At 45.8% G+C, this 144,179-nt stretch overlaps 1 protein-coding gene across 1 annotated transcript; it reads right to left on the reverse strand.

Moving 5' to 3' along the window:
- Positions 1–553: 553 nt before the first annotated feature.
- BRS3 (bombesin receptor subtype 3) lies at positions 554–65,815 on the reverse strand. Its single transcript, XM_063935675.1, has 3 exons — positions 65,205–65,815; positions 36,389–36,740; positions 554–3,359 (listed from the first exon to the last, which is right to left on the reverse strand). The coding sequence occupies exons 1-3, from the start codon at positions 65,630–65,632 to the stop codon at positions 2,952–2,954; spliced, it is 1,188 nt and encodes a 395-aa protein (XP_063791745.1). The 5' UTR covers positions 65,633–65,815; the 3' UTR covers positions 554–2,951.
- Positions 65,816–144,179: the final 78,364 nt, after the last annotated feature.

Below are 144,179 nucleotides of genomic sequence, written 5' to 3' on the forward strand. Positions count from 1 at the left end.
GTCTGTGCAGGTGTGTGTTCGCTTTTTGTAGCAGAGCTGCACACACATTTTGTGCAGTCTCTATGCAGCCTGGGACTTACTCAGCCGCTGTGACTTGCTCAACCGCTGTCAGCTCCAGCTGATCGGGGCTGGAGCTCACGTCAGACGCCCTCCCTTAAAACACTTGATCCCGCCTGCATTGTTCCGGACACTCCTTTAAAACAGTCAGTTGCCACCCACAAATGGCCTCTTCCTGTCAATCACCTTGCGAACGCCCGTGCGTTCAGATTTTTCACCCCATCCCGTCGCTAGGCGCGAAAACCTGGCTCTGTTGTGTGCCGCGCCGCACATTGCTGCTCACATGCATGCGCAGTTCAGATCTGATCGCATGCTGTGCAATAATGCACAGCAGCGATCAGATCTAAATTACCCCCTTATTTCACTGGCTTAGCTGAATGATTATTGTTCATCACATATCCAGCTTTACCCTCTGATATTGTTCTTCCTTCATATAATTTATTTGGTAGACTTAAAAATACAAAAAAAATGTAAAATACTACACAACAACGTTAAATGTTTTTATGATTTTGGTTTATTTTTTTATGAACCCTAAGTATTAATTGCTGCAAATCAACTTATAATTTTACCACAGTTCTAGACTTTCATTACACCCAGTTAAACAACATAATCTATTACCTAGAGATGACAGCTATAGATATGTATACAAATGATAGTTATATACATAGGTTACAAAACTTTTTGTCTAAATTGTATCCACAAAAATCAGTTTTGATAATAATTTCCCTTTAGGCATTTTGAAAACTACTGAATTATTTATAATGTTTCTGGCAATGAAAGGACAAAACGTTTCTGGCACAGAATAATGCATAGTGTGTGACTGTTGCAATATTACCGAACATGAGATCTATTATCTAGAATACTTGGGGTATTAGAGAACCAGAGCTAAAATATAAAAGTGTTGAGCAATGCCCCTCACAGTCACTGTAGGAAGCTGCACTTAGTGATCATATGTATGGGCTTCATGAGTGGTGTCACTAGAGGGGTGCTGGCGGTGCAGACTGCTCTGGGAGTCACCATCTGAGGGGGTGACACCAAAAAATGCTGGCTCCTTCTCAGTAACTGGCAACCAGTCACTGCACTGTGACATTATCATGTGGCTCCTGGTCACTGAGAAGCAGCCGGCAGTGCGGGTAGAGTCTGTGGGGGCAGCTCAGCATCTCTGCAGTCCAGCAATGCCCTCCTGCCCATTAGGTCACTTCCGCTTTAGTCTGTTTGGCACACTGGGTGACAACGACGCCAGTGGCGCCACTGGGCATCACTTAGAGTTGGGCACGTTAGCATTCCGAGCACAGGAGTAATAATTTATAGATTAAACAAGCTTACTTACATGTGTATGTTGAGGTGCACAGATCTTAAGGTGAGTCCGACTCAAAAAGGAAATATTTACTGCATGTGTACAAGTGAGTGTATGCTTATGCCAAACAACAGCAAAGAGATGTGGCATAATTGTTTAAGTGGTAATTGCAAAGAACGCATTACCGTATTTATACACAATCATTTATTTGTTAATAGTTATTTATATAGGTCCAGCATAATGTAATCAAATCATATACACAAGAGAGCCTTGACTGTTATTAATAAATATGGAAGGCACATTTCCCTGTAAATGTCTTTAAACATCTTTACATCCATTGTGTACACTTTTGAAACGTGAATGGGAATTTTATTTCCTACAACAAATATACATATTTTAGCAGTCATACATAGGATTAGAACCCATGACATGTTACACTGAAGGCAGACACTTCACTGGTAGAGCTATTTGCTCCTGTACAGGAAGCATGCGAATTCTAACTATATGAAGTTACTTGTAATTGTCAGAGAAGTCACTTCATATAGTTAGAATTCTCATACTTCCTATACAGGAGCAAATAGCTTCATCAGTAAGGTGTCTGCTTCCAGTGTAATAGGTAGTGGGTTCTAATCCTGGGTATGACACTTGTAAAATGTGTATGTACTGTATAATACAGAGGGTGTGACTTGTAAGGTGCAGGGAGAAAGAGATAGCAGCGGCTATCAAATAACTTAATTGAATGGTGTTGCTGAACACACAGAACGGGAGGAGAGGTGCCCCCCTACAGAGCAGGAGCCCGGTGGCAGGTGACTCCGTTGCCTCCCACAGTTACGCCTGTCATGCTGATGTTCATCATGATTTATTATCAGATGTTACTGGACAAGAACTCTAGTACCTTCTGATAGAAGTATCTAGGGATGTGTCAACTTCTAATTATTCTGCATCTCCCTGGGATGAGCTACACTTAAATGAACACACCCAATGTATATTCAACTTACCATTGCCCACCACATTGCACTTCCCCAGATATACTGGGATGCAAGATAAAACATACACAAGTTTAGATAGGGACACATTTTGATGCTAATGTGAAATAATGATGATGAGCACAGTACGGAAATGCATATATTCACACCACAAAAATTGACATATAGTAAACTCTACTTAAGGATCTGTGTGTATGTATATTCCCAGAGCAGAAATGGTTTTCTGTTTTCCCTTTTTTGGTTTTTACAATGTTCCGGACAAGGGGTTTACGGATAAGAGATCACATAAATAATGTATGTGGTTATATTGAAATAACTCCATCCATGGGACAATGTTTATGTTTCTCACCCTAACTGGCCTCCAAGTAACTGGATACAGGTGATGTCCTCCTCACACTTTAGATTTCCAAGTTCTTCCTCGTTGGTCCACAGCTCGCCATATCATCTTCTACCACCAACCATGTTTTTTTTTTAACTGCTCCAGAGTGGGGAAATCATGGTAGCTGAGTTGTCTGTGGGTCTGCAACTTGGTGAGAAGATGGTCAGGAGGCAAAACAAGGTCCACGTGGTTCTTCTTTAACACCATTACAGTATAACTTTATAAAATGTGTTTAAACACTGTCACTTTCTCTCTTCATATCATAGGCTCCTATAAGGCCAATGCTAATTTCAGACATCTGGGTGTTTCCCTTTATAGCAGTAATTGCAGTTGCAGTGCAGCTGTGAGTTGGGCTTGGTTGGGAAGGTGGAGGATGTGTCTTGCAGCAGTATACCTGTTTTTTAAAGTGCTGCCTAAAACTTCTGCTGAGCCAGCACAGAGCAAATGGGTTGACGCAGGAATTGGCAAAAGCCAATATGCGGGCAAAAATGGTGGCAGAAAGATGGAGCACAGAGGAGTTCACAGCCGAGTGGTAAGTGAAGGAACGATAGAGGTACAGGATATGATTAGGAAGCCAGCAGAAGGCAAATAGAGCAACCAGCACCAGGACTGTTTTGGCTACTCTTTTGCGGGACTCAATCTAGAAAAGATAAAAATAAAAGTGATTTAATGTTTGAGATTATATTATATTATATTGATAAAGCTTATGCACCGCTGAACAGCTTCTTCACAAAGGGACCCCTTCAATCTGACTTAATGGCATAACAGAAGTGAGAACAGTGCAAGTGAGAACATAGATGAGGCTTTCAGATTTCCTTTTCCCAACCTAGGGGTAAATTTGCTAAGATGGGAGTTCTATTTAAGATGGGATGTCGAGTATAGCAACCAATCAGATTTTAGATATTATCTTCTAGAAGGTGCTAGATAAATGAGAAGTAGAATCTGATTGGTTGCTATGGGCAACATCCCATCTTAAATAGAACTCCCATCTTAGTAAACTTACCCCCTAGTTTTTCAAAGGCAAAAATGTCATATTTGCCAGTCACAATTTGTGCCTCAGACACTGTTGTATATAAATAACATCTAAAAGTACAGACAAAAAAAAAATGGAAAAGTTAATTTTTTCTAGTATCAAGGGAAATTTCACCGTAAACAGGACCAAATGTTCCAGGTAAAAATACTAATTAAGTGGAAACACTGCTCCCAATCAGGGTCAAAAGTCTCTGATTACTACAGTCTATGCATAAGAATAGACACACTAGTCTGATTCAGATGTGAACAGAGCCAAGGGTGTAACTACCATAGGTGCAGGGAGTGTAGCTGCTATGGGGCCCAGAGCTGAGAGGGGCCCACCTTCCCTGTCACAGTTACATTAGTTATAAACAATTTTCATCATTGGGTGAGTGACAGTCTGATGCCGTGTGTAGGCATGGAGGTGGCGGCGCCGGCCTACGTTTCTCCAAACAGAGGTGTTTCGCCAGCATTTAGGGGCAGGAAAGAGGCCCGGGATCTCTTTGGTTGCATCCTGGCCTCTGCGATGGCGGCTTGCGTGGCACGAAGGGTGCCTCGAGCCATCCTATGGTGAGTCCAGTGATTCGATGCTACATCCTAGGACGCAAGTCAGATCACTACTGCAGCAGGAGGTGCCTGGTTGTAATAGGCACCTCCTGCTTCATCACAGGCCCAGTGGGCCTGATTCATGTTTATAAGTAAAGTAGAAAAAAGCAAGCAACTTTATGTTTGGAACAAACCATGTTGCCATTCAAGGAGAGCAAAATACATTTATATTTTTTCTGTGCAGGGTAAATACTTGCTGCTTTTGCATTTAGCCGAAAATGATTAGACAGCTTTATTTTTACACTGCAATTTAGATTTCAGTTTAAACACACCCAAACCAAATCTAATTCTCTCTGCACATGTTACACCTGCCCCATTGCAATGCAACATGGTATTGCCAAGTTGCTTGCTTTTTTTGCTTTACTCACAAACCTGAATCAAGCCCATTGCTCACTTAGCTTTTGTTTTTTTAATGGTAACACAAAAGTTAGAGTGTTACACGTGCTTCACATAATGTATACACAGATATGGCATCTTTTATCTGAAATGATTGAGGTTTGCGTTTTCTGGATGAGCTGTCTTTCCAAAATTTGGAGCACTGTTCCTAAAATATACTAAATAGAACTGGCATACCTCCCAAAATTTACAAATGTAAGTTCTGGAACAAGTTAGGTCATGTACCTGATGCACAAAAATTCTCTGCTTCCAACAAGAACTTATATCTCTCCATAGTATAATAATATTATTACGTTATTTAGCAATGATCCTTGCAGTGGCTACAGTGGAGGTGCTTAGAGAGCATGTCTGTGAGATTGACATTATAATTGACCACCACCATTTACAACAACTATAACACTAGTAATAATATGTTTTCTAAAAAAAAATACTGTTTATTATTAATAGTACTTTGTTTTATATTGATATCTATTGGAAGTGGTAGCCTCTAAGTTTGTTCTACTGTAAAAAAAGAAAAAAGGAAAGTCCTGGCCTTGTTGAAGATGGGAGGGTGGACTGGGAATGGCTTAATTTTGATGCAGTTCTAATCAGAAATTTTGCCTGGAATGGTTATACAGTAAATAATGACAAAAAAAGAAAAGAAAAAAACACATTTTGAAATCAATAAGGGCTGAGAGGGGGAGATTGCATGTCATACATTCTAACCTGATTTAAATGGAAACATTAATACATGTTTGTCAATAACACAAGATAATTTATATTAATCTGACTACTTGCAGGTGGTTCTGCCGCTCCTTGGTCAAGTACAGAGGCGGATTGGCCATAGGGTTTGCAGGAAAGATTCCCGGTGGGCCGACGCACCCACGGGGCCTGTTTTGTTTGAGGACATGTGGTCCTTTTTATAGACATAATGAATAAGATGCAAAATTATTTGCATATATGAAAATTACTTTGCCACTTAGCCTGTGATTGCAGATGGTCTAGTGTATACTCTGTCTGCCTGCTTGGCTGACATAAGATTGAGTGAATAGTGATTGGGATACGGTTGGTGTAATAAGCAAGAAAATATATCTTTCCAAAGAATTATACAGTTTCCTAATTTTTGAAGGTGTATCATATAATGTGCTCATAAAATTTAATTTTATTTCTTTTTAACTTCCCCCTTGATGCTGGACATGCCCACTATCTGGAAAGTCTTGGGGGAAGGTTGCTGCTGCCATGGCCCTTGGCTAGACCTTACACCTCTGGTGCTGCCCATGTGGGGCCACTAGTACAAATTTTTCCAGGGCTGCTTTTTGTTCCCAATCCGCCCCTGGTCAAGTAACAGTATATCTGTACAGTTTGGTGACTAAATTTGACAAGATTGATCCGTTAGTGCAGTAAGAAAGAGAAGGAACACACAGGCCTGTAGGGGGCATCTTCCAACCACATTTGCCAACATTTCCACTGAGGAACCACTTCAAATCGATAGGACATTATCAGGCATATGTGGTTGTTTGAGGCTACCTTTTCATTTTACATTGCACTTCAACAGACAGAACTCATAGTGATAAGATTTATACAGTGCAAAGTGGTTTACTGTTCTTTCTGTTTAGGAAGTATTTAATCTTACATTCCAAACATATTAATAAACTATAAGTACATAAGCGCATTTGATTAAACTCTTTGTGTGTAAATCTGATGATCAATTAATTACATTTATACAAACATTTGCACATTTTATAACACCTACGAGTTCTACTTTGGGCCTGATTTTGAGTCGTATGCAACACGCACGCAATACCAATCTTCACATAAGACCTGATCCAGCTTCAGTTGCAGTTTTGCTATTTTACTGTAGCAAAACTGCTAAAGGAAAAAAATGACCTAGGCGCTGAAGTTCTATTGCAATAGAAGATAATGGATTAATGCACTACAAATATGATATGTTTTTAATTGCCGTGATTCCCATTCGCTGTTGTAAAAATAAACCTCTGCAGATTTATAACACTATAGGGCAGAATTAAATAATTCAACTGCGCTCGGGATACACATTCTATTAAAAACCAATCTATGGATAATGAGCAACCACTGTATCAAATAAAGACTTCTCTAAATTGTTATGTATATATAATAATATTTATATTAGAACCAATGATGACATTAAAAATTACACTGTGCACCATATTACCGAAAACTATAACATAGAATGTTAAATACATACAATGTTACAATATTAAAAACAACAAAGGAAGAAAAGCAGCAACAATTAATATTGAGATGTGTATCTCAAAGATTATATTATCCTTATGACTGCACTCGGAAGTATCCTCCGTTGCCAGGGAACCCCACGGGATGCGGAAGTGATGTCACAGATCAACATCCTGTCCTGCTGCATGAATCTTGCCAACCATACGTAAAGCAGCCACGCCAATCAACCTCACTGTATGCGTCCGGAAAACATATCCAGTCACATGGGACAGCTGACTCAATCAAAAAAGTGATTAGATAATGACACAATGTAAACTTGTAGATGCTGGTGCAATGCCGGACAGAATGAATACTCATGAACTGTTGAATAATGGTTAACACCAGTGTAAAGGAAAGTCTATTGCAGAGTACTGGTGATACTGAAGATTGATGATAGATGATGGTTTGGAATTGGTGTTAAGACACGATGGTGACTTGAGATCGATGGTAAGACACCGATGGTAACTTAGGTTTGGTGGTAGAACACCGATGATGACTTGGTTACGGTGATAGAACACCGATGGTGGCTTGAGATCGATGATAGGACACCGAGGGTGACTTGGTTACGGTGATAGAACACCAATGGTAGCTTGAGATCGATGACAGGACTCCTATAGTAACTTGGATACGGTGATAGAACACTGATGGTAGCTTGAGATCGATGATAGGACACCGATGGTGACTTGGATGCGGTGGTAGAACACCGATGATGGCTGGCAAGATGAAACCCCGCTGGTAGCTGGAAGCCGGTACTGGATTACTGCCAGTTGCTGAAACCAATGCTGGTAAACTTGTAGAGTCAGGCTGCACCGCCAGATGGTAGCTGGTGTGAGTCTCTAGTGGAGCTGATCTCAGGAGCTGGAATACCTGGAACGATAGCTGTAGAACCACAACAGAGGAGACTTGTAACACAAGGTTTGACAACCAAAGCACTGACATCTTACCAGCCCAGAAACAGGATACTTATACCTGCTGGGAAGCGGGGATTGGCTGGCTGAATAAGCAGAGTCCAGAGCGCAACGGATAGGATGAGGCAACCACATGTGACTGGAAAAACATGGCTGCGCCCATGTTAGCCTTTGGAGGGAAAGTATGTTTGTATTTTCACGTGCGGGCCCAGCAATGGCGGCGGAGGCCGCAGAGAACAACGGATGCCATCTTGGAGCACGCCACATGAGAAACCACAGTGATGGCGGCGGAGGCTGCAGAGAGCCGGAGACGCCAGGGTGAATATCACACATAAGAGGTAACGGTAATGGCGGCAGAGGCCGCGGAGGGCTGGAAGCGCCATTCTTAAATAGTACACTTAGGAAGCAGTGATAAGGGCAGCGGAGGCCGCAGAGGGCAGGAGGCGCCATGCTTAGTGTTACCACTTGTGAAGCTGTTGTGACAGCGCTGCAGATTGACAGGGAGATAATATGAAGTAGAGAGATCAGCATTCCATATGCTGGCAATGCAGATGGGATCCCACCTTGGAACGCTGAGCCAGTCTCAGGAGACACCTAAAGGGTAAATAATGGTGACCAGTTACCCGGATCGTGACAGCACTCCCCCTTTACTAGTGGCCCCAGGACACTTCTTAGGCTTGAGAGGAAATTTGGTGTGGAAATCCCGGACCAACTTAGGAGCATGGACATCCAATGCATTAGTCCAGGAGCGTTCCTCAGGGCCATAGCCCTTCCAGTCAATCAGGTACTGGAGATGACCATACCGGAAACATGAATCCAGAATCTTGGCGACCTCATACTCGACACCACGTTGAGTTTGAACTTTGGGTGCAGTGGGGAGCGCAGAATGAAAACGGTTCAGGATTACTGGTTTAAGAAGAGAAATATGAAATGTCCTGGGAATCTTCAGGAATGGAGGTAACTTGAGTTTATAGGCAACTGGATTGATGACTTGCTCAATCTGGAAAGGACCGATATAGCGAGGAGCAAACTTCATACTCTGAACTTTCAATCTTAAATTCCTAGTGGACAGCCAGACACAATCACCAGGCTTGAGAGCGGGAATTGCTCTACGTTTCTTATCCGCAAACTTCTTGTACCTTGAGGACGCTTTCAGGAGAGCTGCCGAACATTCTTCCAATTCTTGGAAAACTGGTGAAGCGTGATATCAGCTGAAGGCACAGAAGTTGCAGGAAGCGGTTGAAATTCTGGAACCTTTGTATGGAATCCATAATTGGTGAAGAATGGCGTAGAAGAAGATGAAGAATGGTACTGATTGTTATGACAGAATTCGGCCCATTGAAGAAGATGAACCCAGTTGTCTTGAGAAGAGGAAACATAAATTCGGAGGAAGGCCTCCAAGTCCTGATTCACCCTTTCAGTTTGACCGTTAGTTTGGGGGTGATAAGCAGTGGAGAATTTTAACTTGACTTGTAGTGCCAGACATAGACTTCGCCAGAATTTGGCTACAAATTGGACACCTCGGTCGGAAATTATCTCTTCAGGGAGACCATGTAGTCTGAAGATCTCCTGGATAAAGACTTGAGACAACTTGGAAGCTGACGGAAGACCGGTGAGAGGAATGAATTGAGCCATCTTGGTGACCCGGTCAACTACCACCCAGATGGTATTGTACTTGTCACATTCAGGAAGATCGGTAATAAAGTCCATTGATAAATGGGTCCAAGGACGGTATGGTACGGACAGAGGAATCAGCTGCCCAGCGGGTGACTGACAAGGTACCTTGTGCTGGGCACACTTAGGACAGGATGCAATAAATTCTGTAAGGTCCTTTTTTAGGGTCGGCCACCAGTATGATCTGGAAATGAATTCTGAGGTCTTCTGAATACCTGTGTGTTCGGCGAAGCGTGAGGAATGTGCCCATTGCAAGAGCTTCCTTCTGAGAGCCGATTTTACGAGGCTTTTTCCTGACGGGGGCATAGAGTCCATCCTCACTGCGGAGAATGCCACTGGATCAATAATAAGATGCTTGTCAGTAGATTCAGACTAATTTTCTTGCTCCCAGGAGCGGGAAAGAGCATCAGCCTTGCGATTCTGTGACCTTGGACAAAACTGAAGCTTAAAGTCAAACCTGGAAAAGAATAGTGCCCAGTGAGCTTGATGAGGATTGAGGCATTGAGCACTTTTTAAATACAGGAGTTTCTTGTGGTCCGTCAGGATGATGATAGTATGGGAAGCTCCCTCCAGCAAATATCTCCACTCTTCCAGAGCGAGTTTGATAGCCAAAAGTTCTTGATCGCCAATGGCGTAATTGCGCTTAGCAGGAGATAACTTTCGTGAGAAGAAGCCACAAGGGTGTAAGTGACCGTCATCAGCTCTTTGAGACAGGACTGCGCGTACTCCAAAGGAAGAGGCATCCACCTCTAGGGTTAAGGGTGAACTGGTATCTGGTTGTTTCAGAATTGGCGCGGAGACAAACTGTTGCTTCAGAAGATGAAAAGCTTGCGTAGCTTCTTCTGACCACTTAGAAGGATTATCACCCTTTTTGGTAAGAGCAGTGACGGGCGCCACAATAGTAGAAAAGTTCCGAATAAATTTCCTGTAGTAATTAGCGAATCCTAGGAATCTCTGAATACCCTTGAGAGTTGTGGGTATCGGCCAATCACGGATTGCTTGGAGTTTCTCAGGATCCATCTCTAGTCCAGAACTGGACACAATGTAACCTAGAAACGGAATGGATTTGACCTTGAAGACACACTTCTCCAACTTACAGTAAAGCTGGTTGGCACGGAGACGGGACAGAACTTCCTTGAACCAGTAGCAATGTTCCTCTAAATCATTGGCGAAGATGAGAATATCATCAAGGTAGACCACAACGTGTCAGTAGAGGATATCTCGAAAGATTTCATTAACGAAGTGTTGAAATACAGCTGGAGCATTACTGAGTCCGAAAGGCATGATGAGGTACTCGTAATGTCCATCACAGGTGTTAAATGCGGTCTTCCACTCGTCGCCTTTCCGTATGCGGATGAGGTTGTGTGCACCCCTCAGGTCCAGCTTAGAGAAGATAGTGGCTCCACTGACACGGTCAAACAACTCAGTAATAAGAGGCAGAGGATACCAGTTTTTCACAGTAATGTCATTTAACCCACGGTAGTCAATACAGGGTCGCAGGCCACCATCTTTCTTCTTTACGAAGAAGAAGCCTGCCCCAGCTGGAGAACAGGAAGGCTGGATAAACCCTTTGGCAAGGTTTTCCTTGATATATTCTTCCATAGAGTGGGTTTCAGGTAATGACAACGGATACGTGCGTCCCCGAGGTGGAGTCTTCCCTGGAATGAGATCAATAGGACAATCCCACTCCCTATGAGGGGGAAGAATATCTGCAGAGGACTTGCTAAAGACATCTGTGAAGTCACGGTATGGAGAAGGCGGAACATTAGAAGACTTGGAAGAAGATGCACACACTGGAAGTACTTTCTGAAGACAGGTCTTGGAGCAGGAAGGACTCCACGCCAGGATGTGCGTAGTTCCCCAGTCAATTTGAGGGTTGTGGAGATGGAAGGCCTAAAACCACAGGATGTGTGGTCTTTGGAATCATCAGGAAAGAAATCAGTTCAGAGTGAAGAGCTCCTACCTTCAGACGGATAGGCAGGGTCTTGGAAACAATGGCTGCATCGGAAATCCTGCTGCCACCCACGGCAGTCAAGGATATGGAAGACGAAAGTCTCTCGGTGGGTAGAGACCACCGCTTAACATATTCTTCAGTCATGAAGTTCCCAGCTGCTCCAGAGTCTAACAGAGAAGTGACGTTCCTGAAGCGCTGAGCAACTTGAAGCAAAACTGGAAGATTACAATCACATGAAGGTGGAGAGGAATTCATTACTCCTAGCCGGCCCTCTCCTTGGCGGACTAGGACTTGGAGTTTCCTGGACGCTTTGGGCAAGCATTGATGACATGAGTAGAAGCAGCACAGTACAAACACAGACGTTCAGAAAGGCGTCTTCTACGCTCTGCAGGTGACAGACGAGAATTACCTATCTGCATGGGTTCATCCTCTGGCAGAGATGACTGATGAGGAGAAGGAGCAGTAGAGTTCTTGGGAAGTGAGGATCTTCGTCGCTCAATCCCCCTTTCACGGAACCGAAGTTCAACTTTGTTGCAGAGGGATATGAGTTCGTCTAATTTTGGAGGTAAGTCTCTAGTAGCGAGCTCATCCTTGTGCCATTCAGTTAACCCATGCCAAAAGGCTCCATAAAGAGCGTCATCATTCCAGGAAAGTTCGGACGCTAGGATCTGGAACTTTATCAGATATTGACGTCGTGTCCCCTGACGTAGCCGGAGGATTTCAGAGGAGGCTGATGTCACACGTCCTGGTTCGTCAAAGATACGCCTGAAGGTTGCCATGAAACTTGCATATGACGAAAGCAAGGCATCAGATTTTTCCCATAGAGGAGATGCCCAATCTAGAGCTGAGCCAATGAGGAGGGAGATGATGTAGGCAACCTTGGTGTGGTCAGTTGGAAAATTACCAGGCTGTAACTCAAAATGTATCTCACACTGATTTAGGAAACCCCGACAGGCTTTTGGGGAACCATCAAATTTGGCAGGTGTCGGTAAATGAAGACGAGGAGCAGAAACGGGAATGGTGGGTGGGGATACCACCAAAGGTACTGCAGTCGGCACACTGGACGCCCCTGAACCACGCAGGGTTGTTTGTATCCCATCCAGCCGAGAGGAGAGATCCTGGAGACAGCGAATCACTTGGCCCTGTGCAGCCTCCTGATGTTCAAGGAGAGCTGCAAGTTCTTGTATTGGTCCGGTCGCTTGGACCTGATCTCCGGCCGGATCCATAAGGTCAGTGCTTACTGTCACAACTGAGGGCTGAGGCTGACTAGAGGAAGCCTCAGTTGTAGGGGCTGAGGTGTGAAGGAACTTAGCAGGCTGTATTGGGTTCTTAGACATGCAGTTTACCACTGGAACAAATGCCCGAAGGCGTGACCAAGACAACTTCGTAAAAAGTTAAGAGGATTTATTAAACACAGTTCAATAGACAGCGATGCTCAGCAGTGTTATACCCCTTTTCCACTTACGAGCACGGGTCGCAGCCGGGAGCCTGACACGGGAGCTGCCCCCTGCTGCGACCCGTGCTCGGCCCCTTTCCCATCAGCAGTCACAACCCGGCATATGCCGGGTTGGTGACGCTTCTAGTGACGCGGCAGGGGCGGCGCAGGGAGATCACATGATCTCCCAGCGCCGCCCTTCCATACAGTGTAAATGGGAGCCGTGTCGCATCGACACGGCTCCCGTTTACACTACAACCCTACCCGGATCAGTCCCGTGTCCTACCCAGGTAAATAGCCGGGTAGGATTCACGGGTCACTTGATCCGGGTTTACCCTTTTCCACTTGCAAAAAACACGGGTAAATGCGCGCCCCCGTGCATTTACCCGTGTTTTTTGAGCTAGTGGAAAAGGGGTATTAGATAATGACACAATGTAAACTTGTAGATGCTGGTGCAATGCCGGACAGGATGAATACTCATGAACTGTTGAATAATGGTTAACACCAGTGTAAAGGAAAGTCTATTGCAGAGTACTGGTGATACTGAAGATTGATGATAGATGATGGTTTGGAATTGGTGGTAAGACACGATGGTGACTTGAGATCGATGGTAAGACACCGATGGTGACTTAGGTTTGGTGGTAGAACACCGATGGTGACTTGGTTACGGTGGTAGAACACCGATGGTGACTTGGTTACGGTGGTAGAACACCGATGGTGGCTTGGGATCGATGATAGGACACCGATGGTAACTTGGATACGGGGATAGAACACCGATGGTAGCTTGAGATCGATGATAGGACTCCGATAGTAACTTGGATATGGTGATAGAACACCGATGGTAGCTTGAGATCGATGATAGGACTCCGATAGTAACTTGGATACGGTGATAGAACACCGATGGTGGCTTGAGATTGATGATAGGACACCGATGGTGACTTGGATGCGGTGATAGAACACCGATGATGACTGGCAAGATGAAACCCCGCTGGAAGCCGGTACTGGATTACTGGCAGTTGCTGAAACCAACGCTGGTAAACTTGCAGAGTCAGGCTGCACCGCCAGATGGTAGCTGGTGCGAGTCTCTAGTGGAGCTGAACTCAGGAGTTGGAATACCTGGAACGATAGCTGTAGAACCACAACAGAGGAGACCTGTAACAGGGTTTGACAACCAAAGCACTGACATCTTACCAGCCCAGAAACAGGATACTTATACCTGCTGGGAAGCAGGGATTGGCTGGCTGATTAAGCAGAGTCCAGAGTGCAGCGGATAGGATGAGGCAACCACATGTGACTGGAAAAACATGGTTGCGCCCATGGTATGCTTTGGAGGGAAAGTATGTTTGTATTTCTACGTGCGGGCCCAGCATTGGCGGTGGAGGCCACAGAGAACAACGGATGCCATCTTGGAGCACGCCACATGAGAAACCACAACGATGGTGGTGGAGGCCGCGGAGAGCCGGAGACGCCAGGGTGAATATCACACATATGAGGTAACAGTAATGGCGGCAGAGGCCGCGGAGGGCTGGAAGCGCCATTCTTAAACAGTGCACTTAGGAAGTAGTGATAATTGCGGCAGAGGCCGCGGAGGGTAGGAGGCACCATGCTTAGTGTTACCACTTGTGAAGCTGTTGTGACAGCGCTGTAGAATGACAGGGAGATAATATGAAGTTTAGAGATCAGCGTTCCATATGCTGGCAATGCAGATGGGATCCCACCTTGGAACGCTGAGCCAGTCTCAGTAGACACCTAAAGGGTAAATAATGGTGACCAGTTACCCAGATCATAGAAACATAGAAACATAGAATTTGTCGGCAGATAAGAACCACTTGGCCCATCTAGTCTGCCCCTTTTTTTTTTTTAATATTATTTTTATCTCTAACCTTATTTGATCCTTATTTCTTTGTAAGGATATCCTTATGTCTATCCCATGCATGTTTAAATTGCTCTACTGTCTTAGCCTCTACCACCTCTGATGGGAGGCTATTCCACTTGTCCACTACCCTTTCTGTGAAATAATTTTTCCGCAAATTTCCCCTGAACCTCCCCCCCTCCAGTCTCAGTGCATGTCCTCGTGTCCTATTGCTTCTCTTCATTTGGAGAATGTTTCCCTCCTGGACTTTGTTAAAACCCTTGATATATTTGAAAGTTTCTATCATGTCCCCCCTTTCCCTTCTCTGCTCCAAACTATACATATTGAGATTTCTTAGTCTTTCTGGGTATGTTTTGTGATGTAGGCCATGCACTATTTTAGTTGCCCTCCTTTGTACAGTTTCTAATGTATTAATATCCTTTTGAAGATATGGCCTCCAGAACTGAATACAGTATTCTAGATGAGGCCGTACCAATGACCTATACAGTGGCATTATTACTTCTTTCTTTCTGCTGCTGATTCCTCTCCCAATGCAGCCAAGCATCTGACTAGCCTTCCTCATTGTTACATTGCTTACCTGCCTTTAAGTCATCTGAAATAGTGACTCCTAGATCCCTTTCCTCCTCAGTAGTTTCCAGTATAGTGCCATTAATACTGTATTTAGCTTTAGGATTTTTGAGACCCAAGTGCATGATTTTGCATTTTTTGGCATTAACCTGTAATTGCCAGACTCTTGACCATTCCTCTAGTCTACCTAGATCCTCAATCATTTGTTTTACCCCACCTGGTGTGTCTACCCTGTTGCATACCTTTGTGTCATCTGCAAAAAGGCATACTTTCCCTTTAATACCATTTGCAATGTCACCAATAAAGATATTAAAAAGCACTGGTCCAAGTACAGATCCCTGGGGTACTCCACTGGTAACATTTCCCTCCTGTGAATGCACTCCATTTACCACAACTCTCTGTTTTCTATCCTTCAACCAAGATCTTATCCATTCAATAATCCTAATATCCAATCCCAAACTTTCAAGTTTATTTAGCAGTCTGCGATGTGGAACTGTGTCAAAAGCCTTACTAAAGTCTAGATAAGCTATATCCATGGCTCCACCTTTATCCAAGACTTTAGTCACACAATCAAAAAAGTCAATAAGATTTGCTTGACATGATCGTGACACTATATGGGGAAGGGGGTGCTCTCTGTCTATGGGGGGAGGGGGGGGCTGTCTGTCTGTGGAGAGAAGGGGGGTGTTGTCTGTGGAGGGGAGGGGGTGCTGTTTGTCTGTGGAGGGAAGGGGGGTGCTGTCTGTCTGTGAAGGGAAGGGGGGTGCTGTTTGTTTGCTAGGGCTGCTGCCGGGAGCATGACTGTGGCGCCTCCGTTCAGCCGGCTGCCTGGCCTCACTGTCCGCGCCACCTCCCGGCTAGAGGTGAGGCAGGGTGCTCTCTTTCTGTGAAGGGGAGGTGCTCTCGGTCTATGGAGGGGCCGGGGTGCTCTCTGTCTATGGGGGGAGGGGGGTGCTCTCTGTCTATGGAGGTGAGGGGGGTGCTGTATGTCTGTGGAGGGAAGGGGGGTGCTGTTTGTCTGTGGAGGGAAAGGGGTGCTGTTTGTCTGTGGAGGGAAGGAGGGTGCTGTCTGTCAGTGGAGGGGAGGGGTTGCTCTCTGTCTGTGGAGGGGATGGGGGGTGCTGCCTGTCTGTGGTGGGGAGTGCTGTCTGTCTGTGGTGGGGAGGGGTTGCTGTCTGTCTGTGTAGGAGAGGGGGGTGCTGTCTGTGGAAAGAAGGGGGGGTGCTGTCTTTGTGGAGGGGAGGGGGGTGCTGTCTGTCTGTGGAGGGGGTGCTCTCTGTCTGTGGAGGGGAGGGGGTGCTGTCTGTCTGTGGAGGGGAGGGGGGTGCTGTCTGTGGAGGAAAGGGGGTGCTGTCTGTGGAGGGGGGTGTTGGTTGCTGGGCACTTTGCAGTCCCAGAGTGTATGTGTGGGGAGGATAGGCACAACAACAGTCTGCAGTCCTGGTGTGTGTCCCCATTTTGGTAAGACACATACTGTGGGTGGTAATTTTATATATATATATATATATATATATATAATATTGCACACATGCAGAACCCCCCTCCCAAATCTTGCATTTGCCCCTGGGTTCTAGACCTTGTGGCGCCATGGGTGATGGTTTCCTTTGGCACCACATTCAAAATATAGACAGTGCGTGCCAAAAGTGTGCACCAAAAATATATAGGTGGCTTCATGGGGAAGGGGCATGGCCACATACTAGTATCAATTCACATTACATCGCACAGTAGTGTCCGTCAGTCAACACATTGCACCACACAGTAGTGCCCCTTATACATGCCATGTAGAGCTCCTTATGCACATTGCGCCAGGTAGAGTCCCTTATGCACATTATGCCAGGAAAAAATATTTGGATAATAAAATAAGTAATGTATATAACCCTTTTATTTGGAGTAAATAATATACAGCACAAGACACCACCACTGGACTTATGGCAGCACAAGACACCACCACTGGACTGATGCAGCACAAGACAGCACCACTGTACTGTACTTATACAGCAGTACCCCTGGACTTACACGGCAGTACCCCTGGAGTTGTACGGCAGTGTCAGACAGGATGGCACTTTTACAAACTATTCCCCAAACAGCACATGATGCAAAGAAGAAAAAGAGGTGCAAGATGGAATTGTCCTTGGGCCCTCCCACCCAGGACATGCACACTTTAACAAACCAATCATTTCAGCAAAAGGGTCTGCCACACGACTGTGGCTAAAATTACTGGTTTGTTTGGGCCCCCACCAAAAAAGAAGCAATCAATCTCTCCTTGCACAAACTGGCTCTACAGAGGCAAGATGTCGACCTCATCCTCATCCTCTGATTCCTCACCCCTTTCAGTGTGTACATCCTCCTCCTCACAGAGTATTACTTCGTCCCCACTGGAATCTACCATCACAGGTCCCTGTGTACTTTCTGGAGGCAATTGCTGGGAAAGGTCTTCCTGGAGGAATTTATAATTCATTTTGATGAACATCATCTTCTCCACATTTTGTGGAAGTAACCTCCTACGCCAATCGCTGACAAGGTTACTGGAGTACACACTGGAGGGGGGCAACTTAGGTAAAATAAAGCCAGTTTGTGCAAGGGCATCCAAATTGCCTCTTTTTCCTGCCAGTATACATGCAGACTGTCTGACATGCCTACTTGGATGCTGTCACTCATATAATCGTCCACCATTCTTTCAATGGTGACAGAATCATGGCCCTCATTCCGAGTTATTCGCTCGCAAGCTGCTTTTAGCAGCATTGCACACGCTAAGCCGCCGCCTACTGGGAGTGAATCTTAGCTTAGCAAAATTGCGAAAAGATTTATCTGTGCAGTTTCTGATTAGCTCGAGACTTACTCTTCCAGTGCGATCAGTTTAGTGCTTGTCATTCCTGGTTTGACGTCACAAACACACCCAGCGTTCGCCCAGACACTCCCCCGTTTCTTCAGCCACTCCCGCGTTTTTCCCAGAAACGGTAGCGTTTTTTCACACACTCCCATAAAACGGCCAGTTTCCGCCCAGAAACACCCACTTCCTGTCAATCACACTACGATCACCAGAACGAAGAAAAAACCTCGTAATGCCGTGAGTAAACTTCTTAGCAAATTTACTTGGCGCAGTCGCAGTGCAAACATTGTGCAATTAGCGGAAAATCGCTGCGATGCAAAGAAAATTACCGAGCGCACAACTAGGAATGAGGGCCCATATGCAGTGACAGTAGACATGTCAGTAATTTGTTGGCATGTCCTTCAGTCCAGACCAGATGACAGCACTCGCTCCTGACTGCCCTGCATCACTGCCAGCCGGTGGGCTAGGAAATCTTATCCTTTTCCTTGCAGCCCCAGATGTGGGAGAAAATGAAGGAAGAGCTGTTGATGGGTCACGTTCCACTTGAGTTGACAATTTTCTCACCAGCAGGCCTTTGAATCTCTGCAGACTTGTGTCTGCCAGAAAGAGAGATACAATGTAGGCTTTAAACCTAGGATCGAGCATGGTGGCCAAAATGTATTGCTCTGATTTCAACTGATTGACCACCCTTGAATCCTGGCATCCACAAGTCCCACATACTTAGCGGACTCGCTCCATCTTAGCTCCTCCTTCAATTTCTCCAGCTGCTTCTGCACAAGCCTGATGAGGGGAATGACCTGACTCAAGCTGGCAGTGTCTGAACTGACTTCACGTGTGGCAAGTTCGAAGGGTTGGAGAACCTTGCACAAGATGGAAATCATTCTCCACTGCGCTTGAGTCAGGAGCATTTTCCCTCCTTTGCCTATATCGTAGGAGGATGTATAGGCTTGAATGGCCTTTTGCTGCTCCTCCATCCTCTGAAGCATATAGAGTGTTGAATACCACCTCGTTACCACCTCTTCAGGTAATTGCAGGGCAGGTTTAGGAGTGTTTGCTGGCGCTCCAGTCTTTGGCATGCGATGGCTGAATGTCGAAAGTGGCCCGCAATTTTTTTGGCTACCAACAGAATCTCCTGCACGCCCCTGTCAGTTTTCCAAAAATTCTGCACCACCAAATTAATTGTATGTGCAAAACATGGGACGTGCTGGAATTTACCCAGATGTAATGCACGCACAATATTGGTGGCGTTGTCCGATATCACAAATCCCCAGGAGAGTCTAAGTGAGGTAAACCATTGTGCGATGATGTTCCTCAGTTTCCGTAAGAGGTTGTCAGTGGTGTACCTCTTACGGAAAGCAGTGATACATAGCGTAGCCTGCCTAGGAACGAGTTGGCGTTTGCGAGATGCTGCTACTGGTGCCGCTGCTGTTGTTGCTGCAGGAGGCAATACATCTACCCAGTGGGCTGTCACAGTCATATAGTTCTTAGTCTGCCCTGTCCCTCTTGTCTACATGTCCGTGGTTAGGTGAACAGTGGCTACAACTGCAATTTTTAGGATACTGTCTCTGTACATTCTCGGTATCGCCTGCCTAGTGAAGTGAAATCTACATGGGATTTGGTACCGGGGACACACTACCTCCATCAATTCTCTAAGTCCCACTGAACGAATTGCGGATACTGGATGCACGTCTTACACCAACATAGCTGTCAAGGCGTCAGTTATCTGCTTTGCAACAGGATGACTGCTGTCATATTTTATCTTCCTTGCAAAGGACTGTTGGACAGTCAATTGCTTACTTCAAGGATCCTCCGGAGGAATACCGGTTAGGAGAAGACTCCTCAGTCTTGCCAGTGACATGGCCTGCAGGACTACTGACGTTTCTGACTGAGGAGGAAGTTGACATTGAGGGAATTGGTGGTGTGTCTTGCAGGAGCTTGGGTACAAGAGGAAGAAGGAATTTAGGTGTCAGTGGACTGCTTACGCTCTTACCCAAAGTTTAAGAACTTGACACTGACTTCTGATGAATGCACTGCAGGTGACCTATAAGGGAGGATGTTCCTAGGTGGTTAACATCATTACCCCTACTTATTACAGATTGACAGAGGCAACACACGGCTTGACACCTGTGTATCCGGATTTGTGGAGAAATAATTCCACACCAAAGAGGTGGCTTTTTTGGTCGTTTGCCCAGGCATCACAATGGGCTTCTTCATCCCACGGACAACAGGTGTCTCCCCCGGTGCCTGACTTAAACAAACCACCTCTCCATCAGAATCCTCCTTGTCAATTTCCTCCTCAGTGTCAGCAACACCCATATCCTCATCCTGGTGTACTTCAACAGTGACATCTTCAATTTCAATATCAGGAACTGGACTGTGGGTGCTCCTTCCAGCACTTGCAGGGGGCGTGCATATGGTGGAAGGAGACACCTCTTCCCATCCAGTGTTGGGAAGGTCAGGCATCGCAACCGCCGACACACTTGGACTCTCCTTGGGGATTTGTGATACCATCTCAGAACGCACAGTTCTTTTCTGTGATTTTTCCAGCTTAACTCTTTGAATTTTTCTAGCAGGAGGATGATGGCTTCCATCGTCATGTGAAGCTGAACCACTAGCCATGAACATAGGCCAGGGCCTCAGCCGTTCCTTGCCACTCAGTGTCGTAAATGGCATATTGGCAAGTTTACGTTTCTCCTCAGACCATTTAATATTATTTTTTGGGGTCTTTTTTCTGAACTTTGGCTTCTTGGATTTTACATGCCCTCTACTATTACATTGGGCATCGGCCTTGGCAGACGACGTTGATGGCATTTCATCATCTATGTCATGACTAGTGGCAGAAGCTTCAGCACTAGGAGGAAGTGGTTCTTGATCTTCCCCTATTTTATCCTCCACATTTTTGTTCTCCATTATGTTTCTGGAGTTATATAACACAATGGGGGTAATTCTGAGTTGATCGCAGCAGGATCTTTGTTAGCAGTTGGGCAAAACCATGTGCACTGCAGGGGAGACAGATATAACATGTGCAGAGAGAGTTAGATTTAGGTGTGGTGTGTTCAATCTGCAATCTAAATTGCAGTGTAAAATAAAGCAGCCAGTATTTATCCTGCACAGACACAAAATAACCCACCCAAATCTAACTCTTAAATATTTCATTTGGATTTACATTTGCTTATATCCTCCCGCTGTACCAGCGGGAGGATATAAGCAAATGGAAATCCAAATGCATGTGGTATTTTAATCCTCTAGATATGTCTGGATTGTGAAATATTTAATTTATAGTAGGCTGTTCATATTAAAAGAAATAGGTGCTCAAAAACTCCTATTATAGAGAAATAAATATATTATGATACATTAGTTTCAAATGGTGTTAAAAATGTCCATATATTTGCAGGTGTAACTATTGCATCTAGCAGGGTTAGAAAGTAGCTAATTTCCGAGAATACTGGTTTTTAGCTTTGGTGTCTAATTGAGATTAATTATTATTAAGATTATTAGCCAAAGGAGAGTTTTATACATGTGATTATATGTAATTTTAAATAAAATACTTTTTATTTTGGACAGAGCCTTCAATCCCTTTTCTTTTTTGAATATACGGCAGTATCACTGGAATTATATGGCAGTATCAGTGGACATATATGGCAGTATCACTGGAATTATACGGCAGTACCACTGGACTTATATGGCAGTACCACTGGACTGGATTTATACGGCAGTATCACTGGACGTATACGCCGGTACCACTGGAATTATACGGCAGTATCACTGGAATTATACGCCAGTACCACTGGACTTATACGGCAGTACCGCTGGACTGTATTTATATGGCAGTACCATTGGACTTATACGCCAGTACCACTGGAATGATATGGCAGTATCACTCTAATTATACGGCAGTACCATTGGACTTATACAGCAGTACCACTGGATTTATACGGCAGTACCACTGGACATATACGGCATTATCACTGGAATTATATGGCATTATCACTGGACATATATGGCAGTATCAATGGATTTATATGGCAGTACCACTGGACATATACAGCAGTATCACTGGATTTATACGGCAGTAACGCTGGACATATATGGCAGTATCACTGGACATATACGACAGTACCACTGGACTTATACAGCAGCACAGGGACACCACCACTGGACTGATGCAGGACAACACAGCACCACTGCAATGGACTGGACTTATACAGCAGCACTGGACATATGGCAGCAGAGGACACCACCACTGTGACTGGACTGATGCAGCACAGGGACACCAACACTGGACTGATGCAGGACAACACAGCACCACTGCAATGGACTGGACTTATACAGCAGCACTGGACATATGGCAGCAAAGGACACCACCACTGTGACTGGAGTGATGCAGCATAAAATACTACACTGGACTAAGCAGCACAAGACAGCACTGGAATCGCTACCCTACATTCCATCCCGCACAGACACTGAGGACGGAGACACGTCCTCTTGTTACACTCTCCGGGACTGGAGTGAAAATGGTGGCGAAGCGCGGCTCCCTATATGGAATCCAAAACCCGCGAGAATCCAACAGCGGGATGATGACGTTTTGCCTCGTTCTGGTTTCCGAGTCAGGCGGGAAAACCCGAGCCGGGCTCGGATCCGGGCTCGGATAGGGAAGTTTGGGGGGGTTCTGTTCTCAGGGAACCGAACCTGCTCATATCTAGTTGATACCATAGGATTGACAGTCGAAAGGTCGACAGGGTCAAAAGGTCAACAGGGTCAAAAGGTCATGTTTTTACAACTTTTGATGCATTTACTATCCATGTCACAAACTATTACCTAGTGGCTAGTGAAGTGAGCCACCGAGCCTGAAGCGTGGTGAGTGAAGCAAGCCCGTGAGGGGGTGCATTTCATCAAATTTGGGTGAAATATGTTTAATAACACACAAGAACACACACACAAAACAATCAACTTTTTTGTGTCGACCTTTTGACTCTGTTGACCTTTTGACCCTGTTGACCTTTTGACTGTCAACCCTATGGTGTCGACCTAATGACTGTCGACCTTTATAATGTCTATCTTCTGTATCATGCCCTCAAAATGAACCATTAAGGTTGTTCAGTATACACTGCCATATTTATGCTACTGTCCTTGCACACTGTGGTTAAGGTAAAGAAATATACAACTATTACTGTTACTGGTATTATAAGTTCAGAAGTGGAACTACCTATTGGGGGTCATTCCGAGTTGTTCGCTCGTTAATTTTTTCTCGCAACGGAGCGATTAGTCGCTAATGCGCATGCGCAATGTCCGCAGTGCGACTGCGCCAAGTAAATTTGCTATGCAGTTAGGTATTTTACTCACGGCATTACAAGGTTTTTTCTTCGTTCTGCTGATCGGAGTGTGATTGACAGGAAGTGGGTGTTTCTGGGCGGAAATTGGCCGTTTTATGGGTGTGTGTGAAAAAACGCTGCCGTTTCTGGGAAAAAGGCGGGAGTGGCTGGAGAAACGGAGGAGTGTCTGGGCGAACGCTGGGTGTGTTTGTGACGTCAAACCAGGAACGACAAGCACTGAACTGATCGCAGATGCCGAGTAAGTCTGAAGCTACTCAGAAACTGCTAAGAAGTGTCTATTCGCAATTCTGCTAATCTTTCGTTCGCAATTTTGATAAGCTAAGATTCACTCCCAGTAGGCGGCGGCTTAGCGTGTGCAAAGCTGCTAAAAGCAGCTTGCGAGCGAACAACTCGGAATGACCCCCATAGTGCAGTTAGTGTGTTGCACAGGGTCCCTGGGGAGTAAGTGGCCTTCTAGGCCCCCCAACCATAGGCGTGCGCAGACACTGACAGGTGGGTGCCGCTCCGGACTCCCCCCCCCCCCCCTTCCCCCTCCACGGCATTATAGTGTTCTCTCACCTCCCCTGTCCTGGATATAGACTGCTCAACTGGGCCGCCCAGGTGAGCAGTTTATGACCCGCCCAGGTGAGCAGTCTATATCCAGGACAGGGGAGGTAAGAGAACACTATAATGCCGTGGAGGGGGGTGTCCGGAGCGGCACCCGCCTGTCAGTGTCTGCGCACACCTATGCCCCCAACCATGATCGGGTCACTGATGATCCGCAGCGCCGTCAGCCATCAGACTGCTGCAAGTGCAATCAGCCCAGATCAGCACCTGTGTGATTAGCTGGGAAGGCTCTTGTTGGTAATTGCTGATCAAGCAAGCAGCAGTGCAGTGTAGTCAGCTGAGTCCCGGAGACCTGGACCAGCCACAGATTCTAAGAACCCACCAGTACCTGTGTAGGGAGCTCAGCCAGTTCCTGTTTGTGACTGCTGATCCTATAGTGATGGCAGCACACCTGTCCGCTGCTTCTACTGCAAACATGGTCAGCTGAGTCCCGGGAAGCCTCTCCCCACCATCCCCTACCTTTCACCCTTTGCCTTTGCACATCACCCTCTCACCATCACCCTCTGCCTCTCTCCATCACCCTCATTTTGTCACCCTCTGCCTCTCGATGTCACTCTCTGTCCATCACCCCCTGGTTTAAACGAGGCACAGATTATTATTATTTGATTAAAGGGGGCACAGATTATTATCACCTGATTAAAGGGAGCCAGATTGGTGATCACATGATGCACTAACTTGTGGCATATTATAAACTCAGCATGGGGTCTAGAAGGAAGTAGGCCCAAAACATATTTTTGCACCTGGGCCCACCACTCTCAAGTTCTGCCACTGCACTAGTTCCATCCCTATTGTCCACACTGGGAAGGGAGGGGCAGTTTGGTAAGTGTGCTATCCATCACACCATTCTATCATCACTGACATTGGCCCTCATTCAGATCTCGAAAGAAACTGCGGCGCATGCCATAAAAAACACAGATGTTTAGTACTTTGCGCATGCACTGGACCTGTACTGTGCATGCAGGGCCAGTTCTAGACCTTGTGGCGCCCAGGGCGAAAGTCTACTTTGGCGCCTGGCACCCCCCGGCACGTAAAGGAGGGTGAGTGCACGCCATAGGCGCACGTCTAAAAATAGGGGCGTGGCTTCATGGGCAAGGAGCGTGGTGACAATTATGCCCCCTGTAGCTGTGCCCTGAGTAGTAGTGCCCCCTGTAGCTGTGCCCTCAGTAGTTGTGCCCCCAGTACTGTGCCCCCAGTACCGTGCCCCCTGTAGCTGTGCCCTCAGTAGATGTGCCCCCAGTACTGTGCCCTCAGTAGTGTCCCCTCAGTAGTTGTGCCCCCAGTACTGTGCCCCCAGTAGTGTCCCCTCAGTAGTTGTGCCCCTAATACTGTGCCCCCTGTAGCTGTGTCGCTTACCCCCCAAAAAAATACTCACCATACCTGCTCCTGCTTCCCGACCGCTGCTGCCCTCCGTCTCTGGCCGTCGGCGCTGCTTCTTGAATCTATGGGAGAGACGTCATGATGTCCCTCCCATAGCACCGCATAGACATTAGAGGTCAATTATGACCTCTAGCGTCTATGGGCGCTCCCACAATGCTATGCGGTGCACGATTATGTCATCGCTCACCGCACGGCACCAGTAGCGGATCTTGCCATGGCGGCGGTGCCCCGGGCAAAAATCTTGCTTGCCCGTGGCAAGATCCAGTACTGTGTACATGTGCAGTACGGGTCTGTGATGGAGGATGCAGATAAGACTACCACGCTGATCTGAAGTAGACAGCCCCTGGAGTAAGCAAACTTAAGAATGTCACTGCCTGCAGCGACCTCACAGCTGTCACCCACTGTCTCCCTAGTCACACGCTATCTCCCTGTCACCCCTGCTTAACCAGTCACCTACTATATCCCTGTCACACCTGCCTCCGAAATAACCTAATATCTCCCTGTAACCCACTATCTCCCTGTACCATTTTGGGGTACTATTGTGCGGCCACACCCATTCTTGCAGTGTGCGCAGTCCCTTTATATAGTGGTGCAAAAATCTATATTCATTTACCAAAAAAATAAGATCGTCCGGCCCTGGGTATTGCTAATTTGATTGAGTATCTTCCATTTTATACTTATATAGTCCCTAACCTACATTCATACTAGGTGATTTCAGTTTTCTTTTTGACAATACTTTACTGCCATAAAACTTTTGCTTCATTTCTGCTTTGATCTCTCATATTGGACTTGTTGGCCTTGTTTACCTGGCATTTGATCTATCTTGAGCTTCTCCAACTTTGCCTTCATCCTCTCCAACTAAACACTATCCTTTCTTTCTAACCGTTTCCCTGCTCTTTTCACATGTTGTCTCAAGGCTGTCTAAATGGGGTACACACGGAGAGAGATCCATGCTTAAAATCTAAGCAATCTCTTGTGTGTATGACCCCCAGCGATAGCGCTGCGCGGCCTCGCACATTGCTATCGCGGGTGCTAGATTGAGCCTGCATGCAGACGCAATCTAGCAGGTCGCTCACTTCAGCGCTGTGTGAAGTGAGCGGCCCCCCATCCCCTCCCCCCTCGGTCAGCACACATCGCGCTGTGCTGTGCTGAGCGGAGGGGATAGATATGTGCTGAGCGGTCTGTGATAGATCGCTCAGCACACATCTCTTTAGTGTGTACCCCCCTTAACACTCAAGCTTATCATCTTCCTTTCAACCCAGAGTCACTATCTCCCATCAATTCTCTATTAGCAATAGTACTATTCCTTCAGTCTTGCAATCCCCTGCTTCCCAGTCTTTCATCTAGCTCTTTAGCCTCCACATACTTTACAACATTCTTATCTATTCTATAATTAATTCACACCTCAACTACTGTAACCTCCTCCTACCTGGCATTCCACTCATCTACTGTACTTGTAATTTCTTCAAACCATCCTAAAAGTTGTGGTATGCACTGGCATATTTATAATGGGTGCATTGTGTGCGGTCCATATGGGCCTTCACCGCACACCCTGCACCCATTTTTTTCAATACTTACCCTCTGGAGTCCCGCGTCGGCAGAAATCACCAGGAAAATTGTGCGGCACCATTTTCCCAGTGTTTCACGCATGCACAGTAAGGAAATCACTGGGGAAATGGTTGCTGCGCCATTTCCCCAGAAACCTGCGTATGCGCATTAGACTCCGGGACAGCGCTTGGGTCGCCTAGTGACCCTAGCGCCCAGAGCTACGGTGTTGCTGGCTAGGATGAGGGGGCCTGCATACCGGAGCCTGCACACGGGCCTCCTCCTCTCTAGATGCACCCCTGGTTTTATGACTTATCTTTCTCTGTCACTGCTCCACTTCCACCTCACCAATCAACAAATTACTCACTGGCTCTGCATATACTCTAGAATCCACTTCAAATTATTCACTTATTCATCCTCACCTACAAAGCTCTAAGCGGCAACCTGACTCCAAACTGCATCTTTAGACCTTTCTGATAACTAGCTCTCAGTCCCCGAGCCTGCAAGACTTCTGTGCCACCTCCCACCTATGGAAATCCTTACTGTGCCTGATTGGACTCTCTCCAGGCTTCAAAATTGCCAACCTAATCTCCACTCTGAGTTGCTCCCTTTATTTGATGTCTACTAATATATTTGTCTACATTGTATGTCCCTGTTAATGTATGGTATATTTTGCCACTGAGGGCAGAGCCATCACTAGGTGTGTGCCAGCGGTGCCTGGCACACAGCGCATCTGCAGTGTGAGCGCAGACCCGCCTGTGGTGTATATAGTTCCCATTGCTGTATATGTGTTCTGGTGGAAGGGTACAACGGTTCTTTGGTTTCCTGTAGTTTACACTCACTGTGTCCTGGTTACATAAAAAACTCTTATTGAAATATAAGTCACAGATTTAACACTGTCGATGAAGATTAAACTCTTCTTCTGCATTGCTCCAGGGATCAGTGGAGCACCAGTGGGCTGACACAGCACAATTGTGGGGTGCAAAAAGTAGCAACTTATTCAGACTGCCAGCACCACCAAACTTGAATAAAAGGAGCACGTGAGTTATATCTTCATTTTCTAAGGAAGGGAGGACAAAGTATAAAGGAAAAATTTCAGGATATACTGGCACAATAGCTGCATTTGATGGCACTATAGAGGACTGGGCTACATATATTGAGAGAGTAGAATTGTATTGTTCTGCTACTTCTGAGAAACCAATTGCTGTGCTGTGAACCTTCTTTGCCAGAAATGGTCTACCGGAGCAAGTGTGCAGTGACAATGGGCCACAGTTTGTGTCCATGGAATTCAAAAAGTTCATGCAAAACAATGGAATTAAACATTTTACATCAGCTCCACACCATCCAGTCACTAACGGTTTGGCTGAGAGATTTGTTCAAACATTAAAAAAAGCTATCAAGGGGGGGCGTGGCTTGACTGGAGAAGAGAGCAGACGTGCATCTGCTGGCCTCCTCTCTCCAGTGCTTTATATCCCCTTATTTAGTAAGCCTTTCCTCTGTGTACCCTCTCCGGGGGCTCCCCTTCCCTCCCTACAAGCCTCCTAAGCCCTGCAGTTACAGCCGCAGAGCCGGGGAGCAGTTTTCACTGCTCTCTCAGGTTGCGGCCTATACACTGCCGGAAGCCGGGGACTCGCGTACTCCCGGCGCCCGCGATTCGAGCTCAACGGCGGAGACACGGCGCCGGGAAGCGGCGCGGACCCCACACAGGAGCGCCGGACCATCTAGAAGCCTCCCCCTGACCCCCAGGGTGGATACCCCCTGAGGCAGCGGGTCGGGGAGACGCCAGGCAGCGGGAGAGAGCGGCGGTTCTGAGGCCCAGGGAGAAGCGGCGGCCATCTTTGATTACACTGGAGTAGCAGAAACCGAGGTATCAGTGTGTCTGTGTACCTGCTGGGGTCTCTGGATTAGGGCTAAACCAGGATTGGTGGCCCTCTAGCACTGTTCTCCTCCTGCTCTTGCCCTGGGGCCCCTGTAGAGGGATCTGTGCACACACCTGTGTGGGGAGAAATAGCCTTATACTTGGCACTAATATTTTCTACTGCAATTACCCCATCTAGTGGCCTCTGGGTGTAATAGCATACATTTCTCATACAGTGTGCTGGATATAAAATACATATTTCACTGCAGAAATCATAGGACCGCAGATATCCCGGCACCCTCCGAGACGATCGGCCGTGATGCCCTCATGGTTGAATAACCAAGATATCATGAAGTGATCACTCTGAGATAACTCTGCCTACACCCGAAGGCTCCTATGACATGATATGACAACTTGATTTTTGCGTGGATCCCTCCTCGATTGATACCTCAGAAGCCCTGTGCCTCCCGTTCCTCTACTTTTATCATTCAGCGCAGCCATGCCTCCCAAGAAATATAGGGCCGCTAAAACTGTCTCCCAGGAGGCGTTCTTTAAACCTTCTCCTCAGGCCGCTAAAGCAAAGGAAGCACGGGGTGGTGCCTTTAAACCTGCTGTCCCGGTGCCCTCGCCATCTAGAGATATGCCCGCCCCTGCCACAGCACACCCCAGCCCCATCAATGATGGTGACTCGCTTACGGTGGGTGCTATGAAACATCTCCTAACACAATTTAAGGATGAAGTCGCGGCAGAATTCAGAGCTACTATGAAGGAATGTCAGAGATCTATTGACGAGATAGGTGGCCGCACCGATCACCTAGAAACGAAAATGGGTGAGGTGGTGTCATCACACAACGACCTGATATATTCTCATGATCTGCTCCAAAATGAGGTTACGGCGCTCAGGGACAAACTCTCGGATATTGAGGACAGAGCGAGACGTAACAACATTAAGCTACGTGGTGTGCCGGAAGCTGTCGCTAATAGCGCCTTAAAAGACTTTGCAGTTGACCTCTTCAGCAAACTCCTTCCTTCGTTCCGCTCAGTGGACTTTCTACTTGACCGTATCCATAGGCTTCCTAAAGCCAGGAACGCTCCTGACGGTGTCCCCCGCGATGTCCTCATGAGGCTACACTATTTCCACGTGAAGGAGGCAATCTTGAAAGCTGCTAGACCCTCGGATACTGCATCGGAGGCTTTGGGCTCACTTCAGATATTCGGAGACCTGTCCCCTGCTACTTTGGCGAAACGGCGCTCTCTTTACCCCATCACATCAGTGCTACGTAAAGAGAACATTCTGTACAGATGGGGATATCCCACCAAGTTACTTATTTCTCGAGAAGGTTCTATTGTTGTCATAACGAATGTCGAGGAGGGTAAAAAGATCCTAGCATCATGGAACTCTGCAAGTTCTTCTACACACACCTCTCCCGAGCGGGGCCTTCAGCGGGACTGGGCCTCTTCGGTTGCAGAACTATGAGTATTGTTTGATTTACTACACTTGCATAGATTCCATGTCTTCTGATCAGTTTGTAATGTCATATTTCCTACGCTGCACCAGTTCCTTGGCAATTGTTCGATGAGGGTGTTTATGTGATAGCTGTGTGTTATTAGCATGTTTTTCAGTGACGCCTTCTCTCTGCCGCTTTACTGTTTGCTGCCTGTCTCTGCTGCCCCGACTGCCTCCCGCATTTCTCTGTCGGCTGGGAACTCTACCCGAGTTTCCTTAGGTCCCGGAGGCTGTTGGGGGACCAGAGATGGAGGGCCGAGGAACTACACTTTGTATAATCTTGGTTCGGGTGCGGGCAGATTGACTACTACCCCCCACAGTTTAACTCTGAGTCGCCATGGTTAGGCGTCCACATGTGCCCCCGAGAGGGGTTATTGTTCTGTTTCTTCTTTCTGTTAACCTTCATTTTTATTGTCCTTTCTTTCCCTTTCCCTCTCTATTTGTCCGGAAACGTTACATACACTTTTCACTTGTCAGTTGGTTGTCGATAGTTATGCAATCCCCGACAGTTTTACAATATGGTTAACATTGTTTCTATAAATGCAAAGGCTCTTAATTCCCCACACAAGAGGAGATTAGCACTTAATTATTTCCATAAACTTAAAGCTCAAATCATAGCCGTCCAAGAGACTCACTTTATTAAATCAGCCCCCCCCCAAGGTTTACTAATGGGAGATTTCCCCATTGCTATCTAGCCAACGGGCCAGCAAAGAAGGCGGGGGTGGCAATCTTGATATCTCAGCACTGCGCTTTTTCCCTCACTTCGCAATACTGCGACCCTGAGGGGAGAATTCTAATTTTGGTTGGCACTCTTGAAAATAAAGAGGTGACATTAGTTTCTTGCTATGCTCCCAACAACAAGCAACTAGCTTTTTGCAGGAAACTTTGCGCTAAGGTGCAACAATTGGCTAAAGGCGCTTTACTCCTAATGGGGGACTTTAACTTGACTCTAGACCCCTTAGTTGATAACTCTAGCAAGCGGCCCTCGCTCTCCAGTCAGCTCCATAGGAATGCAAAGGGCTTTAGCCAGCTACTGGCGGAATATGATCTCCTAGACCTCTGGCGCGTTAAACATCCAATGGACAGAGATTACACATTTTTCTCCCCAGTGCACGAATCCTATTCTAGAATAGATTTAGCATTAGCAGACAAGTGGACTCTACAGTCCATCCGTAAAATCTCCATTCTTCCCATGTCCTGGTCGGATCACTCCCCAGTATACATCGAATGGGACATAAATAGTAGAAGGGTTACCCCGGCACCCTGGCGCTTAGGTAAACTCAGTCTTCTTCAGCCTGAGACAACGCAGGCGATCCAAACCACCTTGGATCATTATCTCTCTGAGAACTCTCCCGAGGAGACATCTATCTTCACATTCTGGTGCGCCCTCAAAGCAGTAACACGAGGGACGGCGATTCAAACTGCGGCTAAGCTTAAAAGGGCATATCGTAAGAAATTTGAACAAGCTGAGCTCACAGTCGCTTCCCTGGAGAGCTCCCACAAGGCGCATCCGCACGATAAAGCCCTCCTCAAGTCATTGAAAGAAGCAAGGGAGGCGGTTAATTGTTTTCTATCTAGCGGAGGTCCAACGCAACCTACATAGACTGAACCAAAAATTTTATGTTTATGGCAACAGAGCTGGTAGATTACTGGCGAGGAAGCTGAGGGGGAAGAGGGCGAAAGAAAAAATCCATATTGTCCATTCAGATAGGGGTAAGAGAGTCTACGATCCCGACGAAATTGCAAATGTCTTTGCATCCTATTACTCTAAATTATACAACTTAAGGGGGGATTCTTCTACTTTCCAACCTACAGGCATAGATGTTCAGAATTTTCTGAGTAACTTTCCTCTCCCCTCGCTGTCGTTGGAGTCATGTAGCTCACTCAGTGCGCCTTGGACTTTAGCCGAAGTCGAAAAGGCTATTGACTCCCTTCCAGCGGATAAGGCCCCGGGACCCGATGGTTACCCTTCTGGTTTTTATAAATCCTTTAAGGAGAACTTGGCCCCGGTCCTCTTGACAGTGTTTAATGAAGCCTCAGAGTCTGGCCACTTCCCCAAAGAGATGCTGGAAGCTCAAATCATCACCATTCCCAAACCGGGAAAAAGCCCTACCTCAGTCCAAAATTTTAGACCAATTGCTTTATTAAACACGGATCTAAAAATCTATGCCAAATTAATTGCTAACCGTATCAGTCCCCTTCTCCCATACCTAATCAACCCTGATCAAGTGGGCTTCGTTTTAAACAGACAAGCCCCGGATAATACGCGTAGGGTGATTAATGTTATTGAGCACTCTGCCTGTAGAGGAGAACCCCTCCTGGTTTTGTCTCTGGACGCCGAAAAGGCGTTCGATAGATTGAACTGGGACTTTATGAGATTAACGCTGGACAAATTTGGCTTCTCGGGAAGGATCTTAGACTCTATCCTGGCTCTCTACTCCACACCCAGTGCGCGGGTCTTTGTTAACGGATGCCTTTCTTCACCCTTCAATATTTCTAATGGCACGCGGCAGGGTTGTCCGTTATCTCCTCTTATTTTTGCATTGGCGATAGAACCCTTGGCTACCTGCATTAGATCCCGGGACTCGATTAGAGGCCCGGTTATAGGGGGCATTTCCCACAAAATTAGCTTGTTTGCGGATGATATTCTGCTATGTCTTTCTGACCCCGAGGCTTCCTTGCCAGTTCTTCATGACGTCCTACAAAGTTATTCGGATGTTTCCTTTTATAAATTAAATACAAATAAGACTGAAGCCCTCCCACTCAATATAACTCCGACCGTGGTCTCTAGGTTAAAGGATTCGTACAAATATGCCTGGAAGTCCTACTCTTTGAGATATCTAGGAATTAATTTAACCAGAGAAGATAATTTGATTGAATGTAATTACGCCCCGTTATTAAAAGTGTTTACGGAGCTGACTGGGGAGTGGATGCTTCAGGAGGTGTCTTGGTTAGGTAGGATTGCTGCTGCCAAAATGGTCCTATTGCCGAAATTAATGTACCTGTTTCGCGCCATACCTAGGCCCCTTCCCAGACTCTTTTATAATAAATTTAACCAGGTCCTGATCAGATATGTGTGGGGAGGCTCTAGACCAAAAATTGCAAAAAAAACTCTCATTTTGCCCAAATTATCTGGAGGGGTAGCTTTTCAAGATATAGAAAAATACCATGCTGCATGCCTGATGAGTCAGTCTAGTGACTGGTTCGACACCTCGAATCCGAAACCTTGGGTTATCCTGGAAGCTTCACGCTTAGACACTGTTTCTCTTCCTGACCTGTTTTGGTTACCACTGTCTGCTGCTCGGAGTAGGGCCGGATCCTGCAAGTCTATTAAAACGACCCTAGATTCATGGCATAAACTAGTGCTCTCTTCGGAAGAGATTCATTTACCTGCCCCCTGCCTGTCGTTATCTGCTCTTATGTCATCGATTCCTAATGTCTCCCTAGAGGAGTGGATCCGTAGGGGGCTCTCCACTGTGGGCGATTTATTTGTAGGCGACGTCTTGATGTCCTTTTCTCAACTGCAAGAGAGATTTGGGATTCGCACTCAAGATTTTTTCAAATACCTGCAGGTGAGAAGTTGGTTACACTCATTTACTCCCTCACATCTCCACAAACCTTCTCTTCCGGCTTATATTATAAGCCGATTGGAATCGTCCTCACATAAATATGGGATTACGTGGTGGTACCAATTTCAATTGACTAATGGCCCACAGGCAAAATTAAAAGCTCAGACTTTATGGGAAAGAGATTTGAATAGGTCCTTAGTTGATGAAGATTGGGACAGTATATCAAGATCTTGTTTTAAAGTCTCCAAATGTGTTAACCACTCTGAAATGTTCTACAAGCTTATACAGAGGGCCTACTTTACCCCTGCAAAACAACACAGGATCTGGCCTTCACAATCTAAATTATGTTGGAGAAAATGCGGCTCTACGGGGGATATCTATCACATCTTCTGGGCATGCCCTCATATACAACCACTTTGGAGAGAAGTTTTACACATGGCTAGCATAGTGTTAGGGCTCAACATCCCCATGGACCCAGCTCTGGCGCTATTCCATTTATACGTTGACCGCCTCTCCGTAGGTGATCGCTACGTCTTGGGACATATCTTGATAGCCACTAAAGCCGCTATAGCACAATTGTGGAAGTCTGAGAATATTCCTACCCTAGCGTTTATTCAAAATAAAATCCACAAACATTTCATTTTCGAAACAGCAGAGGCTAAATACTCTTCCTCGGCTAACTCTATCCACCTGAAATGGGTAGGATGGTCCGACTATAGGAGTAGAGAGGGTAGACTTCAGTTTATAGCTCTCCAATTGATGTGTCTGTGCTTCACCCATCCTAGATTGACCTCTACAAGAAGGTTGTACTAGCAGGTATTTTCTAAGTTTAATATATTTTAGTCCTTGTTTTTTTCTCAATGCTTTCTCCTCCTCATGTATTTGAAAGCCTAATGTAGCCAATTGTATATTCATCCGACTGTGAACTGTTTATAATCATATATAATATATGGTAACCATTCTGGACTTCCCCTGTGTTTCCCCTACATCTCTTTTTTCTGTTCCCCATTTTTGTGTGTAAACCCTTTAATAAAAATTTAATGTTTGCAAAAAAAAAAAGCTATCAAGTCCATGCACCATGAACATCTACCTTTGCAACACAAGATTGACAACTTCCTGTTTATATATCGTAGGACTGAGCACTCCACTACCGGTCAGCCATCTGCAGTGCTCTTTATGCAACAGAACTTGCGGTCTCAGTGGGACTTGATAAAACCGGATGTGAGGCAGAAGGTACATAACAAACATAATGTTTATCAGTGGCTTTGCCTGGCATAATTTGGGCTCTACCTGGCATAATATGTCTCAGGGGCTCTATCTGACATAAATGTGGGCTCTACCTGGTATAATGTGTCTCAGGGACTCTACCTGGCATAATGTGGGCTCTACCTGGCATAATGTGTATCACGGGATCTACCTGGCATAATGTGTCTCAGGGGCTCTACCTGGCAGAATGTGGGTTCTACCTCGCATAATGTGTCTCATGGGCTCTTCCTGGAATAATGTGGGCTTTGCCTGGCATAAAGTGTTCCCAGGGGCTCTACCTGGCATAATGTGTATCAGGGACTCTACCTGACATAATGTGGGCTCTACCTGGCATAATATTTATCAGGTACTCTACCTGGCATAATGTGTATCAGGGGCTTTACATGGCATGATGTATATCATGGGCTCTACTGTAATGTAATGTGTATAAGGGCCTCTACTGTGGCATAATATGTATAAGGGGCTCTACCATGGTGTAACATGTATAAGGGGTACTACTATGTGGTGTAACGTGCATAAGGGGCCATGCCCTTTACACATAAAGCCACTCTCCTATATTTTTAAGTGCGCCATGAGTGCACACTGTCCTTGTCCTAAATGTGATGGAAGAGGATTATTTTTCTGGCACACGGCACAAAAATGTCTAGTTACGTCACTGACTGAGGGAATTTGTTTTGCTGTACAAATCAATGATACAAGTAGATGATACGAAGATGTGCAGGTGTTGGTAAAAGCAGGTGAATCCTTTTGGAAATGATCTTTTAGTGAAGTGACTAGGGAACCTCTTACTGCAGGATATCCAGGATGCATAAAGTAGCAGTAATTATTTTTTATTAAACCATACTTGCTAGTACTAATATGTTATGTGTGGTCACAATTGTTTTGCCAAACCTGTTAAACAAGCCACGGTTTAAGTCTTGATGATAGAAATAAATCATACAGACCATGCAAATTTTAAGAGTCTGTCTTCAGCTTTACGCATAAATTGCAAATCGGAAGATTGGTCTAATGATGGCCTTTGTGAGACTGAAATTATAATTAAACATAAATTACAATTACTAGGCTTTGGGGGGGAAATAATTTAAATTTTACCATAATATTTTTTTAAATTAATTCAATGTAACAAACCTGCTTCCGGGCGTGAGTGGGTTCTTCAGCTGGCATGTTGAATGTGCTTTTGTACAGTGTTTTCGCAATAAGAAAATAATATGCTGAAATAATTGACAAGGGTATGATGTAAAACACTAGAAAACACATGAGAGAATGAGCCTCCTGTAGTATTTTTTCAGAAACTGGATAAGGGGCGCAGGCTTTGAAAGACGTATTCTTATCAGGGCTGCTGAATTCATACAAATCGGAAAACACTGCTTCTGGAGCTGCGAGCAACATGGAAATTATCCACACACAGATTGCTTTTCCGCACGTCTTCAGAACTGCATCTGAGGTCTGCAGTTCCAAGGGCTTCACTATGGCTCTGTATCTGCACAAATATAAAAAAAACAGGATATGATAGATGCTCATTTCTCAGTTTTTCTGGCACAGTGATTATTGTGACATATTATGTACTTTAAAAATTATCAACTATATAGGCTGTATTATCACCCAGTTTGCTTTTCATGAAAACATCTTTTAATACATATCAATAAAGTATAGATAAATTGTATTTATGTTTCATGTTTATTGCTAAAAGACTAAAACACATACACAAATGCATATACACAGAAATATATATATATATATATATATATACAGTGGTCGAAGTGGGGCGGTATACGGCAGTATGGTATACCGCCACTTCTTCCACTGACCCGGAAATGAGCACATGAAAGTGCAGCAGGAGGCGAGGGAAGTGGCCATCCTGCTGCACATGGTGCTCCCCGCCCCTGTGCGGCGGCCGGCGGCTGTGTAGAGCACTGCAGTAGCTCACAGCCGCTTACCGCTGCCAGCCGCCCGCGCACGCCGCTCACCAGCCGCTAACCAGCCGCCCGCCACCAGCCGCCAGCCACTAGCCGCCCGACGCCACCAGCAGCCCACCGATCACCGCTGCCAGCAACAAATGAGGTAATGTTCCCCTGCTGTCACCTCTCTCCCTGCTGTCACTGTCGTCACTCTCCCTGTCGTCACTGTCGTCACTCTCCCTGTCGTCACTGTCATCACTCTCCCTGTCGTCACTGTCCCTGTGGTCACTGTCGTCACTCTCCCTGTCGTCACTGTCTCTCCCTGTCACTGTCTCTCCCTGTCGTCACTGTCTCTCTCCCTGTCGTCACTCACTCTCCCTGTCGTCACTGTCTCTCTCCCTGTCGTCACTCTCTCTCCCTGTCATCCCTGTCGTCACTCTCTCTCCCTGTTGTCACTCTCTCTCCCTGTCGTCCCTGTCATCGCTCTCTCTCCCTGTCTTCACTCTCCCTGTCGTCACTCTCTCTCCCTGTCGTCACTCTCTCTCCCTGTCGTCCCTGTCGTCACTCTCTCTCCCTGTCGTCACTGTCTCTCTCCCTGTCGTCACTGTCTCTCTCCCTGTCGTCACTCTGGCTGTGCCTGCTGTCACAATTTCAGCTCATTCAGTGTGCTACAATGTGAATTTTGGCTCATTCAGTGTGCTATAATGTGAATTTCGGCTCGTACAGTGTGCTATAATGTGAATTTCAGCTCATTCAGTGTGCTACAATGTGAATTTCGGCTCATTCAGTGTGCTACAATGTGAATTTCGGCTCATTCAGTGTGCTACAAGGTGAATTTCGGCTCATTCAGTGTACTACAAGGTGAATTTCAGCTCATTCAGTGTGCTACAAGGTGAATTTCGGCTCAGTGTGCTACAATGTGAGTTTCGGCTCATTCAGTGTGCTACAATGTGAATTTCGGCTCATTCAGTGTGCTACAAGGTGAATTTTGGCTCATTCAGTGTGCTTCAATGTGAATTTCGGCTTGTACTGTGTGCTATAATGTGAATTTCAGCTCGTACCGTGTGCTATAAAGTGAAAGGGGCACCAGTACTAGATAGTATAAGGGGTTCTACTACATGGGACATGCCCCCTTTTTGGGTGACCACGCTCCCTTTTCTGGAGCGCGCACTTTGACCACTGTATGTATGTATATGTATATATATATATATATATATATTAGTGATGAGCGGGTTCGGTTCCTCGGAAACCGAACCCACCCGAACCTCACCCATTTTACACGGGTCCGAGGCATACTCGGATTCTCCCGTATGGCTCGGTTAACACGAGCGCGCCCGAACGTCATCATCCCGCTGTCGGATTCTCGCGAGATTCAGATTCTATATAAGCAGCCGCGCGTCGTCGCCATTTTCACTCATACGTTGGAAATGTTAGGGAGAGGACGTGGCTGGCGTCCTCTCCGTTTATTGTTGAACTTGATTGTGCTTTATTGCTTAATTGTAGGGAGGACTGGGGAGCAGCTGTATAATATAGGAGGAGTATAGTGCAGAGTTTTGCTGATCAGTGACCACCAGTTTTATCCGTTCTCTGCCTGAAAAAAACGCTCCTTATCTGTGCTCAGTGTGCTGCATATATCTGTGCTCACACTGCTTAATTGTGGGAACTGGGGAGCAGCTGTATTATATAGCAGGAGTACAGTGCAGAGTTTTGCTGACAGTGACCACCAGTATACGTTGTCTGCCTGAAAAACACTCCATATCTGTGCTCAGTGTTCTGCTTTATTGTGGGGACTGGGGACCACCAGTATAATATTATATAGGAGGAGTACAGTGCAGAGTTTTGCTGACCAGTGACCACCAGTATACGTTGTCTGCCTGAAAAACACTCCATATCTGTGCTGCATTGTAGACAGTATATAGTAGGAGTACAGTGCATAATTTTGCTGACCACCAGTATATAATATATAGGAGTACGGTACAGAAGGCCACTGCTGTACCTACCTCTGTGTCGTCAAGTATACTATCCATCCATACCTGTGGTGCATTTCAGTTTTGCACAGTTTGCTGGCCACCAGTATATAATATATAGCAGTACGGTACAGTAGGCCACTGCTGTACCTACCTCTGTGTCGTCAAGTATACTATCAATCCATACCTGTGGTGCATTTCAGTTTTGCACAGTTTGCTGACCACCAGTATATAATATATAGCAGTACGGTACAATAGGCCACTGCTGTACCTACCTCTGTGTCGTCAAGTATACTATCCATCCATACCTGTGGTGCATTTCAGTTTTGCACAGTTTGCTGACCACCAGTATATAATATATATAGCAGTACGGTGCAGTAGGCCACTGCTGTACCTACCTCTGTGTCGTCAAGTATACTATCCATCCATACCTGTGGTGCATTTCATTTTTGCACAGTTTGCTGACCACCAGTATATAATATATAGCATTACAGTACAGTAGGCCACTGCTGTACCTACCTCTGTGTCGTCAAGTATACTATCCATCCATACCTGTGGTGCATTTCATTTTTGCACAGTTTGCTGACCACCAGTATATAATATATAGCAGTACGGTACAGTAGGCCACTGCTGTACCTACCTCTGTGTCGTCAAGTATACTATCCATCCATACCTGTGGTGCATTTCAGTTGTGCGCAGTATATATAGTAGTAGGCCATTGCTATTGATACTGGCATATAATTCCACACATTAAAAAATGGAGAACAAAAATGTGGAGGTTAAAATAGGGAAAGATCAAGATCCACATCCACCTCGTGCTGAAGCTGCTGCCACTAGTCATGGCCGAGACGATGAAATGCCATCAACGTCGTCTGCCAAGACCGATGCCCAATGTCATAGTAGAGAGCATGTAAAATGCAAAAAACAAAAGTTCAGTAAAATGACCCAAAAATCTAAATTGAAAGCGTCTGAGGAGAAGCGTAAACTTGCCAATATGCCATTTATGACACGGAGTGGTAAGGAACGGCTGAGGCCCTGGCCTATGTTCATGGCTAGTGGTTCAGATTCACATGAGGATGGAAGCACTCATCCTCTCGCTAGAAAAATGAAAAGACTTAAGCTGGCAAAAGCACAGCAAAGAAATGTGCGTTCTTCTAAATCACAAATCCCCAAGGAGAGTCCAATTGTGTCGGTTGCGATGCCTGACCTTCCCAACACTGGACGGGAAGAGTTTGCGCCTTCCACCATTTGCACGCCCCCTGCAAATGCTGGAAGGAGCACCCGCAGTCCAGTTCCTGATAGTCAAATTGAAGATGTCACTGTTGAAGTACACCAGGATGAGGATATGGGTGTTGCTGGCGCTGGGGAGGAAATTGACAAGGAGGATTCTGATGGTGACGTAGTTTGTTTAAGTCAGGCACCCGGGGAGACACCTGTTGTCCGTGGGACGAATATGGCCATTGACATGCCTGGTCAAAATACAAAAAAAATCAGCTCTTCGGTCTGGAATTATTTCAACACAAATGCGGACAACAGGTGTCAAGCCGTGTGTTGCCTTTGTCAAGCTGTAATAAGTAGGGGTAAGAACGTTAACCACCTAGGAACATCCTCCCTTATACGTCACCTGGACCGCATTCATCAGAAGTCAGTGACAAGTTCAAAAACTTTGGGTGACAGCGGAAGGAGTCCACTGACAACTAAATCCCTTCCTCTTGTAACCAAGCTCCTGCAAACCACACCACCAACTCCCTCAGTGTCAATTTCCTCCTTACACAGGAAAGCCAATAGTCCTGCAGGCCATGTCACTGGCAAGTCTGACGAGTCCTCTCCTGCCTGGGATTCCTCCGATGCATCCTTGAGTGTAACGCCTACTGCTGCTGGCACTGCTGTTGTTGTTGCTGCTGGGAGTCGATCGTCATCCCAGAGGGGAAGTCGGAAGGCCACTTGTACTACTTCCAGTAAGCAATTGACTGTCCAACAGTCCTTTGCGAGGAAGATAAAATATCACAGCAGTCATCCTGCTGCAAAGCGGATAACTCAGGCCTTGGCAGCCTGGGCGGTGAGAAACGTGGTACCTGTATCCACCGTTAATTCAGAGGCAACTAGAGACTTGATTGAGGTACTGTGTCCCCGGTACCAAATACCATCTAGGTTCCATTTCTCTAGGCAGGCGATACCGAAAATGTACACCGACCTCAGAAAAAGAGTCACCAGTGTCCTAAAAATGCAGTTGTACCCAATGTCCACTTAACCACGGACATGTGGACAAGTGGAGCAGGGCAGACTCAGGACTATATGACTGTGACTGGGTAGATGTATTGCCTCCCGCAGCAAGAACAGCAGCGGCGGCACCAGTAGCAGCATCTCGCAAACGCCAACTCGTTCCTAGGCAGGCTACGCTTTGTATCACCGCTTTCCAGAAGAGGCACACAGCTGACAACCTCTTACGGAAACTGAGGAACATCATCGCAGAATGGCTTACCCCAATTGGACTCTCCTGGGGATTTGTGACATCAGACAATGCCACCAATATTGTGCGTGCATTACATCTGGGCAAATTCCAGCACGTCCCATGTTTTGCACATACATTGAATTTGGTGGTGCAGATTTAAAAAACGTCAGGGGCGTGCAAGAGATGCTGTCGGTGGCCCGAAGAATTGCGGGCCACTTTCGGCATTCAGCCACCGCGTACAGAAGACTGGAGCACCACCAAACATTCCTGAACCTGCCCTGCCATCATCTGAAGCAAGAGGTGGTAACGAGGTGGAATTCAACCCTCTATATGCTTCAGAGGATGGAGGAGCAGCAAAAGGCCATTCAAGCCTATACATCTACCCACGATATAGGCAAAGGAGGGGGAATGCACCTGACTCAAGCGCAGTGGAGAATGATTTCAACGTTGTGCAAGGTTCTGCAACCCTTTGAACTTGCCACACGTGAAGTCAGTTCAGACACTGCCAGCCTGAGTCAGGTCATTCCCCTCATCAGGCTTTTGCAGAAGAAGCTGGAGACATTGAAGGAGGAGCTAAAACAGAGCGATTCCGCTAGGCATGTGGGACTTGTGGATGGAGCCCTTCATTCGCTTAACCAGGATTCACGGGTGGTCAATCTGTTGAAATCAGAGCACTACATTTTGGCCACCGTGCTCGATCCTAGATTTAAAACCTACGTTGTATCTTTTTTTCCGGCAGACACAAGTCTGCAAAGGTTCAAAGACCTGCTGGTGAGAAAATTGTCAAGTCAAGCGAAACGTGACCCGTCAACATCTCCTCCTTCACATTCTCCCGCAACTTGGGGTGCGAGGAAAAGGCTAAGAATTCCGAGCCACCCGCTGGCGGTGATGCAGGGCAGTCTGGAGCGAGTGCTGACATCTGGTCCGGACTGAAGGACCTGCCAATGATTACTGACATGTCGTCTACTGTCACTGCATATGATTCTGTCACCATTGAAAGAATGGTGGAGGATTATATGAGTGACCGCATCCAAGTAGGCACGTCAGACAGTCCGTATGTATACTGGCAGGAAAAAGAGGCAATTTGGAGGCCCTTGCACAAACTGGCTTTATTCTACCTAAGTTGCCCTCCCTCCAGTGTGTACTCCGAAAGAGTGTTTAGTGCAGCTGCTCACCTTGTCAGCAATCGGCATACGAGGTTACTTCCAGAAAATGTGGAGAAGATGATGTTCATCAAAATGAATTATAATCAATTCCTCCGTGGAGACATTCACCAGCAGCAATTGCCTCCAGAAAGTACACAGGGACCTGAGATGGTGGATTCCAGTGGGGACGAATTAATAATCTGTGAGAAGGGGGATGTACACAGTGAAAGGGGTGAGGAATCGGAGGATGATGATGAGGTGGACATCTTGCCTCTGTAGAGCCAGTTTGTGCAAGGAGAGATTGATTGCTTCTTTTTTTGGTGGGGGCCCAAACCAACCAATCATTTCAATCCACAGTCGTGTGGCAGACCCTGTCGCTGAAATGATGGGTTTGTTAAAGTGTGCATGTCCTGTTTATACAACATAAGGGTGGGTGGGAGGGCCCAAGGACAATTCCATCTTGCACCTCTTTTTTCTTTCATTTTTCTTTGCATCATGTGCTGTTTGGGGACAATTTTTTTGAAGTGCCATCCTGCCTGACACTGCAGTGCCACTCCTAGATGGGCCAGGTGTTTGTGTCGGCCACTTGGGTCGCTTAGCTTAGTCACACAGCTACCTCATTGCGCCTCTTTTTTTCTTTGCATCATGTGCTGTTTGGGGACAATTTTTTTAATCTGCCATCCTGTCTGACACTGCAGTGCCACTCCTAGATGGGCCAGGTGTTTGTGTCGGCCACTTGGGTCGCTTAGCTTAGTCACACAGCTACCTCATTGCGCCTCTTTTTTTCTTTGCATCATGTGCTGTTTGGGGACAATTTTTTTAATCTGCCATCCTGTCTGACACTGCAGTGCCACTCCTAGATGGGCCAGGTGTTTGTGTCGGCCACTTGGGTCGCTTAGCTTAGTCACACAGCTACCTCATTGCGCCTCTTTTTTTTCTTTGCATCATGTGCTGTTTGGTGACTATTTTTTTGAAGTGCCATCCTGTCTGACACTGCAGTGCCACTCCTAGATGGGCCAGGTGTTTGTGTCGGCCACTTGTGTCACTTAGCTTAGTCACACAGCGACCTTGGTGCGCCTCTTTTTTTCTTTGCATCATGTGCTGTTTGGGGACTATTTTTTTGAAGTGCCATCCTGTCTGACACTGCAGTGCCATTCCTAGATGGTCCAGGTGTTTGTGTCGGCCACTTGGGTCGCTTAGCTTAGTCACACAGCTACCTCACTGCACCTCTTTTTTCTTTGCATCATGTGCTGTTTGGGGACAATTTTTGTGAAGTGCTATCCTGCCTGACACTGCAGTGCCACTCCTAGATGGGCCAGGTGTTTGTGTCGGCCACTTGTGTCGCTTAGCTTAGCCATCCAGCGACCTCGGTGCAAATTTTAGGACTAAAAATAATATTGTAAGGTGTGAGGTGTTCAGAATAGACTGAAAATGAGTGGAAATTATGGTTATTGAGGTTAATAATACTATGGGATCAAAATGACCCCCAAATTGTATGATTTAAGCTGTTTTTGAGGGTTTTTTATTTTTTAAAAACCGAATCCAAAACACACCCGAATCCGACAAAAAATTTTCAGGGAGGTTTTGCCAAAACCGTGTTTTGGATTCGGACGCGGAACAGACTCCTAAACCAAAACACAAATCCCGAAAAATGTCCGGTGCACATCACTAATATATATCCACTGTGACACCAGCACTCCAGGCATCCCCTGCAGGGTGTAACTTGCTCCGGTGCCCTCCCCGGGACCACGTCCCTTGTATTGTACAGGAGAAAGAGACGGCAATCAGAGACTTGTGATTCAAATACCGATGTATTCACTGCAGTCTGACTGCACTGAATACATTGTTTATTTGAATAACATGTCTCCGAGTGCCGCCTCTTCTTTCTCCTGTATATATATATATATATATATATATATATATATATTAGTGATGAGCGGGTTCGGATCCTCGGGATCCGACCCGCCCGAACTTCACCTTTTTTTTACACGGGTCCGAGCGACTCGGATCCTCCCGCCTTGCTTGGTTAACCCGAGCGCGCCCGAACGTCATCATCCCGCTGTCGGATTCTCGCGAGATTCGGATTCTATATAAGGAGCCGCGCATCGCCGCCATTTTCACACGTGCATTGAGATTGATAGGGAGAGGACGTGGCTGGCGTCCTCTCCGTTATATTAGAAAAGAACAGAGTAAACTGAGTGACTTAGTTATGTGGGGAGGATTGGGGACGGGGAGCAGCTGTTAGGGAGTACAGTGCAGTGTTTACCACCAGTGAGTTAGTTTAATCCTTTGTTTCTCTGCCTTAAAAAAAACGCTCCACCATATCTGTGCTCAGTGTGCTGCACTGCTGCATGATATATCTGTGCTGAGTGCACTGCTCACACTGCCTAATTGTGGGGACTGGGGAGCAGTTATAGCAGGAGTACAGTGCACAGTTTTGCTGACAGTGACCACCAGTCCAGTATACGTTTGTCTGCCTGAAAAACACTCCTGTGGTGGTTTTTTTCCCCCTTCATACTAGTTTAGCAGTCTGCTGACAGTGTCCACCAGGTCCGTTATATACAGTATATTATATATATAAGCAGTACGGTAGGCCACGGCTGCACCTACCTCTGTGTCGTCAGTGCACTCGTCGTCCATAAGTAATATAATACTATACTTACTATCCATCCATCTACATTGTATTGTATACCTACCTGTGGTGTTTTTTTCTTTCTTCATACTAGTTTAGCAGTCTGCTGACAGTGTCCACCAGGTCCGTTATATACAGTATATTATATATATAAGCAGTACGGTAGGCCACGGCTGTACCTACCTCTGTGTCGTCAGTGCACTCGTCGTCCATAAGTAATATAATACTATACTTACTATCCATCCATCTACATTATTGTATACCTACCTGTGGTGGTTTTTTTTTCCTTCATACTAGTTTAGCAGTCTGCTGACAGTGTCCACCAGGTCCGTTATATACAGTATATTATATATATAAGCAGTACGGTAGGCCACGGCTGTACCTACCTCTGTGTCGTCAGTGCACTCGTCGTCCATAAGTAATATAATACTATACTTACTATCCATCCATCTACATTGTATTGTATACCTACCTGTGGTGGTTTTTTTTTTCTTCATACTAGTTTAGCAGTCTGCTGACAGTGTCCACCAGGTCCGTTATATACAGTATATTATATATATATAAGCAGTACGGTAGGCCACGGCAGTGCACTCGTCGTCCATAAGTAATATAATACTATACTTACTATCCATCCATCTACATTGTATTGTATACCTACCTGTGGTGGGTTTTTTTTTCTTCATACTAGTTTAGCAGTCTGCTGACAGTGTCCACCAGGTCCGTTATATACAGTATATTATATATATAAGCAGTACGGTAGGCCACGGCTGTACCTACCTCTGTGTCGTCAGTGCACTCGTCATCCATAAGTAATATAATACTATACTTACTATCCATCCATCTACATTATTGTATACCTACCTGTGGTGGTTTTTTTTTTCTTCATACTAGTTTAGCAGTCTGCTGACAGTGTCCACCAGGTCCGATATATATACAGTATATTATATATATAAGCAGTACGGTAGGCCACGGCTGTACCTACCTCTGTGTCGTCAGTGCACTCGTCGTCCATAAGTAATATAATACTATACTTACTATCCATCCATCTACATTGTATTGTATACCTACCTGTGGTGTTTTTTTCTTTCTTCATACTAGTTTAGCAGTCTGCTGACAGTGTCCACCAGGTCCGTTATATACAGTATATTATATATATAAGCAGTACGGTAGGCCACGGCTGTACCTACCTCTGTGTCGTCAGTGCACTCGTCGTCCATAAGTAATATAATACTATACTTACTATCCATCCATCTACATTATTGTATACCTACCTGTGGTGTTTTTTTTTTCTTCATACTAGTTTATCAGTCTGCTGACAGTGTCCACCAGGTCCGTCATATACAGTATATTATATATATAAGCAGTACGGTAGGCCACGGCTGTACCTACCTCTGTGTCGTCAGTGCACTCGTCCTCCATAAGTAATATAATACTATACTATCCATCCATCTACATTGTATACCTGTGGTGGCTTTTAGTTGTGCGCATAAAAATATGGAGAACAAAAATGTGGAGGTTAAAAAAATATGGAAAGATCAAGATCCACTTCCACCTCGTGCTGAAGCTGCTGCCACTAGTCATGGCCGAGACGATGAAATGCCATCAACGTCGTCTGCCAAGGCCGATGCCCAATGTCATAGTACAGAGCATGTAAAATTCAAAACAAAATAGATCAGTAAAAAAATGACCCAAAAATCAAAATTAAAAGCGTCTGAGGAGAAGCGTAAACTTCCCAATATGGCATTTACGACATGGAGTGGCAAGGAACGGCTGAGGCCCTGGCCTATGTTCATGGCTAGTGGTTCAGCTTCACATGAGGATGGAAGCACTCATCCTCTCGCTAGAAAAAAGAAAAGACTTGCGGCAAAAGCACAGCAAAGAACTATGCGTTCTTCGAAATCCTAAAGGAGAGTCCAATTGTGTCGGTTGCGATGCCTGACCTTCCCAACACTGGACGGGAAGAGCTTGCGCCTTCCACCATTTGCACGCCCCCTGCAAGTGCTGGAAGGAGCACCCGCAGTCCAGTTCCTGATAGTCAAATTGAAGATGTCACTGTTGAAGTACACCAGGATGAGGATATGGGTGTTGCTGGCGCTGGGGAGGAAATTGACAAGGAGGATTCTGATGGTGAGGTGGTTTGTTTAAGTCAGGCACCCGGGGAGACACCTGTTGTCCGTGGGAGGAATATGGCCATTGACATGCCTGGTCAAAATACAAAAAAAATCAGCTCTTCAGTGTGGAATTATTTCAACAGAAACGCGGACAACTGGTGTCAAGCCGTGTGTTGCCTTTGTCAAGCTGTAATAAGTAGGGGTAAGGACGTTAACCACCTCGGAACATCCTCCCTTATACGTCACCTGCAGCGCATTCATAATAAGTCAGTGACAAGTTCAAAAACTTTGGGCGACAGCGGAAGCAGTCCACTGACCAGTAAATCCCTTCCTCTTGTAACCAAGCTCGCGCAAACCACACCACCAACTCCCTCAGTGTCAATTTCCTCCTTACCCAGGAAAGCCAATAGTCCTGCAGGCCATGTCACTGGCAAGTCTGACGAGTCCTCTCCTGCCTGGGATTCCTCCGATGCATCCTTGAGTGTAACGCCTACTGCTGCTGGCGCTGCTGTTGTTGCTGCTGGGAGTCGATCGTCATCCCAGAGGGGAAGTCGGAAGACCACTTGTACTACTTCCAGTAAGCAATTGACTGTCCAACAGTCCTTTGCGAGGAAGATGAAATATCACAGCAGTCATCCTGTAGCAAAGCGGATAACTGAGGCCTTGACAACTATGTTGGTATTAGACGTGCGTCCAGTATCTGCCGTTAGTTCACAGGGAACTAGACAATTGCTTGAGGTAGTGTGCCCCCGTTACCAAATACCATCTAGGTTACACTTCTCTAGGCAGGCGATACCGAGAATGTACACGTACGTAAAAAAAGACTCACCGGTGTCCTAAAAAATGCAGTTGTACCCAATGTCCACTTAACCACGGACATGTGGACAAGTGGAGCAGGGCAGACTCAGGACTACATGACTGTGACAGCCCACTGGGTAGATGTATTGCCTCCCGCTGCAAGAACAGCAGCGGCGGCACCAGTAGCAGCATCTCGCAAACGCCAACTCGTTCCTAGGCAGGCTACGCTTTGTATCACCGCTTTCCAGAATACGCACACAGCTGAAAACCTCTTACGGCAACTGAGGAAGATCATCGCAGAATGGCTTACCCCAATTGGACTCTCCTGGGGATTTGTGGCATCGGACAACGCCAGCAATATTGTGCGTGCATTACATCTGGGCAAATTCCAGCACGTCCCATGTTTTGCACATACCTTGAATTTGGTGGTGCAGAATTATTTTAAAAAACGACAGGGGCGTGCAAGAGATGCTGTCGGTGGCCAGAAGAATTGCGGGCCACTTTCGGCGTACAGGCACCGCGTACAGTAGACTGGAGCACCACCAAAAACACCTGAACCTGCCCTGCCATCATCTGAAGCAAGAGGTGGTAACGAGGTGGAATTCAACCCTCTATATGCTTCAGAGGATGGAGGAGCAGCAAAAGGCCATTCAAGCCTATACATCTGGCCACGATATAGGCAAAGGAGGTGGAATGCACCTGTCTCAAGCGCAGTGGAGAATGATTTCAACGTTGTGCAAGGTTCTGCAACCTTTTGAACTTGCCACATGTGAAGTCAGTTCAGACACTGCCAGCCTGAGTCAGGTCATTCCCCTCATCAGGCTTTTGCAGAAGAAGCTGGAGGCATTGAAGGAGGAGCTAAAACAGAGCGATTCCGCTGGGCATGTGGGACTTGTGGATGGAGCCCTTCATTCGCTTAACCAGGATTCACGGGTGGTCAATCTGTTGAAATCAGAGCACTACATTTTGGCCACCGTGCTCGATCCTAGATTTAAAACCTACGTTGGATCTCTCTTTCCGGCAGACACAAGTCTGCAGAGGTTCAAAGAACTGCTGGTGAGAAAATTGTCAAGTCAAGCGGAACGCGACCCGTCAACATCTCCTCCTTCACATTCTCCCGCAACTGGGGGTGCGAGGAAAAGGCTACGAATTCCGAGCCCACCCGCTGGCGGTGATGCAGGGCAGTCTGGAGCGACTGCTGATGCTGATATCTGGTCCGGACTGAAGGACCTGCCAACGATTACTGACATGTCGTCTACTGTCACTGCATATGATTCTCTCACCATTGAAAGAATGGTGGAGGATTATATGAGTGACCGCATCCAAGTAGGCACGTCAGACAGTCCGTACGTATACTGGCAGGAAAAAGAGGCAATTTGGAGGCCCTTGCACAAACTGGCTTTATTCTACCTAAGTTGCCCTCCCTCCAGTGTGTACTCCGAAAGAGTGTTTAGTGCCGCCGCTCACCTTGTCAGCAATCGGCGTACGAGGTTACTTCCAGAAAATGTGGAGAAGATGATGTTCATTAAAAGGAATTATAATCAATTCCTCCATGGAGACATTCACCAGCAGCAATTGCCTCCAGAAAGTACACGGGGACCTGAGATGGTGGATTCCAGTGGGGACGAATTAATAATCTGTAAGGAGGGGGATGTACACAGTGAAAGGGGTGATGAATCGGACGATGATGATGAGGTGGACATCTTGCCTCTGTAGAGCCAGTTTGTGCAAGGAGAGATTGATTGCTTCTTTTTTGGTGGGGGCCCAAACCAACCAGTCATTTCAGTCACAGTCATGTGGCAGACCCTGTCGCTGAAATGATGGGTTCGTTAAAGTGTGCATGTCCTGTTTTTACAACATAAGGGTGGGTGGGAGGGCCCAAGGACAATACCATCTTGCACCTCTTTTTTCTTTCATTTTTCTTTGCGTCATGTGCTGTTTGGGGACTATTTTTTGGAAGGGCCATCCTGCGTGACGCTGCAGTGCCACTCCTAGATGGGCCAGGTGTTTGTGTCGGCCACTTGGGTCGCTTAGCTTAGTCACACAACGACTTTGGTGCAGCTCTTTTTTTCTTTGCATCATGTGCTGTCTGGGGACTATTTTTTTAAGTGCCATCCTGTCTGACACTAAAGTGCCACTCCTAGATGGGCCAGGTGTTTGTGTCGGCCACTAGGGTCGCTTAGCTTAGTCGTCACACAGCTACCTCATTGCGCCTCTTTTTTCTTTGCGTCATGTGCTGTTTGGGGAGTATTTTTTGGAAGGGCCATCCTGCGTGACACTGCAGTGCCACTCCTAGATGGGCCAGGTGTTTGTGTCGGCCACTAGGGTCGCTTAGCTTAGTCGTCACACAGCTACCTCATTGCGCCTCTTTTTTTCTTTGCGTCATGTGCTGTTTGGGGAGTATTTTTTGGAAGGGCCATCCTGCGTGACACTGCAGTGCCACTCCTAGATGGGCCAGGTGTTTGTGTCGGCCACTAGGGTCGCTTAGCTTAGTCGTCACACAGCTACCTCATTGCGCCTCTTTTTTTCTTTGCGTCATGTGCTGTTTGGGGACTATTTTTTGGAAGGGCCATCCTGCGTGACACTGCAGTGCCACTCCTAGATGGGCCAGGTGTTTGTGTCGGCCACTTGGGTCGCTTAGCTTAGTCACACAACGACTTTGGTGCAGCTCTTTTTTTCTTTGCATCTTGTGCTGTTTGGGGACTATTTTTTTAAGTGCCATCCTGTCTGACACTGCAGTGCCACTCCTAGATGGGCCAGGTGTTTGTGTCGGCCACTAGGGTCGCTTAGCTTAGTCGTCACACAGCTACCTCATTGCGCCTCTTTTTTTCTTTGCATCATGTGCTGTTTGGGGACTATTTTTTTGAAGTGCCATCCTGCCTGACACTGCAGTGCCACTCCTAGATGGGCCAGGTGTTTGTGTCGGCCACTTGTGTCGCTTAGCTTAGCCATCCAGCGACCTCGGTGCAAATTTTAGGACTAAAAATAATATTGTGAGGTGTGAGGTGTTCAGAATAGACTGAAAATGAGTGGAAATTATGGTTATTGAGGTTAATAATACTATGGGATCAAAATGACCCCCAAATTCTATGATTTAAGCTGTTTTTTAGGGTTTTTTGAAAAAAACACCCGAATCCAAAACACACCCGAATCCGACAAAAAAAATTCGGTGAGGTTTTGCCAAAACGCGTTCGAACCCAAAACACGGCCGCGGAACCGAACCCAAAACCAAAACACAAAACCCGAAAAATTTCAAGTGCACATCTCTAGTATTTATACCCATGTCAATTATTCTATTAGACAAGAAATTGATAGCTAAGTCCGGTTATCCGGAAGTGACGTCACTTCCGCCCGGAATCCACGAATTTATGACCCTTTATTAAACTAAAATATTTATTCTTATATAAGTGTGGTAGCGTCCATGTTTACATACAACTGAAGATACAGTGCAGGCTAAGGCAGCCGTTCTGCTTCTGCCATAATTTCCACTCATTTTCAGTCTATTCTGAATACCTCACACCTCACAATATTATTTTTAGTACTAAAATTTGCACCGAGGTAGCTGTGTGAGTAAGCTAAGCGACCCTAGTGGCCGACACAAACACCTGGCCCATCTAGGAGTGGCACTGCAGTGTCACGCAGGATGGCCCTTCCAAAAAACACTCCCCAAACAGCACATGACGCAAAGAAAAAAAGAGGCGCAATGAGGTAGCTGTGTGAGTAAGCTAAGCGACCCTAGTGGCCGACACAAACACCTGGCCCATCTAGGAGTGGCACTGCAGTGTCACGCAGGATGGCCCTTCCAAAAAACACTCCCCAAACAGCACATGATGCAAAGAAAAAAAGAGGCGCAATGAGGTAGCTGTGTGAGTAAGCTAAGCGACCCTAGTGGCCGACACAAACACCTGGCCCATCTAGGAGTGGCACTGCAGTGTCACGCAGGATGGCCCTTCCAAAAAACACTCCCCAAACAGCACATGACGCAAAGAAAAAAAGAGGCGCAATGAGGTAGCTGTGTGAGTAAGATAAGCGACCCTAGTGGCCGACACAAACACCGGGCCCATCTAGGAGTGGCACTGCAGTGTCACGCAGGATAACCCTTCCAAAAAACACTCCCCAAACAGCACATGACGCAAAGAAAAAAAGAGGCGCAATGAGGTAGCTGTGTGAGTAAGATAAGCGACCCTTAGTGGCCGACACAAACACCTGGCCCATCTAGGAGTGGCACTGCAGTGTCACGCAGGATGGCCCTTCCAAAAAACACTCCCCAAACAGCACATGACGTAAAGAAAAAAAGAGGCGCAATGAGGTAGCTGTGTGAGTAAGCTAAGCGACCCTAGTGGCCGACACAAACACCTGGCCCATCTAGGAGTGGCACTGCAGTGTCACGCAGGATGGCCCTTCCAAAAAACACTCCCCAAACAGCACATGACGCAAAGAAAAAAAGAGGCGCAATGAGGTAGCTGTGTGAGTAAGCTAAGCGACCCTAGTGGCCGACACAAACACCTGGCCCATCTAGGAGTGGCACTGCAGTGTCACGCAGGATGGCCCTTCCAAAAAACACTCCCCAAACAGCACATGACGCAAAGAAAAAAAGAGGCGCAATGAGGTAGCTGTGTGAGTAAGATAAGCGACCCTAGTGGCCGACACAAACACCTGGCCCATCTAGGAGTGGCACTGCAGTGTCACGCAGGATGGCCCTTCCAAAAAACACTCCCCAAACAGCACATGACGCAAAGAAAAATGAAAGAAAAAAGAGGTGCAAGATGGAATTGTCCTTGGGCCCTCCCACCCACCCTTATGTTGTATAAACAGGACATGCACACTTTAACCAACCCATCATTTCAGTGACATGGTCTGCCACACGACTGTGACTGAAATGACGGGTTGGTTTGGACCCCCACCAAAAAAGAAGCAATTAATCTCTCCTTGCACAAACTGGCTCTACAGAGGCAAGATGTCCACCTCATCATCATCCTCCGATATATCACCGTGTACATCCCCCTCCTCACAGATTATCAATTCGTCCCCACTGGAATCCACCATCTCAGCTCCCTGTGTACTTTGTGGAGGCAATTGCTGCTGGTCAATGTCTCCACGGAGGAATTGATTATAATTCATTTTAATGAACATCATCTTCTCCACATTTTCTGGAAGTAACCTCGTACGCCGATTGCTGACAAGGTGAGCGGCGGCACTAAACACTCTTTCGGAGTACACACTTGTGGGAGGGCAATTTAGGTAGAATAAAGCCAGTTTGTGCAAGGGCCTCCAAATTGCCTCTTTTTCCTGCCAGTATAAGTACGGACTGTCTGACGTGCCTACTTGGATGCGGGCACTCATATAATCCTTCACCATTCTTTCAATGGGGAGAGAATCATATGCAGTGACAGTAGACGACATGTCCGTAATCGTTGTCAGGTCCTTCAGTCCGGACCAGATGTCAGCACTCGCTCCAGACTGCCCTGCATCACCGCCAGCGGGTGGCTCGGAATTCTTAGCCTTTTCCTCGCACCCCAAGTTGCGGGAGAATGTGAAGGAGGAGATGTTGACGGGTCACGTTTCGCTTGACTTGACAATTTTCTCACCAGCAGGTCTTTGAACCTTTGCAGACTTGTGTCTGCCGGAAAAAAAGATAGACGACAGTAGACGACATGTCCGTAATCGTTGTCAGGTCCTTCAGTCCGGACCAGATGTCAGCATCAGCAGTCGCTCCAGACTGCCCTGCATCACCGCCAGCGGGTGGGCTCGGAATTCTGAGCCTTTTCCTCGCACCCCCAGTTGCGGGAGAATGTGAAGGAGGAGATGTTGACGGGTCGCGTTCCGCTTGACTTGACAATTTTCTCACCAGCAGGTCTTTGAACCCCAGCAGACTTGTGTCTGCCGGAAAGAGAGATCCAAGGTAGGTTTTAAATCTAGGATCGAGCACGGTGGCCAAAATGTAGTGATCTGATTTCAACAGATTGACCACCCGTGAATCCTTGTTAAGCGAATTAAGGGCTCCATCCACAAGTCCCACATGCCTAGCGGAATCGCTCCGTGTTAGCTCCTCCTTCAATGTCTCCAGCTTCTTCTGCAAAAGCCTGATGAGGGGAATGACCTGACTCAGGCTGGCAGTGTCTGAACTGACTTCACGTGTGGCAAGTTCAAAGGGCAGCAGAACCTTGCACAACGTTGAAATCATTCTCCACTGCGCTTGAGACAGGTGCATTCCACCTCCTATATTGTGCTGAATTGTATAGGCTTGAATGGCCTTTTGCTGCTCCTGCAACCTCTGAAGCATATATAGGGTTGAATTCCACCTCGTTACCACTTCTTGCTTCAGATGATGGCAGGGCAGGTTCAGGCGTTTTTGGTGTTGCTCCAGTCTTCTGTACGTGGTGCCTGTACGCCGAAAGTGGCCCGCAATTCTTCTGGCCACCGACAGCATCTCTTGCACGCCCCTGTCGTTTTTTAAAAAATTCTGCACCACCAAATTCAAGGTATGTGCAAAACATGGGACGTGCTGGAATTTGCCCATATTTAATGCACACACAATATTGCTGGCGTTGTCCGATGCCACAAATCCACAGGAGAGTCCAATTGGGGTAAGCCATTCCGCGATGATCTTCCTCAGTTGCCGTAAGAGGTTTTCAGCTGTGTGCGTATTCTGGAAACCAGTGATACAAAGCGTAGCCTGCCTAGGAAAGAGTTGGCATTTGCGAGATGCTGCTACTGGTGCCGCCGCTGCTGTTCTTGCGGCGGGAGTCCATACATCTACCCAGTGGGCTGTCACAGTCATATAGTCCTGACCCTGCCCTGCTCCACTTGTCCACATGTCCGTGGTTAAGTGGACATTGGGTACAACTGCATTTTTTAGGACACTGGTGAGTCTTTTTCTGACGTCCGTGTACATTCTCGGTATCGCCTGCCTAGAGAAGTGGAACCTAGATGGTATTTGGTAACGGGGGCACACTACCTCAAGAAATTGTCTAGTTCCCTGTGAACTAACGGCGGATACCGGACGCACGTCTAACACCAACATAGTTGTCAAGGCCTCAGTTATCCGCTTTGCAACAGGATGACTGCTGTGATATTTCATCTTCCTCGCAAAGGACTGTTGGACAGTCAATTGCTTGGTGGAAGTAGTAAAAGTGGGCTTACGACTTCCCCTCTGGGATGACCATCGACTCCCAGCAGCAACAACAGCAGCGCCAGCAGCAGTAGGCGTTACAAGCAAGGATGCATCGGAGGAATCCCAGGCAGGAGAGGACTCGTCAGAATTGCCAGTGACATGGCCTGCAGGACTATTGGCATTCCTGGGGAAGGAGGAAATTGACACTGAGGGAGTTGGTGGGGTGGTTTGCGTGAGCTTGGTTACAAGAGGAAGGGATTTACTGGTCAGTGGACTGCTTCCGCTGTCGCCCAAAGTTTTTGAACTTGTCACTGACTTATTATGAATGCGCTGCAGGTGACGTATAAGGGAGGATGTTCCGAGGTGGTTAACGTCCTTACCCCTACTTATTACAGCTTGACAAAGGCAACACACGGCTTGACAAATGTTGTCCGCATTTCTGTTGAAATACTTCCACACCGAAGAGCTGATTTTTTTGGTATTTTCACCAGGCATGTCAACGGCCATATTCCTCCCACGGACAACAGGTGTCTCCCCGGGTGCCTGACTTAAACAAACCACCTCACCATCAGAATCCTCCTTGTCAATTTCCTCCCCAGCGCCAGCAACACCCATATCCTCCTCATCCTGGTGTACTTCAACACTGACATCTTCAATCTGACTATCAGGAACTGGACTGCGGGTGCTCCTTCCAGCACTTGCAGGGGGCGTGCAAATGGTGGAAGGCGCATGCTCTTCACGTCCAGTGTTGGGAAGGTCAGGCATCGCAACCGACACAATTGGACTCTCCTTGTAGATTTGGGATTTCGAAGAACGCACAGTTCTTTGCGGTGCTTTTGCCAGCTTGAGTCTTTTCATTTTTCTAGCGAGAGGCTGAGTGCTTCCATCCTCATGTGAAGCTGAACCACTAGCCATGAACATAGGCCAGGGCCTCAGCCGTTCCTTGCCACTCCGTGTGGTAAATGGCATATTGGCAAGTTTACGCTTCTCCTCCGACAATTTTATTTTAGATTTTTGAGTCCTTTTTTTACTGATATTTGGTGTTTTGGATTTTACATGCTCTGTACTATGACATTGGGCATCGGCCTTGGCAGACGACGTTGCTGGCATTTCATCGTCTCGGCCATGACTAGTGGCAGCAGCTTCAGCACGAGGTGGAAGTCGATCTTGATCTTTCCCTAATTTTGGAACCTCAACATTTTTGTTCTCCATATTTTAATAGGCACAACTAAAAGGCACCTCAGGTAAACAATGGAGATGGATGGATACTAGTATACTTATGGATGGACGAGCGACTGCCGACACAGAGGTAGCTACAGACATGGACTACCGTACTGTGTCTGCTGCTAATATAGACTGGATGATAATGAGATAAAATTAAAATATATATATATATATATATATATATATATATCACACTAGTACTGCAGCCGGACAGGTATATATTATGTAATGACGGACCTGCTGGACACTGTCTGTCAGACTCAGCACTGCAGACTCCTAAAGTAAGCTACTAGTATCAAGAAGATAGAAAAAAATAATAAACCACGGGTAGGTGGTAAACAATTATGGATGGACGAGCGACTGCCGACACAGAGGTAGCTACAGCCGTGGACTACCGTACTGTGTCTGCTGCTAATATAGACTGGATGATAATGAGATAAAATTAAAATATATATATATCACACTAGTACTGCAGCCGGACAGGTATATATTATGTAATGACGGACCTGCTGGACACTGTCTGTCAGCACTGCAGACTCCTAAAGTAAGCTACTAGTATCAAGAAGATAGAAAAAATAAATAAACCACGGGTAGGTGGTATACAATTATGGATGGACGAGCGACTGCCGACACAGAGGTAGCTACAGCCGTGGACTACCGTACTGTGTCTGCTGCTAATATAGACTGGATGATAATGAGATAAAATTAAAATATATATATATCACACTAGTACTGCAGCCGGACAGGTATATTATATTATGTAATGACGGACCTGCTGGACACTATCTGTCAGCACTGCAGACTCCTAAAGTAAGCTACTAGTATCAAGAAGATAGAAAAAATAAATAAACCACGGGTAGGTGGTATACAATTATGGATGGACGAGCGACTGCCGACACAGAGGTAGCTACAGCCGTGGACTACCGTACTGTGTCTGCTGCTAATATAGACTGGATGATAATGAGATAAAATTAAAAAATATATATATATATATATCACACTAGTACTGCAGCCGGACAGGTATATATTATGTAATGACGGACCTGCTGGACACTGTCTGTCAGACTCAGCACTGCAGACTCCTAAAGTAAGCTACTAGTATCAAGAAGATAGAAAAAAATAAATAAACCACGGGTAGGTGGTATACAATTATGGATGGACGAGCGACTGCCGACACAGAGGTAGCTACAGCCGTGGACTACCGTACTGTGTCTGCTGCTAATATAGACTGGATGATAATGAGATAAAATTAAAATATATATATATATCACACTAGTACTGCAGCCGGACAGGTATATATTATGTAATGACGGACCTGCTGGACACTGTCTGCAGAATGCGTTTATAAAAACACCACACGACGAGTGTTTAACTTTTTCAGGCAGACAATCACAATATACTGGTGGTCAGCAGACAATCACAATACTGGTGGTCAGTGGTCACTGGTCAGTCACACTGGCAGTGGCACTCTGGCAGCAAAAGTGTGCACTGTACTTAAAATATGTACTCCTGCTATAACTGCTCCCCAGTCTCCCCCACAATTAAGCTGTGTGAGCAGTGAGCACTCAGCAGTCAGATAATGATATACAGTATATGATGCAGCACACTGGGCTGAGCACAGATATGGTATGTGTGACCTTGTCACACTGTGTATCGTTTTTTTTCAGGCAGAGAACGGATTCATTAAACTGGTGGCACTGGTCACTGCCACTGGTCACACTATCAGCAGCAAGTAGTACTCCTCCTATATTATGCTCCCCAAAATTTGTGTCTCTCTCTCTCTAGTACTATTAGTCACTCTAAACGGAGAGGACGCCAGCCACGTCCTCTCCCTATCAATCTCAATGCACGTGTGAAAAATGGCGGCGACGCGCGGCTCCTTATATAGAATCCGAGTCTCGCAATAGAATCCGAGCCTCGCGAGAATCCGACAGCGGGATGATGACGTTCGGGCGCGCTCGGGTTAACCGAGCAAGGCGGGAGGATCCGAGCCTGCTCGGCCCCGTGTAAAAAAAGCTGAAGTTCGGCGGGTTCGGATTCAGAGAAACCGAACCCGCTCATCTCTAAATACGTGTCCATGCAGCTTACACCATTACACTCCTGAGGAAGTCCAAGCCGTGGGCATCGGATGAAACGCGCTGAGTGTTTATTCGTATGGACGACTATTGACAGATAAGCTGTCTTTTATCTTTATATTGTACGGGCAACTATTTTATTATTAGGATCAGTTTTGAATAAATGTATATTTTTTTATAAAAACATATTGCACTATCAGTCCTTTCTGCTTTTATCTTTTCTGTGTGAGGTAATAACCGGGGAGAAGCACCACCAGGATAACATTGATGAAAACTATTCCTATCATACGTTGAAGTCGTGATACTGTGCCATTCAAATAGGTGGTTGGAATTCCACCATTCACGGTACACCTTGAATTCACTGGGGTGATACCAAAGGTGGAGGTTATAATATATATGAAAAATTGCACTAGGAGACGCCTATTCTCATTTTTGTTTGCCATATATATATATATATATAGCCAGTTCTATGCTCCGGTGCCCTCCTCCAGGTATAAATACCAGATGGATACCAACTAGGACAAATGAGGCGGCACTCAGAGTCTTCAAACAAGTGAAAAATTGTAATGGTGCTTACAATTTTTCACTTGTTTGAAGACTCTGAGTGCCGCCTCATTTGTCCTAGTTGGTATATATATATATATATATATACACATACACATATATATATATATATATATATATATATACAGTGTGTGTGTGTGTGTGTGTGTATATATATATATATATATATATATATCAGGGATGTGCGGTGGCGTAAATTTCTCAGGAGGCACTGGTTAATAATACCACGATTTGATTTACACACAATATATGAGCCAAATGGTTCATGTGGGCATTATACACAGGTACAACAGTATAAACTCCTGAACATTTAGTGGGTTTTGATAAGAGATGGGCAGAAAAGATAAGCAGGTTAGGCACTGTCTCACCTGCCATAGACTTTTTACTTCAGAGATTTGGCTATAAAAATGATTAGAATAATGCAAAGAAGATATTTTTAACATATTCTTTGTATTTTTCACACACTTTATGCAGTCAAAACTCTGGCACAAACGTTAGTATGACAGGAAAGGCTCTGCCTCATCTGCCCCACCCCAACGCACATCACTGAATTATATATATATAAACATGTGTGTGTATATATACAGTATATATATATATATATATATATTTATACATATATATATATATATATATATATATATAACGTGCAAGGTTTTAAGCAGGTGTGGAAAAAATGCTGCAAATTAAAAATACTTAAAAAAAATACAAGTGTTAATACAGGTTGAGTATCCCTTATCCAAAATGCTTGGGGCCAGAAGAATTTTGGATATCGGATTTTTCCGTATTTTGGAATAATTGCATACAATAATGAGATATCATGGTGATGGGACCCAAGTCTAAGCACAGAATGCATTTATGTTACATATACACCTTATACACAAAGCCTGACGGTCATTTTAGCCATTATTTTTAATAACTTTGTGCATTAAACAAAGTGTGTGAACATTCACACAATTAATTTATGTTTCATATACACCATATACACACAGCCTGAAGGTCATTTAATACAATATTTTTAATAACTGTGCATTAAACAAAGTTTGTGTACAGTGAGCCATCAGAAAACAAAGGATTCACTATCTCACTCTCACTCAAAAAAGTCTGTATTTCGGAATACTCCGTATTTCGGAATATTTGGATATGTGACACTCAACCTGTAGTTTATTTTTAGCAATTAACAAAAAGCAAAATGAAAAAACAGAAGAGTATTAATTAAGCATTAATAATTTTTTTATTGCACTTTTAAATAAGTCTATTTGTATTCTGTATTTATGTATTGTGCTAAATTGTGTGTGCTTATTAGCTTTGAAAATTGTCGCTGAAGAGCCACCAGTCTTGTAGCTTTAGCGTAGTTTTTATGAAATTAGCCGTCTATTTACTGATGTTTTTTATCAGATTGTATTAATGAGTGCTGTCTAGCACTTCTAAGTGAGGCTGTTGCTGCTGAGAATTAGAGCGGCTGATGGTAATTCACAATTAATGGTACCATTATTGATATGTGACTGCTATATAAAGCTCGTGCTGACGTCTGGTAAGCCAACCTCCTGACGAAGTGATTACGAAATGCATTGAGGTGGGGCTTACCAGGCGCTTCTTGTTCCACATGAGCTGTCATCCCCGACTTCACCCGGTACAGGTGTCCTGACGGATCGGTCACTGAAGCTGGTGCGGTGCGTGGTCCCAGATCCAGGTGCAGCGGGCTGCAGCTTTTGCCTTGTGGTTTTACTTTTCATGTGATACACAGCCCACAGAGTGGGCCATCAGGGTACGAGTCCACTGCTATTCATTTGACCTATCCTGTGCATATATGTGGTTTATGAATTAAATTGATTTGCACTATGAGCGCATTCTCCTTCTTTTGCTATTTCCAGATACTTTGCTCTTGAGAGTCAGAGCTTTATGTGGAGAACTGCTGCATTGTGAATATACTCTGGTGATACAGCCCAGTGTTGTGCTTATACCTGTGGACTGAGACTAACTAATCACCAGCGCACCTGTACACATCTCTTTTCTGTGGATAAATATATATATATATATATATATATATATATACATACATACACACACAAATCCGCAGCACTCACCATCCCTAGATTTGGGGTGCAACACGGTGTGTGTCCACATTGTTTAAACAGAAATCACAGAGGCTATCACTCACTATATTAACTAACAATAATAAACAGTTGAGTTTAATGTATTTATCAATGCAGTAAAGCCTACAGCCAGTGGCGTAACTAGAAATTTTTCTCCCCCAAGCCAAGAAATTCTCCGTCGCCCCCCCCCCCCCCCACCCCCCATAATTGTCACTAGTATAGGGATGAACCGGCGCGCGCCGCAAAAAAGTGGCTTTGTTGAAATGGGCATATCTTCACATGAAGGGGCATGACATGCAGGAAAAGACTACCTTATACCCCAGTTTTGCAACCTGCACGCCCAGACGTTGGCCACCACAGGAAAGAAAAATAATCCTGATTCATGCCCCTTACATTATTTGTCATTTTTCCTCCTTATAGTAATGCCCAGTATACATTATGCCACATACTGCAATGGCCCTTAGACATTATGCCACACACAATAATGCACATGACACAATATGCACACACCATAATGCCCCCGACACATTATGCCACACACCGTAATTCCTGTGACACATTATGACAGGAATCGCAGTGCCCGTTATACATTATGCTACACACTGCAATGCCTCTGATACATTATAGCACATACAATGCCTGTGTCACATTATGACACACACCGCAATGACCCTGAGACATTATACCACATACCACAATGCCCGTGATATAGTATACCACACACCGTAATGCCTGACACATTATGACACACACCGCAATGTCCGTGATACATTATGCCACACACTGCAATGACCCTGAGACATTATACCACATGCCACAATGCCCGTGATATAGTATACCACACCGTAATGCCTGTGACACATACCGAAATGGCCGTTATACCCTATGCCACACACCGCAATGCCCGTTATACATTATGCCACACTGCAATGCCCCTGAAACATTATACCACATACCACAATGCCCGTGATATAGTATGCCACATACCGTAATGCCTGTGACACATTATGACACACACCTCAATGTCCGTGATAGTCCAAGGACGTGCAGTGAGCTAAATAGCTCAGGAGGCACTGGCTAACACCAGAGCCAGATTTACATGCACTATATGAGCCAAAGTGTACATCTGGGCATTATACACAGGTGCAGCAGTATAAACTCCTGGAAATTTGGTGAGTTTTGATCAGAGATGTGCAGAAAAGTTAGCCAGGTGAGGCACTGCCTCACCTGCCATAGACTTTTTACTCCAGAGTTTTGGCTATAAAAATTATTAGAATAATGCAAAGAAGATATTTCAAACATATTCTTTATATTTTTCATATACTTTATACAATCAAAACTCTGGTACAAACGCAAGTATGACAGGAAAGGCTCTGCCTCACCCTACCGCACGTCACTGCGTGATACATTATGCCACACACCGCAATGCCCATTACACATTAAGTTCTACAGTAAGGCTTCTAATTACTTTTAAATTACCTGCTCGTTGCCAGGGGTTTCATGCTCTTGGTTCCATGCACGGTGCCAGGGGTTTTCATGCTCAGGGTGTTATGCTCGTTGCCAGGGGTTTCATGCACTGGGTGTCATGCTCGTTGCCAGGGGTTTCATGCTCTTGGTTCCATGCACGGTGCCAGGGTATTTCATGCTCAGGGTGTCATGCTCGTTGCCAGGGGTTTCATGCACTGGGTGTCATGCTCGTTGCCAGGGGTTTCATGCACTGGGTGTCATGCTCGTTGCCAAGGGTTTCATGCACTGGGTGTCATGCTCGTTGCTAGGGGGTAATGCTTGTTGCTAGGGCTGTATTCCCAGTGCCACATATGCCCCCAGTGCCAGATATTTCCCCACAGTGCCAGGTACACACATGCACCCAATGCCAAATATGCCCCCCCCCCCCAAGTGCCAGGTACACATATACCCCCCCAGTGTCACATATGCCCCCTCAGTGCCACATATGCCCCCCAAGTGCCAAATATGCTCCCCCTCCCCCAGTGCCAGGTACAGCTCACCCCCACTCCCCCGCTGTTTTTTGAAGGAGGGACACGGAGGGCACAGCGCGCGCCTCTCCTGGGTCCCTCCTGTTAAATGAAGTGCCAGTTCGTGAGCCAATCAGAGCTCACGAACCGGCACTTCATTCAATAGACACGCCGGAGATGCAGGAGGGACACAGGAGAGGCGCGCGCTGTTCCCTCCATGTCCCTCCTTCACAGCAGCGGCTAGGGAAGGAGGGAGACAGCAGATTGACATGCGGACGGCTCGTCCGCATGTCAATCTGCGCTAAATCAGTGGCGGCGCCCCCCCCGCAGCCCTGCACCTCCAAGCCACCGCGAGGGCTGCGGGGTCAGTAGTTACGCCACTGCCTACAGCTCCCAGCAAGGGACCCCATTTTACTGTAGGTCCTACTCTATCATTCAATATAATTACCATAAAAATAGCTCTCACATCGGTGTCAAACTTTAGGTATGCTACCTGCTCTAAAGCTCACAACGACTTTGCTTTTAAAGGTGAGGCAGTTACCAACACACCTGTTGTAAAGCACCTGACATAAGCTATAATAAATAAGTTAAAACAGAGTGCATGAGAAAATGTAATCACAAATATATGAATACCAAAATTAATATAATAAACAAAAAGCACTAATCCAGGGCACTCACCATTCCTAGATTTGGGGTGCAACACGGCAGGTGACCACACTGTTTAAACAGAAATAACATACGCATACACACACATACATATGTATGTATGTGTATATATATATATATATATATATAATGCTTATTTCAGTTTACTGGTTAGTATTTTTGCCACTGTTTAAACAGAAATCACATACGCATACACACACATACATATGTATGTATGTATATATATATATATATATATATAAAAAATGCTTATTTCAGTTTACTGGTTAGTATTTTTGCCACTGTTTAAACAGAAATCACATACGCATACACACACACGTGTATATATATATATATATATATATATATATATATATATTTATTTATGATGCTTCTTTCAGTTTACTGGTTAGCATTTTTCCCAATTTAACAATATACATAAAATATGAAACTATAAATAAGGCAAATATATCATGAAAAAAATTCCATTGTGTTGAATATTTTTTTTTTAAATTATAAATGTATTTATTATATAGCTGTATTTACAGCCCGATGGCAACAGACATAAACATTCATAAACAAGATGATTAATTTACTGTATTTGTAATTGTACAAATCAATGTACAGTTAATTGTATAGCCCATTTACATTAGTTATGCATTATACATTAAGGATAATGACTGCATTGTAGTCAAATCCAAGCTTCAGATTGTCTATAGCATTAACCCTGCCTTTCATAGACTTTATTTGTGTGTTCTCGTCCTATATAATTACAGGTTTCAGTAATATTCAGTTAAAAAATATCTGCTCCAGGAATGTAAGCCTGTATAAATGGTGTCTTTTCGATATCATCTTTTATTCCAACTCCCGGAAAGTATACAGATGATAAGTCGACAGTTAAAAGGTTGACAGGCAATAGGTCGACACAAATTGGGCGACATGCATATGGTCAACATGGTCAAAAGGTGCATAGGTTCAAATAGGTGCATGTTTTTAGTCAGTAATACTATATATATATATATATATATATATAGTATTACTGACTGAAAACATGGTCATATATATACAGAACAAATTTTGCAATTATAAAACCTACTTTTCTAATCTATGTTTCTAGACTCTATCCTAATGTGTCCGAATTTACATTTCAACTATATTTCATACAAATAGTTAAAGATACGTTACACAATCAGTATCATGGTTTAGTAATAATACAAAGATAATGATAATAAAGAGAAGGTAAGACGTACCTGTCGGCACTAAGGACAGTCAAGGTAAATACTGACACTCCAACAGAAGTGAGCTGTATGAAAGATATAACCTTGCAACCCATTCTCCCAAAAAGCCACGTGTCCACCATATAGCGGGATGCATCTACCGGAACACATGTCAGGAGAAGAAGCAAGTCTCCGAAAGCTAGGCTGGTGATAAAAATATTGGGAACTGTCTGCATCGACTTAATCTTGAAAAATACTTTGATAAGTATTGTGTTCCCAAGGAGACCAACTGAAATGATAAGAGCATATGTGACAGAGATTATTGCCAGTATTTCTAAACCAAGGGACAAATCGTCATCTTCTCGGTAGAAAGTACCACTTCCATTCCAGTATATCAAACGAGCAGTGCCATTTGCGGCAGACGACAATGTCTGGTTAAGTGAAGGAAGATTTGCAGACATATTTTCTATCTTCTTTTTTTTCCTCCTGTGTTATGTGGAATTGATGAGCTGCATAACTGTAGACACTATTGCACACATTTAGTATCTCAGCTTTACTTGGTACATTCAAATATGTACATACTCCCTCTGAACCAAGGAACGTCGTCCAGCACCCATCAGTTTCAAAGAGTGGTTGTAAAAGTGCTCACAATCTGCTGTGAGAAGTGTGGGAGGCGCTGTAAATTAATACAGAATTTACACTCAGGAATCCTGGGAAAATGGGTTCTGTTCCTATTGCTGCCAGTTCAATCACTTCTTCTCATTGACTATGACAAAGATAAAAAAAAAACATTTTCTTTGATGCAGCATCACATTGTATTAAAATGGTAACTTCTAGCTTTAAATATGTAGCTAAAAGAGATAAGATAAAGCGTTTCGATAAAATATTAATTTGACTGTGATTCATTTAAGCATATTTTATTGTTTTATGAAGTATGAAGGTTAACGACAGGAGACAAAAGGATAATCTACTGTATTAGAGATGCTCCTTTTTTTTATAATAATAATATTAAGGTAATTTACCACACGACCAAGCAACAGCCATCTTGGTAAAAGACTTGATGCCTCCATGAAAGGACCATCGTAGAGACTGCGCAGTAGCAATCTTCAAGCTTCAACCCCCCCTCACTACAAGCTTCTCCATGTTACAGAAACATTCTTAAGGTGGGTACACAGTAGGTGACATGCTCTATGAGCGATGTCGCCTAGTGTTTCCCCCTCCCAGAAAGGGCGATCAGCGGCCAGCCGTACACACTGAGCGATATGACACTCATATCGCTCAGTGACGTTACGCAGCGGTCGGGCCGTGCAGGCAGCTCTTGGACGACAGTCCAGATTGAGCTGCCTGCATGGCCGACAACAAGTGTCGTTAATAACCCCTGCTGGTCCGCGCATCGTTTGTCGCCGGCGGCATACACACTTGTAGAGAAAATGAGAGATGTTGCTCAAGAAGGGTGAAAATGAGCGACGTCTACCATTTTCTCGGTAATTGTGTATGCACCATTAATTTATCTTTATTGTAGCAATCTGTAAATAATTAAGGGTTAGTGAAGCAGTTAAATACCAACATTTCAGGCAATTCTATTCTACATCTCTTGAAAAGGATATCAATCAGACTCTTCTCACTGACTATGCAAACTATTTCAGAAGTCTTTCATCACAAACTCATGACTGATGTTATTCTCAATGTTGTTGATGTCTTCTATACTTATGAAAAATTATTCACACAATCGGCGGCCGCGGGATGTAATGCCGGCCGAGCCCAGCGGCTGTGTGGGATGCCAGCCGAACACGATGTTTTCTTAAAGGTGCAATCATTTACAAGGCATGGTTTTGCCTTGTGATTGCCCCTTTAAAAAAATGTCCGGCCGGCATCCCGCATGGCCACCTGACTCGAGCAGCATTACAAAGTCTCTTTGCCTATTTTGGATTTCCACTCACGTCAGTTATGTCTTGACATTGGTTCTTAGATGTCTAGATGTTCACTGAATACAATACTGTACTTGTGAATTCCTCATGCAGTAGTACATCCTTGGTGGTTTTCACGATGCTGAAGTTAGCTTCTTATTCGGCCTGCTTCTTATTCACTTCTTATTCACTTCTTATTCGAGCTCCAGCTTCTTATTCAAAAAATTTAGTTTTGCAAGGGTCAACTAGTCTTTGGCCACAAATTTGACACCTGAAATCAACAGAGGGTGGTCACTTACATATCACCCACTTGTATTTTGTTTTGCCCAACGCTGTTTTGGCCATGAAATACACTGGCAAAGTGGGCACACACACCATACTTTACCATTTTGAATAAGTAGCTGTAGTTTTGCAAGGGTTAACTAGTCTTGGGCCACAAATTTGACCCCTGAAATCAACAGAGAGTGGTCACATGCATGTGACCCACATGTATATTGCCTGGCCCAACGCTGGTTTGGGCATGAAATACACTGGCAAAGTGGGCACAAACACCATATTTTACCATTTTGAATAAGTAGCTGTAGTTTTGCAAGGGTTAACTAGTCTTGGGCCACTAATTTGACACCTGAAATCAACAGAGGGTGGTCACTTACATATCACCCACTTGTATTTTGTTTGGCCCAACGCTGTTTTGGGCATGAAATACACTGGCAAAGTGGGCACACACCATATTTTGCCATTTTGAATACGTAGCTGTAGTTTTGCAAGGGTTAACTAGTCTTGGGCCACAAATTTGACACCTGAAATCAACACAGGGTGGTCACTTACATATCACCCACTTGTTTTTCTCTGACGTCCTAGTGGATGCTGGGAACTCCGTAAGGACCATGGGGAATAGACGGGCTCCGCAGGAGACTGGGCACTCTAAAAGAAAGATTAGGTACTATCTGGTGTGCACTGGCTCCTCCCTCTATGCCCCTCCTCCAGACCTCAGTTAGAATCTGTGCCCGGCCAGAGCTGGGTGCTCCTAGTGGGCTCTCCTGAGCTTGCTAGAAAGAAAGTATTTGTTAGGTTTTTTATTTTCAGTGAGATCTGCTGGCAACAGAATCACTGCTACGTGGGACTGAGGGGAGAGAAGCAAACCTACCTGCGTGCAGCTAGCTTGTGCTTCTTAGGCTACTGGACACCATTAGCTCCAGAGGGTTCGAACACATGACCAGACCTTGATCGTCCGCTCCCGGAGCCGCGCCGCCGTTCCCCTTGCAGAGCCAGAAGACAGAAGAAGGAGATGAAATTGGCGGCAGAAGACTCCGGTCTTCATTAAGGTAGCGCACAGCACTGCAGCTGTGCGCCATTGCTCCCACTGCACACCACACACTCCGGTCACTGTAGGGTGCAGGGCGCTGGGGGGGAGGGGGCGCCCTGGGCAGCAATAAGAATACCTTTTGGTACTAAATACACATAATACAGTCTGGGAAACTGTATATGTGTAAAAAAAACCGCCATTAAGCTATACAAAACGCGGGAGAAGCCTGCCGCTGAGGGGGCGGGGCCTTCTTCCTCAGCACACCAGCGCCATTTTCTCTTCACAGCTCCGCTGGAAGGACGCTCCCCAGGCTCTCCCCTGCAGTATCCTGTACGAGAAGGGTAAAAAAGAGAGGGGGGGCACATAAATTTAGGCGCAAATAGGATAATAAGCAGCTATTGGGAAAAATCACTCATTATAGTGTAAATCCCTGTGTTATATAGCGCTGTGGTGTGTGCTGGCATACTCTCTCTCTGTCTCCCCAAAGGACTTTGTGGGGTCCTGTCCTCAGTCTGAGCATTCCCTGTGTGTGTGTGGTGTGTCGGTACGGCTGTGTCGACATGTTTGATGAGGAGGGTTACGTGGAGGCGGAGCAGGGGCAGATAAGTGTGGTGTCACCCCCGACTGGGCCAACACCGGATTGGATGGATATGTGGAAGGTCTTAACAGACAGTGTCAACTCCTTACATAAAAGGTTCGATGAAGCAGCAGCCTTGGGACAGCCGGGATCTCAGCCCGCGCCTGCCCAAGCGTCTCAGAGGCCATCAGGGGCTCAAAAACGCCCGCTAGCTCAGATGGTAGACACAGATGTCGACACGGAGTCTGACTCCAGTGTGGATGAAAATGAGACAAATGTACAGTCTACAAAGGCCATCCGTTGCATGATTACTGCAATGAAAAATGTATTGCACATTTCTGATGTTAACCCGGTTACTACCAAGAAGGGTATTATGTTTGGGGAGAAAAAGCAGCCAGTGACTTTTCCCCCATCTGATGAATTAAATGATTTGTGTGAAGAAGCGTGGAGTTCCCCCGATAAGAAACTAGTGATTTCTAAGAGGTTACTGATGGCGTACCCTTTCCCGCCAACGGACAGGTTACATTGGGAAACATCCCCTAGGGTGGGCAAGGCGCTCACACGCTTATCAAAAAAGGTGGCACTGCCGTCTCAGGATACGGCCGCCCTAAAGGAACCTGCGGATAGAAAGCAGGAAGCTATCCTGAAGTTTGTGTATACACACTCGGGTACTATACTGAGACCTGCTATTGCTTCAGCATGGATGTGTAGTGCTGCAGCAGCATGGTCTGATACCCTGTCAGACAACATTGATTCCCTCGACAGGGATACTATTTTGCTAACCATCGAACATATAAAAGACATCGTCTTATATATGCGGGGTGCACAGAGGGACATTTGCCTGCTGGCATCTAGAATTAATGCAATGTCCATTTCTGCCAGGAGAGTATTATGGACTCGGCAGTGGACAGGTGATGCTGATTGGACACATGGAGGTTTTGCCTTATAAGGGTGAGGAATTGTTTGGGGACGGTCTCTCGGACCTCGTATCCACAGCAACAGCTGGGAAGTCCACTTTTTTACCTCAGGTTCCCTCACAGCCTAAGAAAGCACCGTATTATCATGTACAGTCCTTTCGGCCTCAGAAAGGCAAGCGGGTCAGAGGCGCATCCTTTCTGCCCAGAGGCAGGGGTAGAGGAAAGAAGCTGCACCAGGCAGCCAGTTCCCAGGAACAAAAATCCTCCCCCGCTTCCTCTAAGTCAACCGCATGATGCTGGGGCTCCACAGGCGGAGCCAGGTGCGGTGGGGGCGCGTCTCCGAAACTTCAGCAACCAGTGGGTTCGCTCACAGGTGGATCTCTGGGCTGTACAAATTGTATCTCAGGGATACAAGCTGGAGTTAGAGGCGACTCCCCCTCGCCGTTACCTCAAATCAGCCTTGCCAGCTGCTCCCAGGGAAAGGGAGGTAGTACTGGCGGCAATTCACAAGCTGTACCTCCAGCAGGTGATAATCAAGGTTCCCCTCCTTCAACAGGGACTGGGTTCGGTGAGACCCATTCTGAATTTAAAATCCTTGAACACTTATATAAGGAAGTTCAAGTTCAAAATGGAATCGCTCAGGGCGGTTATTGCAAGCCTGGAAGCGGGGGATTTTATGGTGTCGCTGGACATCAAGGATGCTTACTTGCATGTCCCCATTTACCCACCTCACCAGGAGTACCTCAGGTTTGTGGTACAGGATTGTCTTTACCAATTCCAGACGTTGCCGTTTGGTCTGTCCACGGCACCGAGAGTATTTACCAAGATAATGGCCGAAATGATGATACTCCTTCGGAAGAAGGGAGTTATAATTATCCCGTACTTGGACGATCTCCTTATAAAGGCGAGGTCCAGAGAGCAGTTGTTAGTCAGCGTAGCACTCTCTCGGGAAGTGTTGCAACAGCACGGCTGGATTCTGAATATCCCAAAGTCGCAGCTGATTCCTGCGACGCGTCTGCTTTTCCTGGGCATGATTCTGGACACAGAACAGAAGAAGGTGTTTCTCCCGGTGGAGAAGGCCCAGGAATTGTCATCTCTGGTCAGGGACCACCTGAAACCAAAACAGGTGTCGGTGCATCACTGCACGCGAGTCCTGGGAAAGATGGTGGCTTCTTACGAAGCAATTCCCTTCGGCAGGTTCCATGCAAGGATCTTTCAGTGGGATCTGTTGGACAAATGGTCCGGATCGCATCTTCAGATGCATCGGTTGATCACCCTGTCCCCAAGGGCCAGGGTGTCTCTGCTGTGGTGGCTGCAGAGTGCTCATCTTCTCGAGGGCCGCAGATTCGGCATACAGGACTGGGTCCTGGTGACCACGGATGCAAGCCTCCGAGGATGGGGGGCAGTCACTCAGGGAAGGAACTTCCAAGGACAGTGGTCAAGTCAGGAGACTTCACTACACATAAATATACTGGAACTAAGGGCCATTTACAACGCCCTGAGTCAAGCAGAGCTCCTGCTTCAAAACCAACCAGTGCTGATTCAATCAGACAACATCACGGCGGTCGCCCATGTAAACCGCCAGGGCGGCACAAGAAGCAGGATGGCGATGGCAGAAGCCACAAGGATTCTTCGATGGGCGGAGAATCACGTGCTAGCACTGTCAGCAGTGTTCATTCCGGGAGTGGACAACTGGGAAGCAGATTTCCTCAGCAGGCACGACCTCCACCCGGGAGAGTGGGGACTTCATCCAGAAGTCTTCACGCAGATTGTAAACCGTTGGGAGCGGCCACAGGTGGACATGATGGCGTCCCGCCTCAACAAAAAGCTAAAAAAATATTGCGCCAGGTCAAGGGACCCTCAGGCGATAGCTGTGGACGCACTAGTGACACCGTGGGTGTACCAGTCGGTTTATGTGTTCCCTCCTCTTCCTCTCATACCCAAGGTACTGAGGATAGTAAGAAAGAGAGGAGTAAGAACTATACTCATCGTTCCGGATTGGCCAAGAAGAACTTGGTACCCAGAACTACAAGAAATGATCTCAGAGGACCCATGGCCTCTGCCTCTCAGACAGGACCTGTTACAACAGGGGCCCTGTCTGTTCCAAGCAGAGGCGGATTGGCCATAGGGTTCACAGGGAAGATTCCCGGTGGGCCGACGCACCCGTGGGGCCTGTTTTGTTTGAGGACATGTGGTCCTTTTTATAGACATAATGAATGAGATGCTAAATAATTTGCATATATGAAAATTTCTTTGCCACTTAGCCTGTGATTGCAGATAATCTAGTGTATGCTCTGTCTGCCTGCTTGGCTGACATATAAGATTGAATGAATAGTAATTGGGATACAGTTGGTGTAATAAGCAAGAAAATATATATTTCTAAAGAATGATATAGTTTCCTAAATTCTGAAGGTGTATCATATAATGTGCTCATAATATTTAATTTTATTTCTTTTTAACTTCCCCCTTGATGCTGGACATGCCCACTATCTGGAAAGTTTTGGGGGGAGGGCGCTGCTGCCATGGCCCATGGCTAGACCTTACACCTTTGGTGTTGCCCATGTGGGGCCACTAGTACAAATTTTTCCAGGGCCGCTTTTTGTTCCCAATCCGCCCCTGGTTCCAAGACTTACCGCGGCTGCGTTTGACGGCATGGCGGTTGAACGCCGGATCCTAACGGAAAAGGGCATTCCGGATGAAGTGATTCCTACGCTGATAAAAGCTAGGAAGGATGTGACCGCAAATCATTATCACCGCATATGGCGGAAATATGTTGCTTGGTGTGAGGCCAGGAAGGCCCCAACAGAGGAATTCCAGCTGGGGCGATTTCTGCACTTCCTACAGTCAGGAGTGACTATGGGCCTAAAATTGGGGTCCATAAAGGTCCAGATTTCGGCCCTATCTATTTTCTTTCAAAAAGAACTGGCTTCACTGCCTGAAGTTCAGACGTTTGTTAAGGGAGTGCTGCATATTCAGCCCCCTTTTGTGCCTCCAGTGGCACCTTGGGATCTTAACGTTGTGTTGGATTTCCTGAAATCCCACTGGTTTGAGCCACTTAAGACCGTGGAGCTGAAATATCTCACGTGGAAAGTGGTTATGCTATTGGCCTTAGCTTCGGCTAGGCGTGTGTCAGAATTGGCGGCTTTGTCATGTAAAAGCCCTTATCTGATCTTCCATATGGACAGGGCAGAATTGAGGACTCGTCCCCAATTTCTCCCTAAGGTGGTATCAGCGTTTCATTTGAACCAACCTATTGTGGTGCCTGCGGCTACTCGGGACTTGGAGGACTGGATGTAGTCAGGGCTTTGAAAATCTATGTAGCCAGGACGGCTGGAGTCAGGAAAACTGACTCGCTGTTTATCCTGCATGCACCCAACAAGCTGGGTGCTCCTGCTTCAAAGCAAACTATTGCGCGCTGGATCTGTAACACGATTCAGCAAGCTCATTCTGCGGCAGGGTTACCGCATCCTAAATCGATAAAAGCCCATTCCACAAGGAAGGTGGGCTCTTCTTGGGCGGTTGCCCGAGGGGTCTCGGCTTTACAGCTTTGCCGAGCTGCTACTTGGTCGGGTTCAACTTCAAACACATTTGCTAAATTCTACAAGTTTGATACACTGGCTGAGGAGGACCTTGCCTTTGCTCATTTGGTGCTGCAGAGTCATCCGCACTCTCCCGCCCGTTTGGGAGCTTTGGTATAATCCCCATGGTCCTTACGGAGTTCCCAGCATCCACTAGGACGTCAGAGAAAATAAGAATTTACTCACCGGTAATTCTATTTCTCGTAGTCCGTAGTGGATGCTGGGCGCCCGTCCCAAGTGCGGACTCTCTGCAATACATGTATATAGTTATTGCTTAACTAAAGGGTTATTGTTATGAGCCATCTGTTACTGAGGCTCAGTTGTTGTTCATACTGTTAACTGGGTATGGTTATCACAAGTTGTACAGTGTGATTGGTGTGGCTGGTATGAGTCTTACCCTGGATTCCAAATCCTTTCCTTGTTGTGTCAGCTCTTCCGGGCACAGTTTCCTTAACTGAGGTCTGGAGGAGGGGCATAGAGGGAGGAGCCAGTGCACACCAGATAGTACCTAATCTTTCTTTTAGAGTGCCCAGTCTCCTGCGGAGCCTGTCTATTCCCCATGGTCCTTACGGAGTTCCCAGCATCCACTACGGACTACGAGAAATAGAATTACCGGTGAGTAAATTCTTATTTTTGCTTGGCCCAACACTGTTTTGGGCATGAAATACACTGGCAAAGTGGGCACACACACCATATTTTACCATTTTGAATAAGTAGCTGTAGTTTTGCAAGGGTTAATTAGTCTTGGGCCACAAATATGACCCCTGAAATCAACAGAAAGTGGTCACATGCATGTGACCCACTTGTATTTTGCCTGGCCCAACGCTGTTTTGGGCAAGAAATACACTGGCAAAGTGGGCACAAACACCATATTTTGCCATTTTGAATAAGTAGCTGTAGTTTTGCAAGGGTTAACTAGTCTTGGGCCACAAATTTGACACCTGAAATCAACAGAGAGTGGTCACTTACATATCACCCACTTGTATTTTGCCTGGCCCAACACTGTTTTGGGCATGAAATACACTGGCAAAGTGGGCACACACACAATATTTTGCCATTTTGAATAAATAGCTGTAGTTTTGCAAGGGTTAACTAGTCTTGGGCCACAAATTTGACACCTGAAATCAACAGAGGGTGGTCACTTACATATCACCCACTTGTATTTTGCTTGGCCCAACGCTGTTTTGGGCATGAAATACACTGGCAAAGTGGGCACAAACACCATTTTATAAATTGCCATTTTGAATAAGTAGCTGTAGTTTTGCAAGGGTTAACTAGTCTTGGGCCACAAATTTGACACCTGAAATCAGGAGCTTGCAATACAGTCTCTGCGCATAAAGCTTTTCTTAAATTCTGCAAAGCAGTCTCTGCGGGCCTAGGGGGTAATTCAGACTGCATCACTGCAGCAGCCGCGATTGCAGTCTGAATCACTTCATGGAGTGCGCCCTGCTCGTGTGCACTCCTGGAGCCCAGTGAGATTCTATCAGCATCTCAGGGCTTCAATCGCCTCTGCCTGATTGACAGGCAGAGGCGGTCACGTGGTGGGAAGGGGCATGCCACCGGCTTTAGAACCACGTTCCGGACAACAGAGGCCTGTCTGGACCGTTGGGGGGTGGCCCGAGGCAGCTGCGTGGTGTTACACACAGACTCTGCGACCCGGGATGTGGCGAGTAGCGGACTGCCAGCGTGCAGGAGCTTAGTTTGCAGGGAGTTACTCATCAGGTACAAAATCATCGCCACCGTGCAATGGTTTTGTACCTGTGCGAGGGGGGGGGGGGGCGGGCTAGGGCCAGTCATGCGGGGCGGACTAGCCCTGTGCTGGGCATCCACCCGCATGTCAGAGTAAATGATCATAGATGTGCTACATTTAGCACATCTGCGATTAGATCTTGTCTGGGGACTGTTTCCTCAGACATTCAGTTAATGATGCTGCCCTGTTGCAAATTCGCGCATGAACCTACGCAGTGGCGGAACAAGACCATGGTGGGCCCAGGTGCAACAAAATGCGTTGCCCCAGCCCCCCCGAGATCCAAAACATGTGTGTCAAAAAATAGGGCATGGTCTCATTGAAAAGGGGTGTATGCACACAATAGTACCACCAATTCAAATTATGCCACACAGTAGTGCAACCTTATTACATTACGCCGATTTACATTACATTATACTGAACAGTAGTACTCCTTATATACGTTACGCTACACAGTAGTGCTCCTGAAACACGTTACGCCACACAGTACTGCTTCTTATACGCATTACGCCACATAGTAGAGCTCCTTCTACACGTTACGCCACACAGTAGTGCTCCTTATACTAGAGATGAGCGGGTTCGGTTCCTCGGAATCCGAACCCGCCCGAACTTCAGGTTTTTTTACACGGGGCCGAGCGACTCGGATCTTCCCGCCTTGCTCGGTTAACCCGAGCGCGCCCGAACGTCATCATCCCGCTGTCGGATTCTCGCGAGGCTCGTATTCTATCGCGAGACTCGGATTCTATATAAGGAGCCGCGCGTCGCCGGCATTTTCACACGTGCATTGAGATTGATAGGGAGAGGACGTGGCTGGCGTCCTCTCCGTTTAGACTAGAGTACTAGAGAGAGACACAAATTTTGGGGAGCATATTATTAGGAGGAGTACTACTTGCTGCTGATAGTGTGACCAGTGACCACCAGTTTAATTAATCCGTTCTCTGCCTGAAAAAAAAACGATACACAGTGTGACACAGTCACATACCATATCTGTGCTCAGCCCAGTGTGCTGCATCATATGTAATACTGTATATCATTATCTGACTGTGCTGAGTGCTCACTGCTCACACAGCTTAATTGTGGGGGAGACTGGGGAGCAGTTATAGCAGGAGTACATATTTTAAGTACAGTGCACACTTTTGCTGCCAGAGTGCCACTGCCAGTGTGACTGACCAGTGACCACTGACCACCAGTATTGTGATTGTCTGCTGACCACCAGTATATTGTGATTGTCTGCCTGAAAAAGTTAAACACTCGTCGTGTGGTGTTTTTATAAACGCATTCTGCAGACAGTGTCCAGCAGGTCCGTCATTACATAATATATACCTGTCCGGCTGCAGTACTAGTGTGATATATATATATTTTAATTTTATCTCATTATCATCCAGTCTATATTAGCAGCAGACACAGTACGGTAGTCCACGGCTGTAGCTACCTCTGTGTCGGCAGTCGCTCGTCCATCCATAATTGTATACCACCTACCCGTGGTTTTTTTTTTCTATCTTCTTGATACTAGTAGCTTACTTTAGGAGTCTGCAGTGCTGAGTCTGACAGACAGTGTCCAGCAGGTCCGTCATTACATAATATATACCTGTCCGGCTGCAGTACTAGTGTGATATATATATATATTTTAATTTTATCTCATTATCATCCAGACTATATTAGCAGCAGACACAGTACGGTAGTCCACGGCTGTAGCTATCTCTGTGTCGGCAGTCGCTCGTCCATCCATAATTGTATACCACCTACCCGTGGTTTTTTTTTTTTCTATCTTCTTGATACTAGTAGCTTACTTTAGGAGTCTGCAGTGCTGACAGACAGTGTCCAGCAGGTCCGTCATTACATAATATATACCTGTCCGGCTGCAGTACTAGTGTGATATATATATATATATTTTAATTTTATCTCATTATCATCCAGTCTATATTAGCAGCAGACACAGTACGGTAGTCCACGGCTGTAGCTACCTCTGTGTCGGCAGTCGCTCGTCCATCCATAATTGTATACCACCTACCCGTGGTTTTTTTTTTCTATCTTCTTGATACTAGTAGCTTACTTTAGGAGTCTGCAGTGCTGAGTCTGACAGACAGTGTCCAGCAGGTCCGTCATTACATAATATATACCTGTCCGGCTGCAGTACTAGTGTGATATATATATATATATTTTAATTTTATCTCATTATCATCCAGTCTATATTAGCAGCAGACACAGTACGGTAGTCCACGGCTGTAGCTACCTCTGTGTCGGCAGTCGCTCGTCCATTCATAATTGTATACCACCTACCCGTGGTTTTTTTTTTCTATCTTCTTGATACTAGTAGCTTACTTTAGGAGTCTGCAGTGCTGACAGACAGTGTCCAGCAGGTCCGTCATTACATAATATATACCTGTCCGGCTGCAGTACTAGTGTGATATATATATATATATTTTAATTTTATCTCATTATCATCCAGTCTATATTAGCAGCAGACACAGTACGGTAGTCCACGGCTGTAGCTACCTCTGTGTCGGCAGTCGCTCGTCCATCCATAATTGTATACCACCTACCCGTGGTTTTTTTTTTCTATCTTCTTGATACTAGTAGCTTACTTTAGGAGTCTGCAGTGCTGAGTCTGACAGACAGTGTCCAGCAGGTCCGTCATTACATAATATATACCTGTCCGGCTGCAGTACTAGTGTGATATATATATATATATATTAATTTTATCTCATTATCATCCAGTCTATATTAGCAGCAGACACAGTACGGTAGTCCACGGCTGTAGCTACCTCTGTGTCGGCAGTCGCTCGTCATCCATAAGTATACTAGTATCCATCCATCTCCATTGTTTACCTGAGGTGCCTTTTAGTTGTGCCTATTAAAATATGGAGAACAAAAATGTTGAGGTTCCAAAAATAGGGAAAGATCAAGATCGACTTCCACCTCGTGCTGAAGCTGCTGCCACTAGTCATGGCCAAGACGATGAAATGCCAGCAACGTCGTCTGCCAAGGCCGATGCCCAATGTCATAGTACAGAGCATGTAAAATCCAAAACACCAAATATCAGTAAAAAAAGGACTCAAAAATCTAAAATAAAATTGTCGGAGGAGAAGCGTAAACTTGCCAATATGCCATTTACCACACGGAGTGGCAAGGAACGGCTGAGGCCCTGGCCTATGTTCATGGCTAGTGGTTCAGCTTCACATGAGGATGGAAGCACTCAGCCTCTCGCTAGAAAAAATGAAAAGACTCAAGCTGGCAAAAGCACAGCAAAGAACTGTGCGTTTTTCGAAATCCCAAATCCACAAGGAGAGTCCAATTGTGTCGGTTGCGATGCCTGACCTTCCCAACACTGGACGTGAAGAGCATGCGCCTTCCACCATTTGCACGCCCCCTGCAAGTGCTGGAAGGAGCACCCGCAGTCCAGTTCCTGATAGTCAGATTGAAGATGTCAGTGTTGAAGTACACCAGGATGAGGAGGATATGGGTGTTGCTGGCGCTGGGGAGGAAATTGACAAGGAGGATTCTGATGGTGAGGTGGTTTGTTTAAGTCAGGCACCCGGGGAGACACCTGTTGTCCGTGGGAGGAATATGGCCATTGACATGCCTGGTGAAAATACCAAAAAAATCAGCTCTTCGGTGTGGAAGTATTTCAACAGAAATGCGGACAACATTTGTCAAGCCGTGTGTTGCCTTTGTCAAGCTGTAATAAGTAGGGGTAAGGACGTTAACCACCTCGGAACATCCTCCCTTATACGTCACCTGCAGCGCATTCATAATAAGTCAGTGACAAGTTCAAAAACTTTGGGCGACAGTGGAAGCAGTCCACTGACCAGTAAATCCCTTCCTCTTGTAACCAAGCTCACGCAAACCACCCCACCAACTCCCTCAGTGTCAATTTCCTCCTTCCCCAGGAATGCCAATAGTCCTGCAGGCCATGTCAATGGCAATTCTGACGAGTCCTCTCCTGCCTGGGATTCCTCCGATGCATACTTGCGTGTAACGCCTACTGCTGCTGGCGCTGCTGTTGTTGCTGCTGGGAGTCGATGGTCATCCCAGAGGGGAAGTCGTAAGCCCACTTTTACTACTTCCACCAAGCAATTGACTGTCCAACAGTCCTTTGCGAGGAAGATGAAATATCACAGCAGTCATCCTGTTGCAAAGCGGATAACTGAGGCCTTGACAACTTTGTTGGTGTTAGACGTGCGTCCGGTATCCGCCGTTAGTTCACAGGGTACTAGACAATTTCTTGAGGTAGTGTGCCCCCGTTACCAAATACCATCTAGGTTCCACTTCTCTAGGCAGGCGATACCGAGAATGTACACGGACGTCAGAAAAAGACTCACCAGTGTCCTAAAAAATGCAGTTGTACCCAATGTCCACTTAACCACGGACATGTGGACAAGTGGAGCAGGGCAGGGTCAGGACTATATGACTGTGACAGCCCACTGGGTAGATGTATGGACTCCCGCCGCAAGAACAGCAGCGGCGGCACCAGTAGCAGCATCTCGCAAACGCCAACTCTTTCCTAGGCAGGCTACGCTTTGTATCACCGGTTTCCAGAATACGCACACAGCTGAAAACCTCTTACGGCAACTGAGGAAGATCATCGCGGAATGGCTTACCCCAATTGGACTCTCCTGTGGATTTGTGGCATCGGACAACGCCAGCAATATTGTGTGTGCATTAAATATGGGCAAATTCCAGCACGTCCCATGTTTTGCACATACCTTGAATTTGGTGGTGCAGAATTATTTAAAAAACGAGAGGGGCGTGCAAGAGATGCTGTCGGTGGCCAGAAGAATTGCGGGACACATTCGGCGTACAGGCACCGCGTACAGAAGACTGGAGCACCACCAAAAACGCCTGAACCTGCCCTGCCATCATCTGAAGCAAGAAGTGGTAACGAGGTGGAATTCAACCCTATATATGCTTCAGAGGTTGGAGGAGCAGCAAAAGGCCATTCAAGCCTATACAATTGAGCACGATATAGGTGGTGGAATGCACCTGTCTCAAGCGCAGTGGAGAATGATTTCAACGTTGTGCAAGGTTCTGCTGCCCTTTGAACTTGCCACACGTGAAGTCAGTTCAGACACTGCCAGCCTGAGTCAGGTCATTCCCCTCATCAGGCTTTTGCAGAAGAAGCTGGAGACATTGAAGGAGGAGCTAACACAGAGCGATTCCGCTAGGCATGTGGGACTTGTGGATGGAGCCCTTAATTCGCTTAACAAGGATTCACGGGTGGTCAATCTGTTGAAATCAGAGCACTACATTTTGGCCACCGTGCTCGATCCTAGATTTAAAACCTACCTTGGATCTCTCTTTCCGGCACACACAAGTCTGCTGGGGTTCAAAGACCTGCTGGTGAGAAAATTGTCAAGTCAAGCGGAACGCGACCTGTCAACATCTCCTCCTTCACATTCTCCCGCAACTGGGGGTGCGAGGAAAAGGCTCAGAATTCCGAGCCCACCCGCTGGCGGTGATGCAGGGCAGTCTGGAGCGACTGCTGATGCTGACATCTGGTCCGGACTGAAGGACCTGCTAACGATTACGGACATTTCGTCTACTGGCACTGCATATGATTCTCTCCCCATTGAAAGAATGGTGGAGGATTATATGAGTGACCGCATCCAAGTAGGCACGTCAGACAGTCCGTACTTATACTGGCAGGAAAAAGAGGCAATTTGGAGGCCCTTGCACAAACTGGCTTTATTCTACCTAAGTTGCCCTCCCACAAGTGTGTACTCCGAAAGAGTGTTTAGTGCCGCCGCTCACCTTGTCAGCAATCGGCGTACGAGGTTACTTCCAGAAAATGTGGAGAAGATGATGTTCATTAAAATGAATTATAATCAATTCCTCCGTGGAGACATTGACCAGCAGCAATTGCCTCCACAAAGTACACAGGGAGCTGAGATGGTGGATTCCAGTGGGGACGAATTGATAATCTGTGAGGAGGGGGATGTACACGGTGATATATCGGAGGATGATGATGAGGTGGACATCTTGCCTCTGTAGAGCCAGTTTGTGCAAGGAGAGATTAATTGCTTCTTTTTTGGTGGGGGTCCAAACCAACCCGTCATTTCAGTCACAGTCGTGTGGCAGACCCTGTCACTGAAATGATGGGTTGGTTAAAGTGTGCATGTCCTGTGTATACAACATAAGGGTGGGTGGGAGGGCCCAAGGACAATTCCATCTTGCACCTCTTTTTTCTTTCATTTTTCTTTGCGTCATGTGCTGTTTGGGGAGTATTTTTTTGAAGGGCCATCCTGCGTGACACTGCAGTGCCACTCCTAGATGGGCCAGGTGTTTGTGTCGGCCACTAGGGTCGCTTATCTTACTCACACAGCTACCCCATTGCGCCTCTTTTTTTCTTTGCGTCATGTGCTGTTTGGGGAGTGTTTTTTGGAAGGGCCATCCTGCGTGACACTGCAGTGCCACTCCTAGATGGGCCAGGTGTTTGTGTCGGCCACTAGGGTCGCTTATCTTACTCACACAGCTACCTCATTGCGCCTCTTTTTTTCTTTGCGTCATGTGCTGTTTGGGGAGTGTTTTTTGGAAGGGCCATCCTGCGTGACACTGCAGTGCCACTCCTAGATGGGCCAGGTGTTTGTGTCGGCCACTAGGGTCGCTTAGCTTACTCACACAGCACCTCATTGCGCCTCTTTTTTTCTTTGCGTCATGTGCTGTTTGGGGAGTGTTTTTTGGAAGGGCCATCCTGCGTGACACTGCAGTGACACTCCTAGATGGGCCAGGTGTTTGTGTCGGCCACTAGGGTCGCTTAGCTTAGTCATCCAGCGACCTCGGTGCAAATTTTAGGACTAAAAATAATATTGTGAGGTGTGAGGTGTTCAGAATAGACTGAAAATGAGTGGAAATTATGGTTTTTGAGGTTAATAATACTTTGGGATCAAAATGACCCCCAAATTCTATGATTTAAGCTGTTTTTTAGTGTTTTTTGAAAAAAACACCCGAATCCAAAACACACCCGAATCCGACAAAAAAAATTCGGTGAGGTTTTGCCAAAACGCGGTCGAACCCAAAACACGGCCGCTGCACCGAACCCAAAACCAAAACACAAAACCCGAAAAATTTCAAGTGCACATCTCTACCTTATACACATTACAACACACAGTAGTGCCTCTTATACATGTTACGCCACACAGTAGTATTCTTAATATACGTTATACCACACAGTAGTGCTCCTGATACACGTTACTCCACCCAGTACTGCTCCTTATACATGTTACGCAACACAGTAGAGCTCCTTATACATGTTACAACACACAGTAATGGTCCTCATACACTTTACGCCACACAATAGTGCTCCTTATACACGTTACGCCACACAGTGGTGCTTCTTATAGACGTTACACCACACAGTAATACCCCTTATACAGGTTACGCCACACAGTAGAGCTCCTTATACACATTACGCCACACAGTAGAGCTCCTTTTACACATAACGCCAATATAGTAGGCACTACGGTAAAGTTTTAGGGTTAGGCTGCTGGGGGGGGGGGTGAGGCACTGGGGTGGTGGCTGGGGTTAGGCTGTGGGGAGGGGAAAAGGTTAAGGTTAGCTACTAGGGAAAGGATTAGGGATAATGGGGAAACTACTCACCAGAACATTGCTTAGACATCGCCAATGCAATGTGATCCAGAAAAAGGCACTGCTGTCACCGGTATAAAGTATAAAACTGCTATATCACAAGGGACTGTTTGTTGACAGTTCTTCATGTCGACATAATGAATATCAATATGATAACTGTCGGCCAATTGTATCCAATTCCCACAAAAACTCAGGAGACTTCTCACTGTATGAAGATGGGACACTTCCTTTGTACAAGGATACACAAGGCCCATGGAGACAGATGCCCACAATATGCATCATGCAGCCAGCAGCAGCACATGCACCCTGGGTGACAATACATGACTTTGTGCCTGGCTGCCTTAGTGGGGTCACTCTATGCTGTGCTGTATGTTATATGTCAATGCACAGTCACCATTACTATTTGCAGAGAGACCAGCTTACTGTAACAACCTCGCCCACCACCTCCCAATCTCCGCCCCCTCAATGTAGGCTCCGCCTCTTCGAGGTCCACGATTCTGAGTTTGCAGGATGAAATGTACAATTAGAAAAATGTATAATAAAATAAAAATAAACACACAACTGCCTGACCGCTTTACAAGGAATGCTGCTGCACTACCTCAGATACTCTACAGTTTAGCCGCATGGTCACGTGATGCTCCGGTAGCAAAAAGAAACAGCTGGGCTGCCCGTGAATGAGAGGGGAAGATGGCCCCTTCTCCAGACTCCTCCACTGCATCCACCTCCCCCTCTGCCCAGACTGCAGCTCTGCACACCAGCTGAGCCTCATTCTGTTAAGGGGAACCGGCGGCTTGCAGCGCGCCGGCAGGTGGCATGTAATGAGTCAGTCTGACTCATTGTAGTGCCTCCGGCTGTGGGCCCCTTCATCGTGGAGGGGCCCTGGTGCATTGCACCGGTTGCACCGCTGCAAGTTCCACCCCTGAACCTACGATAATAGCCCACCAGACCAAAGAATATCCTGAGTTGCGACATACATTTTAGCTTAGGCCATGTGAAGATTGCTTCCACCTTGCTGGGTTGAGGTTTAACTTACCCTTGGCATACAATATACCCCAGATACTTTGCCTCCACAGTTATGATTGCACACTTCTCCAGGTTAGCTGTGAACCCTTGTGCCTGTAGAGACTGTAACACTGCATCCACCTTTGGAAGGTGCGACTTTATACTGGAACAAACCCACTGTGGTAGAGAAGGCTGTTGTTGCTTTGGCAGCTTCCATCAGAGGAATTTGCCAGTACCCCTTCAGTAAATCTAGCGTAGTTAGATACTGGCTTATTGCTAAGTTTTGTACTAGTTCATCAACCCGGGGCATAGGATAGGAATCAAACCGAGGAACTTTATTTAACTTTCTGAAGTCATTACAGAATCTCAAAGCTCCAAAAGGCTTGGGCTCTAAAAAAAATGGGATTATTCCATTCACTGTTTGACTACTCTATTACCCCCAAGCGCCGCATCACTTCCATTTCCTGTTTTACTGCTGCCTGTTGGGCCTCAGATATACAATATGGCCTTTGTTTTATCACACACCCCCCCCCCCCCTGGGGGGAGTAACATTGTCATGCTGCATGATTTGAGTTTTCCCCAGGAGGGCAGAGAACACAACCTGGTACTGTGCTACTAAGTTTACCACTTCTTGTTTCTGGCTAGGACTCAAAGTTACTTCAGTAGGCACCTGACATTCTGGGGTTTTCATGGCCACTAAAGAGGGATGACTGGCACTTTCCAAGGCTTCAACAAATTCACATGGTAGACTTTTACCTCTTTCCTTCTACCTTCCTGCCGTACCTAGACACAAGTATCAGTACCTTGTTGCCCCTATTGAGAGTCCGGTTGACAGCAGTAACGCCATGACTGCGTTTTTGATCCTGTTGAGCTCTTACCATATGCTTGGTCAGAAGTGGCGCAATTTGCCTTAGACAGCCATACAATTGGGACACAAACTGAACGATGTTAGGCTCTTGGGACGGGATCAGTACTAAATCCCGCTGGACGGGATCCCGGCGGTTGAAATACCGACGCCGGAATTTCAACCACACAATCCCGACAGGGGTGGCGAGCAGAACGCAGCCCCTTGCGGGCTCGCTTCACTCGCCACGCTGCAGGCACGGTGCTTTGCTACGCTCGGCACACTTTTATATTCTCCCTCTATGGGTGTCATGGACACCCACGGAGGCAGAATATGTCGGGATTGTGCCGGTCGGGGTTTCGGCGTCGGTATTTCGACCGCCGGGATTCCGTCCAGCGAGATCTTGACTGCATCCCCTTGGGACAATTGCTGCTCCCACCCATCTTTTAATAGATCTAGTATCCCTCTGCGTTGTCTACCATAGAGGAGTTTGAAGGGTCTAAACCCCATACAGTCACTATATAAAGTCTCTATATAAATAAAGGATAATAATAATAATAATAATAATAATAAAAGAGGCTTGGGGTACCTCTCAAACTGCCAACATTAGCTAAGGTAAGAGTAGGTCCTAATCTCGCTTCTCCTGTGACACTGCCCTTTTCATCATCTGCATAAGGGTTCTGTTAAAGCATTCAACCAAGCCGTCTGTCTGCGGGTGGTAAACCGAAATGGTAATTCTATCCACCTTTAACAGGCGACACAGGTATTTCATTAATTTAGACACAAAAGGGGTACCTTAGTCGGTCAGGACCTCAGTTGGTATTCCTAGACGGGTATACAGCATCAAGAACTCCCGGACAATAGTACTAGATTTCATGTTACATAGTGGTATGGCCTCCGGGTACCCGGTGGAGTAGTCCACCGTCACCAATATATACTGATGCCCATGATCCGATTTTTCTACTGGCCCTATCAGATCTATAAAAATTGGCTCAACAGGCATGGAAATTATAGTCAGGAAAACTAAGGTCGCCCTAAATTCTGTCTGGGGTGCATTCTTTTGGCACACTGGGCATTCCTGACAATATTTTTTTACTGCAGCATGAATGCCTGGCCAGGAGAACCATAGCTGGATACGCTGGAGAGTTTTCCTCTCCCCTAAATGGCCACCCCATAAATAAATGTGAGCCGCCCTCAATACCAGCTGCTCGTGTTGTTAGGCGCGGCGGTGTTCGGCCGTGCCCTGACAGAGCAGCGGTCACGGCCGCCGCGCCTCTCTCTCTCCCTGCTTCCGCACGGCGCCTAGCAACGCCGGGACGCCGTGCGCACGATAGCCGCCGGGTCCCTGGCAACACTAGGACGCCGTGCGTGCAGGGCCGCCGGGTCCATGGCAACGGGGACACCACAGGTGGACCGCGTTCCCCATTGCCATAAGATTACTCACCTGTTCTCCCCTGGTCGTGCAGCGAGGCAGCTGCACGACATTTATCAATTAGGCTCTGTACTGCCATTGGTGGGTTCCCTGTTATATGCCTCCTCAGTGTCTCACACAAACGCCGGTGATAGCTTCCTGTATGCTGTTCCTGCCTTGTAGAAGTTTGTTCCTGGTCAGCTGTATCTGGTCGATCCTGCTCCCCTGCCCTCTTGTATTCTGAAGTTCTGAAGCCGGTCCTGGGAATCCTTCTGGTCCTTGTGAACCTGTTACTGTCATCTGGGGTTCTCGCCCGGTTTCGTGAGTACCGGCTTCTGCCGCGTGTTGCGGCCTAGGCCGCTTAGTATTTGCGTTTCTTTGAGTTGGTGCTTTTGCGGAGGTTTCCGCTTTCACTGTCCTCCCTGGAACTCGTCGGTGCCGTGTGGGGGAGTGGACAGTGGTATCCTTTATAGTTCTTTTCCTTTGGCGGCGTGCCGCACATACGTTTAGTTTTCAGGTAGTTAGTAGCCCCTAGCTTGGTTGTTTCAGTTAGAGGTCCCCTTGTTATTACCCTGTCTCAGTTCACGCTTTGTCTCTCTTTAAGACCTGGGGGCATCGGAGTTGGGCAGACCTAATCCGCCCTTCAATTGCGGCTGCCGTGGGCCCAAGAAACCATAGTCGTTCAGGCGTGAATTGACAACACGGGTAAGACAACGGAGGTAGGGTGCTAGGGGCTATTTCCATTCCATTTCCCTATCCCAGCATCACGTCCTGGTGCTCTGGACTCACTGCATAAGATCTCCCCTGTCCTGAGCATCAGGATCGTAACATTATCACCGGCCCACAAAAAGGGGTATAATTCTTTTTTCTTTGTATTGGTGGGCCTAGAAATTCGGCCTCATGAATCCGGCAGTTTTAGGGACAAATGCCAGTCAGCTTTTGGTCAACCAGATTCAGGAATTAACTCAGATGGTTCAGGACCTTACTCTTCGGGTGAGATCGCAGGAAGATCTTTTGCGAGCCTCCCCGAGTATGGTTCCAGAACCAAAAATGCATTTACCTGTCCGTTTTTCGGGTAACCGAAAAGATTTCTTTAATTTTAAGGAAGCTTGTAAGCTTTATTTTCGTTTAAGGCCCCGCTCCTCTGGTACTGAGTCTCAACGGGTCGGGATTGTGATGTCTTTACTCCAAGGTGATCCGCAGACCTGGGCTTTTGGGCTAAGAGCGGATGATGCTGCCTTGTTATCAGTAGACGCCTTTTTTAAATCCTTAGGCCTTTTATATGACGACCCAGATAGAGAAGCTTCTGCTGAGAGCCACCTGCGTGCCCTTAAGCAAGGTAAAAATCCTGCAGAGGCGTATTGTACCGAGTTTCGCCGTTGGTCGAACGACTGTGGCTGGAATGACCCGGCCCTGCGCAGTCAGTTTCGCCTCGGTTTGTCTGAAGTTATTAAAGACAGTCTCCTTCAGTACCCCGCTCCTGAGACTCTAGAAAAACTCATGGAGCTCGCTATTAAAATTGATCGTCGTCTCCGAGAGCGGAGGGCTGAAAGAGGAACAACTTTTAGGCCTAGTCCATGTGTGTATACTTTCCCTGAGGACGTCGAGGAGCCCATGCAAATGGGTCTCTCCCGGCTGTCCCCAGAGGAAAGAACCAGAAGGTTAAATTCTGGTCTTTGTTTGTATTGTGGTGGCAAAGGACATATCACACGTGGTTGCCCGAATAAGCTGGGAAACGCTCTGACCAAGTGAATTGTGAGGGGGTTCACTTGGGTCTGCAGTTAATCTCCTCTAATGATTCTTTATTAGTTCCTGTAAAGATTTCCTTTGGTAGCCTCAGTTCGTTGGTGTCGGCCTTCGTCGACAATGGAGCTGCAGGAAATTTTATGGATTTAGGTTGGGCTAAGGCTTTAGGCGTTCCGCAGATACCTTTGGATAAACGTATCACCATGCACGGCTTGGATGGTGGTCCGCTTTCCAATGGGGTAATTACTCACCGCACACCCCCAGTACAACTGACAGTGGGGGCCCTTCATTCAGAAAGAATAGAATTTTACCTTACACATTGTCCGGCAATTCCAGTAGTTTTGGGTCATCCCTGGCTTGCCTTTCATAATCCCACCATAGATTGGCGGTCTGAGGAGATTTCCCAATGGGGTCCCTTTTGTGTAAAGGAGTGTATTTCCCATCCAGTCCGGGTTGCGGCAGTTGTCCCAGAACTTATTCCTTTGGAATATCAGGATTTTGCCGATGTTTTCTCCAAGGGTAATGCGGACATTCTGCCTCCCCATCGGTCCTATGATTGCGCTATTGATTTAATCCCGGGTGCCACTTTACCTAACGGGAGATTATATGCCCCGTCTGGGCCGTAAACCACGGCTATGGATAATTATATTCAGGAGAGCCTGAAAAAAGGCTTCATTAGGCCCTCGAAATCTCCTTTGAGTGCAGGGTTCTTTTTTGTTGAGAAAAAAGATGGGTCGCTCAGACCGTGTATTGATTTTCGGGCTCTGAATAAAATTTCTGTTAAAAACACCTACCCCTTGCCCTTGATTTCAGTACTGTTTGATCAGTTACGCTCTGCCGTTATCTTCTCTAAGATCGATCTTAGAGGAGCTTACAATCTCATCCGAATAAGATCTGGGGATGAGTGGAAGACGGCTTTCAGCACACAGTCAGGTCATTATGAATACTTGGTGATGCCGTTTGGGCTGTCAAATGCTCCTGCGGTATTTCAAGACCTCATTAATGATGTACTTCGTGACTTTCTAGGGAAGTTCGTAGTCGTTTACTTAGACGACATTTTGATTTACTGTGAGTCTATGGAACAACATATTTCCCATGTGCGACTGGTCCTTCAAAAACTACGGGAGAATCATTTATACGCTAAACTGGAGAAATGTGATTTCCACATCACAGAAGTGTCCTTCTTGGGGTATATTATTTCTCCCCAGGGGTTTTTCATGGAACCAAAAAAACTCCAGGCCATCCTTAAATGGGCGCAACCCACGAATTTAAAAGCAATTCAGTGCTTTTTAGGGTTTGCAAATTATTATAGGCGTTTCATTCATACCTTTTCTGATTTGGTCGCTCCTATAGTAGCATTGACTAAAAAAGGAGCGGACCCTTCCAATTGGTCACCTGAAGCTGAGTCTGCATTTCTGGCCTTGAAGCAGGCCTTTGTCTCGGCTCCTGTTCTCAGGCACCCTAACCCGGAGCTCCCCTTTATAGTCGAGGTAGATGCCTCAGAGGTTGGAGTGGGGGCTATCCTTTCTCAGGAAGATCCGGAGTCTCAGAAATTACACCCTTGTGCCTTCATGTCCAGGAAATTCTCCTCCGCAGAATCCAACTATGACGTTGGTAATCGAGAATTGCTGGCAGTTAAATGGGCTTTCGAGGAGTGGAGGCATTGGCTGGAGGGAGCTAGGCATACTATTACAGTGTTTACTGACCATAAGAACCTGCAGTATATTGAGTCAGCTAAACGGCTTAATGCTCGGCAGGCACGTTGGGCATTGTTTTTTACTCGTTTCAGGTTTATTATCACCTTCAGGCCCGGTTCCAAAAATACTAAAGCTGATGCCCTGTCACGTTGTTTTCTTCCGGTTCACAATAACCATCCTGCTACTACCCCCATAGTTCCATCATCTGTCATCCGGGCAGGCCTCACATAGGATTTATTTACTCAGTTAGTCCAGCTTCAACAGCAGGCTCCTAAACCGACTCCTGCTGATCGTCTCTTTGTCCCTGAATTTCTGAGAGGCACTGTTTTAGCTGAGTTTCATGACAAAAAAGTCTCTGGTCATCCAGGTATCACTAAGACCTTGGAGTTAGTCTCTCGCTCGGTGTGGTGGCCTAATCTTTCTAAAGATGTAAGGGAATTTGTCCATTCCTCTCAGGTTTGTGCACAGCATAAGGTTTCTCGTTCGTTGCCGATCGGGCAACTCATACCTTTAGCCGTTCCTCTCAGGCCATGGTCACATATATCCATGGATTTCGTGGTGGACCTTCCTCTTTCAGCCGGATTTCGAGTCATTTGGGTGGTAGTAGATCGTTTTAGTAAAATGGCTCACTTCATTGCTCTTCCCCGATTGCCCTCTGCTCAAGGGTTGGCAGTCTTGTTTCTCCGGCATGTGTTCAGGCTCCATGGGTTGCCCAGGGATATTGTCTCTGATCGGGGTCCGCAATTCATCGCCCGTTTCTGGAAACGTTTTTGTGCCTCATTGAATATGAAACTCTCTTTAACATCTGGGTACCATCCTCAATCTAACGGACAAACCGAACGAGTTAATCAGTCGTTAAAACAGTATTTACGGTTATATTCGGCCAAACTTCAGAATGATTGGTCTGAATTTCTTCCTTTAGCTGAATTTGCCTATAATAACTCTTGTCATTCTTCCACCAAGGAGTCCCCATTCTTTTTGGTCTTTGGCTTTCATCCTAGAGCCAACTCTTTTTTCCCTCATTCTCCAGTCTCCTCGTTGACCTTAACCTCCCATCTCAGAACGATTTGGAGAAAGGTGCACCTTGCCCTGAAGAAAGCTGCCTTCCGAGAAAATAAATTTTCTGATAGGCTCCGACGTCCTTGCAATTTTAAGGTGGGAGATAAGGTGTGGTTGTCAACTCGCAACATCAAGCTCCGACAACCCTCGGCTAGATTGGGACCCAAATTTATTGGACCATTCCTTATCATTAAGAAAGTTAACCCAGTTGCTTTTCGGCTACGTTTGCCGAGATCACTCAAAATTTGAAATACTTTTCATTGTTCCCTTTTGAAACAGTATTTTTCTTCCAGGAGATTTCCTCGGAGGACTTCCCAGGGTAGATCTCCAGTGGATGTTCAGGGACAACAAGAGTTCTTGGTGGAGAAGGTTTTAGATTCTAAGCTTTCTCGTGGCTGGCTTTATTTTTTAATCCACTGGAAAGGTTATGGCCCTGAAGAAAGGTCTTGGGTGTTGGATAAGGATTTACATGCTCCTAAACTTAAGAAGATATTCTTTCAGGAGTTTCCTCAGAAACCCGGCTCTAGGGGTTCTTTAACCCCTCCTCAAGGGGGGGGGGGTACTGTTAGGCGCGGCGGTGTTCGGCCGTGCCCTGACAGAGCAGCGGTCACGGCCGCCGCACCTCTCTCTCTCCCTGCTTCCGCACGGCGCCTAGCAACGCCGGGACGCCGTGCGCACGATAGCCGCCGGGTCCCTGGCAATGCTAGGATGCCGTGCGTGCAGGGCCGCCGGGTCCATGGTAACGGGGACGCCACAGGTGGACCGCGTTCCCCGTTGCCATAAGATTACTCACCTGTTCTCCCCTGGTCGTGCAGCGAGGCAGCTGCACGACATTTATCAATTAGGCTCTGTACTGCCATTGGTGGGTTCCCTGTTATATGCCTCCTCAGTGTCTCACACAAACGCCGGTGATAGCTTCCTGTATGCTGTTCCTGCCTTGTAGAAGTTTGTTCCTGGTCAGCTGTATCTGGTCGATCCGCACATACGTTTAGTTTTCAGGTAGTTAGTAGCCCCTAGCTTGGTTGTTTCAGTTAGAGGTCCCCTTGTTATTACCCTGTCTCAGTTCACGCTTTGTCTCTCTTTAAGACCTGGGGGCATCGGAGTTGGGCAGACCTAATCCGCCCTTCAAACGCGGCTGCCGTGGGCCCAAGAAACCATAGTCGTTCAGGCGTGAATTGACAACACGGGTAAGACAACAGAGGTAGGGTTCTAGGGGCTATTTCCATTCCATTTCCCTATCCCAGCATCACGTCCTGGTGCTCTGGACTCACTGCATAAGATCTCTCCTGTCCTGAGCATCAGGATCGTAACACATGTTTTCGGGGAATCAGCAACTGGTCTACCCTTTTACCTTGCAAATAAGTTACAAAGTAAAACAAATTGTTTTTCACATAAAGTAAGGTACACCTTCAGGTGGTAAAGCAGAGTTTACCTTACCATTTACCACTACCACATTTTAAAAAGTATTGGACAAGTTGCCATCGTTATGTTGATCTCGCCTAAAGTCCTGCAAAGACACTCTTTCGCAAATGGGGGACTAATGTGTCTCAATCTCACTGGCAAGAGAGGGCTTTACAGTCATACAACCTTAGCCCCTGCGACAGCTTTACCTCTGTCTGTCTGCCAATGTCATGCCAGGTAACAAACTCCTGCAACACTGGGAAGTACTGGCCCAGGATTAGTGGATAAGAAGGCTTGGAAGCTACTGTGACTACCATTTTTACTGGTCTTACTTTAATCACCACCGGCAGGTGCACTCATGGGCATTCTTCTATGTCACCAAGTATACATAGCATCTTTACCAGAAGCACAACCTGACCAGACCCGGGAAGAACCAGGTTAGCAGAGATGATAGACAATTCATTGCCAGTATCAACCAAGGCCCAGATATCCCAGCCTTCAATCTGTACCATCAGATGAAACAGGGTAGTTTCAGCTGGGGAAATAATTCCAGGCGCCATACTGAATACAGGTTGTGCTGTTTTCCCTGAGCTGCAATCCACTAGCTCACCCTGCTTTAGGCAGTACTGCTGTGCATGACTGGGCTCTCTGCACTCAAAACATATGACTGGAGACGGGCTGTTTGGTTTAACAATGGGGATCTGGGTATTGGGCTTAGGTGCTGGCTGTAACCCTTGCTTGGCTTTATTAAAATTTCCCAGGGTCAGGTACCTCTCAATCACCACTGCTAGCTCCTCAATTGTCTGGGGGTCAGCCTGCAAAGGCCGAGTGTTTTACACCACGGTCTAATACCCGTATAGCCTGGTCTAGAGCCATCACTTCCACTACCCACTGAGAAGAGTTTTTATCTGTCTGTAACCAGGTTTTACTCAGTTTGGCCAATTATGCCAGTTTGACCACTGGAGGCTCAGATGGGTTCAGCTGCAACTCATAATATTCTTGGGCTTTGCTGGGACCCGTCACCCCAATCCTGCGGAGTATAGCTTCCTTCAAGCTAGGATAGGAGCTGACTTCAGACAACTTTAACTCAACATAGGCTCTCTATGACTCCCCTGTGCGATAAGGAGGTAATCTAACCCTTGATTTCTGGTATCAAATATGTCGCCCAAGACTAGTTAACTCTTGCAAAACTACAGCTACATATTCAAAATGGTAAATTATAATATGGTGGTTGTGCCCACTTTCCCAGCGTATTTCATTCACAAATCAATGTTGGGCCAGGCAGAATACAAGTGGGTGATATGTAAGTGACCACATTCTGTTGATTGCTGGTCTCACAATTGTGTCCCAAGACTAGTTAACTCTTGCAAAACTACAGCTACTTATTCAAAATGGTAAAATATGGTGTGTGTGCACACTTTCTTTGCCAGTGTATGTCATGCCCAAAACAGCGTTGGGTCAAACAAAATACAAGTGGGTGATATGTAAGTGACCACCCTCTGTTGATTTCAGGTGTCAAATTTGTGGCCCAAGACTAGTTAACCCTTGCAAAACTACAGCTACTTATTCAAAATGGTAAAATATGGTGTTTGTGCCCACTTTACCAGTGTATTTCATGCCCAAAACAGCGTTGGGCCAGGCAAAATACAAGTGGGTCATATGTTAGTGACCACGCTTTGTTGATTTCAGGTGTCAAATTTGTTGCCCAAGACTAGTTAACCCTTGCAAAACTACAGCTTCTTATTCAAAATGGCAATTTATAAAATGGTGTTTGTGCCCACTTTGCCAGTGTATTTCATGCCCAAAACAGCGTTGGGCCAAACAAAATACAAGTGGGTCATATGTAACTGACCACCCTCTGTTGATTTCAGGTGTCAAATTTGTGGCCCAAGACTGGTTAACCCTTGCAAAACTACAGCTACTTATTCAAAATGGTATATTATGGTGTGTGTGCCCACTTTGCCAGTGTATTTCATGCCCAAAACAGCGTTGGGCCAGGCAAAATACAAGTGGGTCATATGTTAGTGACCACGCTTTGTTGATTTCAGGTGTCAAATTTGTTGCCCAAGACTAGTTAACCCTTGCAAAACTACAGCTACTTATTCAAAATGTAAATTATGGTGTTTGTGCCCACTTTGCCAGTGTATTTCATGCTCAAAACAGCGTTGGGCCAAGCAAAATACAAGTGGGTGATATGTAAGTGACCACGCTTTGTTGATTTCAGGTGTCAAATTTGTGGCCCAAGACTGGTTAACCCTTGCAAAACTACAGCTACTTATTCAAAATGGTAAATTATGGTGTGTGTGCCCACTTTGCCAGTGTATTTCATGGCCAAAACAGCGTTGGGCCAAGCAAAATACAAGTGGGTCATATGCAAGGGACCCTACTCTGTTGATTTCAGGTGTCAAATTTGTGACCCAAGACTCATTAACCCTTGCAAAACTGAATGATCTGAATAAGAAGCTGGAGTTCGATAAAGAAGTGAATAAGAAGCTAGAGCTTGAATAAGAAGTGAATAAGAAGCTGGCCGAATAAGAAGCTAACTTCAGCCTCGTGTGGTTTTCCAGGGTTTAATCTCACAGAAATTATTTAATTTGTGTGTCATTCTTCTGAAATCATTGATGAATATTATGAAATATCTGCATCCACTTACTGAATTGACTTCCATTGGACCACACACATCTGTATGCACCAACTCCAATGGTACTTCAACTGTACTTGCTGACTTTGGAAATGGTTGCCAGCTTTGCTTTCCTATCATACAGCTTTCACATATGGGGTTCTCTGTACCAATCACGGATATTCCTGTAACCATGCCATTTAGTTATTTCTGGAAACTGTCATATCCAAGGTGACCAAATCTTTTGTGCCAGAGTTACATGGACTGTGAGCCATACATCATCATTGCATAACACTGTTGTGTCAAGGACATACAATTGATGTCACCAGTAACCTGTTGCTATTACAGTCCCTTTTCAGTTCTGAATAATGGATTTTCCGTTTGTGAAATGGACTCTGTGACCTCTTTGCTCTATCACACTGATGGCTATGAGATTTGTCCCCATATCTGGTACATAAAGCACATCTTGGATTTCTGTAACTTTGGTTTTAATCCCTATTTTCAAGTGGGCAATGACTGTCCCAACATTCATAGCAGTAAGCATGTAATTTCAAATTCCTTTTATTGTTATAGGATCACATGTGGTTCATTGCAGCTGAAATACCTGTATCAACCAAGTCAATATACCAGCAATCCTTTCTGTGGCTGTCTGTGACACATAGGTGGTCATTCAGACTGGGACGCAATAGCGGGCTGCAACGCAGTTTGCCAATGGCGGCAAACTGCGCATGTGCAGCCATACATATTGTGGTTGCATCCCCAATGGATGCAACTGCAATGTGATTGACAGGCAAGGCCGTTGTGGGGGCAGAGTTTCAGCATTGTGGGGGTGGTGCCGGGAAAACGGGGTGGTCCGGACCATTTTTGGGGCGGCTGCGTGACGGTCCAAAAAAAAAAACGTGGCCACAGACCGCCTGCCAGGGCTCAACCTTAGATGCGATGCATTCGCAATTAGATTGCAGATGCAGCGGGAGACAGCCCTACACATGTTGGGCGGCCTTGCCCTGTGCTAGACGTCCCTCAGCGTGTGCAGAGATGAACGCAGATCTGGCTGCCGTAGTCTTTTGACTATAAAAATGACTAGAACAATGCAAAGAAGATATTTCTAATATATTCTTTGTATTTTTCATATTCTTTATAATCAAACCTCTGGGATATATGTTAGTATGACAAGAATGGATCTGCCTCACCTCACTGCATGTCACTGCTGCACACAATACCTCTCCTGGCAGGTAAACTCCAACATCTATTAACTCTCTCTGCATTCAGCAAGTACGGATGGTGTAATAGTTAGCATTACTGCCTTACAGCACTGAGGTCATGGGTTTGATTCCTACCATAACTCTAACTGTGTGGAGTTTGTATATCTACCCCGTACTTGCGTGGGTTTCCTCTGGGTGCTCTGGTTTCCTCCCACAATCCAAAAATATACTGGTGGGTTAATTGGCTCCCAACAAAATTAACCCTATCATTTATGTATGTGCCTGTACATGTGGTAGCTCTACTGGGGCAGGGACTGATGTGAATGACCAAATATTCTCTGTAAAGTGCTGCGGAATATGGGGGTAATTCTGAGTTGATTGCAGCAGCAAGTTTGTTAGCAATTGGGCAAAACCATGTGCACTGCAGGGGGGACAGATATAACATTTGCAGAGAGAGTTAGATTTGGGTGGGTTATTTTGTTTCTGTGTAGGGTAAATACTGGCTGCTTTATTTTTACACTGCAATTTAGATTGCAGATTGAGCACACCACACCCAAATCTAACTCTCTCTGCACATGTTATATCTGCCTCCCCTGCAGTGCACATGGTTTTGCCCAACTGCTAAAAAAAATTCCTGCTGCGATCAACTTGGAATTACCTCCAATGTGTGCACTATATAAATAACTGGTAATAAATAATCATAAATAATATGTAGTCTCTCACGCCAGTTTATCATAGAACCTGAGCCAATAGCACCTCGTTCTCTCTCTCTCTCTCTCTCTCTCTTGTCAAAGTCAAAAATATTACATAGAGAGAACATACAAACTGCACACATTTAAGTCGCTATACTTGCAAATATGCGCAGCGAGCACAGCAATATATAGTAACACACGCATTTACACGGACATGGCACAGAGATGGATTCGACACTTATTTCATACAGTACATAATTATAATAATATCAAGCACCAGACATCATGGAGATTTAAAATTAGCTAATGAATTAATGTCATGAATGTGTATTATTTGAACAGAACCAGATACGCCCGTCATGTTTGATATTGAAACAAGCAGATTGATGTGTAGAGTAATTTGATACTTGTTGTGAAGTTGTGGGACATTGCAGCGGATAGATATGATTATATGTATAAAAGCTAAAAATCACTTTGTTAGAACAATGCAGTGACCAGGGAACTGAAGACAACCCTTTTGCCAGATTTCAGGGCTGAACCTGATCAGCATATACAAAGCAAGAGAGACCCCTCCCCCAGGGACTAGTCAAACAGGCTGGCTAGAGAGAGAGGTGTTCAGTTGCTTGTGGCCTCAGAGAACAGATGTAATGTAGCTACACTCAGAACAAAGCTCTCAGAGGCATGGCTGGATCATCACCAGGCACCTTGCAAAGGCTAAGTATCATGGTCTCAGTGTCTCATGGCTGATTGGCATAGAATAGTTTTAAATGTGTGTTTGAGGTGGAGTGGTTGTGAAGTGATTGGTATGGAGTGGTTGGTTTGGAGATGCAGATGGCTTGAGGTTGGTGGGGCTTGCGCAGCTGTGTGATTGTTGGGTGTTTGTGGTGGTGCTCTGTGGGATCTGTGGTGAGTTGGAACAGTGGACAGTCTGTAGCATAGCATTCCTGGTGTACATTTGTGGTTGGTGATTTATAACAGATTATAGTAGTTTACATGCTGCATCTTGCTGAAGGTTTGAAGTTAAAGCATACTTCCTTTTGTTACTGTAGTCATGTGCTTGTAGCAATGGCAGGCTGGGATGTGTGGTTACATTGTGATCTGGTGATTCATATAACATGGACTGTATGCAATAAGATGGTTCTAGGAAGTTGGATTGGAATGTGGAATAAGATTAGTTGGTTTGAGTAAAATGGCTGCTGCTGGGTGTTTTCCCCTCCCCCTTTCAGCCATGTGGTGCAGTCTTTGGAATCATGGGAGTTTTCCCAAAATGGAGTCTAGCTTCTGTCCCATGCGGTATTGTAGGGTTGTGTATATAGGGACAGCCAGTATGGGTAAGCTCAAGTATTTTCTCCACAAAGATTCTCAGCATTGACTAACTGCGCAGCGATTGTTCCTCACATGTGTAAGCTTATCTGCAACCATATTGTCTCTTATTTAATGTTATAAGCCATTCTCTCTCTCCTTCCCCTTTTAAAAGTAATTGTGTCTTTATTGTATTTTATGTGTAGTAACTTGGTTAGATATTCTATGTTATTTTGGTAGTGTATAGCTTGTATTGTATTATTCTTTTTGAACGTTCATTCTCTCACTAAAGGCGTTAGAACCTTAGACCGGTATTTGATTGGTTATTATAAATGCATAAAGGTTTCTCAGAGCGTCATAGTCGCACATACAGCTTTTAAGCTAACAAGGTTACACTGCATTACATCTACACATTGTCACTGCACAAATGTTTACAGTATAAGTACATTCCTTAAGGTATAGTTAAGGGAGTACCCTTGCGGTACTTTTTGCGCCAATTGCGTACTGTGTTCTTTAACCTTTAACGTGTTTTTAATAGGACAAATATATTCAGTTTTGTCAAGTGGGGTCTCCTCCGGTCTTCACATATCTGCACTAGGTAACTTTAGCAGACATTATCGATCAGCAAAAGGCGGGAAGGTGCTATCCCTCGCAGTGCTGACCAGATAAGCGCCTGCTTCACTTGGTAAGGAGTGCTGAGGGAATTCGGGAACTGGAAGGTAGGAACAGTACGTTATTGTCTTTGAAAATCTATTTTTTTTTTTATTTCTATTTGGTGCCAACTACACACGCAGATTGGATGGTTTGTCTGTTTAAGTAGGTTTAAAAGTACATTTAAAAGTTGCTGCATAGCCTTGATATAGTTTTTTTTTAAAAACTCAGGCCTAGAATAACTTTAGGAGTTTGAATGATGACTTTATTTGTGACAAGAAGCAGCATGGTCTGTCCACCATTTTGTGTGGCCCTCATGGAGGTGAAAGGGGGAGGAGCAGCGGCCATTTTGGGAAGGTCAATTTTTTTTCCCTAAGCGGCTGATTTTCAGTTGACTCAGGAAATAATCAGCCATCCATTGTCAAAAAGAAATCATCATTTAATGAGTTTTTTTTTAATGCATTTATTTAATCTATATCATGGTCAATCATGAGTGGTTCAGATAGAGGTTGATATAAGTTAATAGTGGAATGAGTATTTGATTTAAGAACGATACACAGATAAAACAAAGTTTTTTTTTTTTTTGGTTTCCTTACCACCCTACTATGCTTGGTGCAGGATGGCCATTGAAATGCAAATGAACCTGTGTGACTGGTTTTGTTCCCTAGCAGTGTTGAAATAAATCGCCTTTACAGAGTTACTGTAGTTAAAAAGCAATTCATATGCAAATTAGAAGCACTGAATAAGGTCAAAATATCTATATGCATGTGCTTACATCAATGTATGTTATTAGATTAAATTTAGAATTGCATGTTCATTTGTGTAATCTTCACATCTCACTTTCCTGGTTGCCATTTCATAATTGATAACGTGCTGAGAAAGATTTGTTGCTATTGGTACTTAAAGAGTAAAAATGATACATTAAGGGGTAATTTGTAAAACACACACACAGCTTTGCCTGAGATACAAGGAGAGACCTGTGTGGTGCTCGGTAGATGATTACAGTTAAAGATCATCTACATTGATAAACGTGCTAATTGTATTTTTGTGGCCAGCGTACACGTGTCTCTAACAAAAGGGTCGACGCAACGGAGCGTCTGGGTACGCCCACCGAAACTCAAATCGCACAATAGCATTGTTTTAGTGGGGGCGGTATAGTATAGCCACGCGATAATAGCACACATTTGTTCAGTTTCCAAAATTTAGTTTAAATACCTTACTTTACTGTAATGCCTCTGGGGAGAGCTATCAGATTACGGGAAATTATTTTTCTGATCAGAAAACTATAGAATGATAGTGGGTTGAAAACGGTATGAGTGTATTGAACTCCTCTTGGTGAAGTCTTGGTGAAATCTTGGTGAAGTAAATCTTGGTGAATCACGGTCTAGGTGAATACGTGATGAGCACGGTCTAGGTGAAAACGTGCGTGCACGGTCTTGGTGAAAACGTGCGACGGAGTGTGATAAAGTTTTCGTGGTATTACGCTCCGGCTGTTTTGGAGCACAGTAGGGAGACTCCAATGATCCTACCATTTATGGGCAACAAGTGTCTATAAGTGGTACGATTAGACCGCACGGTTGTATGTGTGACCAATAACGCAACGTGATATGAGGTAGTATATTGCCCTCATACGTGTTGTAGGGAGCACATGCAAGCGTGATTTGTGTAAAGAAGGGAATTTTCACTGGTCTCTCAGGAAAATCTCTAGAGATAGGGCCTGTAACGGTTACACGTGTCTGCTAAAAGGGGCGGATTCATTGTACTCGGAGCAGAAGAAGCTGGTGGAAGAGCTTAGGTAACTTCCACCGTAGACTTCTGTGTTTGGTGCATTTAAGGAAGTTTTTCTGTGTTAAAGAGGTCCACAATGGAAGCCAAGTGCACAACACAGGGACGTTCAGCAGTCAGAGTTCAGGCTGCAGAGATTTTCAAGCCCCGGGGGTCGGCCCGGTTAGTAATGTGGGGAAGATATGGTCCCCACACTGAGACCTTTTGTGATGAATGGACACGAATGACTGTGGGGGATAAAGCACCATTTCCTGTGATAGGTAGTTTTGACTCAGAGGTACTGCATAATTTAAGGCGAAGGATCTGTCTCATAAAATCCTGGAAGCAACGAATTAGACATTATGATTGTTTACAGTTATGGCAACAGGAAAGTGAAATGCAAAGAAATTTAACTTACATATCTGACCCTCATCTTGGGAAGAGAGACATGGCAATGGAGAGGATTATGGTTGCAGAGAAATGGCACAGTGTTGTACGATAGAAATGCACTTGGTAGCTGTATTAAGAATGAAAGTAACAAATGTAATAATGTTTATAAAAATGAAAGTGTAAAAATCACAAATGTTAACCTGTGCAAGTCGCACCCCATGTTAAACTTCCCTCAGGATTACCAGCAAGGGGGTGAGCCCAGCACGATATCGGCGCCTCTTCCAGCAGCCAGCCTACAAGACGTCCAGGTGGACGCGACCAAATTGGTAGGGACAGTGATCGGGCCCCCTGGCGGAGGGTCAGGTGAGGTCGTGTCCACAGGTGCGTACGGTGTTGTGTATCACGCGCAGGCGGATGTGCCCTATATTGTGGGACCAACACAAGGTGATGTGATTGAGTTTAGTCCTGTCAGGGTGATCACAGTCCCCAATGGGAAGACTGACGATCAGGGAATCATTCCCGTCAAGGACAGTGCAATGCGCCATCCCTGGTCCCGGACAGAATTGAGATCAATCATGTCTGATTTCCCAGATCCTAGGAAAGATCTAAGTGTATGATCAAAGATTCACAGAAGGTATATCAACTCCCTAGACAACGACATAATCATGGTATCCAAGGAATCAGGGAGGTACAGGGAAAGCGGTTGATGGTGATGAGCATCCAAGCGTTTGAGGAGGCATCAAATCAACCAAGACCCCACTTCACTGACACTTGGAGGAAGCCCAGGGTTTGTGATCTGTGCAAAAGAGAAGGGCATTATGCCAGTAACTGCAACAGCCCACATAAAGTCAGACCCCCTAGACATGAATATGAGCATGAATATGACACACCAAATTATAAAAGGTGATCATTAGGACTGATGGTAAGCCTGAGGTAACAGTTAATAAATTGGGAGGTCATTCCCTGAAGACACAGGAATGACCGGGTGAAACGTTGTATATGTATCTGTGAAATGTTTCTTTTTCTCTCCCCATCTCTGACGATTATTGGTAGGACTCAAACATTGCATATCTGCTTGGTCTTTGCAGAAGTCTACCAAACCCCAGCATGACCTATCCGCATCAATGTATCCTGGCCACATACAGAGGGTGGAGTATGGAGGTGCTGGTGGGAGGGACTGCGCAAGGAAACCATGGGACATGTAGATATGACAGCCTGATGATCTGACAATATTTTAAAGTGTTTGAAAAATGTTTTTTTTTTCCTGTTGTTTATTGTTGATTTATGTAATATATATATATATATGAATTGTTCTCTTTCTTTGTTTTTTTTTGTTTTCTCTCTCTTCTCACTCATGTTTTCATGTTTTAAAGATGGTATGTCACACATCAGTTAGACAAATGGTAATGCAAGATTTTTGCTCCTTACAGAAAGTTCGCTGGTTTGGAAGGAATATTGCATCACCGGAATGTTCGTTTGGAAGACTTAGAGACAGCACCTTAAGAACAACAAGACTAGAGAACTAATTATCGTAACAAGTTTCTCTCCCCCTCAAACTGTTTTCCTATACCCCCATTACAAATTTCTCCTTTTCTCCTCCTGTAAGATGGACTCGCCTCAAGAGACTGTGATCCGTGTTTTCATGTTGACCCTGATGTTGACCAGAGCAGTCTGTTTCGGTGAGAGTACCAGTGAGGTCGAGAAAGGATCCAGAATGGGTTTCTGATGACTGAGACGGAGGTGTAAATTTCCAATAGCAACACAATCACCAAGCAAAGGCGAGTACCGGAAACGATCTAGCAGCCATGTTATTTGTAAACATTGTGAAGGATTGTTAGCTGAAAAAAGAACTGTATCTGTAGACTCTGTGACAGTGTAGTAGAGGATGGGTGCATCAAGAAATGTCAGTCCAGTTTTAATATCCACATGGACCGGCATCCATTGAGTGACTATCACTCCTTAGTGGGTAAAGTGTTAAATCAGACAAATTGTTGGGTATGCTTTCAAGTACCTCAAGGCCATAGCAAATCAGGCTTAGTACCATTCCCTTTAACGGTAGGGGAGGTACTTGAGTTAAGTGGTGGGAGGCCGGTGGACAGGAGGTTTAATATCTCCAGCCCTCCTAGTTTGAAGCTCCACCAATATCATGTGGATAGATCCCTAGTATGTTTTAACATTTCCAATCCCCGAAAGCCGGGAAATTGGGAAGTGTCATGGAATAACAAAACCAGGACCTTTTCACATAGAGCCGATAGAATGCCTACAGATACAGAGCTCATACGCCACATAGCCGATAGTGGAAAATATTTCCGATATGGGTATACCCTGGGAGGTGGGACCATGAGAGTTGGAGAGGTATCGCCAGGATACAGTGCACAGATCGTACAAACTGATAGGTGTACTAAACAGATGGGAGAATTAGGGTTAGGAGAGTTCACATGGAAAATGTGTAACATGGTAATGTCCTACTCGGTTCCCATATGTTCTCCCCGATGATGCATAATTCATATGCGGGAGAAAGGCGTATGAGCGGCTTGCCCCAAACTCAGAAGGATTGTGTTATATTGGAAAAGTATTGCCTGAAGTAATGACTGTATCACATGCCAAAATGAAAGATATACACCGTGGTGCCCAAGCTCCTTATACTCACACTCATTACGAGCACGTAGTTAAAAGGCAACTGACAGAAAGGACAGAGCATTCGGCCTCTGACATGATCCACGAATCCACCGGGATTCAGGTTCTACTCGCGTTAGACTTCACTCGCACCGCCAGAGGAGTGTTGAATTATAGATATATATATATCTGCGCTTGCAAATTTGTTAGACAATATCACTGAAATGTATGACGACACTTTTAGGTATACTGGAAGGGGACTTCAAGCTTATAAAACAGAACTGGTACAGCATAGAATGGTTCTTAATTATCTCACGGCAGGGACAGGTGGATATTGTGTCACACTGGCAACGCAGTACGGCGTGAAATGCTGCACATATATTACGAATAGCACCGAGGACCCGGTCGAGGTCATAGACCAAAAGATGGACGATATTCTCCAATTAAAGTGGGAATTTCGCAGGAGACACAATCTCACCCTTGCTGCTGTGGGTAATGAGCTGACTGGTTGGGTGTCATGGTTGAACCCGCGAAACTGGTTCTCTGGTTTAGGAGAATGGGCTCAAGGAGTCATAATGGATGTTGGGAAGTTTCTTCTATGTATCTTAGGTGTTGTCATATCCATTGGCTTGATATTTAGATGCGGTTAGGCTTTAATGAAGTGCAAACGTAGTACCAGGGTAATGAGTCTAAGGAGTGAGGAAACTGTAATTCCAATGGATTTGATTTATGACCCAACGGTAGAGACAATGATGTGATGAAAATGCGATTATATGGTCCGTTTCTTTCACCTGTTTTTCCGTTTTCTCCAAGGTAAAAAGACCCACTTGGACGAGGAATTTGATGAGCCGATATACAGACAACTGATGGATTAAAGAAGAAGTTTTGACAACCTTATACACAGATAATTGATGAACTATGCCATAGACCCCCAGTTTCCCTAGAAATTTTAAATTTACGCTAGCCCAACACTTTTGTAAGTCTATGGACATTGACAAAGCTTTTGCTCGCACTCGTTGGCAAAAGCCCAAAGAAGACTGCATTCAACAGATACCAGACAAGACTTCAGCCGACAAATGTTCATTAACCTGACATAGAATACCACTGCATTTACCATAATTGTTCTTTATCTTCATTTCTACAACCTTCAGGTAATGACACACATAGTCGATAGGGAATACAGGCACAGATATCAGCAATCACATATTCCCCCATTCATGTATCATCAACTAAAATGTGCTCCCCCATTTTGTTGCAACCAAAATCCAAAAAGAGCTCGGTAAAGTTTGACAGCCCATCCACAGACCCGTACCGCGGGATAAGAAGGAATTCAAATGTATACTTCGCAATACCTCGAAGCTTGATTTAAAACACGTACGGCACGATGATACATGACCCCCCAAACATGGATTCATACACACATGCTTCTGCTATCTCACTAGGTCATACCCTTTTCCCACCTTCTTCTCTCCTCCCTTACCCAATCATAGAAATGTATTTACATATGACATATATTTTTCTCTTTTTGAAATGTTTTAGGAAGTGGCAGTTATTGGTGACTGCCAAAGGGTGGACTGTCAAAGTCAAAAATATTACATAGAGAGAACATACAAACTGCACACATTTAAGTCGCTATACTTGCAAATATGCGCAGCGAGCACAGCAATATATAGTAACACACGCATTTACACGGACATGGCACAGAGATGGATTCGACACTTATTTCATACAGTACATAATTATAATAATATCAAGCACCAGACATCATGGAGATTTAAAATTAGCTAATGAATTAATGTCATGAATGTGTATTATTTGAACAGAACCAGATACGCCCGTCATGTTTGATATTGAAACAAGCAGATTGATGTGTAGAGTAATTTGATACTTGTTGTGAAGTTGTGGGACATTGCAGCGGATAGATATGATTATATGTATAAAAGCTAAAAATCACTTTGTTAGAACAATGCAGTGACCAGGGAACTGAAGACAACCCTTTTGCCAGATTTCAGGGCTGAACCTGATCAGCATATACAAAGCAAGAGAGACCCCTCCCCCAGGGACTAGTCAAACAGGCTGGCTAGAGAGAGAGGTGTTCAGTTGCTTGTGGCCTCAGAGAACAGATGTAATGTAGCTACACTCAGAACAAAGCTCTCAGAGGCATGGCTGGATCATCACCAGGCACCTTGCAAAGGCTAAGTATCATGGTCTCAGTGTCTCATGGCTGATTGGCATAGAATAGTTTTAAATGTGTGTTTGAGGTGGAGTGGTTGTGAAGTGATTGGTATGGAGTGGTTGGTTTGGAGATGCAGATGGCTTGAGGTTGGTGGGGCTTGCGCAGCTGTGTGATTGTTGGGTGTTTGTGGTGGTGCTCTGTGGGATCTGTGGTGAGTTGGAACAGTGGACAGTCTGTAGCATAGCATTCCTGGTGTACATTTGTGGTTGGTGATTTATAACAGATTGTAGTAGTTTACATGATGCATCTTGCTGAAGGTTTGAAGTTAAAGCATACTTCCTTTTGTTACTGTAGTCATGTGCTTGTAGCAATGGCAGGCTGGGATGTGTGGTTACATTGTGATCTGGTGATTCATATAACATGGACTGTATGCAATAAGATGGTTCTAGGAAGTTGGATTGGAATGTGGAATAAGATTAGTTGGTTTGAGTAAAATGGCTGCTGCTGGGTGTTTTCCCCTCCCCCTTTCAGCGATGTGGTGCAGTCTTTGGAATCATGGGAGTTTTCCCAAAATGGAGTCTAGCTTCTGTCCCATGCGGTATTGTAGGGTTGTGTATATAGGGACAGCCAGTATGGGTAAGCTCAAGTATTTTCTCCACAAAGATTCTCAGCATTGACTAACTGCGCAGCGATTGTTCCTCACATGTGTAAGCTTATCTGCAACCATATTGTCTCTTATTTAATGTTATAAGCCATTCTCTCTCTCCTTCCCCTTTTAAAAGTAATTGTGTCTTTATTGTATTTTATGTGTAGTAACTTGGTTAGATATTCTATGTTATTTTGGTAGTGTATAGCTTGTATTGTATTATTCTTTTTGAACGTTCATTCTCTCACTAAAGGCGTTAGAACCTTAGACCGGTATTTGATTGGTTATTATAAATGCATAAAGGTTTCTCAGAGCGTCATAGTCGCACATACAGCTTTTAAGCTAACAAGGTTACACTGCATTACATCTACACATTGTCACTGCACAAATGTTTACAGTATAAGTACATTCCTTAAGGTATAGTTAAGGGAGTACCCTTGCGGTACTTTTTGCGCCAATTGCGTACTGTGTTCTTTAACCTTTAACGTGTTTTTAATAGGACAAATATATTCAGTTTTGTCTCTCTCTCTCTCTCTCTCTCTCTCTCTCTTCATCCCATACAATTAAGTTTCAAATTGGTAAGTGTGACAATTTTTAAAGTACAAAACCAGTCACTTTTGCCAAAACAAAATGGGGGTAATTCCAAGTTGATCGCAGCAGCAAGAAAGTTAGCAATTGGGCAAAACCATGTGCACTGCAGGTGTGGCAGATATAACATTTGCAGAGAGAGTTAGATTTGGGTGGGTTATTTTATTTCTGTGCAGGGTCAATACTGGCTGCTTTATTTTTACACTGCAAATTAGATTGCAGATTGAACACACCACACCCAAATCTAACTCTCTCTGCAAATGTTATATCTGCCCCCCCCTGCAGTGCACATGGTTTTGCCCAATTGCTAAATAATTTCCTGCTGCGATCAACTTGGAATTACCCCCAATGACATTTCACCTTAGGACTGTGTGTTACAGCAGCCTGAGATTGAATGATTCAGGAGTCTATTCATGAAGCAGTGAAAAGACTGGAGAAGTCAGCCTGTGGAGAAGTTGCCCATGGCATCCAATCAGCTGCTCCGTACAATTGTATAGCATGCAAATTATAAATGTTACTTCAATGCTGATTGGTTGCCATAGGCAACTTTTCCACTGGCTCACTTCTCCACACTTTTCACTGCTTCATGAACAGATCCCATAATACTTATTTCTGTATTTGCAGAGGATTATAGAACAAATACATTCTAGGACAAATCACCAATAAGAAAAAAAAAAAAAATGATGAAAAATAAGAGAATCATTTCTTTAGGTTTTGTCTCTAAGAGTCAAATCTGTGTGTTCTTGGGTAGGTTTTCTTCTATCCATTAAATACAATTATGTTAAAAATAAATGAACAAAGAAAAGCTACAGTATGCATAAAATACAAGTTTTATATAAAGCAGCGACTACTGACATACATTCACTGACGCACATGTACATGTTTCATAAGCTTATGTTTTGCATGCACCATTGAGCTGCCAACTGCAGCAGGAAATGACAAAGGTTTTCAATACCTAATATAACTGAGAAAAGAAGATAATATCACATTCATTGTCAGGTTTCTAAAAAATATAATATGGTAAGGGAACCAATCATACAGGATCAAGTAATGCTCTTGATTTCCATATCTGTAAATAAAACTATTCCCATGTCCCAATGTGAATCTGTTGGGTGTAGCTTATTTGCGGAGAGAGACGAATTAAAAAAAAAAGTAATTGTGAAAAATAATGACAGATGGATAAATATGAAATTATGTCTGGTTGTTAACTAAACATACAGTGGTGGAACTGCAGGGGTGTAGTACGGTATGCTGGCGCTCGGGCTCCCGGCGACCAGCATACCGGCGCCGGGAGCCCGACCGCCGGCATACCGACAGCGTGGCGAGCGCTAAGGAGCCCCTTGCGGGCTCGCTGCGCTCGCCATGCTGTGGGCACGGTGGCGCGCTAAGCGCGCCACACTATTTTATTCTCCCTCCAGGGGGGTCGTGGAACCCCACGAGGGAGAATAGGTGTCGGTATGCCGGGTGTCGGGATTCCGGCGCCGGTATAATATGCGCCGGGATCCCGACATTCGGCATACTGAAGACCACTCGAACTGCAGAGGGTGCACTGAGTGTAGTGTCGAATTGGCACAAAGATTAGGTGAACCCAGTGCTGTGTCCTGATGATATAGAGGAGACACTTAATAGTCGATTGGCCTGTTCTGCTGCTTCCCTGCTGACAGCCTCCTGTAGTGCTCAAAACTCCTGAAGGTATATAATAATTTTCTGCACCCTGGGGAATTTCTTGACAACAACCCCCTAAGGGCGCCACTGAATGCACCCAGGAGGGATGTAAAAGTGTGCGAGATACATATGGGTGAGATTTTGTGTGAGTTCCCCTGTTGTTGTTTTTTTTTTAAGTGGCAATCATTTACATGGCAAAATCAACCTGGTTTTGCCATATAAATGATTACCACTTAAATAAAACAGGAGAACTCACACAAAATCTCTCACATTCTGGTTCTCACACCCTATTACATCCCCACCCCAATCCATTTTTAAGTTTTGCAAATTAATGTGACATCAACATCTCATTTGGAAATGAAGTCCCTATCACAGAATATTTCCTGTGTTCATAATTAAACAGTCTTTAATCCATTATAATTAATGACCCTTGATGAACAGATCAGAATTCACTTTGAATACTGGTAAATCAAAAGATTTGTATATACCCGTATTAGAGATGAGTGGTTTGAATTCCGCAGAACCCAAACCGCTCCTAACATTGAGATCTGAGTGCTGAGGTTCGGGTGTTCCAATGAGACTCGGATTGCACGTCGAGACCGATTGTCATCTTCCTGGCGTCTAATTCTCGTGATACTTGGATTCCATATAAAGCACCGTGGCCGGGACTCTGCGCCATTTCGCTCAATGCACTCTGACGAATGCTGTGCAATACTCTGCTGTTTAGGCTGTGCTGTGTCCATCCTAATTGTCGATATGCAGCCAGTAAATAGTGACTGTATATTTAGGGGCATGCTGCAATGTACTCTGCTGTAGGCTGTGCTGTGTCCATCCGGAGACTCCAGACTAATTGTGGCTGTGCACTGTGCGTGCAGTATAGTTACTGTGTAGGGGCACTGTACTCTGCTGTTTAGGCTGTGCTACAGTATGTCCATCCAGAGACTCCAGACTAATTGTGGCTGTGCACTGTGCGTGCAGTATAGTTACTGTGTAGGGGCACTGTACTCTGCTGTTTAGGCTGTGCTACAGTATGTCCATCCAGAGACTCCAGACTAATTGGGGCAGTGCAGTATAGTGACTGCATAGGAGCATACTGCAGTGTATTAGTAATGCCCCTTACACATTATCCCATACACCGTAATGCCCATTCCATATTATGTCACACACTAACGCCATTACACTTTATGCCACACATCGTAATGCCAATTACACATTCTGCCACACACCGTAGCACCTTTTTTTAAACTTATGCCACACACCGTAATGCCTATTACAACTTATGCCACACACCATTATATAGAAACATAGAATTTGATGGCAGATAAGTACCACTTGGCCCATATAGTCTGCCCCTTTTTTTTTACCATATTTTTTATCTCAAGCCTTTTTTTATCCTTATTTATTTGTAAGGATATCCTTACATGCCTCCGGAACCACCTCACACCCTTCCATCCTTCCTGTTGGTGTCCCTCAGGGTTCTGTCCTAGGCCACCTTCTGTTCTCCCTGTACACCTCTTCCCTGGGTGCGCTCATTAATTCCTTTGGCCTTCAATACCACCTCTATGCTGATGACACACAACTCTACCTCTCCTCTCCTGATCTGTGCCCCTCTGTCCTCTCCAAGGTCTCCAGCTGCCTCTGAAGCTCAACATGGACAAAACTGAAATCGTTATCTTTCCCCCAGCCAGAGCAACACCCCCTACAAATATCTCTATGACTGTTGACAACACAATCATCTCCCCCGTTCCCCAACTCCGCTGCCTGGGCATCACTCTTGACTACTCCCTCTCCTTTGCACCCTATATCCAAGCTCTGGCGCAATCTTGTCGGTTCCAGCTACGCAACATTGCTCGCGTCAGGCCTTTTCTCTCCCACAGTGCAACTAAACTTATCATACACTCACTGGTCATCTCACGACTCGACTACTGCAATCATAATGTTCGCCTCACTGGCCTCACTTGCTCCCACCTCGCTCCCCTCCAATCTGTCCTCAACTCCACAGCTAGGCTTATCTTCCTCTCCTGCCGCTCCATTTCTGCCACTCCTCTTCGACAAAATCTACACTGGCTCCCATTCCCCTACAGAATCCTCTTCAAACTCCTCACCCTCACATACAAGGCCATCTCTAATTCCACTGCTCCCTACATCTCCAACCTCCTTCTCCTTCATACTCCCTCCCGCCCACTATGGTCGGCCGATGACCGCCGCCTCTCCTCTGCCTTGGTCACTGCACCCCTTCAGTGCAACGCGCTCCTCCGCTCCAATAGACTCTCCCCAACCTTGCAAAGCTTCAAATGGTCACTGAAAACCCACCTATTTATCAAAGCGTACCCCTCCGAAGCATAACCTAGTCCTTAGGCTGCTCCTCCATCCCCCTGCCCCATGCCTTGAACATCTCTGCTTTGCTTGCATACTGCCATCAGGCTTCCTCCTGCTTGCTTGCACCTCATGTCATCTGTCTGTCACCCCTCCCCGCTAGATTGTTAGCTCTTCTGAGCACGGCACTCTTTCCTCTTGTTGTCTAAGCCCTCTTCTCGACACATTTCACTCAGCGACCATCTTTACCTGCTTTTTCGCCTACTGGTAAAGGCTCCTCTCTATCTATGGCCGCCAGCCCCAAGTAGTACAATGATTACTCCCTCGGTACTTGCATCTAAGCTGTATTATGTTTTGAGAATTGTGGTGCTCTTTGTTATCTGCACTCTATTTTTGTTATTTATTTACTGTTATGCTAAGTTTTGTCTCCCTGTACTGTCCTTTGTACGGCGCTGCGAAACACTTGTGGCGCCCTATAAATAAAATGTAATAATAATAATAATATGTCTATCCCATGCATGTTTAAATTGCTCTACTGTCTTAGCCTCTACCACCTCTGATGGGAGGCTATTCCACTTGTCCACTACCCTTTCTGTGAAGTCATTTTTCCTCAAATTTCCCCTGAACATCCCCCCCTCCAGTCTCGGTGCATGTCCCCATGTCCTGTTGCTTCTTTTCATTTGGAAAATGTTTCCCTCCTGGACCTTGTTAAAACCCTTGATATACTTATGTGAAGTTCCAATTATTTTAAATAAACATTTCAATGCCACAAGGTGCATCTTATTACCATATACAATAAAATTGCGCTGAACGTTGCAGCACTTTGTCACTTAAGAGAAAGCAAGCAGTCGCACACATTTGTATACTGAGGTCCAACGCTCAGAGATATATATATTTGATATTAAAAGGATATACATTCAAAATAACATATGTACAGTATATCATTAAATATAACATGTATAAATATGGTTACAGAGTTACAGTTAAAAAAGAAGCAGTTGCAGTTACATAAGAATCAGTTACAGCTAATAAACATACGCATAGTTTCACTTGAATCAGGTAGCCAGTCATCAGGTAGGAGACTTCTGATAAGGGTGTGTGTGTGTGTGTGTGTGTGTGAATGAGAATGTGTGTGTGAGAGTGAATCAGAATGTATCAGAGAGATGCCTGCTTCTGGGTCCCAATTTTTATACAGTAAAATAATGGGTGTATACAACAGTGGGTTTCATCTTCTTCCATTGGTCCAGAGGCCAGACCTCTCAAGAACTCAACGGCTCATAGGTCAGTGTGAGTACTTTTGTCCTATGTTGCAAACACATGTGTTTGCCCTCAGGGCCATGACTGTGAATCCAGTTTCAAGTTTTAGAAAGTCCTTTGTATTCATACATTTGGTCATAACTAATCGTTGCAATGTGCTACAATCTACCCATAGCTATCAAATTAATCCACCCGTTCTCCTGATCATTTTGGCACTAAGCATGATATAATTAACTTGTTCCATTCCAATAATACTTATATATCTGATGTTACACTCTATTATATAAATACAATTTAATACAAAATGGTGATTAACCTGTCTTGTCTATGTGTAATTTATGTGTTGTATGAAATATGTGTTGAATATGTCTTTGTGGCTTCTCTGTGTGAATGCGTATGCTACCGTATATCCTGTGCACGCTGCATGTATGCGCACAAACAGAGACCTCTCTGTTTGGAGTTTGTATGTTGTGTGTATGTAATATTTTTTACTTCGACATTTGAAAGTTTCTATCATGTCCTCCCTTTTTCTTTTTTCTGCTCCAAACTATACATATTGATACTTTTTAGTCTTTCTGTGTATGTTTTGTGATGTAGGCCATGCACCATTTTAATTGCCCTTCTTTGTACAGTCTCTAATGTATTAATATCCTTTTGAAGATATGGCCTCCAGAATAGAACACAGTATTCTAGAGGAGGCTGTACCAATGACCTATACAGTAGCATTATTACTTCTTTCTTTCTGCTACTGATTCCTCTCCCAATGCAGCAAAGCATCTGACTAGCCTTCCTCATTGCTTTGTTACATTGCTTACCTGCCTTTAAGTTACCTGAATTAGTAACTCCTATATCCCTTTCCTCCTCAGTAGTTTCCAGCATAGTGCTATTAAAACTATATTTAGCCTTTGCATTTTTTAAACCAAAATGCATGATTTTGCATTTTTTGCCATTAAACTGTAATTGTCACACTCTTGACCATTCCTCTAGTCTACCTAGATCATCAATCATTTGTTATACCCCTCCCAGTGTGTCTACCCTGTTGCATACCTTTTGTATCATCTGCAAAGATGCATACTTTCCATTTAATGCCATTTGCAATGTCACCAATAAAGATATTAAAAAGCACTGGTCCAAGTACAGATCCCTGGGGTACTCCACTGGTAACATTTTCCTCCTGTGAATGCACTCCATTTACCACAACTTTCTGTTTTCTATCCTGCAACCAAGATCTTATCCATTCAATAATCTTAGTATCCAATCTCAAACTTTCAAGTTTATTTAGCATTCTGCAATGTGGAACAGTGTCCATTACATGTTATGCCACACACAGTAATGCCTATTACAACTTATGCCACACAATGTAATGCCCATTACATGTTATGCCACACAACGTCATGCCCATTTCATATTATGGCACACACCGTAATGCCCATTACACATTATGCCACACATTATGCTATACACTGTAATGCCTATTACACATTAGGCCACATAAAATTATGCCCCTGACACCCTTTTATGCTCCACACACAATAATGTCCCTTATAAATTATACCCCATAGTAAGGGTTTCCTAATCTGGGTTCCATGCTCATTGTCAGGGGTCTAATGCTCATTGCCAGGGGTCTCATGCTCGTTGGTAAGGGTTTCCTGCTCTGGGTTCCATGCTTGTTGCCAGGGGTTTCCTGCTCACTGCCAGGGGTCTCATGCTCACTAAGAAATCACATGTACATAAGTATTTACAACCTTTGCCATGAAGCTCAAAATTGAGCTCAGGTGCATCCTGTTTCCACTGTTATCCTTCAGATATTCCTACAGCTTAATTGGAGTCCACCTGTGATAAATTCAGTTGATTGGACATGATTTGGAAAGGCACACACCTGTCTATATAAGGTCCCACACTTGACAACAGTGCATGTCTGAGCACAAACCAATCATGAATGCACCTGAAGCACTCTCAGACCATGAGAAACAAAATTCTTTGGTCTGATGAGATAAATATTGAACTCTTTGGCGTGAATGCCAGGCATCATGTTTGGAGGAAACCAGGCACCGCTCATCCCTAGGCCAATACCATCCCTACAGTGAATCATGATTGTGGCAGCATCATGCTGTGGGGATGTTTTTCAGTGGCAGGAACTGGGAGACTAGTCAGAATAGAGAGAAAGATGAATGCAGCAATGTACAGAGACATCCTGGATGAAAACCTGCTCCAGAGCACTTTTGACCTCAGACTGGGGTGACGGTTCATGTTTCAGGAGGACAGTGACCCTAAGCACACAGCCAAGATATCAAAGGAGTGGCTTCAGGACAACTCTGTGAATGTCCTTGAGTGGCCAAGCCAGAGGCCAGACTTGAATTCGATTGAACATCTCTGGAGAGATCTGAAAATGGCTGTGCACCGACACTTCCCATCCAACCTGATGGAGCTTGAGAGGTGCTGCAAAGAGGAATGGGCGAAACTGCCCAAAGATAGGTATGCCAAGCTTGTGGCATTATATTCAAAAAGACCTGAGGCTGTAAGTGTTGCCAAAGGTGCATCAATAAAGTATTAAGCAAAGGCTGTGAATACATATGTACATGTAATTTCCTAGTTTTTTTATTTGTAATAAATTTGCAAAAGACTCAAAAAAAACTTTTTTCACATTGTCATTATGGGGTATTGTGTGTAGAATTTTGAGGGAAAAATTAATTTATTTCACTTTGGAATAAGGCTGTAACATAACATAATGTGGAAAAAGTGAAGCGCTGTGAATACTTTCAAATATTTTCCGGATGCACTATCTATCTATCTATCTATCTATCTATCTATCTATCTATCTATCTATCTATCTATCTATCTATTAATCTATCTATCTATCTATCTATCTATCTATCTATCTATCTATCTATCTATCTATCTATCTATCTATCTAATCTAATCTTATCTATCTATCTATCTATCTCCATAGATAGATAGATAGATATGTAGCAAGGAGCGCCTAGGTTGCCTTATGGGAAATCCAGACCTGAAACTGACATATTAATGGTACAGCCAATGCAAGTTAATGTACTTTGGGGTATATTCATCATCAGGGGCTGGATGCCCCCCTACAATTAAGTATCCAACTCACTGCAAATTGTGGCAGTGGAGGCTTAATTAATTGAGCAATTCAGCAGACTCAAATCTAATCTCTCTGCACATGTTATATCTGCCCCGCATGCAGTGCAACATGGGGGGTATTTAGATCTTATTGCTAGGAAGCAATTTTTACAGCCCTGCATTCTGATAGTCGCCGTTTACAGGGGGAGTGTATTTTCGCTGTGCCAGTGTGCGAACGCATGTGTAGCAGAGCTGCACAAACTGATTTTGTGCAGTCAAACAAGAAATGATTGAAGCACTGTACAGCCAGAGTATAGATTTTATAAATTTAATATCACATTATAGACAAAAAACACATAAAACATACAACATTAAACACACGGCCAGTGTAAAAAATATGGTTAAAATGACAAATACCTCAGAGATTCATTAATACTAAACAACCTAACATTGGAAATACATCATATAATCCTCTCAATTCTCTATAGAGCACCGGAATGATCAGTCCTTGTTTGCAGATTAGTAAATGCAAGTTAGCAATTAATTAATCACAGCTCTTAATAATTGTCAATTTGTCTTACTGGTCATCCGTTCATTAAAGCCACAGTCCAGAGAAAAAGCGTGCAAACAGTCAATGTAGGTTCATGTTAAACTCTGTCCACAGCTGTTATTTAAATACTGCATGCATAGGTATATATTAGCCTTTAGCAAAGCCCAAAGCAGAATTGCAATTAGTTAGTAGTAGATGAGTGGACAAACATCCGTAGCAGAGTGTAAAGCCACAGTTGATGAGTTTCACAATTAGTGCAATTCAGTCACTTAAGATTGTTAGTAGTTAGCAAGCACTCATAAAGATTTGCACGGCTTTGACATTCTGACCATTGGTGGGACATCAAATAAACGGACTTGGTACGGCGGGACCCCGGAGAAGTTACGTCTGTACTCAGCACCTTCTGCAGCCTGAGGGGGATATTGTCTTCCAGTATTTTCTGCAGTTACTGGGGGTGATTATTGCACAGTAAGCCGACCAAGAGACCAGTGTCCATATGTTAACCCGTTGTGACGGGGTGTGTATTAAGTTATGAGTGCTTGCTAACTACTAACAATCTTAAGTGACTGAATTGCACTAATTGTGAAACTCATCAACTGTGGCTTTACACTCTGCTACGGATGTTTGTCCACTCATCTACTAACTAATTGCAATTCTGCTTTGGGCTTTGCTAAAGGCTAATATATACCTATGCATGCAGTATTTAAATAACAGCTGTGGACAGAGTTTAACATGAACCTACATTGACTGTTTGCACGCTTTTTCTTATCTGGACTGTGGCTTTAATGAACGGATGACAAGTAAGACAAATTGACAATTATTAAGAGCTGTGATTAATTAATTGCTAACTTGCAGTTACTAATCAGCAAACAAGGACTGATCATTCCGGTGCTCTATAGAGAATTGAGAGGATTATAAGATGTATTTCCAATGGTTAGGTTGTTTAGTATTAATGAATCTCTGAGGAATTTGTCATTTTAACCATATTTTTTACACCGGCCGTGTGTTTAGTGTTGTATGTTTTATGTGTTTTTGTCTATAATGTGATATTACATTTATAAAATCTATACTCTGGCTGTACAGCGCTTCAATCATTTCTTGTTTGGTGGTACTTTTTTGGGAGAATCAGTGATCTCCTTTGTTTTGAATCTGCAGTACACCCAGAATAGAGTGGGACATTTATTTTGGGGAATTCTCCCTAACTAAGTCAGCGCCTAGACTAAATCTTCTTCTTCTTTGATTTTGTGCAGTCGCTTGGTCCCGTCTGCGTTTTTCCAGACACCCCTGAAAACGGTTAGTTGCCACCCACAAACGCACTCTTCCTGTCAATCTAGTTGCGAACGCCCGTGTGAAAAGATCCTTTGCACAAACCCGTTGCTGACCGGCGATCCAATTTGCAGCCATCCGTCGTCGCAATGCACATTGCGATGCATACGCATGCACAGTTAGAATCTGATCGCCCGCTGTGCGAAAATGCACAGCAGCGAGCAGATCTGAATTACCCCCATTGTTTTGCCCAGTTGCATGCTTTTTTGCTTTACTTACAACCTTACAATGGGCCATATTCAATTAGCCAGATAGAGCCCACTTAAACAAAGAGTTTTACATTTTTCATTGAAACAACAAAATAAAACGCACTTGGCCTCTCATCAATAGGTGTATATTTTACATTCCTCTAAGAAACCAAATTTGTTTTAGCTATTATTCAAACTTAACATTACACTACTATGAGGTGGAATTCAATAGGCGGCGGTAATATACTGAGGGGATCTGTTTCAGGCACAGTGGAATTTCCCCATATATCCCCTGCAGAAATATTTTGCAATATGCACCTACAGTATGGTCATTCTTAATCAAGATGACAGTGAGAGTTATAAAGATATGTCATTTGTATCAAACAATATTTGCATGATATCCCCCTAAAACACTCGTTTTCAGTGGGTAGCCACAAAAATTTTGCACCACCCAAATGTTTGTATGGGATATCTTAGCAGATATCGGAGATATCTACTGTGGATCCATGTTTTCAATCGCACAAGCAAATCCCATAGGTTTCTATGGGGGCTGCTAAAATGCCAAATTTACATGGCCCTGGTAGGTAATGCCACCCATTACCCATTGAAGCCTATGAACTACATATCGCGTAATTTTCCAGGAGAGGCATCTGTAGCCTCTCTGGCATTGGTTGCTTGCACAGTGGACTTTGCAGGGAAGGATTCCTATCATACACTATGCATTTTTATATAATATGGGCTTCCCCAGAGGTGTACAAGTGGATTAAGTTTCTCCATAAATATTTAATTTAATTACAGATGTTGTGCAAACATACTGTAAAAACATGTGGTAATCAGTTTTCATTTTAAAGGCTAAAGTTACTGCATAAAAATATAGATATGAGGCACCCCTGATGAAGTCTAGTAATGAAACGTGTAAAAATGCCTCCTGTATTGATATACTGTGTCTCCATCTGGACAACAAATTGTGGCGTTTTGCCCATGTGGAGATCACATTCCATTATGACTAAAAATAAGCTACTATTTTCTTGACTCTTTGTATGTGTGCTGAACCTCATTTACATATAGATTTCCTAAGTATCCAGTGGTGCACCCAGGGGGGGGGGGGGGGGGGGGAGTTCTGAGCACCCAGAAACCCCCCTCCACTGGAATTTTTTTTTTAGCTGCATGAGTATTATTAATGGCTGTCTAGCGTCCTCTGCAGCCTGCTGTCTTCCTGGTGGCACTTGTAAGTGCAATAAAAGTTTACTTTATTTTAATAATAGTACATATATATCCATGTGCATACATATATACACATGTATATATATATACATACATACATATAAACACACACACACATATGATATATATACATGTGTATATATACGTGTACTGTATGTGTGTGTGTATATATATATATATATATGTATATATATGCATGTTTAATATGCTATGTATATGTGTATATGTATGTGTGTGTGTGTGTGTGTGTGTGTGTGTGTATGTGTATATATATATATATATATATATATATATATATACACACTCAGTATATATATGGGGTGGTCTTCAGTATGCCGACTGACGGGATCCCGGCGCACAGTATACCGGCGCCGGGATCCCGACAGCCGGCATACCGACAATTGTTCTCCCTCGTGGGGGTCCACGACCCCCCTGGAGGGAGAATAAAATAGCACCGTGCCCGTAGCGTGGCGAGCGCAACGAGGCAGCAAGGGGCTCATTTGCGCTCGCCACACTGTCGGTAAGCCGGCAGTCGGGCTCCCGGCGCCGGTATGCTGGTCGCCGGGAGCCTGTCCGCCGGCATACCATAGTGAACCCTATATATGTGTAGATATGTATATATATATATATTAATATATATATATATACACACACACACACACACACACACACACACACACTAGTTTTACGGACACAGCATATACTGGGTCACCTGAGTCCCCACCCCCGTGATTGGCTCCACCCAGTTCGGGAAACCCCCCCATGCAAATCCTGCATTTGCCACTGGTATCCTGATTATAATGATGACAGTGCATAATTAGGGTAATGTTACTTTAGCATTTACTACCTATCAAGATGCATATCAGCAATATTTTTATTCTTATTCACATTTAGGCCAGGCTGACATAAGCACACCCGGAACCCCCTGTTTGCATATCTATTTTCCTAAGCCTATAATGTTTATGATCATTGTTTCAAATTTGCTACCATGCAGTGGCTTAACTCCCAGAGACATTGGAGGTACTGGCCACTGAGCTCCAGCTGTCAAATGGGTATCAAGAAAGCAAGACCGAGGGGGCTGCTGAACTAGAACAGAACTTTCTCCGCTCATTTCACAAAACCCCTTTGCAGCCTCCTTCAGCTGAAGAGTCTTGGAATGTGACTGTGTGATAACAGATCAAAGTGTGTATATAATGAGCTACATCTCTGCTGTTGTGCCTTATATGAAGAAAGAAAGGAGAGAAGAGGTTGTTTTAAGGAAATGCACCAATTATTATACAAAAACTTTTTGGAGGGTTTTCGTCAAAGCTTGGAAAAAGATAAAATTGTGAAAGATAATGTATCAATCAATCAATCTGCTACTGTCATTTTTCACCCACAACCTTTAACATGTAAGGCAGAGGCTAAATGGCTGGTACCTTATCTCTCAGAATTGTATCTCTCTCCAAGCTTTGATAACCCCCCCCCCCCTTAAGGCTCTGTTTATTGTCATTTACAGTCAGCACACGAATATAAAGATATCAGATATCATATTAGCAGAAACATGGCTTATAGCTGTATCCAAAGTATCGTATCAGTCTCCAGCAGTTTAAGGGGAAATGTTGAAACACAATGTATTGTATGTTTGTTTCGGGGTACCACTTATGAATTAGGCTGCTAGTAAGTAAAATGCTGAAGAGTCCGCTATATATTACTTTGGGGAACTAAGCTCCTGGCTGGCCACTTCTAGCAATCCGCCTCATTCATCTAAAGAGCCAGAGAACATGCACAGCATTCCTGGGAACATGTCGCCTAGTCGGTCACTTTTGGTCTGGCGGACATGTTTTAGGTTATTATCATACCCTAATAGAAGTGAGCGTCACTTCCGCTTCCAGAAAATGCAGCGATATGCCCGTCATCTTGAGAGCCAGAGAGCATGTGCAGCATTCCCGGAGAACATGTCACCCGGCGGTCACTTCCGGTCCGGCGGTCATGTTTTAGGTTAGCATTATAGTCTAATAGAAGTTGTGCGTCACTTCTGCTTCTGGAAAACTCAGCAATCTGCTTGATAGTAAAATAAGCAATAGTAATGCTATATGGGGTTAATGCAGATCTGCAATCAGATAGTCGCCGCCACCAGGGGGAATGTAAATTCACCGTGCAAGTGTGCGATCTCATGTGTATGCCGAGCTGCGAAAATCCACTGTGTGCAGTCTGTGCGCAACCCAGGATATACTCCTCCAGTGCGATGAGAACAGGCTGATCAGGGCCGGGGCTGACGTCACACACCTCCCTGAAAACGCTTGGGACACCTGCGTTTTTCTGGACACTCCCTGTAAACGCTCAGTTGGCACCCACAAATGGCTTCTTCCTGTCAATCACTTTGCGAATGCCTGTGCAATCGGATTTTTCGCACCATCCTGTCGCTGACCAGAGATGCCCGTTGTTGATGTCCGACGTGCATTGCGGTGCATATGCATTCACCGCACAGCAGCGATCAGATCTGAATAACCTCCTATGTTTTATTTATATATACCATATGGATTGGATGTGTTATTGTGGACACATTTGTGGTTGTTTAAAAGCTTAGGTGCAGTGCTAAGCATGGGATACGCTCATTAGATTGACCACTGTTGGTCGACATGCATTAGGTTGACATGGTCACTAGGTCGGCATGGTCACTAGGTCGACATGTACTAGGTCGACATGGAAAAAGGGCAACATGAGTTTTTAACTTTTTTTGGTGTTGTTTTCTTCGTAAAGTGACGGGGAACCCCAATTAGTGCACCGTGTCTCCTCGCATGGCTAAAAAGAAGTGAGCTTTCAAAGCATTTAAATTTAATGGAGGGGAGGAGTCATTCCAGTACTACAAGAAATGCAATAAAAGATGCAAAAAAGTAATAAGAGCAGCTAAAATTGTAAACGAAAAGCAAATCGCTATAGAGAGTAAAACCAATCCTAAAATTTTTATAAATACATAAACAGTAAAAGATTAAAAAAGGAGAACATAGGCCCATTAAAAGATGAACTGGGAGCCTTGATAAATGATGACAAAATAAAAATGGAAATACTGAATTTTTTTTATACATCAGTGTTCACCAGGGAGGATCAGACGGTGATAGCAGTGCATAACGACAGTGAAGGTCATGACTCTTGGCTAGATGCTTGTTTAAGTGAGGAAGTAGTCCTGGAGAGACTAAGCAACATAAAGATTAATAAATCACTTGGTCCAGATGGTTTTTACTAGTGATGTGCACCGGAAATTTTTCGGGTTTGGTGTTTTGGTTTTGGATTCGGTTCCGCGGCCGTGTTTTGGATTCGGACGCGTTTTGGCAAAACCTCCCTGAAAATTTTTTGTCGGATTCGGGTGTGTTTTGGATTCGGGTGTTTTTTTTACAAAAAACCCTCAAAAACAGCTTAAATCATAGAATTTGGGGGTCATTTTGATCCCATAGTATTATTAACCTCAATAACCATAATTTCCACTCATTTTCAGTCTATTCTGAACACCTCACAATATTATTTTTAGTTCTAAAATTTGCACCGAGGTCGCTGGATGGCTAAGCTAAGCGACCCAAGTGGCCGACACAAACACCTGGCCCATCTAGGAGTGGCACTGCAGTGTCAGGCAGGATGGCACTTCAAAAAAATTGTCCCCAAACAGCACATGATGCAAAGAAAAAAAGAGGCGCACCAAGGTCGCTGTGTGACTAAGCTAAGCGACACAAGTGGCCGACACAAACACCTGGCCCATCTAGGAGTGGCACTGCAGTGTCAGACAGGATGGCACTTCAAAAAAATAGTCCCCAAACAGCACATGATGCAAAGAAAAAAAAGAGGCGCACCAAGGTCGCTGTGTGACTAAGCTAAGCGACACAAGTGGCCGACACAAACACCTGGCGCATCTAGGAGTGGCACTGCAGTGTCAGGCAGGATGGCACTTCAAAAAAATTGTCCCCAAACAGCACATGATGCAAAGAAAAAAAAGAGGCGCACCAAGGCCCTCATTCCGAGTTGTTCGCTCGCAAGCTGCTTTTAGCAGCTTTGCACACGCTAAGCCGCCGCCTACTGGGAGTGAATCTTAGCTTATCAAAATTGCGAACGAAAGATTAGCAAAATAGCGAATAGACACTTCTTAGCAGTTTCTGAGTAGCTCCACACTTACTCGGCATCTGCGATCAGTTCAGTGCTTGTTGTTCCTGGTTTGACGTCACAAACACACCCAGCGTTCGCCCAGACACTCCTCCGTTTCTCCAGCCACTCCCGCGTTTTTCCCAGAAACGGTAGCGTTTTTTCGCACACACCCATAAAACGGCCTGTTTCCGCCCAGAAACACCCACTTCCTGTCAATCACATTACGATCACCAGAACGAAGAAAAAAACCTTGTAATGCCGTGAGTAAAATACCTAACTGCATAGCAAATTTACTTGGCGCAGTCACACTGCGGGCATTGCGCATGCGCATTAGCGACTAATCGCTCCGTTGTGAGAAAAAAATACAGAGCGAACAACTCGGAATAACCCCCCAAGGTCGCTGTGTGACTAAGCTAAGCGACACAAGTGGCCGACACAAACACATGGCCCATCTAGGAGTGGCACTGCAGTGTCAGGCAGGATGGCACTTCAAATAAATTGTCCCCAAACAGCACATGATGCAAAGAAAAATGAAAGAAAAAAGAGGTGCAAGATGGAATTGTCCTTGGGCCCTCCCACCCACCCTTATGTTGTATAAACAGGACATGCACACTTTAATGAACCCATCATTTCAGCGACAGGGTCTGCCACACGACTGTGACTGAAATGACTGGTTGGTTTGGGCCCCCACCAAAAAAGAAGCAATCAATCTCTCCTTGCACAAACTGGCTCTACAGAGGCAAGATGTCCACCTCATCATCATCCTCCAATTCCTCACCCCTTTCACTGTGTACATCCCCCTTCTCACAGATTATTAATTCGTCCCCACTGGAATCCACCATCTCAGATCCCTGTGTACTTTCTGGAGGCAATTGAATGTCTCCACGGAGGAATTGATTATAATTCATTTTGATGAACATCATCTTCTCCACATTTTCTGGAAGTAACCTTGTACGCCGATTGCTGACAAGGTGAGCGGCTGCACTAAACACTCTTTCGGAGTACACACTGGAGGGAGGGAAACTTAGGTAGAATAAAGCCAGTTTGTGCAAGGGCCTCCAAATTGCCTCTTTTTCCTGCCAGTATACGTACGGACTGTCTGACGTGCCTACTTGGATGCGGTCACTCATATAATCCTCCACCATTCTTTCAATGGTGACAGAATCATATGCAGTGACAGTAGACGACATATCAGTAATCGTTGCCAGGTCCTTCAGTCCGAACCATATGTCAGCACTCGCTCCAGACTGCCCTGCATCACCGCCAGCGGGTGGGCTCGGAATTCGTAGCCTTTTCCTCGCACCCCCAGTTGCGGGAGAATGTGAAGGAGGAGCTGCAGACGGGTCACGTTCCGTTTGACTTGACAATTTTCTCACCAGCAGGTCTTTGAACCTCTGCAGACTTGTGTCTGCCGGAAAGAGAGATACAACGTAGGTTTTAAATCTAGGATCGAGCACGGTGGCCAAAATGTAGTGCTCTGATTTCAACAGATTGACCACCCGTGAATGCTGGTTAAGCGAATTAAGGGCTCCATCCACAAGTCCCACATGCCTAGCGGAATCGCTCTGTTTTAGGTCCTCCTTCAATGTCTCCAGCTTCTTCTGCAAAAGCCCGATGAGGGGAATGACCTGACTCAGGCTGGCAGTGTCTGAACTGACTTCACGTGTGGCAAGTTCAAAGGGTTGCAGAACCTTGCACAACGTTGAAATCATTCTCCACTGCGCTTGAGTCTTGTGCATTCCCCCTCCTTTGCCTATATCGTGGGCAGATGTATAGGCTTGAATGGCCTTTTGCTGCTCCTCCATCCTCTGAAGCATATAGAGGGTTGAATTCCACCTCGTTACCACCTCTTGCTACAGATGATGGCAGGGCAGGTTCAGGACTGTTTGCTGGTGCTCCAGTCTTCGGCATGCGGTGGCTGAATGCCGAAAGTGGCCCGCAATTCTTCGGGCCACCGACAGCATCTCTTGCACGCCCCTGTCGTTTTTTAAATAATTCTGCACCACCAAATTCAATGTATGTGCAAAACATGGGACGTGCTGGAATTTGCCCAGATGTAATGCACGCACAATATTGGTGGCATTGTCCGATGTCACAAATCCCCAGGAGAGTCCAATTGGGGTAAGCCATTCTGCGATGATGTTCCTCAGTTTCCGTAAGAGGTTGTCAGCTGTGTGACTCTTATGGAAAGCGGTGATACAAAGCGTAGCCTGCCTAGGAACGAGTAGGCGTTTGCGAGATGCTGCTACTGGTGCCGCCGCTGCTGTTCTTGCTGCGGGAGGCAATACATCTACCCAGTGGGCTGTCACAGTCATATAGTCCTGAGTCTGCCCTGCTCCACTTGTCCACATGTCCGTGGTTAAGTGGACATTGAGTACAACTGCATTTTTTAGGACACTGGTGACTCTTTTTCTGACGTCTGTGTACATTTTCGGTATCGCCTGCCTAGAGAAATGGAACCTAGATGGTATTTGGTACCGGGGACACAGTACCTCAAACAAGTCTCTAGTTGCCTGTGAATTAACGGTGGATACCGGAACCACGTTTCTCACCACCCAGGCTGACAAGACCTGAGTTATCCGCTTTGCAGCAGGATGACTGCTGTGATATTTCATCTTCCTCGCAAAGGACTGTTGGACAGTCAATTGCTTACTGGAAGTAGTACAAGTGGTCTTCCGACTTCCCCTCTGGGATGACGATCGACTCCCAGCAGCAACAACAGCAGTGCCAGCAGCAGTAGGCGTTACACTCAAGGATGCATTGGAGGAATCCCAGGCAGGAGAGGACTCATCAGACTTGGCAGTGACATGGCCTGCAGGACTATTGGCTTTCCTGTGTAAGGTGGAAATTGACACTGAGGGAGTTGGTGGTGTGGTTTGCAGGAGCTTGGTTACAAGAGGAAGGGATTTAGTGGTCAGTGGACTGCTTCTGCTGTCATCCAAAGTTTTTGAACTTGTCACTGACTTCTGATGAATGCGGACCAGGTGACGTATAAGGGAGGATGTTCCTAGGTGGTTAACATCCTTACCCCTACTTATTACAGCTTGACAAAGGCAACACACGGCTTGACACCTGTTGTCCGCATTTGTGTTGAAATAATTCCACACCGAAGAGGTGATTTTTTTTGTATTTTGACCAGGCACGTCAATGGCCATATTCGTCCCACGGACAAAAGGTGTCTCCCCGGGTGCCTGATTTAAACAAACCACCTCACCATCAGAATCCTCCTTGTCAATTTCCTCCCCAGCGCCAGCAACACTCATATCCTCATCCTGGTGTACTTCAACAGTGACATCTTCAATTTGACTATCAGGAACTGGACTGCGGGTGCTCCTTCCAGCACTTGCAGGGGGCGTGCAAATGGTGGAAGGCGTACTCCTCCTATATAATATACTGGTGGTCCCCAGTCCCCACAATAAAGCAGTGTGAGCACAGATATATGCAGCACACTGAGCACAGATATGGAGTGTTCTTCAGGCAGACAACGTATACTGGTGGTCACTGTCAGCAAAACTCTGCACTGTACTCCTCCTATATAATACTGCTGGTCCCCAGTCCCCACAATAAAGCAGTGTGAGCACAGATATATGCAGCACACTGAGCACAGATATTGAGTGTTTTTCAGGCAGACAACGTATACTGGTGGTCACTGGTCAGCAAAACTCTGCACTGTACTCCTCCTATATAATATACTGGTGGTCCCCAGTCCCCACAATAAAGCAGTGTGAGCACAGATATATGCAGCACACTGAGCACAGATATGGAGTGTTTTCAGGCAGACAACGTATGCTGGTGGTCACTGTCAGCAAAACTCTGCACTGTACTCCTCCTATATAATACAGCTGCTCCCCAGTCCCCACAATAAAGCAGTGTGAGCACAGATATATGCAGCACACTGAGCACATATATGGAGTGTTTTCAGGCAGACACCGTATACTGGTGGTCACTGTCAGCAAAACTCTGCACTGTACTTCTCCTATATAATATACTGGTGGTCCCCAGTCCCCACAATAAAGCAGTGTGAGCACAGATATATGCAGCACACTGAGCACAGATATGGAGTGTTTTTCAGGCAGACAACGTATACTGGTGGTCACTGTCAGCAAAACTCTGCACTGTACTCCTCCTATATAATACAGCTGCTCCCCAGTCCCCACAATTAAGCAGTGTGAGCACAGATATATGCAGCACACTGAGCACAGATATGGAGTGTTTTTCAGGCAGACAACGTATACTGGTGGTCACTGTCAGCAAAACTCTGCACTGTACTGCTGCTCCTATATAATACAGCTGCTCCCCAGTCCCCACAATTAAGCAATAAGCACAAATATTTGCATCAACATTAATAAACGGAGAGGACGCCAGCCACGTCCTTTCGCTAATATTTCCAATGCACGAGTGAAAATGGCGGCGACGCGCGACTGCTTATATAGAATCCGAATCTCGCGAGAAACCGACAGCGGGATGATTATGTTCGGGCGCGCTCGGGTTAACCGAGCCATATGGGAGAATCCGAGTATGCCTCGGACCCGTGTAAAATGGGTGAAGTTTGGGGGAATTCGGGTTCCGAGGAACCGAACCCGCTCATCACTAGTTTTCACCTAAGGGTTCTTATGGAGCTTAGGTCACAGCTAGCAAGACCCCTATACTTGATTTTCTATAGTTCAATTAGATCAGGCATGGTACTGAGGGATTGGCGTATAGCTGAGGTAGTGCCATTATTTAAAAAGGGAACCAAAAATCATCCTGGCAACTACAGACTGGTTAGTTTGACCTCTATAGTGGGTAAAATATTGAAAGGAATTTTGAGGGACAGCATAGAGGATTATTTTCAGACTACTAAGATTATTAACAAGAGTCAGCATGGGTTTGTGAGGGACAGATCATGTCAAACTAACTTAATTAGCTTCTACGAGGAAGTGAGCATTAATCTTGACCAGGGAAAAGCAGTGGTTGTGGTCTATTTAGATTTTGCAAAAGCCTTTGATACGATGCCTCACAGGAGACTGATCATCAATTTAAGGGAGCTTGGACCAGGAAATACTATTTGTACATGGATGAGTAATTGGCTGGATAACAGGGTACAAGGAGTAGTGGTCAATGGGATGTTCTCGAGCTGGGCACCAGTAGTCAGCGGAATACCACAAGGGTCCATACTTGGCCCACTACTGTTCAATATATTTATTAATGATCTAGGAATAGGCGTGGAAAGCACAGTGTCAATCTTTGCAGATGATACTAAACAGTGTAAGGTAATTACTTCGGAAATCGATATGGAGTCTCTACAGAATGACTTATTTAAACTTTAAACCTATGCGTCTAAATGGAGAATGAGGTTCAATATAGAAAAATGCAAAGTTATGCATTTTGGGATAAAAAAACAACCTTGCATCGTACACATTAAATGGGGAAAATATAGAGGTAACAGCAGTGGAAAAGATTTGGGGGTGCTCATAGAAAATAGGCTTAATAACAGTATACCTGTACAATGTCAAAATGCAGCAAAGAAGGCACGTAAGGAGCCTGCGTGCATAAAACAGGGTATTGAGATAAGGGACTGTTAAGTTCGATGAACTTTCTGGAAAAAGCAATATCTTAATACACAAGTGTTCGGGCCGCTGCGGCCGCTAGGTGTGTGCGATAAACCTCTATGAATGCGTGCACGTGGCGTAAGCACGCCGACACACTGTGAGCACAATATAGCTACACGTGCAGCTGAATACACTTTAAACCCCTAACAGGAATGGAATGCAACACCAATTGTATATGTTATGTTGTGGTCCAACGCAGCAACATGTATTTACTTAAAAGGGGGTACAACAGAGATACAACAATAATACAAAAGAACAGCTACAACCAATGGATACATACGTTTGTTTGCCTGCGCCACCCGGATCCGGTCCTCAGTCAATCTGGCAAGATGACCTTCAGAGAATTAGGCTGGGACCAGCCAGGAGGCCTGGCTTTTATACATTTGTCCAAAACATAGTACAAAGGAAAATGTAAGCTCTTCTTTCATAGGTCAAAGGGCTGGTCCTTTACAGTACATGAGGGGTCATAGGTCGGTTTGAATAGGTGGGCGATGCTTGGTCCAGGTGTACTTGCAGATGTCCTCCACTGGGTTCCCGCCGAATATCAGGAGTACAGCAAATACAGTGAGATATTGATATTGTATTCCTGCGCATATCTATGCGCAGGAGCATGCTACATTCTGCAAACTGCGATCGGAATATTGCCCTTGAAATACTGTACATCTGGATACCAAACACCATGTCCTAACCTAATTCTGTCCCCTCACATACTGTAAAGTTGAATATCTCTATTGTTCCATTTCTGAAACAAATGTAACTTGCTGGTGTGGTGCGTGTAGATTATGTGTAAATTATGTACTATGTGGATAAAATATCAGATATGTCTTTGTGGCTTTTCCATGCAAATGCGTATGCTACCGTATTTACTCATAGCACGTGCTAATATGCAGGGCTTCGTGAGCCAATGTACGCAGCCTGAGGGTATGCGCACGCACGGCAGAACAAGCACACGCACGGAGGCCACTCTGTGTGGTGTTTGCACGTGATGGGTGTGGGTATAATATTTTCGACTTCGACAGGACGAGGATGTAAGGATGTAATCCTGCCGCTGTACAAATCATTGGTACGACCGCATCTGGAATATTGTGTTCAATTTTGGGCACCACATTATAAAAAAGATATCGCGGAACTCGAAAAAGTTCAATGGCCTACTAAATTGATTAAAGGGTTAGAGGCACTGGAGTGTGAGGAAAGACTTGCTAGGTTAAATATGTATACACTAGAAAACAGGCGTCTAAGAGGAGACATTATTAATATCTTCAAATATGTAAAGGGTCATTACAAGGAGTTAGCAGGGGATTTGTTCATTAAAAGAACTCTGTATAGGACAAGTGGGCACTCGCTGAGGCTAGAGGAGAGAAAATTCCGTACACAACGTAGGAAAGGGTTCTTCACAGTAAGGGCAATAAAGATTTGGAACTCCGTGCTGGAGAAGGTGATAATGGCGGACTCTGTAAATGCATTTAATAGCGGATTGGACAAATTTTCTAACTGAGAAAGGTATCCAAGGCTATAGCATTTAATACATTGACATTAAATATCTGGGAGTGATACAAATTATAGTTGTTAATTGGTACTAAACCATTACTTCAGCAGGTACATTATAATGTGCACAGCTTAATACAGAATACAGGTTGAACCCAATGGGCATTTTGCTTTTTTTCAACCTCATTAACTATGTTACTATGTTACTATGTTACAATGTATCTGTTGCTTATTGCACCAAGTTTTTTTTAAATTGTTGTTCCAACCTTTAGAAATCCCCCTCCAGAAGTCCTCTATTTGTCAATAAGTGGAGCCAGGACAGAGTTCTGTATCTAAACATTAGTGCATTTGGACTGCAGTGTTGCCCGCTGGGTTGGGTAGGCGTTGCCGGCTGCATACTGACCCTGGGATCCCGGCAGCAGAATGCCAGAGGGGGTGAGCGCAACAAAGCCCCTTGCGGACTCGTTGCGCTCGCCACAGGTTCTATTCCCACTCTATGGATGTCGTGGACACCCACAAGTGGGAATAGACTCTGTGGATAGGCATTCTGACTGCAGGCATTATGAGCGCTCGGGATTTCGGCGTCAGCATGGTGACCATCGTGATCCCGAGCGTCGGTCACATGATCTCATCACTTGGCAGCCAACTAAGAAGATGAAAGATTTATTTCTATTTTACAAAAGCCAAATGTGTGAGGGGCTGGAGAAGTGGTTATTACAGCATGTTGAGGATGGGCGGCAGGATGTATCACCTCCTGGGTAGAGATAAGGTTATGTCTATTTTCCCTTTGTGATCAGGACCAGGAAGTGACAGCACGAGTGGGCAGTAGAGAACTTCCGCCCTTACAGCACCTAAATGTTTTATCCATTCTCCGTTTGTTTAAGGTTATTTTGTTTTATCTATGCACCATTGGACCCTTGCGTGCTCGCTTCGCTCACCACGCTTCGGGCTCGGTGTCTCGCTTCGCTCGCCACAGGTTACTATTCCAAATAGATTGTGACATGGACCCAGGGGCTTATGGGAAAGGTCCTCTCCACGAAGGGTAACTAGATGCTACCGTAGAGATAAGCCTTAGGTAGAGCTGCTGTATGGAACAGTTCATCCATTCTGGTTTTGGATTTTATTTATTTATTTAGCAGTTTCCCTATGGATTTATTGAATACAATTTTCAGTGAGGATATAGGGAACTGTAAATAAAAGTTTTAAATAAAAATGCTTTTAAACTTAATGTGTACAGCTTCCAACGTACCATGGCTGCCAGGGAATGCTGATATTTGTACTCCTGCATGTTTCAGAATGGTATGGCAGACACAGGTATGATAGTACTACTAGTACTGTATATGAATCACTAATTTAGAGAAATACAGGGCTAGACTGGCCATCTGGCAAATGCCAGAAGGGCAGATGGGCCGGCCTGGCCACACAGAGAGACCAGGGCTGGTCGAGCAGCTCAGCTTTCTGGCACGCTGCTTGGCTGCCCGGCTCCCAAAGACAGGGGCTCGGCTGCCCGCAATAGAGAGGATGGGGGAGCATGCTGCAAGATCAGGCCCCTGTGACTCGTGGCATGCCCCCGTGAGCTGTGACTACGCCCGGGTCGCCGACAACCTTGCCGGGACCCGGATATGGAAAGAGGCTGCTGCAGCTGGGGGGTGTAGTGGGACCCAGGCCATCGCTGGGCCTTTCCAACAGGTTTTTTGTTTCTACTGGTTTGTGTGCTTTTCCCTAGAGCTTTCGTTCACAAGGCTAGCATCTATAAGCCCTGTGATCCACGTCATATGTGGCAATGTTTCAAAGATGTGCTATAAACTGTCATGAGCTTGTGCCGTTGCTCTGTCGCTTAGTAACCAGTTAGCTCACAGCAGCCTTTGGCCAATATTGGTGAATACAATATTGTGAGCTGTGCGGTGGTCAAAACTGACTGGAATGACTGGAAATTAATGTTATTGAGGCCCAAATTATGTGATTTTAGCTTTTTTGTCAACTTTTTTAAAAATAAGACCAAATCCAAAGCCAGTCCCAGCAGTTTGGCAAATGCAAATCCAAACTTAGACCGCGAATCAGAGCCAAATCCAAATCCAGCAAAAATGGTCCGGCGCACTTATCTAACCTATATCTCTACCAGACAAAAATGATAAAGTATCATATTCATTATATTAATTATAGAAGCCAAGCAGCGGCAGCGGTAGCTGAATGGATTCCTCTTTTTGCCCATTTGCGGAGGTTTCGCTGTGGTCTCAGGATGTCCCAGCCTGGCCACGCCTACTCCCAGTAATGCATTTGTGAAGGAGAGACAGCCAGCTAGGACAGAACAGAAGATTGGAGGAGGACTCAGCACCCTGCAGTAGCAGACTGGTTTTAAAAGAGATGCTTCCCTTTTGGATGTAAGCGCTCATCCGCACTGGGGGGCTAAAAATGGAAAGGATGCTGGCACCATGGGGGCGCCAAAAACGAGATTTATGGTTAGAACTTACCATTGTTAAATCTCTTTCTGCGAGGTACACTGGGCTCCACAGGGAATGACATTGGGGTGTAGAGTAGGATCTTGATCCGAGGCACCAACAGGCTAAAAGCTTTGACTGTTCCCAGAATGCAAAGCGCTGCCTCCTCTATAACCCTGCCTCTGTGCACAGGAGCTCAGTTTTTGTTAACCAGTCCAATTCAGTAGCAGGTAAAAGAGACGACAACCATTAGTAGCCACATACAACTACATTCTCACGACAGAAGAAAGTGTCAGCGGCTAATGCCATACCAACCCAAATAAGCTAAGTGCGTCAGGGTGGGTGGCCTGTGGAGCCCAGTGTACCTCGCAGAAAGAGATTTAGCAACAGTAAGTTTTTACCATAAATCTCAATTTCTGCTGCGGGATACACTGGGCTCCACAGGGAATGACATTGGGAATGTCCTAAAGCAGTTCCTCATGGGAGGGGATGCACTGTAGCGGGCACAAGAACCCGGCATTCAAAGGAAGCATCCTGAGAGGTGGAAGTATCGAAGGCATAGAACCTTATGAACGTGTTCACTGAGGACCACATAGCTGCCTTGCACAATTGTTCAAGGGTCGCACCACGTTGGGCCGCCCAAGAAGGTCCAACAGACCGAGTAGAATGGGCCTTGATGGTAGCAGGAGCTGGAAGTCCAGCCTGTACATAAGCATGTGCAATCACCCTTCTAATCCATCTGGCCAGGGTCTGCTTGTGAGCAGGCCAGCCACGTTTGTGAAAACCAAAAAGTACAAAGAGAGAATCAGACTTCCGAAGGGATGCAGTTCTCTTCACGTAGATACGAGAGCCAGTACCACATTCAAAGACCGCTCTTTGGAAGACAAGTCAGGAGAGGCAAAGGCCGGAACCACGATCTCCTGATTAAGGTGGAAAGAAGACACCACCTTAGGTAAGTACCCTGGACACGTTCTAAGAACCGCCTTGTCACGGTGAAAAATCAGATATGAGGACCTATAAGACAAGGCACCTAGATCCGACACCTGTCTAGCAGAAGCAATAGCCAGCAGAAACAATACTTTAAGAGAAAGCCACTTAAGGTCTGCAGATTCAAGGGGCTCAAACGGAGACTCTTGCAACGCCTCTAGAACCAGCGACAAGTCCCAAGGAGCCACAGGCGGGACATAAGGAGGTTTAATCTGCAACACACCCTGAGTGAACGTATGAACATCAGGTAAAGTCACAATTTTTCTCTGGAACCAAACCAACAAGGCAGAAATATGAACCTTGATGGAGGCCAGATAAAGGCCCAAGTCCAGGCCCTGTTGTATAAAAGCCAAAAGGTTGGCCGTACTAAACCTGTAAGCGTCATGATTATTAGTGGCGCACCAAGCAAAGTAAGAATTCCAGACCCTATGATAAATCTGAGCAGAAGCCGGTTTCCGGGCCTTCAACATAGTTTAAATGACCGTCTCAGAAAATCCCTTGGCCCTCAAGACGGAAGCTTCAAGAGCCACTCTGTCAAAGCTAGCCGGGCCAGATCCTGGTAGACACAAGGGCCCTGAACGAGGAGGTCTGGTCGTTGTGGAAGCAGAAGAGGACGCTCGAACGATAGACCCGTGAAGTTCTGAGAACCAGTGCCGTCTGGGCCACGCTGGAGCGATCAGAAGTAGGATTCCTCCTTCTTGCTTGAATTTCCTTAGTACTCTGGGCAGGAGTGACACCGGAGGGAACACATAGGGTAGCCGAAAGTTCCATGGAATTGCCAGTGCATCCACGAACGCTGCTTGAGGATCCCTTGCTCCGAAGACCGGAACCTTGTGATTGTGTCGAGATGCCATCAGGTCCAAACTTGTCCACTAGGAGTTGAAATACTTCTGGATGGAGGCTCCACTCTCTGGCGTGTACGTCCTGACGACTGAGGAAGTCCGCGTCCCAGTTTAGGACCCTTGGAATGAACACTGCCGATATGGCTGGCAGATGGCGTTCTGCCCACTGAAGAATTCTTGATACTTCCCTCATTGCCATGCGGTTTCAAGAGCCACCTTGATGATTTATGTATGCCACCGTGGTGGCGTTGTCCGATTGTACTTGAACAGGTATGTTCTATATTAAATGCTGGGCCAAGTTCAGACCATTGAACACTGCCCGCAGTCCCAGAATGTTTAGCGGGAGTAGAGACTCCTCCTTGGTCCACCGACCGTGAAGGGAGTGTTGCTCCAACACCGTGCCCCAACCTCTCAGACTGGCATCCGTTGTCAGAAGGACCCAGTAGGAGATCCAGAAGGGATGACCCCTGCTCAATCGTTGGTCCTGAAACCACCAGCTCAGTGACAGGCGGACCTCCGGAGACAAGGAGATCATGTGAGAGCTGATCCAGTGAGGCAGGCCATCCCACTTGGCAAGAATCAATTTCTGTAGAGGGCGGGAATGAGATGGAGCGTACTCCACCACGTCGAAACCTGACACCATGAGACCTAGTACTTGCATCGCCGAATGTATCGACACTTGCGGACGAGATAGGAAGTATTGAATCCTGTCCTGAAGTTTCAGGACCTTTTCCTGAGACAAGAACAACCACTGGTTGTGAGTGTCTAACAACGCCCCCTGGTGCACCATGCTCTGAGCAGGGACCAGGGAAGATTTCTTCCAGTTGATGAGCCACCCGTGGAGCTTGCAGAAACTGGAGCGTCAGATCCAGATGGCATAGGAGAATTTCTGGGGAATTCGCCAGGATTAACAAGTCGTCCAGATACAGCAGGATCCTGACCCCTTGACGACAGAGTACAGCCGTCATTACCGCCATGACCTTGGTGAAGACTCGCGGAGTCGTGGTCAAACCAAAAGGTAACGCTTGAAATTGGTAATGGTACTGATGATGCGACACTGCAATGGGAATATGCAGGTAAGCATCCTGTATGTCCAGGGAGACCATATAATCCCCAGGTTCCAAGGCCAGAACAATAGAGCGAAGAGTTGCCATATGAGACCCTCACACATTTGTTCAAGGATTTGAGGTTGAGAATGGGCCGAGAGGATCCAGGCCCGGCGCATCCCGCTCAGCAAAGAGATGCAAAGCAGGGAGGCGCCTGGCTGGAGAGGCGCTCTCTCGGCTCTGCATCCCTGTCTCCCCTGTTGCTGCCGACAGCAGCGCCTGTATGTCAGGCAGCGGCGCCGGCAGCTGTGCGGATAGAGGACCTGACTTCAGCAAATCCCTCTACAGAAGCAAGCTCTGCAACGACCCATCTTGCTCTGCAGCGCATCCTATTGTTGCTGCTGTGGCGGCCGCTCGCCCTCCCATCCCCTTCTCCCGCGCGGCTGTCAGAAGTACCCGGACACCTTACAGCGGTGAGTGTCACCCGGCCAGACTGTGGGCAGAGACGGCACCCAGCACCTGAGTCGGCAGTCCCGGTGGTCGTGGCTTATCCGGGCAGGGGGAGGGAATGTGGGGGCAGCAGCCAGGATAACATAAACACAGACTCTGGGATATATCATTATTGCAGGAAGCTGGCAGTCACCACGGTCACTGTGCAGGTTTGTGCAGACACAGTTAGACAACAGTGAAGACTGGAGAGTGGGACACAGGACAGAGACCCATTGGATTCTGGGAAGTGAGGTCACAAGGGGCTCATAGGTAATCTAGGGGGGGGGGGGTGGATCACCGGCCCTCTGGGACACAGTGACTTTTTACTTTGTCACCCCCACAGCCTCTGTGTTCTGTCCCAGTCGTGATATCACCCCCCTCTGTATTCTTTGTCAGTCATTGCCACCCCCACCCCCTGTGTTCTGTCCGTGTCACTATGTCACCCCCCCGTGTTCTCTCCCAGCCATTGTCACCTTGCTGTGTTCTGTCCCAGTCATAATGTCACCCCCTCTGTATTTTGTGTCAGCCGTCACCCCCCGTGTTCTGTCCCTGTCACTATGTCACCCCCCCGTGTTCTCTCCCAGCCACTGTCACCTTGCTGTGTTCTGTCCCAGTCATAATGTCACCCCCTCTGTATTCTGTGTCAGCCGTCACCTCCCCATGTTCTGTCCCTGTCACTATGTCACCCCCCCCCCGTGTTCTCTCCCAGCCATTGTCACCTCGCTGTGTTCTGTCCCAGTCATAATGTCACCCCCTCTGTATTCTGTGTCAGCCGTCACCCCCCCCCGTGTTCTGTCCCTGTCACTATGTCAACCCCCCCCGTGTTCTCTCCCAGCCATTGTCACCTCGCTGTGTTCTGTCCCAGTCATAATGTCACCCCCTCTGTATTCTGTGTCAGCCGTCACCCCCCGTGTTCTGTCCCTGTCACTATGTCACCCCCCCCCCCCCGTGTTCACTCCCAGCCAATGTCACCTCCCTGTGTTCTGTCCCAGTCATAATGTCACCCCCTCTGTATTCTGTGTCAGCCATCACCTCCCCCGTGTTCTGTCCCTGTCACTATGTCACCCCCCCCGTGTTCTCTCCCAGCCATTGTCACCTCGCTGTGTTCTGTCCCAGTCATAATGTCACCCCCTCTGTATTCTGTGTCAGCCGTCACCTCCCCCATGTTCTGTCCCTGTCACTATGTCACCCCCCCCCGTGTTCTCTCCCAGCCATTGTCACCTCGCTGTGTTCTGTCCCAGTCATAATGTCACCCCCTCTGTATTCTGTGTCAGCCGTCACCTCCCGTGTTCTGTCCCTGTCACTATGTCACCCCCCCCCTGTTTTCTCTCCCAGCCATTGTCACCTCGCTGTGTTCTGTCCCAGTCATAATGTCACCCCCTCTGTATTCTGTGTCAGCCGTCACCCCCCCCGTGTTCTGTCCCTGTCACTATGTCACCCCCCCGTGTTCTCTCCCAGCCATTGTCACCTCGCTGTGTTCTGTCCCAGTCATAATGTCACCCCCTCTGTATTCTGTGTCAGCCGTCACCTCCCCCGTGTTCTGTCCCTGTCACTATGTCACCCCCCCCCGTGTTCTCTCCCAGCCATTGTCACCTCGCTGTGTTCTGTCCCAGTCATAATGTCACCCCCTCTGTATTCTGTGTCAGCCGTCACCTCCCCCGTGTTCTGTCCCTGTCACTATGTCACCCCCCCCCCCGTGTTCTCTCCCAGCCATTGTCACCTCGCTGTGTTCTGTCCCAGTCATAATGTCACCCCCTCTGTATTCTGTGTCAGCCGTCACCCCCCTCCCGTGTTCTGTCCCTGTCACTATGTCACCCCCCCTGTGTTCTCTCCCAGCCATTGTCACCTTGCTGTGTTCTGTCCCAGTCATGTCACCATTCTATATTCTGTGTCAGCTATTGTCACCCCCCCCCCGTGTTCTGTCCCTGTCACTATGTCAACCCCCCTGTGTTCTCTCCCAGCCATTGTCACCCTGCTGTGTTGTATACCAGTCATGTCACCATTCTGTATTCTGTGTCATCCCCCCGTGTTCTGTCCCTGTCACTATGTCCGCCCCCCTGTGTTCTGTCCCAGTCACTGTGTCACCCCATGTGTGTTCTGTCTCAGTCGCTGTGTCACACACACATCCTTTTTGTTTTGTCCCAGTCAATGTGTCTCCTCCCCCCAGCCATCTTGAAGCTTGCGCACTGGCAGCTAATCAGGAATGGCTGCAGTGGCTCACAGCCTGCACCAGATGTGGCATAATGTGTAAAGGGCATTACTGTGTGTGGCATAATGTGTAAGGCGCATTACTGTGTGAGGCATAAGGTGTATGGGGTATTACTGTGTGTTATAATGTGTTCAAAGGGACATTACTGTGTGGCATAATGTATATAAGTGATGTTACTGTGGCATCATCTGAATTGGTGGAACTATTGTATGGCAACACCCCTTCCTTGTGAGACCACGCTCCTATTTGCAATGCTGTTCCTTTGTGAATTATGGGAGGGAGGGCGCAAATTTATAGTTTGCAGGAAGGCGCTGAACACTCTAGCACCGGCCCTGAGAGGACCCATTCGGTTTCGGGACTAAGAACAGCGGTGAATAGTACCCCTTGCATCTCTGAGCCAGAGGCACCTGTACTACCACTCCTGTGTCCAGCAGGGACTGTACCACCAAATGAAGAGTTTTTGCCTTCACCTGATCCGAAGGGACGTCTGTCAGGCAAAATCAATGAGGGGGACAATTCTTGAAGGATACCGCGTAACCTCGAGTGACGACTTCCCGTACCCAGGCATCGGAAGTGGTCTTCAACCATTCCTTGGTAAACCCTAGAAGTCGGCCCCCTACCCTGGGATCCCCCAGAGGAAGGCCCGCCCCGTCATGCAGCAGGCTTGTCAGTTTTGGAAGCAGGCTGATGGGCAGCCCAGGCTCGTCTAGGTTTGGGCTTAGTAGTGCGAGCCTGTTTCAGGTACGCCTGACCCTTTGCTTTCCATGAAGGACGAAAGGAGCGAAAGGAAGTACTCTTAGCCTTCGGCACCGAAGGAGCAGTACTAGGTAGACAAGCTGTTTTAGCAGAGGCTACGTCAGCCACTATCTTGTTGAGGTCTTCTCCGAAAAGAATGTCTTCCTTAAAAGGGAGCACCTCCAGGGTTTTCTTAGAGTCCAGATCTACAGACCAGGACCGCAACCAGAGAATCCGGTGAGCTAAAATGGACATAGTAGAAGCCTTGGCCGCCAGAACACCGGCATCAGAAGCCGCCTCCTTAATGTAATGAGAAGCTGTGACAATATACGATAGACATTGTCTAGCATGATCAGAAACGTTGGAAGGCAGCTCAGCTTCCAACACCTGAGCCCACGCCTCAATAGCCTCTGCAGCCCAAGTCGCTGCAATGGTGGGCCGATGCACAGCGCCTTTAAACAACCCTACACACGCTTATCCGTCAGTTCTTTCAGAGACGTGACGGTAGTAACAGACAGAGCTGAGGATACCACCAGCCGCGCCACTTGCGAATCCACTGGCGGGGGTGTCTCCCAATTTTTACTTAGCTCCGCCGCGAGGGGATAGTGAGCTAGCATCTTCTTGTGAGGCGTGAATTTCTTTCCTGGATTTTCCCAGGATTCCTGTACTGTATGTCAACTAAATGGTCAGAGTGAGGTAAAACTTGTTTAACCAGTTTCTGACGTTTAAATCTGTCCGGTTTCTTAGGGGCAGTATCCGGCTCTGGGTCATCAGTAATTTGAAGAATCATCCTGATAGCCTCCAACAAGTCAGGAACATCCACTTGTGAAACAGATTCCCCATCATAATTATCAGTATCGGTGTCTGTGGGGTCCGTATATCGCCATCCTCATCAGATGAGGTGACTGGGACGTTGGTGGATGGTGAGGAAGTAATAGCCCGCTTAGGGGACCCCTTGGTCTTAGGCGGACGAGGGTGATATTTCTGTTTATTCAGTGATTGGTTCAATTGCTGTAACTGAGTAGACAGTTGATCTGCCCATGGCGGATTAACTGCAGGGACCATAAACGGTTGCACCGGCACGTGGAGAAAGTAGCCCAAGGTGGGTCATTATGCACCCCCGTTGCTACGGACCCACTGGGGGGTAGGGAACCCCCAGAACCTGAACCCTCTGCTGCTACGTTTTCCTCTGTGTCTGCAGTGTCACCACCATGCACTGTGGGTCAGCCCCAGCTCCGTTGCCCCTTGTAGCTGACATATCTGAAAGCTCAATTCAGGGCAACTCAGTACAATTACAGCAGCACAACACCTGACAATAACCCCCTGTGTAGTGTATTAGCACAAACAGAAAGTTCCAGAGGTATATGGTGACTAAAAATCACAGAGAAAAATACACAATAAGTATATCTTGTGAAACACATATATAAAGTAATAATCCTGACGCACTAAGCCCCCCCTCAGGTTACAGAATATAGGGATAGCAATCTGAGTGAGATACACGAAATGGAGGTCACACAGCAGCTATATGCACACACACATAGTCACATTGTACAATGCAGAAATTATGACATGCAATAAAACTGCACTGGACTAGCAATACAGAGTAGTACTAAGTATAGGTATACACTCAATAGATATAACAATGCACAGTAAATACTGTATGTATATCACAGGGTACTTGTACTAAATAACCCTGACTAAATGCACTTTTTCTTAACTAACACTGTCAACAGACATGTAGAATACTTAAGTGTCCTGTAAAATGCACAGCGCTGACATGCAGGCGGCTTTACAGAGGAGGATTTGCCCAAACAGTCCCAGGATCAGCTCAGCTTGTCCTAATGGCGCCCAAACGCTCACAGGGAGTGAGGGAGAGAGAGCAGCTCCAGGGCGGGAACATTTACTCTAAATGGTGCCCTGGGACTAGGGGAGGGGCTACAGGTCAGAGCCTTATCCGGTTGCTGGACTTGGTACTGCGGCCTTAGCAAACAGATTTTTGCGAGAATCCAACCTGTGCCCTTGCCCTGGTGGTCTAGAGGGGTCCCTGTATTGCCAAAGTGTCCACTCCAGCGTGCGCGGCCCGCCTCCCACCGGCCGCGCCGGATCGCGATTTCCAGCGGGTCCCGCCTGGGGTAACCACTTATCTCCTCCCTGAGTGTGGCCACGCGATCCTGGAGAGCTGCGGTGGGGTGTGTGAGTGACAGAAGAAAACCAGAGCCTCCGCTGTAAGTACTCGGCAACCAGGGTGCGGGAGTATACAGCGCCGCTGGGGGAGGTGATGGAGCTGCAGCAGGAGATGTCTGACTGACATCTAACACTCACAGTGTCTGTGCTGCAGCCCCTGAAGTCTTCTAAGCTCTTCTATGGGCTGCTGGAGGAGCCCACCTGTTGTATGCCTGTACTGCATGGCACCAACTACAAAACTGAGCTCCTGTGCACGGAGACGGGGTTATAGAGGAGGCGGTGCTATGCATTCTGGGAACAGTCAAAGCTTTTAGCCTGTTGGTGCCACGGATCAAGATCCTACTCTACACCCCAATGTCATTCCCTGTGGAGCCCAGTGTACCCAGCAGCAGAAATGTATTTATTTTTTGCCCCCCCCCCCCCCCTTCCCCCAACCTAAAACATTCCAGTGCCCCTGGCAGCAGCAATAACAACTCCAACCAAATCTCAGTCAGGTCCATTGCAGAGTGATTGACAGGGAGCGACCATTAGGGAAGTTATCGGGTGGTGTCAGCAAAAACGCAGGGGTGTCATGGCCATTTTCGGGGTGTATATATGCCATCAGCTGCGATCATGTTGGCAGGGTTACATGGCGTCTGCGTTACTACTGCCACATCCAGTTTGCATAGTATAGACCTAATCGAGTAGTTGATGTTCCTTATTTTTGCGTTTAGGCTGCAAAGGTGTACACAATTGCGAATGGCTCCGGTCGGTGTCTCTTTTAATTTCCGGGCAGAAACTTCACATGTTTACATTAGAAATTCTGTAGTTACAATTAATTGCATTGACTTGCAACTGTGAATCAGGTCCTTTGTAATGTCCATGTCAACAATCTACTGGAGACATTCTGAATGTCATCATTGTGACTGGATAGCGTTGAAGGGTACTAATCAGAAGAAGGGTGCACTGGATGTTTACAATCCCAAATACATTATATCAGGGGTTCCCAAACTATTTTGCTCTAGGACCCCGTCAGATGATAACATTTATTACAGGACCACAGAAAGTTATTGCAGAATGGCTGCCGCACATTGGTCAGCTGACCATACTTGCGCAGTAGCATTGCAGAGGCACAAAACATAAGTGACCACTAATGCGATCACTTAATTTCTTGGGTAGCAGAGTGTAAAAAGGGAGATAGGGAGGCAGTGGGTGAGGGAGAGTCAGTGGCTGGCAGAGGATGATGGGGAGGCAAAGGGTGGCAGGCTGGGGAGGCAGTGGCTGGCAGGGAGTTGCAGAGTGTGGCAGATGGAGGCAGAGGGTTACTAGGGAGAGGCAGTGAATGACAGGAAGGCAGAGGATGACAGAGGGTATTATTTATTAACAGTTTCTTGTATAGTGCAGCCAGAGGCGTAACTAGGGTTTTTGGAGCCCAGGGCAAGATCAATAATGGCGCCCCCCCAAAAAAACAAAAAAACAAAAGGAAAGTATGTGCGCACGCCACTGGCGCACTCTGAAAAAAATGGCCATGAGGGGGCGTGGACACTGAAAATAGGATGTGCCAACATGACACGCCAGCTGTTTCATGTCATACGGGGAACATTCTTTATAATTCCACATGCACAAATAGGTGTCACTGTGTATAAAGATGTCTGGGTGTGTATGTATACATGTAGGTGCAGTGGTTGAAGTGGAAGTTTTGAAGTGAGGATATGGATAAGTGAAGGGTGTAATTATGCGTGCGCTCCGGAAAAGGGGGCATGGCCACTCAAAAGGGGGGGTGTCCTTCAGTGTAGTAGGACCCCTAATACTATCTAGTACTGGTTATACTAGTACTAGACCTTATACTATTCTTACACTATTTAATACTAGACCTTTCACATTATAGCACACGGTATGAGCCGAAATTCACATTATAGCACACAGGATGACCCGAAATTCACATTATAGCACACTGAATGACCTGAAATTCACATTATAGCACACAGGATGACCCGAAATTCACATTATAGCACACAGGATGAGCCGAAATTCATATTATAGCACACAGGATGACCCGAAATTCACATTATAGCACACAGGATGAGCCGAAATTCATATTATAGCACACAGGATGAGCCGAAATTCACATTATAGCACACTGGATGACCCGAAATTCACATTAAAGTAGACTGAATGAGCCAAAATTCACATTATATATATATATATATATATATATATACATACACACATACACACACACACACACACACACACACACACACTCACAATTGTGGCGGCACTCGGATATAAATACAGTAGATGCAGAGTTTTACAACAGCAATAGTAGCGGGGGCGACTTGCCTCTGCTCTGTGTATACCCCCCCCCCCTATTCTATGTCTCTCTTTCTGTGTACCTCCCCCCATTCTATGCCTCTCTTCATGTATAATATACCCCCCCCCCCCCTATTCTATGCCTCTTTGTGTATAGTAAACCCCCCTCTCCCCCTATTCTATGCCTCTCTTTGTGTATAATATACCCCCCCTATTCTATGCCTCTTTGTGTATAGTATTATAGTATACCCCTCTACCCCTATTCTATGCCTCTCTTAGGCATAGGGGAAAGGGGGGGGGGGGTATACTATACTATAAACAAAGAAAGGCATAGAATGCGGGAGAGGGGTATACTATAATACTATAAACATAGAGAGGCATAGAAGAGGGGGAGAGGGGGGGTAGTCTCTTTGTGTGTCACTGTCTAGTGTCCCCCCCTTCCCCCTCCTCACCTCTCAGCGGCTGGCAGAAGTTCGGCCTCTTCCCCTTCATCCTCCTCCGACTCCCTAGGGGCCTCCATCACCGGCCGCACCGGGACCTCTGCAGCGTCTTCTGCCTCCTCCACCTCATCGCTGTCCTCCTCAGACCCGGGCCACGGCCTCTCCTCTGCCAGTGTCTGTGGGTGCCGCCGGCAACAGCAGGCCCGTCCCCTCAAACGCAGGGATCCCCCTTTTCCCTCCTCAGCACTCAGCGGCGGGTGGAAGTTAAGGGAGCGTGACGCTGGCATCGCGGTCACGCTCCCGGCAGCAGCAGTAATGCCGCCGAGCACCACAGCGGGACTTGCTCGGTGGCGTACAGGTGCACTGGCAATGACAGCGGCTGCGGGCAACGGCTGCGGGCCGTCAGGCAGTGGCGGCTGTGGGTGCGTGGGCGGGAGCAATGCCCTGGACGGCGGCGCGGGCGCCCCCCTTAGCTGTGCCTGTAACGGCGCCCAGGGCACGTGCCCTGCTCGCCCTACCCAAGTTACGCCTCTGAGTGCAGCATATTCCGTTGCACATTACAATTGGAACAACAGTAATAGAACAAAACTTGGTAAAAACAGACAGACGTAGAGGTAGGAAGGCCCTGCTCACAAGCATACAATCTATAGGGAAATCGGTATTGATACACAAGGATAGATGCTACCTATTGCACAATGGTTCGCCATATTGCAAAGGTTTTTAATGGGCTGTATGATATGGTCACTCAACAATGTTGGCCAAGGGTCAGGAGGGTGTGAAAGTGAAGAAAGTTATGGGTTAGGTTAGTTATGGGTTAGGTGGGTCTGGAATTTGATAAACTTGCCCTAAGAGGTGAGTTTTCAGGGAACATTTGAAGGTTTGGAGACTAGAGGTATGTCTTATTGTGCATGGGAGGGCTTTCCACAGAGTGAGCGCAGGGTAGCAGAAGGTGATTAGGGAGAGGCAGAGGGGGACAGGAGGATGGCAGAATGAGACAGGGGGTGACTAGGGTGAGGCAGTGGGTAACTAGGGAGAGGCAGTAAGTGATTGGGGTGGTAGAATGTGACAGGGGGATGGCAAAGTGAGACAGAGGGTGGCAGGGATGACTTGGGAAAGGCAGTAGGTGA

Source organism: Pseudophryne corroboree, chromosome 8 (genome assembly GCF_028390025.1).
Source record: "Pseudophryne corroboree isolate aPseCor3 chromosome 8, aPseCor3.hap2, whole genome shotgun sequence".
NCBI lineage: Eukaryota > Metazoa > Chordata > Amphibia > Anura > Myobatrachidae > Pseudophryne > Pseudophryne corroboree.

Bases quoted from the DNA above. Each gene is read 5' to 3' on its own strand.
- BRS3 (XM_063935675.1), bottom strand. From the start codon at position 65,632: ATGTCTGCAAATCTTCCTTCACTTAACCAGACATTGTCGTCTGCCGCA. The intron at 36,741-65,204 runs GTACGTCTTACC...ATATTTGTGCAG, and splicing joins ACTGTCCTTAGTGCCGACAG to ATACAGAGCCATAGTGAAGC. The intron at 3,360-36,388 runs GTTTGTTACATT...TATCTTTTCTAG, and splicing joins CCACTCACGCCCGGAAGCAG to ATTGAGTCCCGCAAAAGAGT.